Source organism: Calonectris borealis, chromosome 2 (genome assembly GCF_964195595.1).
Source record: "Calonectris borealis chromosome 2, bCalBor7.hap1.2, whole genome shotgun sequence".
Lineage (NCBI taxonomy): Eukaryota > Metazoa > Chordata > Aves > Procellariiformes > Procellariidae > Calonectris > Calonectris borealis.
In genome coordinates, this window is record NC_134313.1 from 150290435 (window position 1) to 150412330 (window position 121896).

Consider the following 121896-nt stretch of genomic DNA (forward strand, 5'->3'; position numbering starts at 1 on the left):
GGACTTATGGGATCATAGTGCAAGATAACAGGACTGCTGCTTCCAATGGTTTTATAGCTGTTGCTGTTTGTAGTTTTTGTAATGTACAGGTGCCATGGCACATGCAAGCGCTCTGTATGTAGAAAACCAGTTAAAGTGACATTTTCAAAGTTACCTAACTCAAGTATTTTCAATGAGGGAAAAGTAAGCGTATGTTTTCACTACAGACCATAACAGTGTACAGCAGGAGTGGGGAAGCCAAAGCATGAAAACTAGTACAACTAGGAGAGGCATTTATGCATCAACTTCTACTTCCTGGCTAGTAAAGTGCTCTGAATTCAACAGATGCTCAGAGCCACTGCCTGGGACACAGACAAGTTGCTTTTCCACCAGGAGCTCCTTTAAAAAACATTACCTCCCTCTTCCAGCCAGCATATTTTATTTTCAATTTAAGAAAGCAAAACATAATCTGACCCAAAGGTCAAGATCTCTCCTGTCCAAGGGAGATTCCTGAATTAGCTGTGAATGAATTAATTCAGATACTAGAAACATTTCAGACACAACACTTAAGCAGTCTGTGGGGCTAATCTGCAAAGATTTATTGATGTAATAAAATTCTTATATTAAGATACCTTATAAGAAATTGATACCTTTACACACCTGACATTTGTCTTTCCCTTCATTTATGGGATGTTCTATTAATCAGATATGTCTTATTCCACCAAGATAAAAATGTATACAAATACAGCACCCTACAGATTGGCTGGATCATCAAAAAGTTCTCAGGACATTTACCAAGTTACTACCTGTATCACTGATTGTCTATCAAGTACTCTGCTTTGTTATCAGCTTCATCTTCTTTTCACTAAAAGGCAAAGGATGAAGAAATCACAATCCCCATTAAAGATTTCAGAAGAATGCTTTGATCTGGTCAATAAAAATACATATTCAACATCATTTCAAAGATACATCATATAAGGCAGCAGGCAAAAAGTCACCATGCAGATTCAGGTATTTTAAAGGTCCTTGCTGAATTTCTTACTAACATGTCTACTTTGGTTCATGATCTAGATGCTATTCCTTCTATATCTGTTTTGTTTTACATTGAGCTGGCAAAGTAACGTAGTCTAGAGAGTGGCTTTTTTAGAATATTTAAATAAAGTATTTACAGTTCCACTGAAGATATTCTGCTCTTTAAAAAAATCTACAGTTCATCTCCCTATCAACATGCATTCTTCTTAGTTTATTGGCCATCTGTGCAGAACAAGTATCACCCATGAAGCAGCATGTTCATAAATTCCTCACAGCTTTAATCCCAATTCTGCAACTCTTTCATTGCATGGCCTTGGGCAGTCATTTGCCTCTCAACTCATTTTATCTATTGTAAAAGAAGAGTACTATAGTCTACCCATCTACTCATAAGGATGTTGTATTGACTAATTGATAGATACGAAGCACTAAGAACGTATAAAAAAGCTAAGTGTTATTATTAGAGTGACCGATTTTACACAATGGAACCAAAGTCCCCTGTATTTTTTTAAAATACTTGTCAGGTGAATGTAATTAATATTATCATTAAAAATTGTAATGCTGATATCAGAGTTGAACTTGATTTTCTGCAGCACAGCCTAGTAATTATGGCACCTTCCTCACACTCTGTTTCCAATAGCTTTGTCACAACAAAACGTCTCCCTACTGTGACCATAGGCTAAACCTAGTTGCAAAAGAATGAGAAAGAGAATTGTAATAGTAATATTACTAAGACACTTTATAATGTACACTCAGTTATTTCCACTATATTCTAGTCCTGTGAGAAAAGAAACCTTTGCTTCTCCGCTGCCTGATGGATCAGAGTGACAACATATAACAGATCTTTGCTTATTAGTGCACACTGGTCAAGCAGAATGTCGGAGTCAGAGAGTTGTAACATTGAGGTGACATCCTCAGTGTGATTTTACTTTCCAGGAGCTGATACAGTAATTCTGTCTGTTTTCACTATAATGCTGTTGGTCCTTTTGTATTTCACAGCACATTGTGAATCCTGACACGTAACCATCATACAGTACAGCTTAAATTATCCAATTGCCTGAAAATAAATTCATTGTTATTATTTTATCATGTTTAAGCTAGTGTGGCAATTGTCACACTTTCAAAAGCCATGTCCATTTACTATCAAAAGAGGATGCAATGCGGTAGAAGCTATGGAAACTGCTGTCCAGAAAAGGCCTCCTCTTCTGTTCCTGGAATATTAATGTTTTAGCCATAAGTCGAAAGTGCTGGCTAGCAGAATAGAGAAAACAGTAACAGAACTCAGAGTTTATTCTTTTTTAATGCACTCTACATTAGATTGTGCCTGGTTCTGGAGCTCTTGGAACTTAAGTCAATTCTGTTTCCCTGGAGTGAGCTGCAGCATCAAATCTCAGATTGTTACGGTATCTCCTATCCTTGTTTACCCTCCAGACTCTATTACCAACTGCTGTCTCTAGAAGTGCATTGTTATTATAACAGTTCCAATATCTTACTAAATCATGCTGCCTTCTAGAGCTATTGAAAATTATTTTGACTTCACAAAATTTAAATTCAGGCCAGTATTTCCCCCCTGCTGCCTAAAACATCTCTCAAAAGCTGCATTCTGCTGCAAAAGGGTTTAGAGGTTTTTGTGATTCATATACTATGCCTCATGTCAGCCTTCCAAACTGCACAGGACTCAAGGCTGCACTTTTAGAGTGGTCTGTGAACTTTACACTGCCCCTAATAGCTGTTTGAATATCCAGCTGCTGCCTGAGCTCCAAGGCCGGCAAAGAGTTACGTTGAACGAACTTCACCCGATACAAGAAAAAATGCTGCTACTGATAGCAGGACAAGGGATGCTAGCTTTGGCCAAACTCCCCTTTTATATATAAGCTGAATATCAGAGTGACGAATTGGAGGAATTACGACAACATGTTTTGAGTTTGCAAAGGCATACGCTGTTCATTCTTTTTTCTCCATTTGAAAAATCCTGGCTGACAGAATTAAGGCTTCGAAGCTCATTCAGTCTCTTTTTTGCTGCCTGCTTCTCACCAAACCTTTAAAAGAAAAGAACGACCCAGTAGTGCACATCCAATTAAGTCATGTTTACAAATAATTTCTCACTATCTGCTTAGTTTTAATGATGATATATGGTCGTTCTGTGGACGCACAGTAAGTTTGAAACTTTACATTTCAGACATAAAATCTATTATGGAGTCCTGGTCCTTTTATTAAACTGCAGGCTCTCTCAGAGAGAGAACCTCACTCAGTCCCTCTCAAGGGACTTTGTATATGTTATGTTAATTTTAAAATTCTTTAAATATATTTAAACGTATGCATTTCCAAGCTCTTGTGGCCATAGCTTAACTGGAAAAAAAAAATCGTACATAAATGATTCATAAGTACATGGCACTTACTTGCTAGGGTGGTGGAGGGGAGGGGAGAGGAAGAACCCAACGCTTTTTAAACATCTTGCCCTCCTGTATCCCAGAACACAGGATGTGTGATAGACAAAGCCTGAATTACACCACTACACTGGGTATGTCAGGTTTAAAATTAAGACAGGGAGCCTTCGTCATCACCAAAGACGTTTTAGGTATGTGCCTGTTTGCTGAGCAGAAGGGGGCGGGGAGCACAGGGTTGCTGTGATGGGAAAGTTGGGGCTTCTCCCGCACCGAGTGCCCGAGCACGTACAATGGGCAAAGGACCGACGAATTCATACAGCTAATTCACCAGCTGAACAACTGCTCAGTGGTTTGCTCTGATATATACTAGGACTGTATGAAATTAGGAAATGTTCTTACTTCATGCAGACTTGAATAGAAAGAAGCTTCCTGACACAGAAAAGACGTAAGCAAACATTGTAATAGGACTAATAGTGGATTTACAGGAGTGAAAAGACCTATTGAATATACACACACAAAAGCATAATTTAACGTGTAAAGTGTCTGTCTCTTGATGAATAGGTTAGAAATTCAATAGTAAAAAAAATGCAAATGGCTGTAAGATTTTTAAAGGGATAAAGACTGAAAATAGTCTCTCTTTTTTCATTCTAATAGAGTTACCATCATAGTTTTCCCATGAAGTTAAAGCTCCTTTCTTGCTAATTGGGCTTGCCTGCAGAAAGCTTAGGCATTCAAACATCGTTTCCTTTCCTTTTATAATGTCTTGTTTTATAAAGTAGTCGCTCTCATTCATGATCTTTTCTTTGATGAAGAAAATATATTTAGATTCCTGTGGAGGAAAATAAAATACTGAAGGTAACGACTCTATTATTGCTAATGAGTTTATGCCCACAGGTTAGGAACAAGGAAGGGGAAGAATTGTCATTAGAGAGAGAGGAAACTCCCTACCTGCTTGTCAACACCTATAACCAGAGCTGGATCTATAATTTGCATTATTTCAGGTCTGCAGAGGAAATCAGGACACATGCAATCCAACATCTGTAATTTTCTTGTGTTCTCATCTCTGTTGCCCCAAGCAGAGGAGGTTTACATGCTTGTTTCTAAATATGGACCTTGAAAGCAATGAACACTAACATGAAATGATACATTACTTATTTTTAAGTAAAGATATCTCTAACGTTATCCTATTAATATTATAGGGATTATATAAAACAAGATGCAGATATTGTTGATACAGAACATTTTTCTGCTGCAAGGCCACACATACAGAATAGATAAATACGTAATGACAGATCTTAATAAAACATACATGTTTCCTGTAACAGCTTGACAAGTTTGCTCAAGATATAGCTGAAGACTGTAAGTGAAAGGGCACTGATTTTCCAGGTAGCACAGGAAATTTCTCCCTTTTAAAAAAGCAATGAGAAGTGGGCTGCTTTTTTTTCTTTTTCTTCACAAAAACGTCAGTCTTCCTCTCCTAAGCACGCAGGATATCTTTGCCCAGCAAATCAAGGGCAGAAATTAATGTTCCTCCATGAGTTCTATAGTGTCTGAATTTCACTCTCAAGCATTTGGCATTGGTATAGTTGAAGTAAAATCAAGCCCCGGACTACCTTCCTTTTGGACTTATTAGATCTTTGTTTCTATTTTTCCCCTTGGACATAATCAAGAGAAAGAGCCAAGCACAACTTCCCACACACAGTCTCTACTTTGGCTAGCACACTGTCATCTCAAATTGCAATGTTTTCCCTAACCCCCATGAATCCCATTAAGTTTTGCTGATGCCAGAACCTGAATTGTTGTTTATCTTCTAAAGAGTACTTTGCATTATAGTTTCTCTCATATTTGCTGGAAGTACACAATGGGCATGTCTGCTGGAGTCCCTGCAGTTCAGGTAAACACGTCCAAGTTAGCCTTGATGTAGCTAATTCAGTATTGACAGCTACAGTAGTGTAGAGTTCAGCACAGCAAAACACTGAAGCTCTCACCTAGCTCCTTGATCAAGTTTTACTTCGCACACCATGGCTTCACAGCTGGCAGGATCCAGGCTAGCTATCTTAACATAGCTCAAATACATTTACCCAAGCTGCATGGCAAAACATCCCATATTTAGCTTAAGAATCCTAGCAAACTTCCTTCAAGCAGCAGGCTGCTTGGCTTATAGAGTTGGAACAAGCTCAAAACATTGTCAGAAGAATTTAAATTCTAATGGTTATGTTTCTACTTCCACACAAAATATGACTTTAAAATTCTTACTGATATCGGACTATATGAATCAGCAGCCATGCTTTGTCTCAAACCTCATCTACATTGCACATATGTACCATGACAGCAACATGACAATCTCCAGTGAAACACCACACCAGAGCTCCCTGTATGTCTACATCTGATGAAATTAAACTGGTGTTAGCAAGGTAGGACATCTAGCCTTTACTATTCCTGTTTCTATTACAGTTCTTTACCAAAATTGAAACTTCATTGCTCTTTATTGTAAATACCCTAATAGATGGGAAAAAACCTTTTACAAAAAAAAAATTTACACAAATCTAACTAGATCCTTTATTTTTTTTAAAAAGAAAGGTGTCCTACACTCTGGGAAACAGCAGTGAAGACAATGCTATAATGTCATTGAAGAAAGATTCTCTACCCAGACATTCATCTTCTACTAATAAGCTCTGACAAGTTTTTTGCTCTTTCCTGGCTGACCTCTACTACTGAGTAGCGGCTTGCATTCATCAGCCATGCCAGGACCTGGGATGGGGAATTGATCGGGGTTAAAACTAACTTCTTTTGTTTGTGGGTTAGCTGTAGTCATGCTCAGTTGCTGGATTTGGTTCACTGTATGGCTGTGCAGACACTTCTGCTGGCATAATAGTGAGGAGGGCAGAAAAATTTGTTCCGGGGCAGAACAAATGGCTGGTCGGGCAGGGCTGATTCCTTTTCCCACTGACATAGATCACATCAGGCAAAACAACCCACAGAACTGCAGTTTTCTCTGCTTTCCACTTTGTCTTACACAACCAAAATTAAATTCTAAACAGCAAAGTCCCAGTTAGCTTTTCATTTATCTGTTATAATGGTGAGAGGTAGGTATATATGTACACACACACATATATCGGAATACACTTCAAAAAAAGCTGAAGTGAGAGCTTCTAAATAGCAAGTAAAGCAGCATCTTCACTGCGAGACTTGTTTAAAAGTGAAAATATCGAGAGCCATCCTCCACTAGTTCATACAGAAGTGAGTAACTTACCCGACTTGTATATAAACTCTTGGTAAGAACAAGAATGTAAGGAAAGTAAAAGGGTCAAAACTTCACCCCATAATGTTCTTCCAACAGACAATCATGTAATAACCACTTGATAATTTTAAATGAGAGCTAAAAGACATTAGTCACCAAGGAATTTGTTTTGCATCCATGACATGTACTGCCAAGAAAAGCTACTCAGTCACCAATGCGCTATTAATAAATTGTGATTCTTCTCCCAATTCTCAGTATTTCTTCCAAGGGTGAGTTGACATAAGACACTTCTAAGACATAATAAGACACTTCTGATCTTAGGTATCCAAACGTATTTTGGCATTGCCTTTTACTTTTTGACATTATTTTAGGTTTCATTTTGGACAGCATAGATCACCTTCTTTGTTATATGTAGGACAGAAATTAAGGATTCATGAACCTCAATATATACAATGGATTCTCTTTTTATGCCATTGTAGATACTGTATTTAACATCTGCTGTATAGTGCTACTAGTAAGATCTCAGTCAGAACGTAGAGATGTAAATGTATGATTCATTTCACAACAAATTCACTCCATGAGCAAAATGAAGCAGTGAATATTTAGAATCAAGAACTGCAAGAGATCTCTATGAGCCATAATATTCTTTTCAGTTCTGGGCCTGAAAATTAGTTATCACCTCTGATAGTTGTTTGGCAGTGACGATGTTTTCAGCCAGGGAAGCAAGAGGTGAACCGTGAGCTTTGTGGTGCAACTTCAAAACACCTGTCACATCCTCATTGAATTCTGCCGCACGGAGTCAACAAGGGTTACAGAATGAATTCCACTAAATTATTTGACAGCTGATGTTTGAAGATCTGGCAAAAAAGGAAAAAAACATCACAAGCACTTCTCAGCTGTGTAAGACAGATACATGTCCTATTGTCCTGTTTTCTCTCCTTTTTTCCACCTGTCACTTCTCTCAAAGTGTAAAGCTGGGGCTGACTGAGCAGATCATCTGTCTGCTTGCTCAGGAAGAGCTTTTCAAAGCTCTCCTGAGGAGAAAGAGTCACTAAAATCTTCAGGAAACAAATATCCAAGTTTTCACTGGAAAATCCAGTATTGTTTCATCCAGATTTATTTTCTAGTCATTGCATATATAAGCTTCTCATAGCATGACTTCTAAGACATAGCATCATCAGAGATAACTATTTAAGCAAAAGTCATAAAAAATTCTCTATGAATAACTTGTTGCTTACAAAATGTACCAACAAGCCATCTTGGGAAGCAGCAGCAATTCTAGTGTAACAAGGAACTCAACAGCCCAACTCTGTATCAGAAAAAGGTGGTCAGTGCAGCAGCCTGGACCCTACCTAGTATACCAAAATTGTTTACCAACAAAATTAGTGTCCTCTCCACTGAAACCAATAAATTATTATGAAAATAGAAAATAATTAGAATTATGAAAACAGAAAACAATGATGCAAACACAAATTGGATCAGGACATAGGCAATAGTACTCCACCTGTTCTAAAATGTACTTTAAGAGCATGTGCACAATTTTAATGACTTGATTTTTTGATTACACAGCATAGCAGTGTATTGCTCTACAGCACTCTGTGTCAGGACCTTCGAACAAACCAGCCACGGAAACTGGTCTTTTACTGAGTCACCATTCATAGCTCCTACAGCATGGACAGGCAGTGGAGAAATATTCTTAATTTGAGGAATGACAACATGTCTGTAAAACTGTCTGGTTTAAAAGCTTCACCCAGGCTTTCTGGAACAAAACTTGTTTTTTTCTTGAAAGGATAAACAGCTATTACATTTAGACCAGCTTGTGTTCATTAGCTAACGTCCAGCTGTGAGATGTGCTGAACTTCAGCACTAAACAGTCATTAGCTGAACATAACTTGGTGCTTTACAAACACTCAGTAAATACAGTAATGTTTATCACAAATCTTCCACTAAAACTTAGGAAATACTGTTTCCCGTGTTTTCAGAAGACTGAGGTCAGAAACAAGTTGTACAATATGCCAGGTCAAAGATGATGAACCTACAAGAATGGATTGGCTAAAACTGGCTCTCTAGAAGCTCATTCTTGTCAAACACAGGTTAATAAATACCAACTAAAAGTTGAGAAAGAAAACAAACTAGGGTTGAAAGATGAAGCAGGGGAATTATTTCAATGACAGACATTTCCTCTTCACAGACCATAAATTAAGTCTTCATCAAACTAGTTGGAAATAGTCTTGATCACATTGTGTAAGTAATGTACAAAGTTCAAAATTACTTTTATAATGTTAGCATGTTTCCTGTGGGACTGTATCACATTGCAAAGAAACTACTTTTAGCCCAGGTTGACGCAGCAGGTAACTGGAATTTAAAAGATTATGACATGCTAAATAGCTTTATTTTAGTACCCAGTCTTCCGGCTTTCAGTAATGTATTTTTTTATTTTAATCAAAGTGTCTCTATAACATCTTGGCAATGACCTAGCTATAAACAAAATAAAAAATCTGGAATTAAAGTCAAGCTCTCATATCTTCTGCTCTGTTCATTATTACATTCACAAAACACAGTGGAGGAATCCAGCAATTCTATAGTCAGAATTAATTAGGTAAATTGTTGCCTTTAGAGAAAAAAAAAAAAAAACATAACAAAAATACAAGCTGAAAGCAGCTTTGGAACTCTTACTAGTAAAATTATGTAGAAATAGATAGTTATTATGACTGGGAAAGAGAATGCTTAGAAAAATTTTTTTAAAATGCATCCCAGTGATATTCAGGCTAAGGAGGTAGGGACATAACTAAAGAAGTTAATGAATCACAGGCAATTACCTTTGAAAATTCAAGGCATGGAGATTCCTTAAAAGTAACCGTAGCATCTACACTCAAAGCTCGGAAAAGGGCAGTCATGGCAACTAACCACTTAGCAGCCACTTTATTACACTCTCTAATAAAGGAGAGGAGCCTGTATGGTGCCACACAGAAAGTTAGGAGAAAGGGGCCTTCAAGGCACAACGTCCCAGAGGCCCATTCACAGGGGCTGGAGCCAGTCTTCGGTTCTGTTCAGAGAGGTGAAGCCACAGAGCCACATCTAGACCTCCTCATTGGCCTGAGTTTGAACTCACTTTCATCCCAAATGCTCTGATCATCAACACGATTTTTACATTGCCATGTCACCCAATTCTAGTTTGGAGCACATCAACTGGATCTCCAAGGCCAGGATACCCAAGTGTAGGGAAGAGCCACAGAGGACCCAGGCACATGCACCCAAGGTGGAAGAAAGGTAAGGGAGATGTAATTTTGCAGAGCTAATAAATATGAGAAAACACGCGGAGCTGTAAGAGCAGATTTCCTTCTGAGGCCCAAGGGGAGCAGAAGCCAAGTCTTAGCAGTGTCTGATGGAGGAAATGCTGCCCAGGCTTTTCTCTCCATCGCACTCATGGACCTCAGCTAGGTCCTACATAACTGGCTTCACTTCTTAGAGCAAGGTAGAAGTTGTCCTTCTTTCTGTGCTTCTGCTGAAGTTTTCTTAATACTTGCATTCATTTTAGGCAATGAGAGAAACAAAGAGAAAATGGATGAAATTCAGAGAACTGAAATTATTTGCAACTGGCATATGAAGAAATTTTTAAGAAAATAATACATTTGGCAACTGTGGAAGACAGATTAAAGCTACGCTCATGTAGAAAGCATCTATATAAAGAAAAGGCAAAGGAACTGCTTTATCATGTCAGTAATACAGGTCAGTAGGTAAAATGAAGAAATCAAGTATTTAGGGAACGTCAGTCAGGGATGACTCTGACAGTCAGATATCAACAGTTTGGAAAGGAACATCCTCATTTTTGACCTGAAACGATCCAAGTGAGGCTGAGAAATGTGCTTGGAAACATGAAAGGCAGCAGGGAAGCATCATCTACTCACCTTTGCATTGTCTCCAGCTGAACAGAGCCCCCACTGCTTCAAGGCAAGTTTTAAATCATCTGCTGGCACAAAGGTATTATAACAATAAAACAGTGAGATTTTAAACAATCTTGAGTGCCTTTTCCTTCCACAGAAAAATAAAGTCTCCCAAATGAACACTGAATTGCAGACTCACCCTGTATGTGTAAATAGTTTATTTTCTTGTATTAATTCCATTAATTTCAACACAGCCACAGTGAATTTCTCATTAAATACCCCTGTTCTTGCAAAGCTTCATTTCTGTGTCTTGCATATTGAAAAATTTCAGATTAATCTAAATAAGAGACGATTTTGAAGTTAGCGTTGCTTAAGCAACAAAGTGCTATGTGAAGTCCAAGTCCAGCCAGCAATAAAAGTTCATTTTTAATGGAACCACATGAAATAAAATTACTGCTTTTATCTCTAGCTTTTGAGTTTTGTCTTTTAATTAAAAAAAAAAAAGTGTCAAAAATATTAATTTGCTTTGGATGAAATGTGGAACAAATCAGGTAATGAAGATGCAGTGTACATCACAGCAAGGAGAGGTTTGGGGAGGAAAATCCTGTCACTGCATGAGTAGTTGTCTCTACAGCAGATTAGTTTGTCTTAATAGCATAATGAAACCTCTGCTGCTGTAGCATCTCCTACTGCAGCTTTTCCATGACCATGCCTCCTGCACTGGCTTTCTTCTTGCAGTCATATACAGCATTTTGTACACACATTTAACTCTATGAACTCATAAGACACCACCATAGGCACCACCACAGGTTTCTAAGTAATGTTCAGGGAGCATATAGGCATTTTTAAGTACTAGGACACCTTTGAGCACCACAACAATATTTGGTGTCAATATGTTTATATTTTAAGTGTTGAATTATGATAGTTGAATGGCTCATCTCATCTGATGCAGTAAAAAAATATTAATGAAACATTTTTATTCCCTAGTTATGTCTGCTATTCATCTGCACTGGAAATCAAATTTTGTAATCAAATTCTATTGCTAAAGCCTTTAGATTTTATGTAGAAATGTGAGTTTTCATTCTAATTAACACAATTAACGTAGCCATTTATGCACATAAGAAGTTACCAGACTATGTCCTGCTGCTAATTCCGATCATTCATAAACACAATTTCCATCTTAAACCATGAAGACTTTTTTAATGGTGCACATCTGCCCCCTTGTGCCAGTTTTACATGACTGCCTTTTTTATTGCCAAAGGGACTAATGAACTATGGCTCAGCCAGTCCCATAAGGCCGTTTTAAAAGCTCACCTGCAGGTATTTTGCTCCTCAGCTTCCCTTTCAGTGTACAAGAGAAAAGAGGAAATGAGATATTGTTGTACATCTCCATCTCAGCTCCTGGACATTTTTTTCTACAAATGCAGAGATTTAGAAAAATGCAGACAGATACATAGCTATTAGTGGTATGTGCATCAGGAGGATTACAGCAAATGACAGTGGCCAGTGGCAGTTTCTGAATGTCTTCACCAATTGTTGCAGCCACACCAGGTGAAGAGCTTTGCTCCTGTCACAGCAGGAAACTGCCTAAACAAAAGAAGAAACAGAAGGAAGCTTGCTCTGCACTTCACAAAAGGAAAATAAGAAACTATAAAGGCTGTTTTTCATGGTAAATCCTACCATGCTTGGAAAAAGGTAGGAAAAGGGAGGCATTGAGTGCTTTCAAGGATAACTTGATTTGAACCAAAAAAATTAAATTTTACTCTGAGAATGCTCCTTCTGTTCCTCCAGGTTTTGTAGTTGTCTACAAACAACTGCAGATGGCCTGGAGATCGTGAAAAATATTCGTCACAAGTGCTCACATATCCACTTAGGAGAAATGGTCCTTGAACATTCACCACCCTTTCCTGCCTTCCACAAGTAGGAGTGAGTAGTGGGGCCCAGTTCCCAGGCAACTTTGTCTCTTCCAGCTCACTGGGGTACCTCTGGCTCTGCAGCTCCTCCTGCCTCCCCCAGGTCTGTATCCCCACCCAGCACGCCGGCTCCACCACTCCATAGCTGCGCTCCCACCTCCAGATAACATGTCCTTGTGTCCCTCCTGCCACAGCTACTGCTCTACTGCCTGAGATAAAAATATGCAACAAAGTAGAAACAGCAACTTACAGAAAAACATTTTAAAAAAAGAAAAGGAGGGCTCAGAAATCTGCTGGTACTGAGCCAATGCTGAATGGCACGGCTGAGCTTGAGGAGCTGCAGTTTTTGAGAAAGGTGCCTACAAGGCCACCCGCTCAGCAACTTGCCCCAAGGAGGTCTGTGCTCAGGAGCCATGGCCATCAGCAGAGGCAAGGCACCACCAGCTCATCAGGGGCAAAATCTCTCACTTCCTCAGAGCTTTGTGAGGAGCACCCATACTTTTAGCAATGCTGGGACACAGAATTAGGATTTGGCCCTCACTTTTTCCAGGTGGCTAATTTCTGCTTGAGGATTTCCTGTCTGTTGAAGGCCAACATGAGTATTCTTGCACCCATCCCACACAACATGATTTAAAAATGACCCATGATATGTGTCCAGCCACACAGGATATAATAAGTCAGAGCTATGTGCTATATATTGCCCCTTGACAGTTTCCTGACAGCAGGCAGGAAATGCTGAGACCAAAACCAGGTCTCAAGTATCTCCAAGGCTGAAGCACCTCACCTGGGATGGCACAGGCACTCATCCATTCCCTACTCACAATTCACAGCCCTGAACACTTTGCTGAGGGTGTATCCCAGCTCTATTATGAAAACCAAGAAGAGATGTTCTTCCAGAGCATGACTAGGGGACATATTTATCTCTCTTTTAATCCAGTAAATCAAATCCTCATCGAGGGTTGGTTTGTTCTTCTCATTGTCAAAGGGGTTTGAATAATTATCTTGTCTGAGAATAACATCCTAACTGCCAAACTGTGGAGACTTCAGAACTGACATCCATTTCACTGATGCTGTCCCATTTCATATAGCCTAATTAAATATTCTTAGACTAAAGAGATGGAAAAAGAACCAACATAGCTCTAGGCTAGTTGTTAGATACTTTCTTCAAGGGTGAGTAAAATTTTTGTGATCCCTAATTCAGTGAACATTTCACTATTTATAGTTAAGTCCTTAAAGGATGATGACTTATTTCTTAGAGCACATTGGAGTGTTAAAATGTTGAGTGACATTTCCAGCATCACTTTGTAACCAATGCTGCCAATTTCAGATGTGATTTGAAAATCCCACTTGTCTCTCATCTCCATGGTTCTGAACCTAAATGTATTACAAAATCTGCCCCTTCAACATTGTTTTTTGCCTCAGCTAATCACCCAGCATGATACAGACAAGAAATATGGCAGACTAAGAAACCTTAGTCTGCTCTAAGAAACAAGGTCCAGTTACTCTGATATGATCCATGGTTTCCCAACGTCGCTTTCCAAAACTAGATAAAACTGTTCAGTCCTGTATAGAACCCTTCACTGCATATTTGTACAGAATTCAAATGAGAAAAAGCTTTTTAAAATGAACTAATGCACAGGCTAGGTAGGCTTGTTCCACCTACCTTATTAAGCTGTGAAGTTCTGGTCCAGTTGTAGGTTCCTAATGGTCATCAGGATTAAAGCATGTTGCAGTAAGACATGAAAAGCCTATTGTTATTTTATCAAAAAAAAAAAGCGTGTTTCTCAGACAGGATTCACATAACCCTAAAATATATAGCCACTAGACCAGCAGTATTTAGAGAAGGAACATTTTTTTAAAGGCATAGGACTGTGTGTGCTTCATGGATCATGTGTTCAACATAGTGGACAAATTAGTTTGATTGTGACCAGCAAACGTGGCTTTGTTTCGAGTCATTTTGTACCAGCTCAGATCACAGTTCTGGCCTTCTTGTAGGAGGGTAAGTACATTCCTGCACATATCCTTGATCTTTGAGAACCAGTTTGGCAGTTCTGGGAAAGAGAAGAAAGGCTTAAAATAAGAAAACATACATCTCTAGACTGGCAGAAGGCCCTCCCATGAGCAGATCTGATGTATTCTTCTGGCTTGGCCATCATATCATGAGAAGTAGAAAAAGAAAGCAGTAGAACACCAATAAAAACATAAGCAGCAACTAGTTAAAACAATATTTAAAATCAATCTGTCCAAAAGCAGCTGCAGCTGTGTTTACTTGATAGCATCTGGAAAATAAACCAAGTTGCAAAATTGCAGCTTTACTGATCTCACAGAGCACTGGTACCGCAGCGATGGCTACTTTTTTCAAAGGAGTGATGAGCTAAGAAAGCTCTCACAGGAGTCTTTGCGAGGTGCTTGCTCTCATTTCGAGATTGTAGCTATTGTCATTGGAGCACGTCCTCCCTTTCATAATAATCACAGTTATGCAACAGAGAATAATGGCCAGTGGCATTTGGACAGGGAATATGTTACTTGTTTTGATATGTTGCTTGAGGGCGGAATAAAGGGCCTTGGAATGGAGGATATTTCACAGATGTGATTTAGCACAACAATGAAAAATTGCATGAAGAGAAAGTTATTTGAAGTACTCCAAAATTTCTCGTCTTTTTCCCTTCTCACAAAGGTAACTGCCACAAGGAATGCAACGTTGAAAGTACAACAGAGTAAAACAATTATAGTGGGTTTTGAGGGCCAACAGAAAATGCAGAGGACCAATGTAGAAGTTCATTTAAGAAACAGGGCCTTGGAAACTTCAAGATGTGAAAGCATAACTGTAAAATGTCATCTTCCAAGACCTCACCCCTGCCCTTGAATCTATTCTTCCATTAAAGATTAATTTGTCTAACAGCACGCTAAGTCATGCTGTGAGGAGCAGAGCTTTCCCATTACTTTTTTGAAAAAGTTCGAAGGAAAGATAAAGGTTGGAAGTGCAAGCATGCTGAATGTCAATCCAAATGCCTAGCCTGACATTCAGCCTGCTTGTTTGCTCCACCTTGCATATGGTTCGCCAAAACTATCCGATTCACTTTCTCCGCTTCTGTGTTGATGGAGGAATTGTTTAAGCTGCACAGCTAATTAGCTGATTATAAATAATTGTCACCTAATTCTTGTATTTGTTTTCAATTGCTGGAGTAGAAATGAAAACGACAGCTCTTGAATAGCTGGGTCACTCAAATAAATACATGAACTCAGTTCTCAGTTGAACCACTTGCCAGCAAGACCTGATATGCCATTTATCCCATCTAACTTGAGATATCGACACTGTATAATAGCTGCAGTCATCAAGGTCTGCCTAAACAGTCCCTTAGAGCCTAATTCATCTAACCCATTTTAGATGTATGCTTCCTACGGTCAGTACAAGCTACAAAATTGGAAGATGTCAATGTCATCTTGAGTCAGAGGAAATATAAGTCAGGAAAAAGTGTTTATTTTATAATGACATATTTATTTATAGAAAGGCTGAATTTTGATACAGATACTCATGTCTCACAGAGATCCTATCTGACGAATTCAAAATAAGCAGTGCTAGGAACTGAAAGGTTCCAGTAAGCAGTATAGTGCCTATCAACACAGCTTCCACAGGGAGCAACACACTACATCTACGCAGCATGAGACCGTTGCTCTAACACTGATGGAGAGAGAAAGACTCTTGAATCAAGAGTTCAGCCCAAAATCAGGGATAACATAATGAAGATGCTAATCCTCTGAAGAACAGAATGAACAAGGAACTTCTTTGGGTATTGATGAGACAGTGAAAAATGTGATCTCCCTCTTTTCTGAAATCAGCAGCTGAGCTCAGAAGAAGCCAGAATCATAGAACAGAATCACAGAATCATAGAAATGTTTAGGTTGGAAAAGACCTTTAAGATCATCAGGTCCAACTGTAAACCTAACACTGCCAAGTCCACCACTAAACCATATCCCTAAGCACCACGTCTACGCGTCTTTGAAATACCTCCAGGGATAGTAACTCAACCATTTCCCCTGGGCAGCCTGTCCCAATGCTTGACAACCCTTTCGGTGAAGAAATTTTTCCTAATATCCAATCTAAACCTCCCCTGGTGCAACTTGAAGCCATTTCCTCTTGTCCTATCACTTGTTACTTGGGAAAAGAAACCAACACCCACCTCGCTACAACCTCCTTTCAGGTAGTTGTAGAGCGCGATGAGGTCTCCCCTCAGCCTCCTTTTCTCCAGGCTAAACAACCCCAGTTCCTTCAGCCGCTCCTCATAGGACTTGTGCTCACCACCTTCTTTGGACACGCTCCAGCACCTCCATGTCTTTCTTGTAGCGAGGGGCCCAAAACTGAACACAGTATTCGAGGTGCGGCCTCACCAGTGCCGAGTACAGGGGCACGATCACCTCCCTAGTCCATCACCTTCCACATCATTTCTGAAACAAGCCAGGATGCTATTGGCCTTCTTGGCCACATGAGCACTCTGCTGCTGGCTCATGTTCAGCCGGCTGTCAACCAGCACCCCCAGGTCCTTTTCCTCTGGGCAGCTTTCCAGCCACTCTTCCCCAAGCCTGTAGCGTTGCATGGGGTTGTTGTGGCCAAAGTGCAGGACCCGGCACTTGGCCTTGTTGAACCTCATACAGTTGGCCTCAGCCCATCGATCCAGCCTGTCCAGGTCCCTCTGCAGAGCCTTCCTACCCTCCAGCAGATCAACACTCCCGCCCAGCTTGGTGTTGTCTGCAAACTGACTGAGGGAGCACTCGATCCCCTCATCCAGATCGTTGATAAAGATATTGAACAGGACCGGCCCCAGTACTGAGCCCTGGGGAACACCGCTCGTGACCGGCCGCCAACTGGATTTAACTCCATTCACTACAATTCTTTGGGCCCGGCCATCCAGCCAGTTTTTTACCCAGCAAAGAGTACACCCATCCAAGCCATGAGCAGCCAGTTTCTCCAGGAGAATGCTGTGGGAAATGGTGTCAAAGGCTTTACTAAAGTCCAGGCAAACAACATCCACAGTCTTTCCCTCATCCACTAAGCAGGTCACCTTGTCATAGAAGGAGATCAAGTTAGTCAAGCAGGACTTGCCTTTCATAAACCCATGCTGACTGGGCCTGATCACCTGGTTGTCCTGTACGTGCCATGTGATGGCCCTCAAGATGTTCTGCTCCATAACCTTCCCCAGCACCGAGGTCAGACTGACAGACCTCTAGCTGCCCAGATCCTCCTTCCAGAAGGAGGCACCCAGAGGCAAGCACAGTGAAAGCGCAGTCAAAAGGACTCTTCACAGAGAATTGTTCACAGCTGAGCCAACAGAAATGCAACACCTCTTGGGTTAAATGGGCACTGCTCAAAGATCTTGACAGGAGAACAGGTAGGTGAGCCACGCTAAAGTTCCAATCCTGAATGTAGGAACTACAGACGCGAGACAGTGGTCTGAACGCCTGACTGGAGAGGTCCCAAACCCATTAGGTTCGGTGACAGAGATGTCAGAGCCTGGCTGAAAGAAGGCAAAAGGCCCTTCTTTTTGGCAAAAGGCCAAGATATACAGTGAAGCCAGTGTACAACTGCTTGGGGGGGGAAGAACTTAATGGGAAGATAACACTAGCATTCTTCAAGCAATTTAAATTCTTCTCAGTGCCTTCAGAAGCCTTTGGGTCCTGGCAAAGCTGCTGTCCAAAGAAACGCAGTCCTGGATGCTGTAAGCGTGTCAAGAGAGGAAAGATGGAGGAGGAGAAAAAACACAGAAAAATTACAGCTTGAATCAAAGAAGAATCACAAAAGCTGCCAGCTATTTGTGAAATCATTGAAAATGGATATTTATATGCCAAGCAATATTTTAAGAGCCAGATGTTAATACCTGGAGAACATCTCTCTTTGTAGACGCTCTCTTTCTAGTCAAAGCCACAAGCCAGTAGTCTTCTGCATGAGAACAGGCCTCTTCATATGTCGATTTTATCAACAGCAGGCAGGTGGGAAAGAAACCAAAGTTAAAATATGTAAAATCAAGGACTGCTTAGACTTTGTTTACAACATAGTGCAAAAATATGAATCTCCAGCTTCTGCTGTCATTGTTAAACACATGCCCAGCACGTAGCACACCATGCAGTATCAAATTTGTGGAGCAGGTGAGGCTCTGGCGCATCATCTCATCCTGGTACTTACACAGTTCAGAGTTAGAAACTTGCTGCGGTGCCATGGGGCTCAATCTTCCGACTGTACACAAGGGATTTGCTTCCCGCAGGGCACGAGAACATGCAGTTTTAATCGACTGACAATTTGTTCCCTCTGTACTATCCGAAGTCTCATTTTCTGGAAGGATAAATTTGCCCTTGCGAATGCCATATGCCAGTGGCTGGCCTGCTGTTGGGATTCAGACTAATTGCTCAAAAGCTGGACTAGGTATTTGCACACTATCCCATAGTCACTTCTGACACTACAGTACAGACATAAGCATGGAGACAGGCCAAGCACATCTACACAGTACTGCTCAGCTTACAGGTTAGTTGTTCAACCGGCATTCTCAGACATATGGTTGACTTGTACTAACCTCTGCAACAAAACGTGAGTAAGAAATCTGTCACTTTTCACTTCAGCCATGCCTTCCCACCCATATCATGCTACCTCTTTCCTTATGCTGATATTACTGGTTTTGAGGTTGTGCAATAAACTGAATCACTAGAAGAATGATGATAAAAGGAATCATTTGGAAGAAAAAAAAACAAATCTGGACCATTTAGTGATACCATTTCAGAATGTCCCACAGGTAGCTTCATGGAAAGAAGAGAGGGGTACACTGCAGGACAGGACTGGAAACACGGCTGGGCTTGGTGGTTTGAGTGGGAGGAGGGATGGCAGGCAGTACTTGTCGCGGCCAATGCATTGGGCAACTATTCCCTCAGCACAGAGAACTCTATGTAAAATTAGCTTACCCTTGCTAATTAAACAACAAATCAAAAGCCTAGTTCTGTGACAGAGCAGAAAAGCAGTGATAGCTAGAAACTCTCAACCTATGCAATATAGAGCGTGGAGGGTCTCCACAGGACTTTCAAGTGCCAGTACATAGATCCTTTTTGATAATGATACTCTATGGGGTCAGTAAAGACACTGCTATTGAGTAAGGACATAATCCTTCAGATGCCGAACACACGACTCCTACCAACTTCACATCACTAGCTCTCAGAAGGAGAACCTTCACCTGAAATACATATTTAGGATAGAAATAGGAAATCAAGTACTCCAGTTGCTCTAGCAGATTATGGAGGGATTTACAAATAAAACACATTCCGAGTGCTTGAGGTCCATTTTGGCAGCTCTTAAATCTTTTTTTCTTATTGAAAACTGCTGTTTGCTACAGTATACACAAAGATCGGATTTTGCTATCCTGGCAGCATTTCAATATATAAAAGCACCACAGAACATGGAATCAAAGCTCTGTAACTAATTAAACTTCATAGGAAATGCTAATATGTATTTCTTAAAGAGAAGATTAGTGTGGTAGCAACTGTACGTCACTCACGTAGAATGAACTAAACAGCTCCATTTCTAGCTGCCATTTGTCCTCATTCATTGTTAACAGCCTTCTTCAAACTAACACTTGATAAAAATTAGAAGATTCTAATGCAGTACATTGGACTGTACGCTTAACACTCAAATAAATAAAACATGTCCCTAAGCATAATAATTTTCTTCAACTGCAGGCAGAGCAGTACCAAAATACTTCTGGATTTTATTTTAACTTTCTTACAACATTGTAAAAATAAACTCGTGTAAGTGAATAGAACCACATTTGTATATAAAATTGTCTTAAAGAGGCCAGTAATCCAATTTGTTTTCATTAGTGTTGCACTGAGAGCACGCCTAACCAAACGCCCATTCAAAGACCAGCAAAGTGGTATCAGTCAAATCAGCAGACCTCCTTCACCTACCACCTTTGCTTATTTAAACAAATCAAGGGACATGGAATGTAACTCTGTTCTATTGAAGGGTTACAAATACAGACTGAAAAAGCAAATTAACCCTCTGAAGAGAAGGCAATTCTGAAATAAAATGGTGTTTTAGGAAACCATTTTCTGAGATCAAGCTTGAAGAATAATAGTGCTAAACATTCTACTTAAGTTCTTAAGTTTAAAAACTCAAAGCTTTCTTACTTAAAACAATATACATCTTTGATAGCTTATATTAATGGGTATGGTAGCTTTGCAGAGTATTGTTTATGAATATAATACATACATAGTGCTGGGTTTAATATTTTATTTGAATGATGTTTAATGTTATGCAAAATAAATTGTTATGTTACATCCACTGTGACATCAACTAAAATGTGAACTAGTTTGCATAGGTTAGTACTTTGGGCAGCATGATGTTGCTCTAGTCCACCAAGGCTTAAATATTCACAGTGTAGAGGAAGAAACAGGAATTAAAGCATTTCTACTAAAATATATTTTAATAGCTGGTGTTAACTTTCTGCATAACAAAAGCCAAATTAAGATGATACATCATATGATCCAAGAGTAAGTATATCTGTCCTTTGAAAAACAATTGTTACCTTCATAACTGTATACTCCCAAATACAGTACAGTTTTGCAAAATAACTAAAACTTTACACACTTTAAAGCAAACATAAGCCAAACTGCACAGCGGTTCATTTTTGCTTTTTATATCACACTGCAAAAACCAACAGCTGAGAGAGTTTCCACATCATGCTAATCAATGTCAATACAGTCATTGCTGTCTTCCAATGGTCTAGCAATTTCTAATAGTAATATTAAATACACGATTGAAATGCTACAGTATAGCTTATTTTCCCCCCTAAAATAATAATAATTAAACAAATGTCAACAACAACTGGATTACAACTTAAGTACAATATGCAAATTCTATTTATCAGACACAAGAAGCATATGAAATTCCTTTGAATATACTGTTGTAGTGCAGGCAGTTTAGGAAATACAGCTTTCAGGTTTTCTTTCAAAAGGAGAGATGGGGTTCCTATGGCATGAAGCTGGAGAAAATCACTGAAGCATTGCAAAATGGTTTATTCTTCTACAGCTCACCAGTACTTTGCATTTGCCAGCACATCAGTTTGGAGATCTTCTTTCAACAGCATCTTTTGTCTGTTTCAGTGTATTATTTAAACATTTACTAACTAAAGCATATTCTGTATTTTAAATGGAGTATTAATCAACATAATTAAAATCTAACGCTTTATACCCTGTACCACTTTCTGCCAAAGACTTCTGTATTTGTCATTTCTTTTTCATTGTACAAGATGACATGCAGTCACTGTACAATAAAAACTAGAATTATTACCTTTCCCAAGTATTGGAGACCTTCCATATCCCCGAGGAACACTCGGTAGGGACACATTTGTCAAAAATATAATCCATGGGAGGTGATTCTCTGTCAAATCCCAATCTGCTGAAGTGGTTTATGGTTATGTTAAATGTAATCAAGAAAACCCTGTTTCATCAAGATTAAATGCTAATTTTCCATAATGAAAAATTACAACTGCAGTATCTGTAAGTAGCTTTGTTTAGAAAATGAAGATTAGCCAGGCAAGAAAGAGTAATGAAAAGCAAGGCACCCATTTGTTCTTGTATATATGTATGAATATGCTCTATGGTGTTTTCTACATTTATACTCGTGTTAGCAAGAATTACAGCACATTGTATCTTCTTTATTTCTAAAATGCTTAAAATGGGAATGCATGAACTTCCAACCTGAACTTTGGAACATCTTGGGAAATTTGGCTCCTTAAAAGTCTTTTCCTTTCCCCAGGAAAATGTTCCTGTACTACAGGAAGAAAGTACAGTGAGGGGAACATGCTGTGTTAAAAAGGAATATGTGCTTCAAAGGTGACACGACAGCATATAACATCTGTTCACTCCTATATCCCACTGCATGTAACAGGCTCCAACACATGCCTTGTAAAACCTGTGCTGGCACAACTTAGTTGCTGACTTACTTTCCCTACCTTACAAATTTTAGATCTTAAAAAAGATTTTTATAATTGCACTCTGATAATTTTGGGCCTTTGATAGCATTGCTTAGAACAAAGCTGCATAATGACACTAAAGTTTGTTTTATATCAAAAAGCAGGAACCATTCCATATGAACACAAATTACTAAGCATATACAACAAAAACCTGACTACATGAATGAGTAACTTAAAACGGATCTTAATAATTCTGCTGACATACCATTCTCAAGAGAAATACAATTCACATACTGTTTTGTTTTCTTGACCTTTTTTATTTTGCAAATTGCTTTAGCTGCTTTGCCAGGCTAATGAATGTTCAAAATTCATAAAGGAAATTTTATTTCCATTGTTTAGCATAACATAGTCCTCTAAAGTCATCAAATGCTCATTTTCTGATTTACTTTTCACTATACATACAGTGTTCAACACTGCAAGCCGTCTCCTCACTTAGGAAGAACACTAGTGTATTTATAGGTGGAGACTTGCTTTTTTATAAGTCATTAAAAATTGCAACTTAATGCAATGTATGTATTCTCTATATTTCTTTTTATTCATATCTGGTTAACAAACTGACAACTTGTTTTTATTGTTGTCAGCATTACACAGCTAATAGAGCAGCACAGCAGCAAGTGATAGCCAATTCTGCCTCAGGCATCATCAGAAAAATTTGCCAGCCACCCTAAGATGGGATTCCTCTCCTTGTTGTTGATGGCTGGTGATGAAGACCAACACATAAGCAAACTGCTTGTTTCAGAGCTTCTAGCTCAGCTTACCACATCAGCCTTTTGAAAAAGCCATTTGACTTGCAAAGCTTGCTATTTTATTGTGGAAGTCACCAGTAATGCCCAAGGGTCTGTTGCAGCAGCAGCTCTATATGCAAAACTTACAAGAATTTTAAATGACAGCAGTGTCACCCATACAGATTGCCTATTTACAGTATCATATCCCTGGTTTTAAACTACATTTTTTGAAGTTAGATGCTCCTGGTCAGCTTTAGCCTTGAAATTAGGCAGCTGACAAGAAAGCACAGGCAATTCCACAGTCATGGACATTTTTTAATTTTTTTTTTTTAATGCAGTCATTCCACCCTGTTTGGCAGCTGGGATCAGCCCTGTGTTAGCAACACCTAAAAAAAAATTGCATAAGCTTTCCAATTCCTAATTGTATGCAAAAATAGAACGAGCAGTTATTTGCACTGACAACTTTCAGTTGACATAACAAATCTATACTGCCTTCCTTCTTTATTCTTTAAATAGATATTGCAGGTTTGCTTACTTTGTGAAACGAGAAATACAAAATTGTGTATAAACTCTGTATTTAATTCTACTTTAAAAATTTCAGAAATGGAAGAATGCCAGTCCAGGCTCAACATCCTGAGAGCTACTCCAAAATTAACTTCTCTAGCACATGGCTGAACACCACAAACCAGCAAAAACATTTTCTCCCTTACACATGTATACATCCACGTGAGTAAGTTCCCACATGAATCTTTAACTCTTTTGTCCTTCCTCCCAGAGTTTCTCCCTGGGTGAAAACGCGGCACCCTCCTGGCACCCAGTCAAAGCAAAAGCAACTTCCCTGCTGGCCCCAAGCCTGCTGACACAGTCCCTCCTACAGGTCCATTATGTCACCAGTTATTTTATCTGCTCCTCAGCCTCACAGACTGAGACCTGGATCCTTCAGTTCTGATCATAAGTTAATGGACACCAAATAGCATATGTGAAGGTTTGTCAGCAAAATATTTTTACAGTTTTCTACAGATGGCTGAACAGAAGCATGATGGCATAGAGTATGTTGGACTTCTGTTTGGTTAGTTTTCCCTTCGGTGTCAGTTATGAGAAAAATTAAATCAGTAAAAGAAAATGGAATATTTCTCCATCATTAATCATTCGGTAAGCGTGCAACCCACTGTTGGATCACCAAGATTTTTGGAGGAAACTGAAGCAACAGGCCATTGAGCTGCAATGCACTACAATAACCAGAGCTCTTCTCCACTCCTCTATGGAGGTGCAAGTATTTCTGCAGCAGGGGTAGGTATATTAGCTTATCAGCAAAGCAGCCATTAAGCAAGTTACCTGCGATAAGAAGGAGGGATATGACTGCAGGCTTTGTGTGACTGCACAGCACTGGGGCCTCATACAGGCTATTTATTTACAGCAGTACAGGTGAACATAAAGGAACTAACATGAAGTATTGGTTTCTATTTAAACGCTAAGTATTATTAGAAGGAAACAGAAGAGCTGACAGGTTTTATATTCTAGATAGTCTCTGCAAGGATTTTCTGTGGAAAAGATACTGAAGAACCATGAATCCAGGCATGGACCTAACTGATGGACTGGGATGCAAGCAAAGCTGATAGAAGACATCACTGTTGGGAATAAGAGAAAATGGGTAATCCAGGAACAAAGGCTGGAGGGCAGTAGGGGTTTTTTATTTCTTTTTTTTTACTAGCATATTACTTGCCATTATTTCAAATAATTGAATTATTTACTCAACATTTTTATTTTTATTAGGATGCTAACTGCTCAAACATTAAACACCTCCCTAATAATTTGAAGATGTGTTCAAACTCAGTGTGTTAACCTCCTGTGACTTCAGAGTGTCATTAGCAGTGAATCGATTTTATGGTTATTATAAAGAGAAATAATGTCTTTGAGGTGTAGGGAAAAGGTATTTCCCCTTTACAGCTAATTGACTGAAATCTTTATAGGATGAGCAGCACCAGGCTTTCATATATGTTTTTCATTTTGAGGGAGCACTATTATAAGCAATGCTGTTCTCAGAGGTCTGAGCTTCTTGTTGATTATTTATCTTTACTTTAAAGGACTCTAAATTGGATTCTGAGTGAGTATGCAGACTGTATAGCAGTGATAAAGTAATGAACATGTACTCCTAAAAGATTTTTCTGACTTTTTCTAAAAGGTTAGATTTTGAGTAAATCATAATAAAGCTCAAAGGACTAGAGACAAAAATTAGTTAACAAACTCAATATAATTTGCTGGAAGCATTCCTGTTTTCCCAGTTCTCTGAACAGTACCATACATCCAGCCATCATCAATTGGTTGCACATTGATGATATAATCACCATCCCTGAAGGAAACTTCATCTTCATCTTGAGCACTGTAGTCATACATAGCTCTGTATGTTCTCTGTTGAAGGAAAGAAAACAAGGCTGTAAAGTCTCAAGCCTAAGCAGAGATAGTTTCCTTCTCTTCTTTGCACAAAGAAAATTAAAAGAGCAGGAAGAACAGGGGGAGCAAGGCAGAGAGAGAAATCACAAGCTACCTGTTGAAAAGAAACAGTACACCCTCCACCCTGTCAAATATACAATGAATACAGCCCCTTTTTCTGAGTACCAAAATAATTATCTTTGTGAACCTACATTGTCCAAAGTCCTCATACAAACAGATTTCAAACCATTCACTGCCTCTTGAAATGTTCCAGCTGTTGTTTCATATATTCACTAGTAACAGTTCATTACGTCCAGCCATGGCTAGCTGTGCTTCTGCTCCCTATTTGCATGATTCCCAAATAGCTTCTCCTGTGTCTTCACTACAGAAAAGAAACACAGTCTTCATCCAGGTCATTAACTTTGCCGTCTCACTGAATGTCCTACATTTCATTAGGATTTTACTCCAAATTAAGAATTAGGAAGATACTATTATCTAATGAAAACAAGACAAGATTTCAAAAAGTCTGCAAAAATAATTTTTATGAATACTCATTTTTGCATATTCAGATAAAAGATTGATCTAAACAGAACACGAAGTCCCATCATTGGTTAAGCCAAATTTCTCTACACCTTTGTCCACTGCAAGCCAAGATTTCCATTTTCTTTCTAGATAGAGTATTTATTTCCACTCATAACCAATAAAATGCTATCATTTACTGGAATTCAAAGTAGGCTTTCAAACTCTCAGGGAACAGAGCCTCTCCTTCTATCTTAACAGCAGAACAAAACTAGCTCATTTTAAAATTCCTGGGAGTACTTTCTTTTCCTTACCCTGTCTCTCGACAGACGTCAAGAGCAGTTCAAGCATCACTGATAATATTCAATTTCCCTACCAGCAATTTTTGATATGTCACCATATCTAGCAGAATTTTTCTGGCACAATGCTTTAAAGAGGAAAAAAAGGTAAAAACAGTCAATGTTTGAGTTAATGCCTAGTACTACTGTCTGAACCTTTTAAGAGACAGCAAACTTCTTTCTGCTTCCCAGCTGAGGAAAACAATTCTGGATTAGTCCATCTCATTTATGTTTTTTGAGGGTTTTTTAATGAAATTATTTTCAGAAAAGATGGAGATTCCTGCACACACAACAAGTAGGCCATTTGTCACATGTTGGAAACGTGGGATCATCTAATCCAAACACTATAGGGCAACTCATTATTATTGTTCCCATGCTAGAAATACACTTTTGATCTTGATTCTGCCTTTATCAAGGTACAGCAGATTAAACACCGCAGAGAAATCAACTCTTGGTTAAACACCGGAGACCACTACCTTTCCTGACAAGCCTACTCTGAACTGTATGTGAGTCTTGCTCTGGATAATTGCTCTCTGCCATGCCTTGAAATGTTGCTGCCCTACAGGCTGTGACCAAGAGCAATTTTCAAGCGGAGGTATGTGGTTTCTTGGTGGCTCCTTAATGTCTTCCAAGTGTTCATGGAAGGTGATGGAAAAAAGTATCATTGTTTATGCACTATCTCGAAGCAACTAATTGGGAGGGTTCTACCATCACCAAGAAATTCCCTAAAGATTCACAAACTAGAAAGCTAGCTGTTGGAAGACCCTAAGGAATGGTCTCTGACTTTGAGAATCTTATTTTTTCCAACTATTTCAACCGATCTCTCCACTGAGCCTTGAAACTAACTCAAAAAAAAAAAAGTGGAAAAATATGCTATTACAACAAGCTTAGCAGCAGTTAGTCCTTTAAACAACTTATTTTACAAAAAGGTCCATTTAAGAAAAATGGTAGTAAGTCTCTGGCATGAGGCAGAGAATGGATTTTCCTCTGAGCCATGCTTATACGTCTCCCTTAAATGGGCAAAGACTGGGGGAAAAAAACAGAAGTTTTTGCTCACCCAGAAGGATGCCCACTCATCCTTAGTGCATCATAGCATAGGACATACTACTGCTGTCTCCTTTAAGGCAGCTTGACTACATCACTGTGGTGGCACTGTTGTGAAGACAAGGTGGTAATTTCAAACTTTAAAAAAATTTATTAGGGGCCTAAATGCTGCTGAGAAACCTACATTTATGGCCTTAATACCTAATTAGGTGCTAAATGGCTGTCAGGAGAAATCTCCATAATAATCCTGTTAGCATTTAATGCCTAATTATCACTTCAGACTGTAGTCTGGGCTATATAATTGAGAATTACAATGCTTAAAGGACTCAAAGCAGGGATTTTTAAAATGCATTTTAGTGAATTATTCCTCTGTCAGTAGTGAGTCTAGCAGGTACTGAGAGCACAAGAGGGTATAAGAAAAGGTTGAGGTTTTGTAAAACAGTCAAATACTCACTTATCTCTCACCACCTCAAAGGTCCAACTTGCAGCTACTGCTTAGACGGGACAGTAAGTCTTGTGCATATGAAGAACTGAAGCCCAGCTCCCATATTCCCAGCTCCCCAGCCAGATGTGAGCTGACAGATGCATATTTCCACTTCATCCACCAGTTTATACTTATTCTATGGATCGCTGCAAGGAGCAGTACCTGTTGCAGCGTCCTTCACATAGAACAGCTATCAAGGAAAGCCAACTTGAAACTTAGGTTTCGTTTTCCTAGCACTTTTAGTTATCTAAATATGTGAGAACATCCTCTGTTATCTTCCAAAAAGGCTAACAGCCTTCAGGAGTCTGTTATAAAACATTGTGTACTCTGAGCAACAATTTAATTCAGCCCATTATGCAAAACTGCTCATAGAAAGTGAGCAAAAGTTAAGAATCAGAAGATAACACAACTTATCTAGGAAAAAAATTTACCCAGAGACAGTGTTAGGATCATGCCTGATACAAAACACAGTTCAAAATTAAATAAACAAGAATTTGAAAATTTAGAAATTAGAAAATTTCTATTTCTTAGTATACGGAATTGGTGGACGTGATTATAAAATGAACTTACGTTTTTTGGGGACCCTGATTTGAAAACAGTGCAACAAACCAGCTGAAAGGAGTAAGTTTTACTACAGCAGCTAACTCTCCGATCACCCCCACCCTGATATAACCCATGGGATCTTAATCACTCTCACCCTAGAGACGTCCTGGCCAAACTCAGGCACTGATGGGTGACTTTGTCACCTTCATTGCTTTTAGTTAAGTCTCAAAAACTGCTTGTGCTTTGAGATCAGTATTCAGGCTGGGATTTCTTTCCTCCCATCTCTTCCCCCTCTTTCTTTCTTCTCTTACTTCTTTCTTCCTTCCGCCTGGCTTAGCCAGACAAGGCTGCATCTCTGGCAGTACTTCTCCAAGCCCAGAACTAAACAAGCAGCTGAAAGCAATGAACCTAACATTATGTAAGTTTGTCAGACCTCCTAGAGCATGTCCACACTGCATTTGAAAAGCACTCCAAGGCTGCCTTCCATCTTCAGTCTGTGCAAATCGCTACACTTAAACACATCCCCAACCAGAGGTTTCCCCCAGCACCCACTGGGAATCCCTTGTGCCATCCCAATAGCTGCGTGTAACGTGCCCAGCACACCTGGATAAGCTGCACAAGCTAAAGGAAAGATAATCTTTTGATGTGAAGGTGGAAAGAGCATGCCAGTTTTCTAGCTGCATCCGAGATGCCTCTTTTGGAGCAAAATCATCACCCTGGGGGGTGATAAGATCATACACTGTCTTCCTCACCAAACTGGCAAGTTAGCAGTCAGCACCAGGCCAGCAGTCCTTGATTTTCTCCCTCTGGAAATGTTTGGGGTTTATTGTCTTGTCCTGGTTTCAGCTGGGATAGGGTTAAATTTCTTCCTAGTGCTGTGTTTTGGATTTAGTATGAGGAGAATGTTGATAACACACTGATGTTTTCAGTTGTTGCTAAGTGCCCTCCTAGTCCAAGGACAGCTCCCGTGCCTACTGACTGAGCTAGGTACACAAGATGGGAGGGAACATAATCAGGACAGCCAGCCCAGCTGGCTAATGGGGTATTCCATACCATGTGACCTCATGCTCAGTATATGAAGGGTAGGCGTGATCCAGGAAGTACCGATCGCTACTTGGTTATCGGTCAGCGCGGGTGGTGAGCATTTGCATTGTGCATCACTCATTTTGTATATTTTATCATTATCATTATTATTTTCCCTTATTTTTCCCTGTTCTATTAAACTGTCTTTATCTCAACCCACGAGTTTTTCTCACTCTTACCCTTCCGATTCTCTCCCCATCCCGCTGGGGGGGCGGGGGGAGTGAGTGAGCGGCTGCGTCGTATTTGGCTGCCTGCCAGGTTAAACCACGACAGTCTTCAAGGAAACCCACTCAGTTTTTAACAGCAACAAGATCCATTCAAACTATGACGTTTGCCGTTTCCTTTTTCCCCATGATAAACAGCTATTATCACTTAAAAGAATGTCAAATGACAACACTTTCAACAAAAGGGATAACAAATGCTGTTGAAAGGAGACAGTCAATGTCAATCCTTTATTTTTTAAATGCTTTAACTTCACTCCCTTGCTTTTCCTGTTACCTTTGCATTCCCAGTTCCGGAAGGACAGGCAAATGATGATTCTCAAGATGACTGAAATGATATTGTTTCAACAGATAGCCCACCAGGTAAGTCACTGGGAGATAGAGATATCAGGAAAATAGTAGCCATCTACCTGCCCAGATAGCTGCAAAGGCTGCTAACTGCATTTCAAGATTTGCAGGCATCTCCGTTCTCTATCTGCTGGATTTGAAGGCTGCTTTGCTCTCCACTAACTAGCAAATCTGCTGGCAAAGCCCAGGCTTCCAGGTCTCCCACTTTTTGGACTCTGGCCCTTTTGGAAAGCAGCCAGCTCCCCAAGTGCCTTCCGATATCCTTGGAAATTAATGGTTGATTCCAGGATCAGCTGCCTCAGAGCTGTCATGTAAGTGTTCAAAGAGTTTCCCAGGTTATTGGCTCACCCAAAGATGCAGGTATCTGGATCCCAGACTTCCCAGCAAGTTAGCCCCCTCAGCCCCCAAGCAGCTGAGAAACTGGCAACCCTGAAAGCATCCAAATCTCTCAGAATGGCATGATCTTTACAACAGAAAATGCCATGGAGTTTCAGTCTTACAGAAAAATACAAGTTTCAGCTAATCTTGAAAACAGTTTTTTTCAGCTCAGCAAGCATAATTAAATACTACTTCATCTCTAAAAAAAGGTGACAGAGGTAGGAAGTATACATCCATTCAAAATAGTTTAAAACTCAAAATTACAAGTCAATATTTTCAGGGTAAAAGGTGACTGGATCTGAACTATGAAATCTCTAGGCAGTGATATAATTAAAAAAAATATGATAACCATTAAAACGGAACTTTTTTATATATAAAGAGTTCAAAAAGAAAAAAGAAGCTCAATTTCCTAAAAACCCCAGCTGAATACCCATTCAGCTCTCCTTCCATGACCAGTTACTTCTAAAACAAAATATTCACCCCAGCTTTACATTCCCATCCACCACAATTAAGAACTTCATGACTGTGACTATGGTTTCATGATAAAGCTTCTTCTCAGTCGCCCAGCAGTGTAACTCGATTTGGACCAGGCATGAGTGGGTGCTTGACTGTTCTGTTGAATTAGAAAGGGTACACCAATATGCAGTCTGAGCTAGCTTTATACAAGCAGAGATGAGTAATATGGATAGGCACAAAGTCTGCTAGTACAAAATCAGCAAGTCAAAAATTTTAAACAAATTTAAACCAACAGAGTGATCTTAAGAGACCAGTGGTTTTCATCCAGTGCTAGGAGCCTGAATTCATCACAGACCATAACATCAAAACTCAGCCTGTGAAATACTGTCCAAGCGTTTACTATTTGTTTTAGCAGGTAGAAGATTCAGTTATTCCTCTGCCTTCTGGAGATCATAAATGATTTTTTTTAATGCATTCTGACATAAAAGTTCTTGCCATTGCCCTCAGTTACTTAATCATTTTTATACCTGAGGACTATTACTTACATTTAGGACTAGGAAAAGTCAAATAGTCCAACTATACAATTCAAGGGGACAATTCACTCATATTTAAGAGACTTTGCAACAGCTGATGATGTTGCTTACCAGATAAAATCGTTCTTTAAATCAAATACTCACCAGACCTGCTGAATGAGGCTGTGAATGCATGGACCTCATGGATGACATACTGGTCTGGTGCATGTATCCATATCCTTGGGACTGGCTTTGCTGATACGCCCCAGGGAGAACAGGGGCTGTGTGTTAAAGAAATACAGACACATTAATTAAGTTTAAAAAAAAAAGTCCTTATCTAGCATTTTGTAGAAACTGTAGATTATTTGCATTGTAAATAACAATTCCTCAATATGAAACAGTTCAAAATTATTTCCATATACAACGTAAGGGTTTTCACAGGTTGAATTACACATAAATGTAGCCAAAGCTATAGCAATATATCCACAAACACTATCAAGGTTAGTTGGAACAAAAAGCTTAACATACCTTAAGAAGTCTGACCATAAAATGGTGTATGAAAGCTTGAGACACCACTAACTCAATTTTGACGCTGCCATAGATGACGCACTAAATATCATGTGCCATAAACCGCCATTTTTAAGGAAAGATTGATGAAAAAAGCTATATACAAATACAATTTTGAAATGTTTCAGTAGAAATTCTCTGCAATTAACTCTTAACTCTTTGCAAACTAACTCTTATTTACTGGGCTATGAACAAAGAAGGACTGTGATTCACAGGAAGAGACAGAAATGTAAAAAAGTGAGCCCACAGTTGGGTTTCTTAGTTTATTCTGATTCCATCAACATTCTTAGCCAAACTCAGAGAGACCAATGGTTACTGAAATATTTCCAAGTCCACCTCTTTTGGTATCTTCCTCTTACCACACAATTGTTCACCTCTTTCACACATATTTTATTCACATTATTTTAACGATTACATTATTTCAACAATTCCGTAGGCTAATCATTAATATGCTGACTTTTATTGTACCAAGAGATGTTGAAAAAGTTAATACAATCAACAAGGACTCCCCACCTCTATTGATTACTAGGAAAGCATTTGTAAACCTTCCATAGCTGTTCAAATATCCTACTTCGGCAACAGACAGAATCAGAGTGCGTTAAAAACATCAAAAATCTGTGAGAAATAAGCACAGCATAGGTGACTACCCACTATTTTCCCAGCAAGCCCAAAAAGCATTTTTAAAGCAAAATTAAGAGACTGAAGTGCTTTTCAAAATCTAACGATTAAAAGTCTAGTCACCACGTATCTGTGCATGTTTTGCAAGACTCTCGTGCACTCTGAGAATAAAGATTTCTGGCTTGTATGGAGGTTATTAGCCCATCTCCGACTGTTTTTTACCAGAATTTTACTCGTTCAACTGGAAATTCATTTAGCTACACTGAAAAGAAAATGCATTTCTGTTGATACTTCTTCAAGTGGTCCATTTAGCCGGTATTCTAACTCTTCTGACAAAAGCCATCTTTCGCTTACAGGAGATGGAGCCCACGCAGCCCATGAGTCAAAAATCTTCAAACATGGAGTCAATCAGCAGTCAGATACTTCTGAGATACATCTCATGGGCTTGCAAAGAAGTGAAGAACCACTTTTGGAATAGCTATCACACACAGATTCAAAAAGGAGAAAAGCTAATGTAGGATCTAATGGGGTTCACAATGTATGGAAGGACCCAGGACTTGTAAAATGAAAAGATACAAGAGACGCAAGAAAGAACCATTAAAAAAAAAATGTAAGTAGTATTCAGATTTGCAGTAATTATACTCTGTACTTCTCTGCTTCTTGAGTGATCAGGACAATAAATGCGTGTGAAAAAGGATTACTGAGAAAATGTTTGCTGAACTATTTCAGAAAGAAAGGTCAACCTTGTGCTTTCAGCAAGGTGTTTTACCTATCCTGCTTCCCCAAACAACAATATCATTGATTTCAACAAAGTTTTTTCTTAAAACATCCATTTAGTTCTAGTTAGCATATTTGATGCACTAAGTATGTAATTACAATTTGGGTTGTAAAGATAAGTAATGCTGTATATTTAACTAGGGTTTTTCTGATTTAGAAAACATGTTTCAAACTATTGTAATGAATAGATTGCTTTGTTAAGTGAGTGAAATTAAAGCGATACACAGTCAGATGCAACACTGGAACATGATGAATAATGGATGTTTTAGAAATGCCAAGTTCATTCTAATGACATATGAGTACAAAGACATTTTTAAAGCAGTTTAATCATCAGAGAATTGCTGCTTGTTAACATGTTCACAGGATTATCATGCATTAAGTGAATAGTCTTAAGTAGTTCATCAAATAATTTATGTTTCAGTGTTGTTACAAGCTACTCCTACATGACCAGATGTAGCCCTTCATGAGAAAATAGAGAAAAACATAATTTAATCAAAGGTTCCACGATCAAGCCGGAATGAATATATTTTGCCTAATTCACCACCAGCATAAATGTAGGTCAGTCCATAAAAGCAAATGGAGTCTCATCTCCTCATACCAGTAGTAAATTGGTCATGTGGGCTGAAAACTGAGCACAGCTTGAACTTTTTAACTTAACAGCAAGTAGTATCTTAAGCCGACAGTGGCCGCTGATCAGTCAGCACCCTGCTTGCTCTGCAGCGACAAAGGGCTGGTAACTTTTCCCTGGTCCCTGGCAGGAGCAGACACCCTAAAAGTCCCTTTCTTCTTCCGAAGAGAAGTTCACAATGTATGGAAGGACCCAGGACTTGTAAAATTAAAAGATATAAGAGAAGCAAGAAAGAACCATAAAAAAAAAAAATGTAAGTAGTATTCAGATTTGCCGTAATTATACTCTGTACTTCTCTGCTTCTTGAGTGATCAGGACAATGAATGTGTGTGAAAAAGGAAACTGTTTGCTCTTGATTCCTTCTCCCCAAAACAGATCTTTCTCAATTCCTACCAATCATCCCTTGTCACCGTAAGGCAGCAAGCCTACTGACAGTCAGCTTCATTATAGCCTCCAAATCAACAGGCTTATTTTGGGGAGGATAACCCATACCTCCCGCCTCCGCGACAACTGTCAGCAGCAGGTCTGAGACGTGCTTTTGTCTTTTGCAATCAGCTTCTCACAAGCTGAGAGAATTCAGTCAAACTGTCTCAGCGAAGCTGTTTGCTAATTTACCTGCAACGATGGAAACCGTAAGCCCAGGGAAATAAAGCATTTCTTCCAAAGCAGGAGAAATTTTGGGAAGCGTTAGAAGCTGAAGTAGATTCTATACAAATAAGATTCTATACAAACAAAAAGAAGGAATTTCTAGGATTAGCTTTGCTAATGATCTTCCAGACATTTATTTAGGTATCATATATATGAGCATATATATCAGCACATATCAGTGTTGAAGACACTTGATTGAATAATTTCACCCTTTTTTTCCATTAAAAGAATACTGTAGTATGGCTGCAAAAAACAATCAATAGGTTTTAACAATTTTTCACAAAAAATAGTTAAGAAATCTCCAGATGGTTGTTAATTTGGAAGATAATTGGGAATCACATAAATAAGCAGATTAGTGAAGAGACAGTAGATCTGAGCTGTGTTTCTGGTGACATACAGATAATTCAAGGGGAGATTAAGTGATGCAAAAAAAGAGTTTGACTTTTCTTCATCATCATCACCCATACTTAACTGCAATCTTTTGGCTCAGACCAAAGTATAAAGTTCTATAACATCATTGACTGCAGCAGCAGCAAAAGCAATGGTTTTAGTTAACCTAAGGGAACAATAACACACAGTGGTGGAACATGAGATTCATTTAGCTGAAGCCAGATTTATTACTGAGGGAGCTGAAGGCTGACCATTGCTCCCAAAAGTACGGGTGGATGTTTTTTTCTTGTTGCATTAAGACTTCACCAGATGCATTCTGACGTATCAAAACTTATTTTTTACTTGTCCCACTTACCAAGCAAGCCAGATATTCATTTTAAATTATCTACTTGAAGGGATTTACCATATTTCTCTTACTATATCTTTATAGGCTTCCCCAGAGAAAAGAAAGAGAAAAATGAATGAACATGATAAAAAGCAAACAGAGAGGAAGCCTCCAAGAAAAAGAAGAAGCTGAAAGAATGATAGCAGGTATCAACTTGCTGCAGCAGACAATGGGATCTGCAGAGTACCTATCAGGACATGCTTTGAGAAGGACTGGGAAAGAAAAAAGTCAGACTGTGGAAACAGGAAAGGAATAATTAAGAGAGTATTGTATAACTACAAGGTAAAAAAAAGTTTATGCTGAAAAGAAAAATCATTTAAAGGGCCGGTTCCAAGAGAGAATATTTTATCAAAACCATACTTCAACTCTCGTTCATTCTTTTGTATGAACCTTGATAATCTATGGTAAAACAATGTATCTCCACTGCTAACTACTGCATTTTTGCTGTTTATTACAATACATACCATTTACTGAACCAGATGTAAAATAATAATCACTTCATTTACTCTTACATACATCATGCAGTCTTAAGCATCTATTTCATTTTATGTGTTGATGTTATCTCAACTCATGTTTTCACTCCTAGGCTACTAAGACTTCAGAGAACTCACTAAGAATATTGCAACATTTTGTAGTAACAACAACAACATGAGAGAGCAGGAAGTAAAAAGGAAGACGATGATTATTATGTGCTTAATTCTAGTGTCTGTAAGAGGATGATCAAGCTGTAGATTTCCTGAGGAGCACAAAAGTTGCAATAGAGCCAGAATCATATATCTTTGTGTTACTGACACTATGACTGGCTCCCCCAAAAACAGATGAAGCTGCTTATGGGAACCACGTTGCTCCACGTATATTGAAGTCCTTCCTCTGTTTTGCCTTGCTGCTGCCTTATTTTCCAGAGGTTGCAACATCTAGAGCAGCCCTCATGGTCTTAAAAAGTCTCTCCCATAGCTTTCAGTTCCTTCTTTCTTTTGCCCTTCCCTTAGAAATTACTCAGCTATGCCCTGTGCAGCAGAAAACGTTGTCAAAGTGGTGACACAATCAGACATGGGGAAGTGTAGGTCTAGAGTACACTTCTGGGGTACTTGGGTACACCCCACATGTTGTTTATGTGGATGGGTCACTGCCCAAACTGCACAACCCCCTTGACTACTTCCCAGTCCGAGTTACAAGATTACATAGCTAAGGAGATATAGCCTTAGGGTAAACTATTATTGCTGCGTTGAAGCTGGTGGATAATAACAACTGATACCTTTTTAAAGCCCTCTCCAGAAAGCGTCGTGGAGGTAACTTTGGTTACATACTCTGGCTCAGTACTTTATTTTTTTGGTTTTTTTATCACTTTCCCCAGATGTTGGCTGCTGCTCCCCATCATTAAAACATTTAAAGTATTTTGGGTTAAAATTTGTATTGCCAATCACATCTTTGAACAAAGTGGTACATTATCATCACTTACCAAGACTGGCATACTTGAATACTATCAACAGTTTTCATCTCTTTCCTGAATCTAACTGAATTCAGTGTTTCTAATAACAAAATAACAAAATTACTTCCACAGTAATGCACCTGGCATCACTCAGGGTCTGATTCAGCTATCCTTATGTGCTGAAGTAGTACTTCCTCTCCAGTAGTTGCCCCATCAAAATTTGCAGCAAGACTTTTGATGAAAAGGTACTAATCAATCTGAGTAAGGAAAAATGAATGCCAAACAGATCTGGCAAAAAAAAAAAAAAGTAGACTACATGAAAAAGAACATTTATTTATCTATGTATTTAAAGTTATATTTTAACATACCTATGAAATATGTAGAGGTACTATACGTAAGAAACAGAGACAGTTTCAAAGAGCTTGAATTCAAAGGAAGGAAACAAAGTGGAAAAACAAGAGACAATAGAGTACAAAAGAACACACAATAAAAAAAAAGAAGAGTCATAATAGAACAATTAAAGTTGGAAAAGACCTCTAAAGGTAATATAGTTTGCCTCCCTTTTAAAATCAGGGCCAAATTTGCAGTTAGGTTAGGTTGCTTAGGGCCTTGTCCAGTCAATTTTGAGTTCAGGATAGATATTTCAGTACACCTCTTTGGGCAACCACACACACTCTAATTCCTCCTCTTTATTTCCTATGCTGTGTATATTCCTGTTTAAGCTCCTGAGATTAACTCAGCCCAGCATTGTGTTAACCATACAAGTATCTAACAGTTCTAAGGAGAGATTTGAAGAAGGCTAATGCATTTGTTTTGCAGAAGTTTACATCCTGCCCAAGCGTGAACAGCAGGATAAAGGGAATATAACTGTGGTCAACCAAGAATCTAACTAGAGTTTTAAAGAAGGCCCGTATGACAGGCTAATCAGAAACAAGAATCTTGATACTTTGGCAGCAAGTAAAGCAGGATAGATACAATGAGGATAGGATGTGAAAGACACAAAAGAGAAGAAAAGTGGCTTGATTGCTATGACAGATGAGCTTTTAGCAGGCTTTTAAAGATGATGTCCTAAACGTAATTCTCTGCTAAAGTTAAGAGTTTTGGAAGAACTCAGCAGGAGCCATGAGATGATACCCCTCAAAGAGGCTATAGGCAGTCCACCCCTGATTCCCACTGCATATCTGAGGTTGATGCTCCATGAGTTGGCTGAGGCAATCTAACGCTCCTACCACCCTTTCTCTTCCTCTCAGCTGGGTTGTTTTTCTGCTGGCTTGGTGAGCTAAGTCAGCTCAGCAAGGGATCAGACCAGAGACAGATGCAGCGCAAGGAAGGAGGCAGGACCAGGTACTCAAGGCCACAGGCAGCAGAAGGTAGCAAACTGCTAGATCAGCTCAGCTGTCCCAAGGCATGCCCCCCCAAGCACCTCACTTCTGTGCAAGCTCCCTCTGAGCTCAAACCACAAAAGAGCTGAGCCTCTCACAGATGCTTCCCTCCAGATGTTCCAGCATCGAGCTCCAAACAAAGCATCCCATGTAATGCAGAATGCTCCTGTGTGCTAGCATGTGGCAAGCACTGCTTGACTACCTGTATACTAGGTCTCCACAGTATTTGAAAAAAGTCATAGTGGAAGTTTAGAGAAGATTAAGCCTAACACAGCCAGCAAAAGCTGTTTACTTGACAGTAAAAACAGATATCAGAGAATTTAAAGACTTTAATTAAAGTGTGCAAGGACTGCCCAGAGAGAGATATGGTGAAGAAGCTGAGACGAGGTACAGAACTCTGCAGCATCCCCATGGTACAGAGCAAGGGGAAAGTCTCTGGAGGACATGATAAAAAAGCAGTCACAGGAGTATAGAGAACAAACAGAAGAGTACAGATATGTTAGATAAAAATAACATTAGGAAAACCTCAGTAATAATTTACCAGTGCAGAACTGATTGCCAAGAATGCTCCTGTCACAAATTGGGATGAAAAGAAAAAAAATCTCAAAGGTTCATGCAAAAGAAATTTTAAAAGTCAGGTAAAGAAATGATTTTATGCCAATCATGTCAAAAGATCTAGGTTTAATTTTGGTGATTTTCAATGTTTATTATAATTTATGTGACTCTTCAAAATTAAACATATTTCAACATAAAGCTGGATTCTTTGTTTCAAAAATGTCAAGCTATAACCTTAACAATCTCAAAATTGAATAAAATGGGGGGTTTTGGCATTGAGATATTAATCACAAGTGATCCATTCCTATAAAGAAGTTTGGCATTAAACTGCTATCTTCTGATGAACAATATTGAAAAATTCCCAGCCATCTCTAAAGTTAAATTGCTCAGCATTAACTTTTCAAATAAGCTAGAAAATGGAAACACATACTCTAAACTGATTATAACTCTTATCTATTATAGAGTTTTATTATTTTCTAGTCAGAAAGAGTAGCACAGCATAGTCAAATTTACTGGGAATAGGTCAGATTGCATAAGCATATAAAAAGCACTAACCTGAAGACTGCAGATGGTGAGACCTGATACAGAACAGTGCTGTTTTTAGAACAGTAGAAAACAACATGGTAAGGCATCTTGGCATTTTTTCTTGTAACAGTAACTTTCCCTTCATTTCTTTTCTTTCTTTTTTTTTCCCCTCTTTTCTTGCCTTTAGTCGTCAGTTAGGCTGTTTTCACGGATGTCTGAGCTACCAGGCTTGTTCCTCTCAGCTGTGCTGTCAGAAGCAGCAGTTTGTCTGCATACTATCCATTACAGGAGTCAGTATTAGTTAGTAAATTGGAATATCAAACCCAGATATAATTAGGTTGTTGAAATAACAACCTGAAAGTATGGCCTAATTCACACAGGGTGCTAATAAATATCTGCCATGCTCACTGACCTCATTAGAACTGAAGCTCTGAACTACTTGGAGTCAGTGGCAAATTCAGAACATTACAAGCTTAGGAAGTTTCCATAACCTAAATTATAAAGATATAAGAAATAAACCATGCAATCTTCAAATACTTGGGAAAAAAAATGATGGGGGGGGTTGTCAACAAAATTATTAATCTTGTATTTAAAATAACTAACATTAATTATTCATGATGTAAAAAATCAAACTGTCTCTACTCTCAAGAATATTTACTGACATACTACAATGCATAAAATAAAATGTTTTAAACTAAACTTCATTAGTGTCATGATTAGACTAAGACTGTTTTAAGCACCATTATTTTGTAACACCATTTTATCAGCTAGCAATAATTAAGCCTAACTGTACCCACCATGTAAGATGAAGTGGATTATTATGGGAAATGCAGAATCATACAATTATAACTCTTAAAAGCACTTTCAATGTAAGAAATTAAAATTTGATTTTGAATGAAATTGCAACAGAAGATCACACATAGCTGTTTAGCATATGTCAAAGAAAACAAAGAAATTTTGAAAGGAATGACAAAAAGAATGTCTAATGTGCTCATGCCATATGGAATCCTGTATTTTATTCGTAATTTGTTTTCCTTTTAGGGGGGGACTATCTAGTATTTCAGTTACTCCTGAGAGCAAACATACTCACAAAAAATTCACCTGTTCCAAAATTCCTGATTTGTATGAACAGCCAATATCATTAATACTGGTTATACTGGTCTTTGTTGTATAAGTCCATCATACATCCAATAGCAGATGGAGTGGGAATTCGGGAAGTACTAGCTAGTCCAGTGGAAGAACGGTTGCCAAACTGCCTCTCTAGTATATCATGGTCCATCTGCCTGGTCATTCAGGCCTTCTCCTTAATTCTTCATATTTTGTGGAATGGTCAATTCCATTTATTCTTTTCCAGGGCAATCTATTTCCTGAGGACCATTCTGGGCTCTCTGAGGGCTCTAAATCTCTGTACTGCAAAACACCAGTCTCATGGACATTTTTTCCTTTAAATAAAAGTAGTACGGCTTTCATTCCCCTTCAGAAAAACTGCACAAAAGGGCTATATTCAGAGAAAGCCCAGGCTAGCAGAAGCCATGTCTGCAAGCAGGTATTAAATGTCATAGTCTAGAGAAAAATGGAAGGAACCTAGGATGTCCTGTTTTCTACTGTCGACATTAAAAGAAAGAGGACAGTCAACTGAACATCCCCCCTCTTCCTCAAAAGAAAATAACACAGGGAATATTTTTGCCAGGAATTGCTTGTGGATACTCCTTAGAGCATCACTTCTACGGAGGAACAGGGGTGGAGGATACAGAGTCACAGCTCAAAAGCCTTTGTGAACATTAACACATTATTATCTTTGTAAAGCATCACAGAGTTACAAAGTATTAAATACACGTAATCTTGTGCTCTGCCGACAGGAGAGGAGAAGCAGCCAGATCCCAAACAATCCATAGAGTCCCTGCCTGTGACTGTGTCTGACTATGGAGCAGTGAGGTGGTGAGTGGCAACCTCATAGCCTGCAAAGAGCACAAGCTAGTCCTGTCCTGGCAGAACAGTCAATTTTGATGAACAGAAAATGCCATCAGCTTCCCCAGACTGCCTTTGGAAAGGCCATTTAGGACTGTAAAACCATAAACACTCAGAACAACAGATTTGATAAATGTAATTCCATAGCAGCCCCTTAAAACATACGCTTTTTCACACAAAAGCTAAAGGTATTTGTTATAAAATAGGGTAAACGATCTCCCAGGAACATCAAAAAGTAAAATGTTTCAAAAGGTTACCAGCCTTTAAAAATATAGGAAGAGGCTGTTTTGCTCATACTGACATGTTTTTGTGTTTTTTGCTAAAGAACAGGATACAATGGAAGTGAACAACACAAATTACAATATAGAATGAATGACAACAATTATTGTCTTCATCCAACTTCTATAAACAGTTGTTTTCGGGATTTTAAAAACTGTATGAATTCTATATCTGATATTTAGAATTTTAGGGGCAGTTACAACAATCTACTTCACTTACAATTTAATTCATTTAAAATACAAACCATTTATCACCCTTCCAGATCCTACTGACCAGTTCTTACTACAGCACTCTAAAAATAAAACTACCTCAGGGATTTGGTTTCTAACCCTAAAAACTGGAGTCCTATTTGTCCCCAGTTTTGAATCCTAAAATGTCATTTTAGGGTTATTATGATGAACACAGAATATTCTAAATCAGTTAAATGTAATGCATCTGACAAAAAATTACATTTTGAATATTCAACTACAAAATCTTTTCTAGATGTTTAATTCACTCATTTTCCTCATAAAAGCAGATTTAATGCATTAAATACTCTATTGCAACCAAAGGACAAAAGAATTACTAACGGGACTAGAGGAGAACGGATTGTATATTTGGAGCATAGTTTATACAGATGCTATGGGAGTGGGGAGGGCCTTGGCTGGTTGTTTTTGCTTTGGCAGAACCATTGACCTATGTGGATTGTGAAAATTATTTTATTTTACTATAGTTTCTAAAAGACAAGGTCTCCAACTCATCTCTATAACCTCTAATGCATGTATTTCCACATATATGTTCTACATTATATTATGTCTTAGGAATTGTTCTAGCAGTTCAAATATAAAAGGACTACCCCTGTTCATTTTATATGGATTGTAACAAAACCGCTATGAATATTATTTTGGAATTAGTCTTCAATGGTAGCCGTGCAGTCCAAAGAGTTTAGCCTATGTATCTATTAACAGCTGTTACATCATAATATTTGTACATATCCCCATTTCCCCTACTGGTATTGTAACTGTGACATAACCAAATCACAGAGCATCCTGCTCTGGAGTTCTGAATATGAATTGCAGTCAGGATTTGGTGTCACTGACAAACAAACCTTATTGCCAGCTGACTTTTTTGCCTGACATTCCACCTAAGCTGCAGCGTGCCTCAGCTGAGAAAACAGAGTACAATGTGCCTTTCCTTTCCTCGCACACTGCACCACATTCTTTTATTTATGAAGGCACAAAATGTCTGAAAGCCAGCCTGAGGCATCCTTAGTCCTAGTGGGGCCATGGTGTACCAGAAGAAGCTGCAATTCCTTCTTAAGTTGTGAATAGGCAGGTTTTTGCTCCAGGCTTCCTTACAAATGGAAAGAGTTAGTAAAACGGAGGTTATGTTAACATGTTACACTACCACACGCCTTCAATTACAATTTGAACTCACTTACATTTACTGAACATCAACTGTTGCCCATTTGCATTAAAGAGGGAAGCATGCAAGTTCTTCTCAAGAAGCTGTGCTTTGATTTCAGCTATTTATTTGCATAGTGTGTATAACCAATCTGAGCAATGGTGGAAAGATAGCATCAACCAGGATCAAGTACGTGACTGCACATAATTTTACTAATGACATTTATTGTCTGCTGGATATAAAATCCTCAAGTGTATCAAAAGCTGCTCTAGGGGACCACACTGAACAGCTGAAACAACTGCTTGCCAAGGGAGCCATTAACACTTCCAACTGTTGAGTCACTTGGAAATTTCCTTTCCACTTTCTGCTCACTAACTGTTTAAAGAAAAAGGGAATATCAAACTCAGACAGCTGGCAGGGCAAACAGAAGGATCCCCTGAACTGCTGCCACGCTACAGAAATTGAAAATGGGATCTCTTCTGGATCCTCCTCCACCTGGAAGTGTGGGAATTGCCTTTTGATGCTGCCAGATGTCAAGGGTGTGGGAGAGAAGCACTGGAATCAAAGACAGGCAGGGGGAATCTAAGCAAAACTATTTTGGAAGTGTAAAAAGCTCTCCCTGGAACATTAACTCATCTTCAGTGAACACACACTGAATGAAAATGTGCTTTCAGATGAATCACAATTTATATCTTAATGTATTACAACCAATGTGGGATATTTAGTTTTATTCCCAGAGCCCTAAATCAAACCTTAATCAAAACTTAACTTAGCCCTCTCTTGGAGTGCCATATGAAGTTTCAAGTTTTACATTAAAAAATAAGATTTTACAGATACTTCATACCTCTTTGTAATGGAAGAGAATGAAATCTAATCTTCTGGACTAATTTCTCTCATGTTCTGCATTAACAAAGCACTCAGCAGAGAACACTAGAAGTCCAACAGTCCAGACTAGGACAGATAGATTCAATAATGCTCGAGCTAGTGCCTGAATGTGGTCCCATTGCCGTTCTGGATTCTTAGACTTACATGGCTTAAAAGGCTGACATGGATTATTCAGAGGAGACCAAATTGTGTATCAAGCAGACAGAAGTCTTCTTTTCACAGAAACTTATACAGAACTTAGCAGATGTGTAAGGAACACACCCAACCTGATTCTAGCAGAAATCTGAACTCTCACAACTAACCTTGCATCTATTTTTCCTTCTTACCTCAAATCTAGACGTGAAAAGGTATCACCTTTCTAACACCAGGAAACCTCCCACTGTTTTCAAAAATTCTTCTATCTGTAATGTCATTATTTTTAATCAGAAAAAAAAATGCCCTTTTGAACATCAGGAATCACTGCAAAACAGGAGGCAGAAGCTGAAAAAGCCAAATACACCTTCTTCAAATGAAAGGTGCAGTTTTCAGAAGGGTCTGTCTTGCTCTGTCTTGCTGCCTGAACAAGCACTGTCCTTTCAGGGTACAGTGTGGTTACAGCAAACCTTTACAAAGGAAACTATATCGTTTCAGCAAAAATCTATTTGAGAACAGAAGACCAAGAGTCACAATGAAAACTGTTCATGCTAAATAATTTGTGGTACCAGATAGGTACCAAGCATATGCATGCACTTGTGCCCATATTACATACACAAAGAAGTGTTTAGCCAAGTTCAAAAATATTACAAGAGGTTTATGGTTGAGGTATTTATTATTTGACTGCAACCATTTGTACTACATTTTACACTTAAGGACAGAAAATCATCTGATTACCAAGATGGAAAAGCACAGTTTTACCATGACGCTGTTGAGTGGAAGACGACTATTTTTTTCCCCCACACATTAGCTTTCAGGTTGGCAAACCTGCTGGGTGCTTGCATGTAAAAGAAGCAAAACCAAAGCACCATCTAGTTCAAAATAAAAAAAAGTCAGAAACAGATGTAAGAGTCTGGTGGACAAGAGAAGTGTGGATGTGACCCTCACCAAGAGGGAGTACACAGAGCGTTGTTTTGATTTGTTCAGCCTTCCGTGGCAGTGCAGCCTGCTGATACACTTGAAAGGGGACAAGAAACCCACAAAAGCCTATAGTTCTTCCTGTGAAATCTACAATTCCTCTCCCTCCAAATGCCATGTTTGATTACCGGACTCTAGGGAACAATGTTACGGAAACAGAGTTCAGCTACCTAGCATAAAAGAACCATTCTTCCTTGGCTGTCAGAGAAGAAAATATAACTGCTGTGTCATTCTGCTTGACCTCCTTAAAATGACAGATCTTAGCAACTGAATATGAATACGAAGAGGGGTGAAGGATTTCTGCCCTGTATTCCTGCCAGCTGCACCTGGAGATGGCAGACAGATCTCTACATTACAATATAAAGAGCAGTCAGGTATTACTCCCGTTTTTTTTCTTTGACTTGTCTTTTACTAACGGCAATTTTTTTTCCATCCTCAAAACCAGAGGGTTTTTTATAAAAAATGATGGGAAGGGTAGAGCAAGGAAGGGAACCAAATCCTGTTTCCTTTCCTCTTCTTTGCCCTTCTATTGGCACAAGAGAAGAGTATTACCACTGTCCCAATGCAAGCAGACTCCTTGACCCACATACCAGGCAATTCCAGCGTGTGAAATGAAGAGGTTTTTTCTCCATTTCATCTGACAAGTTTGTCTTCTGACTAGACTAACCAGGAGCAGAAGCAGCAGCACAGTTCCTTGTTCTAGGATTTTCTGTGGTATGTATGGGTGGGTGTCAAAGCTTCAGGGAAATCCCACAAATGAACATTTTAGATACAGAGTCACAGATATCAATGTGTGCTAGGGGGAGAGAAGGAGACATCCCTGAAATCAATGTTTAAAGTGTCAGCATTGGGCTCAGAAACAAAAGCGCTCTCCATGAGCTGGTACACAGTGCGAGGCTGTTTCCAGTGATATAAAATAATTCATAAAATCTACATTTGCTCTTGCAGGGCTGTGTTCAGACCGCAGTTCAAACAATACTACTTCTAATGGCCTACAACACGTTCTTGCCTTAATGAGGCAAGGAGTTTGGAGAAAGGGAGGGGAGCAGGCTCAGCTACTCTGGAGCCTTTCTTCTTCAGAAGGCTCATATCACACAAGGACAACATGCCACTAGGGAGAGAGATGAAAGGACTTACTGTTTCTCATTGACTTTGCTTCCACTCCAAGCTATATATAGAGACTTTAAAACTTTAAGTACCCATATCCCACAGGAAGATACTGCAGTACTGTGTGTTCTGCAATCTTCATAGACTTTAGAGTCAAATTGCCAGCATGCACATTTGCCGTATTTATTCCTCAAAGGTCGTTTGCACTGATCTTTTCTAGATCTGACCAATTGTTATGTAGTATCAATGAAGTATCTAATTCTCATAGCAACCTACAGGTTAATTTTAAGGCTGATAACAAAAATTAAGAGACTATCAAGATACAAGTGGTTTCATGGTTTGTTGAAATTTGTGTATTTGCCTTGCCAGTGTGAGAAAAAGAAGGTAGCTTCCCAGGCAAAGGCAAAGTGACAGACCTGAGTATTAGCAGCAGATCCTTTTCATCAGAATAAAGGAAGACCTTAAACCTCAGATCAAAGCCTCTTCATGTTAATTCTCACTCCTTATCTGGTGGCAACAGGTGAACTCAATCTGAAGAACTTAGGCTGAAGGAGACAAGCGTAAATAGTGAACATGCAGCCAGTCAGTAACACACTGGCTCCAACCAAATGCATGAAATTTTAGCACTCATTTTTGAAATGCAACAAAAGGCACTTGAAAATTCTGTCCTAATATCCACTAAGGTTTCCTACATAATATGAGCCTTTGGAGGTACAGGGCATCTCATTTCTGTCTCCTACAGACTGACCTCTATACAGGTTTTAAGATAATAAGATGATGACTTAGAAAATAACCAAGAAATCAAGTTTTTTCCCAGCAGAGTAACAATATATCCATGACTGAAAGGAACTGATACTCACCTCTGACTTTTCTCCATCTACAGACCATACACAATTTAAAATAAGAATAAAGGGACACTTCAATACACTGAAAAATTCTGAACATATGGTAAGGAAAAATGTATATATCACATCTATATGCTGACGCACACCAATTAAACTAGAAAATAAGAGGAAATAGAAGACAAAAAAGGGAAAGTCAAAAGCAAAAGGAGAAAAACAACCGAAAAGGTTTCAACTAAAAAGAAAAAAAGGGTGTATCAGGGACGAAAAAAAGTTAAATTCATCTATTGCAGGATGTTCATTAAGATCATTTTAAAGTAGAGACCTTCAGACTGAAAGCAAAACTTGGTAATATTAAATAAAATCCTGCTGATTTAAATCAAAGAAAAACAGGAGAGAGCTAAACAGAAAGCCCCACAGAGATACAATAAATTGAAAGATAATTAAAGTAAAAACTGAGAGAAGGAAGAATATCAGAAAATTAAATTAACACATTCTGCAGTTGAAACAGGATTGAAGGAAAGCATAAAAGAGCTTCGATAACTAAAACAAAAGCAGGAACCCTAAGGAAAACACTTTCACTGAAGTATAATGAAAACAAAATGTGCACACAAATCGTTGTATAATAAGGGGGGGGGGGAGAGAGGGAGGAAGGGCGGGAGGGAGGGAGGAAGGGGGGGAGGGAGGGAGAGAGAATAAATAACAGTGAAATGAGAATTACAAGTGATACTCTTTCAGTGCAGATGGGTCTTCTCATTCCAAACACACTAAGAGGAATTCTTCACCTCAAAACGAGTCAAAGAACAATGCAAAACAGAAGTGACAAAAATGGTAGCCGTAGTAGCAGTGCCATGGCTCATCTGCTATCATCTGGCCAGTCATCAGGATGCTCTGTTCTAGTAGTACACAAATATGCACAGTCACTTCCCTGCCATCATGGCAAAGCCTGGAATTTGTTCCAGTAGTAGCTGAGTGACCCCTGTAGGCACTAGGTCAACTCCCTTAAGGACAAGTTTCTGTGCTCTCAAAGACTTAAATTATTCAACATTTTAATCCTAAACCAGAATTTCCTCTGGTTGTAGTATTTTGTTTCTTTGCTTACTACAAACAATGGGCCTGAAGAAAAATATTAATTATCCTTAAAGGTTTACTTGCAGCCTTCACTTTATCCTGCCACTCTTTGTCTATACCTGCACACACAGAGCTTTGAGCAACTGAGCTTGTTTTCTGGGATTGGCACTGGATCATACACCACAAATTCATTTCCATATCTTACATCGTGCCACATACTAACACACTCGAGTTAAAAAGTCCTTTCCCTGCTGCAGCCTCTGGAGATGGAAGTACTGAGAAGAATATATACAGAAAGTGTTTTAAAATAACAAGCCTTTTTTAAAAAAAAAAGTCTCCAATATTGTGAACTTCTGCTATTTTCAAGCATTTTTACTCTTGCCTTTGGGGGAATGGAACTAAACATGAGAGTCTTGAGCCATGAGGGTGTGAGCTAAATGCCATTTTCACCTACTGAAGTAAGTTACTAGCAAAAGACAGTAGATTAATTTTATATGGAGACCTTAAAATAGGAAAAGATATCTTTATAAAAATACATGCTTTAGCACAACTTCTGGGAAACACTGCAGAGACCGTGAATACAAGAATTCCAATTAGATGATACCTGTGTTCCTTTCTGTCATCAGCACGGAAAACTCCATAATTACACATAAATGGGAGTTACATGTAAAAGTAATTCATCTCCTTCATAGAGTGGATGGTTGAAATACAAATACAACTGTCCAAAACAATGCAAGACTGGAATAGGTGGTGAGCCATATGAACCAGATCATCCTCTCCTGGTGCCTGAATATAAACTAACAGGATGGGACCTTACTTGTAGGGGAGGAAGCGGAACAAGAGAGTGAGTGTGAAAAGAACTGGGAGAAAAAGTGTGTACAACTGCACAGAAAATCAGGACAGACAGAAAAGACTTTATAAAGAAACTCCAAAAAAAAAACAGCTGAGAAATCTGTTGGACACAATGCTGTCTAGAAAGACCTGAACTGAAAGCAAAGAAACTGTCTCTTGTTGCCTTTTTTCTACAGTGTTCTGTGAAGAAGGAACTGTCTGGTCTGTCTTTATAAACAAAAATAAATCTGACATCCATATACCTCAGCTTCTCTTTCTGACGAAAATAATCTGAAAAACCTTCCCAAAAAAGAATGAATAGCTCCATGTCTGAGAAGTTGCAACACCAGTGTTAAAAGCAGGATTGAAATAGAGAAATCATTAGTTTCTGTTCCTCTTTAGCCAAGCTGAAAATAACTATTTGAAAAACAGCTGAGAATTTTGCAAGAACTAATGTGGCACCCAACTGTTTCTGGGAAGTGGTACAGAATGTCTTGCAGGTAAAAAGGAAATCTTTGTTAGGGCAGTAATTAATTACAAGGCATTTAGGCAGACTGAGAAGCTCTAGTGCAACACCTTCTGTCCAGCATGGCAAAAAAATTCAATGACACCATGAAGTAATACAGTCAACCTTGAAAAACACTAACAGAGAGAAGCTGCAAAAAGGACAGACAAAGCTGAAAAGTAGTTTCAAAAAGAATATCAAAATGAAAGTTCATCACCTGCAACAGACTTGCTGGAAAGCATTAACAATTGGTTCCTATCCAGTTTTACCTGCAGTAGTCTGAAAGGGAGAACAGGGATTTTACTGAACTTACATCATGCAAAAATCTACTGATTTTGTAGGGAAAGCTCCTTGGGAGGCACACTTGGCTCAACTCAACCTCGTCATCTAAAATAATAGTCAGGGAATCAAATAGGAAGAAGTAATTTTAGTGAACAACGTTAGTAGCCTTCCTGTGATGTTGTTACTGAATTTCCCCAAAGACAAGAGAGTTATTTAGATCTGAATAAGCCTTTAACATGCGGTATGAAGCCAGGGACCCAGCTAAGGGCTGGGAGAGGTGGTTAAGGAACAATTCCATCAGCAGTGGCAGTGGAAGAATTGAATTGTGGGTCAAGTATCAGTAAAGGTATCTAGAATAAATTAACAATTGAACAATGTAGAAATATCTAAAAGATGATGAGAGAAGGCCAAAGACACTTCGATGTTGTAAACCTGGTCACAGGTCTCGCAGCTGTCTTTCATGTTGACGCGCCATCAGATTGAACAATTGCCAGTGAGAAACACTGCTAGATCTAAAAGTACAAACTCCATGAGAAACAGCCGTGAAATCTCAGCAAAATGGATTTGGTTCTCATTTACTGTGGTATGCCGTACAAGATACTGTATAAAGATCAAGGACAAACTCACCTTGTGGCTATGTGCTAAACAACATTTTGGATAGGATGCTGCCATGAAAAAGGTTGGTATTTTTGACCAAAGATGCCATCTTCTGCTGTTTTTTTTCTGAGTGTGTTCACAGAAATGGCATTTTCTTGTAAATCGTTAGGATTATGTCAAATTACTTAGCTCTGGCATTTATTTCTCCCCTGCAATGGGAACTGTCTTCAAGTGCTCAAACCCTGGCTAGCCAGCTGGGTCAAAAGCAGAAACAATATCTTTCTAAAATACGTTGATCTTGGCAAGGATCTATTCAACACATCACCACAACAATAGATTTAAATAGACACACAAAAAGCAAGCTTGCTAGTGCCTAAACAACCAGGAAAATAAAGTCCATTTCCTATTCTCAGTATGCAAGTAATAAAAAATATCTGTTAACAATCAACTCAAGCTGACAAAGCAATATTAAAATGGCTTGGAATAGAGCCAAAAAAGATCAGAACAGATATAGAGAGACAATATGCACTGGACTGCGAAGCCCACTTCGCATCATCACAGGAAGAGACATAAAAACCAGCATGATGTGCATTATTGCTATCATCTATTAAAAGAGTTGGGAATATAGTTAAAATATCAAATAAAGAGGAACAGACATCATATAAGGGATTACAGTTCTGTCAAAGATGTTTCTTTCTTTGTTCAGAGTTAGTTCTTCAGTCCAAACACTTTCTTCCTCACCCGTTCTTAATCAGAGCTGCTTGTATGTATTTACATGGCACCTAACACAGCACAGACCCCCTAAACACTAGCCACTACAGTAACATATTACTCTGGTGAGTGGGAGAACATAAACAGGCGCAGTCTACAATTAAGATGCCTTAAAATCTTCTAAAAGCATGCGTAATTCAAGGATGCCAGGCAACTAAATGGGAGCAATATCTGTACTCTCACACCTTCTTAAAAAAAAAAATTATTAACCCTTTGAATAACCTTTTCAATGCACCTTCTTTCACAACTGAGAAGTAGAAATCACTATTTTTTTAAAATACATATTTAGAATGCAACGTTTCTGAATATTCACAATTCACCACTCAAACCTAGTATACACTGTAATGCCGCTAGGATGACTAGACCCTTATTCATCATTTTCACAAATTTTGTTCTAATCTATGGCATCAAACAGATGCAAGATGTGGTTTTGTACCTGGGAATGCACGTTCCTCAAAATATTCTAATATTAATCCATGTTAAACAATATCAGAGTATATAAGCTTCCCAGCTGAATATTAACCCTGGTTCCCAAACTGCTGGGAGTATAAGAAAACTTTCATGTGTGAGAAAGTTGCCAGTTGATACACTTTTTTTTTTTAGGATGGAACAGAGAGCCACAAGCACCTGCGTAGTTTAATATGGGAAGAAGTACTTCAGTCACTAAAATACTATTCTATGCTTGATTTGCCCATCGAAAAGCACGAGGTAAATTATTCAAATGTATTTTTTTCAGTTACATTGTGTCTCTCAAGAGGCAAAAAAAAAAAAGATTCATGTACGTTTTGCAAAAACTCAACACAGCTCCTCTTAAGCACTGTAAGAGAAGTGCTTAAGCATTACCAAAATGGTGAAAGAGAATACAAAATAAAGCAATATGGCATGCAAGAAACTGTGCAGTCTTGAGATTTTGCTTTGCTTCCTTAATTAATCAGGCAATAGCTTACATAGTTTTTAATGATTTGTGACTATACAAGGATAGAGAGTTAATACAGGCCTGTGAGGTCTCAACACACTGTGATAGTGTCATTAGTGAAAAAGGTGGGAATAAGGGGTACCTCCTTCATCAGATGGCCTTGTTATCTCACTGCAGTAAGAAAAGGTAGGGTTCGTGTCAGAGCCATCTGATTTATAATCTCCCAAACTGGTAGAATGTAAATACTGTTTACTGTAACGGCTTGCTTTTTCTACAAAGGCAGGAAGAAAAAGTATCACAGTAAATAGATGACAGAAGTGCAAAGACAAGCAACAACAAAAACCCCAACACTGCTAACATTGATATTCATACACTGATGGCATTAAAATTAGAGAAAAGTGTTCACAATTTTGTAACCATTTTGAACACCATTAGTTCAAAAGGTTGCTTCAAAATCAGATACAACTAAGCTTGTTCTCTACTTTAAAAGAATAGCAGAAATGGAAGGTAGGGTTGAGAAAATCAAATGTTCCTTCATCCCAACACGCATACAAGTGCATGTGGAAATACTGCTATATGACATTCAAAAGAATACTTAAAGTTCCACTCTTAGTAGCAAAGAAAATACATGTGCAAAATTAAACATTCAAAATAAACACTTCTAGGGGGGAAAAAAAAAAATCCCAAAATTTGTAGAGCCAAAACATTGCTGTGTATTATTAAATTACCTTCTCTCCTTTTCCATCTACCCTTAAATTATGAACACCTTGGAGATGCAAACAACCTTGTGCAAACAGCACAAGGCATAATACCATGTGCCATATAAGCAAAATGTGCATAGAAAAGAAATCAATTTCATAAATAGGCCACCTTCTATATCTCTGAAATTTTAGTAAGGTACAACTATATGAAAATTCTACTTATAGTGAGGACAAAGTAGGTCAATGCTTTTTAAGTGACTACTTGTAAGTGGTATGAGTAACTGTTGTTTAGGATAAGATTTATTTCACTATTTCTTACCTGCACATGTGATTACAGCTGAAGTTCCTATAAAACACTGCTTTTAAAATACTACAGTTATATATATATATGAAAACATACTTATAAAACATATGGCTGGCACATTGACCTGAAAATTTACTGTATCAACTTAGTTTCATAAACATAAAAAGCTGAATTGGGGAAAAGTCAGGATATAAGCAATACCAGAAAGCATATGCAGACTCCTAGACTGAATATTGTCCTCCAGAGGATCAATGTCGAAGATGGAGCCAGGATCTGTGCGCCAAACTTTAAGATCTTTTCCCAAAGCACAGAAATTATAAGACAGACAAACAACAAAGGAAGTAAAAGCATAAAAGGAATGAGTTTTAACAATCAGCAACCAATTTCCTTCATGTAGAAATTAACCAAAACATCTAAGTATTCACCTGAAAGGACCAGAAAGCATTAATTTCCCGCTTAAAAGAAATTAGTGCATTCATTTTAAGCATTGACATTATTTTAAGGAGAATTTTTTCCCAATTTTTGTTTTCCTTTTCTAAATATGACCATAGTATTTTCTTAAGTCTAAATGAATGGAAACAAGTTAAATATCACATACACGAGCTCTTTTCCAATAGAAGAACCAAAATCATCAGACCTACAAGATTATTTCCCCAGTCCACCAGCAGCATCCTTATTCAATTGAGATGCTGCAGTATATATCCCTATAGCTGACAGTTGGCAGTATACATCTCTACAGCTGACACAGGCACTACAGGCCCTCCTTTGCATACAGTAGAGATCAAGTCAGCCTAATAAGCAGAATTAGGGGCATAGTTCATCTTACCCAAAATAAATTTCTACAAGTTGCTCAATTAATATAAACTCAAAAGTATCCATCTTTCTTAATCACTACAAAAAATGGACTATGACAAATTCAGCTGTAGAAATCTACATTGCAGACATCTACAGTTGGATAAAATGAAGCCCACTCTTGATCTTAACTAGTAATTCCCTTTGTCTTCCAAATATCTAGGTTTCCTGGGACACAGATTTACTGTTGATCCACTACCCCACTATCGAAAAGCATTTTTGGAATTCAATGTACGGATTCAATAACAGTAGTAATCGTAAGATCTTCAGCTTTAATTCATACAAGTAAGTTATTAATACCTCTTGAATTCACATGTCTGAACTGGATATTGAAAGAAAAAAGAGCCCATAAGAAATAATTAATTTCATATCCAAGTTTAAGTTATAATCACAGCAGAAAAGTGAATACAGATTCAACCATGTTTTTAATAAACTTTTAACAAATAATTACAGTGTTGTACAAGTTAAAAGGAGGCTTATTACAAATGCAGAAGCAACTACAGTGTAAATTCTTGATCTACTCACATCAATCTAATATATACAATTCAAAATATAATAATCATTTAATCTCTCCAAACCAGTTTAAAATAAAACATTGATGTAAAGTACAATAGTTAAAGCACAAATCTACCAAATCACACCTTTTTACTAGTGGTTTGTTTCTGGGCAGACCTGTCTGCAAGATTTACTCAATGCATTGGAAGTGGGAAAAATAATTGTCTTCCCGGCTTGGTCCTTTTGCTGGTTTGAGTGGTATCAAGCTAAATAATGGGTTGGTAGGTAAAGTAGGACTGTGGGGACCCCAAATATGTCATGTTTCAAATGATTAATAGCCTAGAGGCGATAGAAAGAACAGACAGAGCTAATAAAATAAATCCCATGGCTTTAGAATACAATCAATGTATGTACATTATGTATTATCTACTGCCACTCCCATAAGGTGAGGCATAGTGCTAACACCCTTTTGACAAGATGAATAAAAGCCAACGCAAAGTCTTTTGATAAACTATGTGTTAGTCCTAATGGTGATAAATTATGCAACTACATAAAGCACTGACAGGCATGAGAGGCGTGGGGGAACTGGTGAATGCCCAACTTTTCCTGTTTAATCATGCTTTAGTAAGTAAAAACATAGTTTTTACATAAGTAAAAACATCAGTGCAGCATTGATTTGTATTGATTTTATCCATCTCTGTAATCTGAAATAACATACACAGAATCAGAATCTTGGCAATTTATAGCACCAATCAATTTTAACTTCCTGGTAACTTTTGCCAATTTAAAATATCCTTATACTCACATGAGAATCATGGAGCCTTTTTAGTCGCATATCCAAAGCTCAGTTAGATTAATTTATCTTGATGGGTTTAGAACGGTTTTAGCATGGTTAAAACTGGTGCCTATTTTCCAAAGCAGAGGCACTAAATTTAGCAATCGGGCATTTGAAATGTTACAGCTTCACCGATAATACTTGAAAAAACCAACGAGATGGACTCTAACACAGAGGTACTTTTCCTAACTGGCTGAATAATATCAGCTAGGAAAAAACTCAAAAGAGTCATAGTTGTTTTTTTCAGTCTGCGATTTTTTTTTCTAGCTGCCAAGGACATTCCATGAGCATGGAGCTCACTACTTCTTTTTAAACAAGCAGATATTATAATTGCAGTTCACTCTGAAAAAGCATTAGGTGAAATATAAGCCTGGATATTAGGCTCACAGGTTTGTCATGGCCTCTTTCCTTTAAATAGTTGCACTATTTTTGCTGTTTGGCGCGCATGGGGAGTTAAGAATTCCTGTGTGTTTCGATACTAGAGTATTTTAAGGTGATAAAGAGTACTAACATTTCTGTTACTTACAGCTCAGGAATTTATCTCAGGGATGCTCTTAATCCTAACCTGTTTGTGCTAGCAAGCCTTCAGTTATTGAACACAGGATTGCACACATGATTCTTACATAGGGCTACAGCACATGTGCAATGCAGTACAGAGTAGGAGGTTTGAAGTGCACACTAAACAGCATATTGCAAGCTGTATATTAAACTGCAATTTTGCAGGAGATTTTCTCTTTCTTTTTGGCTGCACTGATTTTAGCTATGGAAGTGAGTTCAAGAGCTTGGGTCTCTACAGACAATGATTTTCTGAACAAGCTGTTGCCCTAGATCCAGAATGTGTGACCCTCTGAGACTTGCATGGTATTAAAAGCATCAGTACCTTCCCCAGGCAGAGCTCTCTAAACACTCACTTTTGAGAAATCCCTTCTGACATAAGGCTGTAGCTACAGACATGTAAAACGTGGCTATACGAAAGGAAAGAAATACTCTTCTTTATGCCATGGAGACTCATTTGGAGACTTGAAGGGAAAGACTGAAGAAGCATCTGCCAGGAATGATATAGATATAGTTAACCTTGCTTTAGGCAGGAGGATGGACTATATGACCCGTCGATTAGTCCATTTGACCTGCAATTTCTCTGATTTTTGAGAGGTAGACTTAAAGTCAACCCTTGCTATTATTACTATGAATGAAAGATTTTAGAGTGCTATCTCAGCATGTTTTTCCATATGTAGACCCTCTGGGGTCTACACTGTTGTAAAGCACAGAAAAACAGAAAAAGGACACACCAAAAGAAAAAGAAAGGAGAAAAAAAAAAAATGTCAGGTTACCATTTCCTTTGCCATAGCAGACTTACTAACTTTTAAGATTTTTAACTTTTAAGATAAAATATCCATTTTGATTTTGAAATAGTGTTTATTATAAATACCTCAAATGATATCTTAATGCAATACTCTGTCTCTACATACAAAACCAATCTGTATTCTACCCCCTGAACACCTGGTCTTATCTTGGACCATCTTTTAGAACATCACTTCTGAACACTGGTGTTTGGCTTACCAGTGATCTAATGAGTCATTGATGAATTACAGCTTGAGATATTTTGAAAGCTGTGTGAAATTCTAAAACAAGAGGTAAATGGAGCATGTGCAGCTCTGGAGAAATTGCTGGCTGACTGACAAAAGGGGAAATCTCAAACTGCTCTGCAACATTTAAACATTGAAATCTTGGAGAATCACAGCTTTAATCATTTCTCTTCTGTGCAAAATGAAGATTATTGAAGATATTTTGGCCTTTCTTGTAGAGTTAAAATTCAAACTTAAAGTAATAGCAACAACTATCCATATTTCAAAAAAAAAAAATTACAGAGCAAATTATAATGTATCTCCCATTCATTCCCATTATTACTTCACTAGAGGCTGGCATTGAACCAGTGGTTCAACACGAGTTTCATGCTGAGAAAAGAGTGAAAACGAAATCTGGGAGTACTTTTTCTTGGTTATAATGGAGAACACAAGCAGAGGCTTTCATCTTCCCCACAGTGTTTTCAATAGCAACAGTACTTAACAACTCACCAACAATTATTCCAGGTCTTCTATCCATTTCAACGATATGTGGATGCACACCTTTATATGCTGCATCACTCACAATTTGGGTGTTTTTCCGCACACGCTCTGTTACAGGATCATCTACCACTGGGGTAAAGCCTCTGCCCTTTGTCTTCTCAAAATCTTCATGGTATTTTACCTAGGAAAACAAGAATTACATTTTTCCCCAAGCTGCAAATAACCATTTGCGTTGACAGCAAATGGTTATTCTATACAGGAACGCATACATGTTTGTTTTATAAGGCACTTATATTCTTTGGGGTTTGCATCATAATAGAATTGTTACACACATGAGATAGGCTGGATAGCCGGTCAAGTCTCTTCTATCTCCCTAACTTGATTTCCTGATATTTTATTATAATTTTCGCATTTGTTTTCCACTGCCACTGAATTAGGCATTAACTCAAGCAGCAAAGCATCATCCTTCAGCCACACAGGACAGGAAAAGCCCTCAGGAGGCCATCTGGTCCATTCTCTTCTTCTCAAGATAGGATAGCTCTCTACAACTACATCTGTCAGTAAAAAATGCCCCAGCAGTAATAGTTATAAAGAACTCAAACAGAACTCAAGTATTTTCATTCACTGAGAATTTTGATTATACACAGTTTCATACAAAAGCTACTTTTTTGCTCTTTTGTTTTATCATATGCCAGCCAGCCTTAAACAGGTTTTTAGAAAGAATTGCAGTTATTCTAAGGAGCCTGCTTTCAAAAAAAAAAATAAAAAGAAAGAAAAAAAAGAAAAGAAATTATAAACAAGGACATTAGGGTAGAAAGTTATATAACTGAGTGTTGAAACAAAACCAGTATTAGTAGGAGTTATAAAGGTAGTACCCCTGATTATGCATATTTACTTTTTAAATAGTCTTAATCATCAAAGAATTAATTGACAAACATTCTCACACAAGCAAATGCACACAAAACAACTCATTCCAAGAACAAAAGTCACGCAGAAACCAGGAACGTGCACAGGCACAAGGTGAAGTGTGTCACCTAATCCAGTCAAACTGTGTGATGCTCAAATGAGGTGTGTACTTTTTTAAAGAAAAAAAAAAACCCAAAAAAACAGACATTTAACTGTTAGAAAACTGTTTATTAGTATTTTGAAAATGTTCATTACAGTCATATGCAGTTAGCAAATACTCCCTCAACAGGCATAAGAAGAAAATATTCCTTCCGTACTTGAGCAGAGAGTTTCATTAGTTACCTATATTAATGGAAGGCAAAATCCAGTGGAAGTCAAGTGCCATTCCTTAGTATACTCTAGTAATAGGAAGAAAGTACCCTACCATTGAGATGTTGTTTTGTGTTTCTTTGACATGCCTTAGCTCAGGTGTGTCTAGAAGCACACTACGTCTACCTTTCATCTGTCTCTGATCACTGCTGTACTTGACCTGCAAAACAGCAACAGCACACATGAAGTTTTTGTTTACAGTAGAAAGGATGGTGAGAATCACACCATGCAATGGTATCCTTTCCAAATCACAATGCCCAACGTTTTTCTTGTTTCTTTCTTTACACTCATTTTCTAGTAACTTATTTCAGAGGGAGGATACAGATGAGCTAGTATATTGGTAAGGCCAAAGGGCTCATTTATTCCATCAATCACTTACTCAAAAAAATAGTACCTGAAAGCTGAAACTCTTGACATAAGTGAAATAATTCATTTATCAACTGAAAAATAAGATAAATAAGAAGAAACCACCACTGTGACCTGGACATCTTTAAACCATATTTGTATGGCTGATGATAAGCTACCTTCTTATTACCCAGACAGACCCAGATTCTGTACTCAGTCTGCTTCCAGGTTGGGATTAACCGAGAACCCCTTGGTCCCCAGGGAATTCCTGGATTAGTCCTTTGGCAGCCTTCTTACTCCTGTTCAGTAGCTAGTCTTTGCTAGCAGCACAAAAGCAACATGTCTGGGACAAATCTGAATATGCTGTTTTCAAAGAGAACATTCGGGCTCTGTATTTTGTGCACCAATAACTACAGAACATCCTATGTCACATTTCTCCCAATTAGCTTCTTTTGTGGCATTTTACAGACTTGTAAAGATGCAAGGTTAATTATATGTTTAAAAAAAAAAAAAGGGGGGGAGGGAACCCAGACTCAAAATTCTAAACCACCAAAAGTAGTTGGTCCTACTTGTTGGTTCTAGTGAGTATTCTTACAGTTTCTTCTGGCTGGTTGAATTCTTCTACTAATGGACTCTCTTAGCTCCTACATTGCATTGTAATCTGTGCACTGCGGGTTAGTAAATATTCTAGATTTACCTATATATTCACACTAAAAGTACAAATCAGTTGTGCAAATCTATTTCAACATGCATTTGTGATGAGAGAAACCAAGTACTGAAATTGTCTAACCCTTCTTACAATTACCTAATTAGCTAAGCACAACATACCTATGAAAATATGAGTCTTGGTGTCTATGCTTCATAGGTAAGTTTGAAGTACAGAGAAGCAGAAATATATGGTACTGCATATTCTTCAAACCCTTCTTAATTCAATAATAAATTTTTTTAGCAAATATATTCAGTTACATATGCTTTTGGATATTTTCTGGACAGAATAATTACAGCCAACATAGTTTGGTTTTCATCTACTGCTCATTCACATAGAGGAGTATTTATCCCTGTAAATCTTGAGAAACAAAGTGAAGGAGTCCCTTGGGAAAAAAAGCTTAATTTTCAGAAATAAAAAAATTATTTAAAGTCTAGAATTGTTGGGAAGTTTTCCTCTTATTTTTAACTATGCACCTCAAAACTAATTGACTTTGGTAAATATGCATTAGCATTCCAAGAATGTAAAGACATATGTAGTTACAAGGTCAGATTCTGTTCCTTTGTCCTTAGACAAATCCTCTGACAAATCCAACCTACTTTACTTTTCACTCCTACACTCAGTTCTAAAGTGTTCCCTGCTATTAATTCTCTTCTGCCACCTTGAAACAGTGGCTCTGCATGAAACCTGTTCTATTTACCATCTGCAGGGGCTTTGTCACTGATGTTTCAGTGTTGAGGACACAGACTGTAATGTAAGTAGTCTGGCCCTTTACTTCACCACGCTGTTTTGACTTCTTCCTTGTTCCTTATTAGAACTGTCAGCTTCATACACCACTCTAGTGGCAATTTAAAAAAAAAAAAAAAAAGCTAAGTATTATCATAAAAGCCAAGAAAAACATAGTATTTCACTCTTTAGTGTTTAGTAATAGGATCTATTTAGGACTACTCAGCTCTAACGTAGGTGGCAGGTCACAGAGTGGAATGGATGACTATACGTTTCCATGCTTTGAATCATAAAAAAAATGAAATTTGCACTAAAGTTAAATTCTCACTTCCTTTGTTCTTTTCAGTAATTTACTCCTGCAATCTAGCAACTAAAACTTGGTAACGAGGCAAAGATTCTTGCAAGAATGACTGACCTCTACTGACTCTCTTCTTGAAAAATACTGGCTCCAACACAACCACTTACTTTTTTTGCAAGAATAATTAGGCAAGTCTGAATATTTTTGTTGCTCATATGTGCAGTGCATGTACTCAAAGGATAAAAATAAAAAAAATCCATTCAGTGGATGATGCAGCTGGATTCATTTGACAGATCAAATCTAAATGGAAAAGCATGTCCTTGTTATATTCCTACAATGAAAAATCTAAATGACAAAAAGATTCAAACAACTTGCCGAGCTGATATTGTCTTGATTCTTCTTGACTCTCTCGATCTCAGGAGTGACACTCACAGCAGTAGCTTTGCCAGGCTGCTCTCTGTAGTGAACCTATTATTTAACAGAATAAAATGGTATACATACTATTTCAGCTAAAGCAATATCACATTGTTTTACATTAAAATCTATGATTTAAAAGGTCATCCAGGAAACGAAAGCTAAAATGCATCTGAAGTTTATTAAAGCATATAAAAGTTGATTTTTGAAGCATAACCTTGAATTCTTTCTGTATAGTTTTCTTATTAATACATTTTGTGGCTATGTAGACACATATGCACACATCTTGACATTTACAACACTGGTCCTTGGCTGTATAGAGAAATAGCTTGTATTTGGAATGGGGTAAGCCATAAATAATGCAGTAAAGTCAAGCAGAGCACATGAAAAACTAAATTTCAGCAATGTCCACTGTAAATGTATATTTGTCCAGACACAGAGATTCCATAAGGATACCATCCATGTTCTAACTTTTATACTCTGTATATTCAAAGGTGATTAAATGCAGTGGGTGCAATACATCAGACAACTGCCAATTCAATCCAATTGCCTAAATTTCATCATGTGTTTATTTGAATGTACTATAGGAATATCCCCTCTATTGCTTTTTAGCAAAATACACTTGTAGCAATGATGCATTAACCAAATGCACACTCAAGGCAGGATCAGTATCTAAAGCAAATAAAGGATAGGATATGGCATTGACAGACCAATCAGTCTAATGTTAACCCTGGCCCCAAATACTGGAAAGTAAGATATGGTAAACATGTAGTAAATAATTAGAAATTCTTGCACGATTTATGCCAATCCATATAGTTTTATGTAAAATAAATGTTTCCATAAAAACCTTTTTTTTTTTTAATAAGCTCTTGGTTTTGTGTGATAAGGATAACTGTGCTGATACATTACACTCATAATTCTGCAGTCCACTGTGGCAGTAATATACATATTGTTCAAGCAATTGTCTTCCCACACAACACAGTTTTGGTCTGTCCACATCAACATATTCCAATTGAAAAATTAACGTCTTATAAAAATGATGGTAAGCTATCAAATGGATTAAACTTGCAAACTGACATTTGTAAAGGTAAAATGATTATTCAAGACTTAATGTTTCTAGAAATGTCTGAAGTCAAAGAATCTTCACCCAAAGCTATTCCAGTGACCTGAAAGAGAATTTAAACTTTCCAATGAAATCTGCACAACACAAAAATTGGTGAAAGGTAAACAATGATATGAGTAGAACAACTACACAGACTGGCTTGAATCACTTGGGAAAACAGGTTTGTTTGAACAGCGTGCCTTTTAGGAGAGCTAGATTTATTAATATAAATCCAGGAATAAATAGCATACACTTAAGTTAGAGGGACAGTATTCTTGAAAATTGTAATTCTGAATTAATTTGGGGAACGTGGCAGAAAACACTCCAGGAAAACACTGTAGCTATTAGTAGCCCTAGGAAACACGGCTGCTGAAGGAAGTTCCCAGTGAGGAGAATGGCTGGTCTCTCAAAGACTCATTAACAGAGTACAACTTCAGCAATGCAGGAAGGCACCAGCATGCTCCTTCTTCCCTGCACTCCTGCAAACAGTATAACTTTCTAATGGTTAAATACTAAACTCTGATAGGAAGGTTACTGAGGAACCAGGACAGGTAAGAGAGCTGGACTTTGAGTACAACTGTAGCCAATCTTTTTCAAAGCAAAGAAAAAAAAAAAAGCTGGAAAAGGATATTCTGTTTAAAAAAAAAATCTGTCAAGATTTCCTGCAAATATCCAAGACAGAGACTAACATTGCAAAACATCGCAGCCATTTATTTAATCAAATATGTGATGCTTCATGTGCCATTTCCCAAACCAAGCAACAGCTTTTCACAATTGCGTCCTAAAAGAGGGTTTTCAAGTAATTCCATTACTGAGCCTGCACCTAACTAAAGAAAAGGCAGAGCTTCTGGAGGCAGAACTTTGTACTCATCCTCTGCACCCAAAAATTATACAAAGGATTAAACGAGAGCAACTTCCCATGCTGACATTCTCTTGATTCCTCTTGACTCTTTCGATCTCAGGGGTGACACTCACAGGCGTAGCTTTGCAGAGCTGTTCTTTGTACTGAACCTAGCAAACATGGCAGAAGATATTACACAGAGACTTCCAAGTAACAGAAATACAACGGTGTGTTAGACATCATTAAAGAGCACACTGCATTTGGATGGAAAATACCATTCCTTAATAAACACTCACATCTTTCCACATGATACTTAGTACTCACCCTCTTGCAGTTCTTCTGTTTCAGACATAGACAATTGATACTTCAACAGGAATACTTCACTGTCATTGATGTTAGTCAAAGTGCAAGGCTAAGGAGTTATCATTTTACCAGTAGTTGATTAAATTAGTCTTTGTGGACAAACAGGAACTAGCACAAACACCACAGACGTATTCACTGAGGCACAAACACATTTAGCACAGCAGAGAGAAGTGTGCAAGCAATGAAAATGGGGCACACATTGCTAATATTCTTCTGATTTTCCTTAACTCTCCTTAGTTCGGGTGGATCAGAAATAGTTGTTGCATGCTGAATTTCTTCCTTGTATTTAATCTGCACAATAAGTATTACAAAATATTAGCAATTCAAAGAAGATATAGACAAGCACTAAAACACAACAAACATTTTGTAATCCCTCCCTTACACTTACTGCACAGCTAGACCACACCTATCAACACTATTGACCTGAAAAGGAACAGTTATATTTAATTTCTGAAACAGGCTGCTAGGGTCTCCAATGCTTCTTGTTTGATACAATGCAGCAGGGAGTGCGTATAACAAGCCTAGTATCCTAAAACTCTTACAGCGGGAATATACATCACATGGGATTGTAGCTATCTTCATGATAATTGGGATCCTGCATATACGACTTGGAGATCTGCATCACTCTGACAATGACTTGGTCATGCTATTATCTTGGTACGGAGTCTACCAGTCCATTTCAGAAACCAAACATGTCACAGATGTGTTCTTAAAAGGGTGGATGACTTCAAAGTCTCATTCAAGTTCTCTAGAAACACACACAGACACACCAGGGAGAATGCAGGGGATGATGCCTTTGAAGATGCTGTCAGATATTTACTGTTGCTTTTGCCACATTTAATCTCTTCTAAACAGCAGTATGTTTGGATATGGTAGACTCCATAATTTGAGCGATGCACAGAACTAGAATTTCTTCAATTATACACCGTATGTACCAAAATTGGAATTCAACTTAATGAGAAAGAATTGTAAGGTTAAGTGGATGTGGTACTAAAAAGAAAGGCATCATATTTTCTGGTTTTCCATATGCTGTCCAAAAGGGTCATCTTGGACAAATCTGCGCATTGTCTTTGTCTTACTGTCTGTTACTAAATACCTGTCCAGTATTCAGCACATTCAGCTTCAAGTCTCTTATGCCACTGTAGAATAAATACTTGTAGACCATGCCATTCTTTACAGTGATATGGCATGCTTTCTTTTTCTTTATAGTGGTAATAAAATAGCAAAATTCACAACAACATTCAAAATTGTGTGTGCGGTGATACATAAGAGTTGGAAAGATTTTTCATTAGCAAGACTCAAGGAAGGAAAAGTACTTTAATAATAAGGGAACAGCATAATGAATCAATTTGTACAGCTTTATATTAATGTGGCATACAAAACTTCTGTTAAACACATTTCAAGGCTGCAAAATCAAGGACTCAAAAATCAGAAAATGACACAATTAACTTAAATGTAACCTTAGTTTTGCCCCTTGTACAAATATACTCCATATACAGCTTTTAATATATTTTATACTACTTCATTCTTTTCCTCTTTAAGTGCTTTATAATCTTCTTTATCTATTACCAAAATCTGTTTTTCTCAAGAGAATTCTGCCTTATTCATTACACATAATCAATGAACCTTACTAAGTGAGTAGTTTGCACGTGGGCCATGACTGATGGTTTGGTTTTTTTTTTTCTTTAACTGCTCTAAGGTCCTGCTTTGATGACAGAATTACTGATTTCTGCAGGAACTTTTTTATGCTGCTCCTCGCTAAAGCAGCTGAGTTTTTCACACACACTAATTCAATAATTTTGCTGTGAAATGAGGAAAAAGGGAATTGTGACAAGGAAAAGTACTATTTTTACTGGAGAGCACAGACAAGTAACAGCTAATCTGGCTATGTAATTTTATAAAACATAGGATTAAACAGCACCTGCATTCAAATGAGAATTCCCATTGAACTGTAGTTTGCAAAACGGAAAACCAGAGCAGGTCTGCCTCCATGGCAAAGTACAAAATCACATTTGACAATGGATCATCAGGTCTAGACACAGTGACTTGAATTCAGGTTCTTGCTTTTGAGTATTGACTTAGTGATATTGACTTAGTGACCTTAATAATACTCCCTAAAGGTACCTCTTGGGGAGGCAACTTCTCATGATTTAAAAAACTACAAATGTACATTGCTTTGTGCGCCTTCATCTTAAGCCCCTTGTGGTTTGATTAGATTGACTGCACAAATCCATGAGAACAATCGTAGTTGGTTACCTCTGTGGACACCACCATTAAAGAAAGGGAAACTATTTGACCAAGGGTACCTCAGATACACGCTGACAGTGAGGGAGTGATGAGTCTAAACGACCCTGGGTTCTGGTTCAGCTCTTCTGGAAGGAAGCACCTATGCACAGGAGCACATCACTTTGCCCGTCTTTCCCCACATTTGGCCTGTCCACTTTGACCAAGCCCTTCTACACTTCCAGTTCCTCACCCCTGGCCTCTTTTTTCCCAAATCCATTGTACCAAATGTCACTTACTAGGTAATCTTCAACTCTCTTCTCCAAGACATGGTACTTCTGGAGAGTGACAAATTTTTTAACACAGAGAAAACAACTTGTTTTTCTCTAAGCTCATACTTGGAAGCTGCTTTGGCTGAAATTTATAAATAAATAAATAAAACCAAACCACCCCAAGACACAGACCAGGAATGGAAAATTTCAGTCCAGATAGTTTAGGACTGGCAGAAGTACTAAACCACTGGAAAAAAAGGGTCTTTTAATAGAGACTATTAGGTAAGCTTAAGAATTGGCAGTGCTACTAGTCCTTAAAATGCTTCAAAATGTCTGTTGCTTGAGTTTTAACCAGACCCTAGCTTTGCGGTGTTGACTGACACATCACAGGAGTTTCCTCATGGATTTCACACAAACAAAAACACAACTACAATCCTCCCCCAAAAGCCGCCTTCCCAGTGCTGTGTCCAGCCCTGACTGTCCCTCAATATAAACAATGTTCTAAAAAATCCTCAGTTATTTGTAGCTTCTCAGTTCAGATTCAGTTACAGTCCACAGGTCTGATGTTTGCTTTCAAAGTTGTGTGGGATCTTGACTCTAACTATTTAGGAGGCTGCTTCTTCCAAACCAGTCATCACAACAGGTGAGATGAGCTCAACCCCCTTGGCTGTCATTACCTTGTTTTTTAGGATTTGAAAACAGACCGTTCTGATCCTTGTCTCCAATATATGTCATCTGGAAGAATCTGATCACTTTCAGAACATGATGCAATGGACTTTTTTGCATGGTTTGGTTGTACAGTGAGTGTTATTTTGGTTTGGTGTTCTGGGTTTTTTTTGCACTGCAGATGTGCTTCACGTTCCATAGTTTCATTTAGCTCAGCAAATAGTTTTAAAGCTGTCCTAAGTCCTTCTGGCTACATTCAAAGATATGTGTAAAAATGTTTAAATCTAATGGAGTCAAAATTGGTGTAATTTACCCTTCCTTCGGGACTCCTGTAAATTATACAATATGATTTCCCTCTTACTGACATATAATTTAAAATTTTCTTGCACATTACCTTTAAATCTGGCATTCTACACTTTTAATAAATATTGTACAAGACTTAAGTAATCTCAAGTACACTACATTAATAAAATATTTTTTGTAAAATATTAACTCTACACACAGACTATCAAGGTAAAGGCCATGCTACTTACATTGTACCACTAAACCACTAATGCATTTTGTGTTTCTCTTGATATGCTTTTGTTCAAGTGTGTTTACTAGCACACTGATCGACCTTTCGTTTTCCTCTTTTCACCACTGTTTAGGATTCTAAAACAGCAAGAGCACTGTATACTATTTTTCCATTTCACTTTGAAAGGCATGGAGAAAAAGCATGAGACTAAGCCTCTGTGTGTGTGTGTGCGCGCGCGCGCGCCTGTGTGTGACTACTCTCAAAATAAATGTCTGTGGTAACTGGAAATCAAATAGGTAACAGGAGATTAGGTTTTTGTTTCTAGAACACCAGTACAAATCTGGCTAAAAAAACCCCAAAAACATAATTGCACAAGGTGGGGAGAAAAAACAAACAAAAAAACCCAAAAAACACTAACAAAAAAACCCACCCTCAAATCGAGAAGACCTACAGCTTCCCAAACAGAAACACTATTTCAGGATTTAGGACACATGATAGCTTGCACTGAATCTTCAAATTGCACTGTGACTCAAAATGACAAGACGAAAAGTGATGGATGGAGCCGAGAAAAATCCCAAGGAAAATAGGAGTTTTGAAAAATTTTATGGAAATTCCCTACCTGACCTTATTTTGGTGGGAAATACAGTATTTAACACTACTTGATAAACAAGGAAATTCTAGTAGGCGTCCAGAGGCCCTAATCCGGACTTCAACTAATATTTAAACACAATCTGGTGTCATGTCTCTGCGTTACTTTCAAACTTTACTTTTAAAGAACCATCTAATCATCAGAAAAGTCATGTCACAAACATAAAAATGGTCCCAGAGAACTCCACACCAAAAATTCCAAACAAGTGAACAATGCAGCTAGAAGTGCTTTCTTACCTGGCAGTCACTTTTCCACTTTTTTCCAAGTTTTGCCACGTATTTATGAGAACAGCGTGTTCTACTTGCTGTAAACTCTCATTTTGATATTTTATTTTTAGTTGCCCATTAATGTGCCAAATACATTGGGCATCCATAGATAAACAACATCAATGCAGAACCAGTCTCATCAGATCCACAGATGAACTTGTCACCAGCATGTAAAGAGGCACAAACCCTCGACCTTTTCACATAGCTCGAGTCTGGACATAATTTTCCTCTTCTTGAAGTGCAAACTGTACCAACTCCTATGTAATACATGCGGACTCTACAGGAACTTTACAGATTTTCTTTTTTGTGATGTGATATTTTTCTAAATTGCAAATTACAGCTGCAGCTCAGGCTGTCATATCGGGAAATACATTTCATGTTTCTTACTCTCGAAAGACAAAACTCTTTCCTCGAATATTTAGTTAACAGTTCTTCCTGTTTTTCATGATGCTTCAATTTGAAATTCTACCTTTGGGCACAGAAGAACTACACTGGAGTGGAGCTCTAACTCTACTAGAATGGAGCTCTATACCCAAAATCCAGAGTAGTATTTGAATGAGATGTGTGATATGAAAACGTAGAATTTTTAGTAAACAAGGTGAAAAAAAATTTGACAACCATTTACTCACATAAGAATAATTAATGTTAATAACACTTACCGAACTAATATTCTGTTGATTTTTCTTTACTCTTTCAATCTCTGGAGTCTCTTTTACAGCTGTGCCAGCTCCTACTTCCTTCTTATAAAACACCTTCATTTCCCCAAAAGAAAAAGTAATTATGAGACTGTTAGCAACGCAAGTACAAGTTCTCATAAAAGGGCTGGGCAATTTTCCAAGTTTCCAAGTGACTATAAATCTAGCTAAGAAAGCAAATACTTCAATTTTTCATAAATCAATTATCAATAACTATAATAACATTCTGTCTGTTTTCAACTGTAGCCCAGATAATCTATTATCATCCTTCAGACTGAACTCAGACATTTGTAAGTATTGTAAGTATTTGTAATGATAGTTTTAACTTTGCAAATAATATTAAAATTTAGATCATAAACGTTTACAAATGCAGCTTTATGCTTGAGTAATCTCACTCATTTCAATGTATTTGAACGTGCATGTACATGCAACATATGCATTGTTTTTTTAATCTTCAGAGCTTAAAATACTCTGAGAAGTTAACAGATATTATTATTTCTAATTTAGCAAACTAGAAAATTGACATATTCATGACAAAATAACCAGAACAGACAGAGCTACAATCCAAGTCACGCAATTTTTTGATTTCTGGGTTCAAGCCAGAAAGCTGAGGACTGCATCTAAAAACAAAGCTCACTCCTTTGTGATACACATGCCGCTTATATCATTCTCCTCTCTATTTCAATTGTTTCAGTAAAGGATAAAACACAAAGTGCATCAGTAGAATCAATCATTTGAAGTTACTGAAAGAGACAGCAAATAACTGCTCCACAAATTCCAAATGTGGCTGTAATTTAAATAACCATGGAGCACCAGTTCACGCTGCAAAACTCCTAAAGAAGTTTTATTTGAATTTCAGTATTTGGTGTCACAGCTGTTGCCATTCCACTAAGTATTTCCAGGCTAGTAACATAAAAACAAGTCTGATCCTGGAGTTCGTAAAATAAATCTTTACCATTTAGTATTTCTGCCTTTCTTAAACCAAGATTTATTTAACTTTTTTTTTTCCTATCCATAAACCTTAAACAATAAAACATCATTCTTGATGCATTTCTCCTAGTTCCTTGAAGTCCTCTGTAACCTAGGGTGACTAGTACTGCCAAATACTCTAGAGGAGAGTGAATTATTTATGTCCATAACTCATTTTTTAAACATTCAGAAAACCTTTAACAATTTAGAATTTTGTTTTACCATGTGAGAACAGAGACAGTTTGTGAGTAAGAACTTGAAAATTCTTTTGCACCAACATGTCATACAAGGTAGAAAGATTTACATAGTGGACTGAACTAAAATATACTTTTCTCCTCTACCAAGGAGGGAGTGGTAAAAAATGTTGGAGCTGGGAATTTTTCTACGAAAGAGATGACCGTGCAGTAAATATCCTATTGTAAATCATCTGCCAAATGAGCTAGTGAGCTAAAAGCAGTACTGATCTTATCTGCAGAGCTAGCCACTTTTTCTGTCCCTTAAGGCAGGAAATACTTGAGACGAAATCCAAAAATCAGAAGCCTATTAGGGGTCATTAATTTTTTTATATTGGGGCTGCTCCCAGCTATATCTTAACTTAGTAAAAAGTAACTTACCTTTATAATCTAAATTGCACAGAATGCTGAAAGAGCATTCCATTTATGGATAAATGGAAAATTAAATCTAGCATAAAATTAAAAAATATATCCAGTATAACATAAAGTCATTAAACATATATATTTATGAAACCTGATCTGTTCTAATTTTATACCCGAATCTTGATGTTCTGTAAATATGATAGGAAACAGACAAAAAATCTTATACGCATAGTAACAAGCCTTAGATTTTTTTGTCCTTTCAAAATAAAATACTTCCTGGGCTTGATGGAAAAAGAAAAAAAATCTTCATTTAAAAGTAACTGTGGCTTGGCAAGGTGATATAAGTGGTTTAGCAATTCAAAATAACAGTGTCACACCTAGAAAAGCTGGGTTTTTTTTTCCTGAAAGAAATGAGTGATACAGCTTTTGCCAAGAAAATTATGCAAATGGTTCAAAGGACATTTACTCAACAAGTTCCCTATTTCATGCTGCAGCACAAGAGAGCCTATTTAAACTGAAAAATATCTGAAAAGTTGCAAGCAAAGAGAGAAGCACTATTACTCACTGAACTGATGTTTTTCTGAGTACTTTTCATCCTCTCCATCTCTGGAGTGTCTGGGACAGCTGAATAGTTACAGAGCATCCTCTCTGCTTCATCTTTGTACATTTTCTGAAAAATAAATTTTAAAATGTCTATTTCCTGCTTTCTTGGGCTCAGAATATCCAAACTGCAACAAAAGATGCTTATGGCTGATGAGCCTCAACATCCTTGTACAGTATTTATTTCAACCTCTCTCCTCTATGATATTGTTATCATTGTCTGTGTCGGACCCCTGACACTGTGTCCCACACTGAAAATATATTATATTCATATAATATATATTCTCATATATATTACATATTTTCCCTTCACTGTCAGGATATATATATCCTTCTCATTAGGTAATGTAAAAAGAGCTGCAAGTAGATGTAAGCGATTAAAGTCAATTTACATGGCATGACAGGCCTAAATACAAGTAAGAATCAGGCAGTAAGATTTTTTTACTACATGTAAATTAATTTAATATTGGTATGAAAGCCTCTACAGAGCTAGAGAAGTATTTTGAGCAATGTATGTCAAGCACTCATTGTTACACAGAATTAAAACATTCAGCCTTTCAACTATGCCTACCTGGCTTGCTATTTCTGAAGCCCTTTTGACCCGTTGTATTTCAGGAGTATATGGGCCAACTTGCATCCCTTTTCCTATAATTTCAGTCTTCAGATCCTTTTTATATTCTTTCTGAAGAAAAAAGAAGGAAAAAAAAACATAACTAATTCTACAATTATTTGTACATGCTGTCTTCAAAGCTATCTGATAGCGCTGGTCAGACTTTAAACCAAATTCTTCAACTTCTTATTTAATTTTTTTATTGTGCACTGCTGATTCCTTTTAGCGCAAGTATGCTTGAGAAGATTTTATATTTGTAACACCTCATTGTGTTTTACTTCCAAAGTAATTTTAAGAGATTCATTCTGTACTCACCTGGCTTACAATTTCAGAAGCTTTTTTGGCTCGTTGTATATCAGGGGTATCCATGCCCACTCCTATTCCCTTTCCTTTAATTTCATTCTCCAAGTCTTTCTTGTATTCTTTCTGAAAAGAATAGCATTGGAAATAGTCACAGGTCTGACAGTCAAATTCTTAAATTTTTCCCACTTTAATCTGTGAGAGGCCACTGAACAGCGTTCTTAAAACACCAAGTAACTTTTGATTCAACAGCATTAGCTTTATAGGATCTATCTACGAGACACCTATGCTGTAGCTGCAGCCCAGTTAAAGAATTCTTTGAACAAACTGCTTACTTCAAATCTGATGTAGCCTTTCACATCTACCTGGTTTTGCAGCTTTGGCAGCTGCAATCACAGACGCATGTAGACGAGACTTTCTCCCTCGGCTGTGCTTTGCAAGACTGGAGTCATAAGGCTTTAGCATGTCTCTAACTCTGTTTATCATTTGGCCCTAGATAAACAAGCAGCTATTTAGACCTAAAAGCAGTAGGGCTGGCAGCTACTGAACACAGCCCAGGCCAGGCGTGGTTCGTGAGAAACAAGCGCCACCTGCAAAAGATGACGGAAAGGTCAAAGTTCTCGGAAGTCTTAACTTTCCCCCATATGCTGATTATGCAACTTTTAGACTCCATGCAGCTTAACAGATGAGCTATTTGGTGAAATCTGCGGTATTGCTACTGCCTGGACTGGTCACCACATGGAATTCTCAATGACAATAATTTGTCAAATGGAAAGCTTGCACCAGGTACAGTACTGACCGTGCTTGCAATTGCAGAAGCTTTCTTGGCTCGTCTTATCTCAGGAGTATCTGGACCAACTTCCATGCCCTTTCCTTTAATTTCAGTTTCCAGGTCTTTCTTGTATTGTTTCTGTGAAGATAAAACTTCATACATTATATTCACAATAGCCAGAGAGTTACAGGTAGATTTTTGCACAAGGGATCCAATTTAAGATTTAAAGTCAATGAAAAATCTCAAGTTGAGTCACAGCTCTCAAGAGTCTTGGCAAGCTTTTGTCAGGAAAACACATAACAAACTGCAGGAGGAAAACTTGAGGAGATATTCACTGAATGTACAAAACTCTACCACTGAATTTTTAATTTGGCAGAGGGTGGGGGAAATCAGTCCATACAGCTTGTTACAATTATCCTCTAAAGTAAAGGGGAAGTTTAGCTCTGCAGAACATAGTATAATAAGCTGGTACTTGGTGCCAGCCTAATTGAAACACGTTTTACTTTTAAGAAAATATTTTATTTATGAAAAGACTACATGTTAGAAATTTAATACCATATAGAATTGTTTCCAGTGAACTTTCAGAGCAGGAAGTTGTAATTTATTCATTTAATAGGTCTTTCCTGAACCACAGCCATTAGGCAAGTGGCAGTACTCATCCATGATTGCTGCTTTTTTCCCCACAACATAAATTATAAATGACCAACAACCAGGAAACAAAATGAATATTTCATCTTCAGCTTATCCAAGCAAGGATATATTTGTTGTTCATCAGCAAATGATATTAAAATGTAATACTAAAATATTGTATACAATAGCTGTACTTTTTTTTTAATAAAAAATTAAAAGATTCTCAGGCAGTGTTATTTCTAGTAGTAATCATTCTTTTCTATTATAGTCTATCTCTGCCTGTGGAAAATAAGTATCTTTTTTTAAAAATAAATACATATAATGAAAATATTTTCTTCTTACTTTTCCTGTTTGTTAACTATTTTTTTGGTTGTACATTAGTCAGAAAGAAGAAGGAAAATATCTTTCTATTCAATGTAATGGTCTGATCACTTACAGCATAAAATCACAAGAACAAGAGCAAAAAGACTTTCAGTCTTCCATCTCTGTCTCACTCTGATATGGTAATAAATGTGATAAAACAACTCTCTACTTCCCAAACCACAGGGTTTTTTGCAAAAAGTGTAAGTTAATCTGTGAGAAGACATCATCTCTCTATTCCTCTCTGCTAAAGGTGGAATGGCAGATGTTTCCTCCTAGCTTCCTACCGTGTAAAACACCAAGGAAAAGATAATCCTGGGAGTTACAGCTATATATTCCTGCACTTGTTTACAAGTGGCAAGGTTGGTCCTATGCATGGCATTCCCTCTGGTTCTTATGGTTATGTATGTATATGTGTGCAAATAAACATATAAATACATATTAAAAGAATATAAAATATATAAATATATAAAGTAAATATATATATTACTCTGAAAGAATGACTCCCCTAAGGTGTGAAGTGCAGCACGAGCTTTGCCTTCCCTCTTCCCTCCCCATACCCTCCAGCCCCACTGCTGCTTCCCAGGCAGCCTGTGCAAGCTCATCCACAGGAGAAGCAGCCGTGCCAGCTTTGGAGCTTGCAGCTCTGCTGAGCACAAAGGTTTGCCGAGCACAAGAGTTCCTTAGGGTGGTCTTCCAGAGACAGTACACATATCAAGGAGTCTTCCACTCCCAGCCCTTCATAATGGGAGTAGATCGCACACTTATGGGCTTCCATGTAACTTCCAGAGCAACTTAGACCAACACAGTTAATACCAAAGTTCAGTTCTAAAAATATACTCTAAAAATATACCTGTCTATTTGTATTGGATGAACCGCAAGCTCAAGAAAATTAGTTTCTTCAGGAGCAACTCTACTTTTGGAAAAGGTCTTCACAAGTAGAATAGTTTGTTTGGATAAAAGATATTCCCAAGATGCCTGGCAGTCATTACCAATATTTATTTTCAGATAGCAGGTACGTGATTCCAAAAAACTCAAAATTATTTCATTGACTTTTCTTTACAAGTCCATTAATGGTCAACTCTTTTTCCATTACAGTATTAATTATACTAGCTGAACAAATAAATAGATGGAAAAATGAACCCAGTTTTAAATGCTGTATCTACTGACCCCACCAACAATTTCCATTGACCTTTTAATTGCCTGAAAACCTGAAATATTTGTCATGTTGGTTTTTTTCCAGAGCTTTTCTATATTCTTAAAGCAAAACAGAAATAGCCTTAATTTTAATACTTACATATTTTGTTGTAGATTATGTAAAAAAAAATTGGAATATTTTCAGTAGAGTATAACATAAAGAGTGAACTTTCTGTGACATCAATAACGTTCACTAGCACAACATACCTCATTTAGTATCTGAGCTGCGTTTTTCACTCTAATCAAATCTGGTGTATCTTCAAACACTGTCATTCCTTTTCCTTTCATCCCTTCTTCCAAATCTTTTCTATACTCTTTCTAAGGATTTAAAAAAAAAAAAGAGAGAGATTTCTCCACTAAGTATCGTGTGAAAGATCTTTAAAAGAAATACCATTTATTAAATGTCTGAAGGGCCTCTTTGAAATTTCTATGAAATATGAATTAGCTGAAGTACAGATTTCAGAGTCAAAATAGAATTGGAAATTATGAAATCAAAAGCTACAGTGTTGAAAAAGTGGAAAGGTTTTAATGTAGTCATGTATTTTCCTGTTGTGCTCTTGAAAAATAGTCCTCTCCGATACAGTGCCCGCACATTGTTTAGGGGCCTCAGCTGCCTCCCTATAGACCTTTTAACTGCAGTAGCATTTGCTTTTACAGACCAATATATGCTGTGCTGCGGTTTTTACCCCTGTTCCACTAATGGCATCACAATCAGGATGGATGCCCTGAACACTATGCTAGGACCTGTTAAAATGACTGCTTGATAAATTATAACGTAGAAGCAATATTCCTACCATATCACTTCTGTGCCCCTCAGACACTGCACTGATACGATCTATCAACATTTAGCAACTGCAGCCTCCAGAGTACTCAAATGCTCAGTATAAAATTAAAAGCACACTAGAATGTGCCCATGGACATTTGGTTCTTTTTCTTCCCAATTCCTACAGAGCTGATGTAAGCACACTGAAGTTAAAGTTTAAGGATTTTCAATTGCTTTTCCTATCTCCAGGTTTGGGTTAGGTTTTTTTAAGCAAGGAAACTAGAAAAAAATTAAAGAAAATATTTTTTGGAAGGATTTATATGGACATGAATTAACACTCCTAATCATGTATTAAATTTCACAAGCAGTAGTGAGCCCCTTTGTCTCTGTCTAAGCTCTTTATTTAAACAAAAGGAAACCAGGTATTTTTAAAGAAGCTTCTCTTTATCATCAAAAGCATGTCCTACAACAAGCAGCAAACAACTTCTATTAATTTAGAATTATTAAATTCAGCTATCTCTTCTGAAGGAGTTGCGAATATGGTTACAGAGAAGAAAGTTCTTATTGTCACAAAATGTGAAATATTTGCAGAATTCTCTACAATGGGAAGGCAACAGAATAAGCTGGAACACAGCTGACACTTTAAAAAAAAAAGTAATTGAATGAATAATTCAGTTTTTAATAACTCCAGGTTCACCTTCTTGTTTCATGCAGTATCTATCTAAATTTTGTTATGAACCTTCACGCAAAAATACTAAGCTACATCCTTGACTATGAGGAAATACATCATTTTGCTGAATCTTGAAAGATAGTAATTAATTTGACCTATGTAATCTTTGGTTTTGGAATCTGTTCCTTGAATGTGGATATAAAATCATCTGAAATTCATGCAGTTACGCATTAAAATACCATTTCCATTTTCTCATATTCTTCCCCTCTGGCTTACAAGCATGATTTACTCCCTAAGTAATGAGTCATAACACTTGAGGAGGTAAGAATTAGGGAACATCTTAATGCATGTAGTGCTATGGAGGGAAGTTACATCAAAATTTTCATAGCTGAACATTTACAGCACATCTGCAACTATGCATGCACTTAACCACTTCTGTGGACATTCAACATGCAGCAAGATTAACTCAATGAAATGCAAGCATTTGCATTTTTCCCTAGTCAGTAGGCATACATGAGACATGTATGCACAGAATGGTACTGCGCAAACTAGACCTAGCTTGAGACTTGTCTACCTGACAGCGAAGCTTATTGGAATAAATTATTTATTAGAGGATGAATAATAAAGAAATATCTAAAAATAAAATCTTTTTTTCACCCATATGAAATCTAGCATAGACTGGGATAAGTTGTTTAAAGAACAAGGAAAGGGACAATGTTCAAGGATTTTTAATTCTAGCATCCTCAATTCGTTCATCTGGGCCACAGCAAAAACATCAATTCTTAATACAATAAATATAAACAAGGTATTGTCGGCTCCTAAATTCAAATGGAGGATATCTAGCAGCTCTGATCTTTCTAACTACGAATTTTGCTGATACATTTACTTCTACATTTGCTCAAATAGTAAGCCTAATCTATAGAACCAACCAACACTGAAAATCTAACATGAAAATAGTTTTGAGTAACAATATAAAAAGATTAAAGATAGAAGGATTCTCAGTTAAGGAAAAAAAGTGATTCAATTTATAGTGCCACATACAACTGAAGAACATTGGACAAATACTAAAGAAACAGTGAGCATATAGAAAACCTGCACCATCTAACAAAATTTGCTTAAAGCAGATTATGTAATATCACAGCTACATTATGAAATTTTGGTCGTCTTTATTTTCATCCATAACATGTATGATAGATAATTATTTCAATTAAATTAGTTAAAAGTGACTACAGACAGCTCGAGGCATCCATATAACTACAACAGACTATCATAAACCTGAAATAATTACTCAAAAGGAAAAACTGCCACCTGGACACCAACAGAAATCCTCCTTTCCACTCCTTCATCTGTCCAGAAAGCAAACTCCAGGCCCTCTCCAAAACCCTATCAAACAGATGTCTTTTGCAACATGCCTGGAAGGTCACCAAATTTGGGCTATTTGAGCCCAGGGGAGGAACAAATTCCAAAACTGAGGCCCTCGGAGGGAATGTCCTGCCAATGATCCATCTTCTATGGAGTCATCTGATTTGTTCATTTAACTCTGTTTTTCTGGTTCAGGTGTGCTGAGCTTTATCATTCCCTTATATTCATAAGGAAACTTCAAAAAGTATCAATTCTTACTACAGGACTATTCAGAATATAAAATGACACACCGCAATTTTTACTTATGAAGTCACTTTTCTATTTATCTACCAAGTTAACTGTAAGTTGTTCAGCACTCATTAGCTTGTAGTGATGCTGCTTGTTGCTCATTTACACCTTAACAACAAAAAAAAAGAAATAAAAATCCCCTACCTCTTTCAGAAGGCTAGTGACTTGTTTTATATGCAAGAACTCTGGGGTCTTGTCTAAATCCATTGAGGGTCTTCCCTTGATGCCTTCTTCAAAATCTTTGCGATACATTTTCTATTGAAGCAAAAACAATTAGTGGTACATGCATGTGCATTTCCAAGCATATTTCAGAAAGAACGCTGTAAACAGACCCAAAAATGAGCTATGCTATAAATTACTTATCACATTAATAAACAACTTTATTACTCATTTCATTGCCTAGATTATCTATACAAGACACACACAATTTGGACAAAAATACGTATCTATGATATTTCCAAAGAGAATGTTTAACCTGATCTATGAAAGAAACAATTTGCTTGGTAGAGAAAAGAGAGGACAAATGGCACAAAAGGTAATGGTGTTAAATACATAAAAGTTTCTACCAAGAGGACGAAATCATCTGTTTTCCATGACACACAGCAAAAATAATGGAATCAAACTGCAGCAAGGAGACACAGGGAAATACTCTCTCTCAGGATGGATGATGAAGCACTGGACTAGATTGTCTGGGAGGTTATGAAACCTCCACCATTAGAAGTTTTTAATAAAAAGTTAGAAAAATGTGACTGCCTTAAGATAGCCAGTGTTGTTCTGGAGCCCAGGAACAGTCCTTCCCCCTTGCTGAGCTCCCCAGGCTGAACGGGCAGCAGCACGTTTCAGTTAAGCATGGGGTCGGACTGGGCTTTGCAGCTTCACTCGCTCCCACCTGAGAACCCTCCCTCATTAAAGATGGAATTAAAGGCAAAAAGTAAAGAAGTTAGTAATCTCTGATCTAGATGACCTCTTGAGCTTCTTCTCAATTAAATGATTCTACACACAATCTGTCTAGTGTTAGCACCAATGGCCTTTTGAGAAAAAACAAATTTGAAGGAAGAACGGAGCTACAGAATAGCAAAGAGAACTACTCAGTGCTAATTCTACCATATTCTCAATTTATAAAACCTTTACAATCTGCTTCATCCGTTTTCTTAACCTAAGTACAAGACGTCCGTTAGCTTGTCTGTTGATCTAACAGTTCAAGCACCCAGTTTTACTAACCTCACTTTGCATCTTTTGAGCCTCCTTTGAAACTTGATACATTGGTGTATCCACAAACTCCAGCAAAGATCTACCTTTAGATTTTTCGTAATTCTCTTTGTACTTGACCTAGGAAAATGAAAATAAGTGCTGTTAACAGCTGAGAGAATGTGAGATTTGATTGCTTACTATGGCGACAGGCAAATCCTGTCTTAGCCATACTCCTTAGAGGTTTTGACTCGGAAGACTCCTCCCAAACTTAACCTGTTGGAGAAACAGGGCAGCTAGACAAGGAAATTTTTTCTGGAGTCATTTATTCCTTTGCTTCAAAATGTCAGACCTAAAAATGGTGAACTTTGAAGACAGCAGGACTGAGGAGCATCAATCACAATTCTTAAATTAATTGCATGGTTTTGGCTGAATGTCTGACCAGTTGGCAGCTTTTCAATAGGATCCCCTGTCATGTTTCCATTAAACAACACATTTACTGTAACAACAACAAAATCTGTTTCATAGCCAGACCCCACGGGTCTCTCTTTCAGGTTCAGGAGCACCATTCTGAAACGCACTTTTGTTTGTACCTGTGGGAAGGAAAACTACTGTCTCAGTAGAGTCTGGTCTCCCACCAACATTCCCCTCACAGCTACCAGTGACCATGACCTTAAAGCTAGCAGCAAAATCACATTGAAGGACACAGGGTTAAGAGACCAACACACAACTTTTTGCTAACTCACAAAGCAAATACACTTTGTTTGGAAACCTAGAGAAGCCTTCTGAACTGACTCATTCCCACTCTTTTGATTAAGAAGGGCAAACATTATTTAGCTCAATCAATCAGCCTGTGCTACGGTGGAATATTCTACACAAGCCATAAAGGAAAGCAAATAGCTACAAATCAAAGTGTGATATTCAGAATGAGTAATATTTTAATTTATTTGTCTCTTCAAAACTAGTAATGTCTGAATTTGAGAAAAGTGTTAATCTCTTTCCCTGTCAGGCTTCTGCACTAGGTTCGGGTCCTGCAAAAACACTCTCCTCTCTCCTCATGGAGTGCTTCTGATTGAATGTGCACTGTACATCACTGTAATTTGTCATGCAGTTTTGTGCCTGATTTAATCACTGTTAGAATGCTGCATTTTTCTCTTTGCAAGATATATTTATGATTGCGTATACCTGACTCTGAAGCACTGCATTTTCTTTGTGATGGATTTGTTCAGCTGTATCCGGGGTGAAATGATAGAAGCCCTTGCTTTGCTTAAATGATTTCTTATATTCATACTGAAACAAAAAATATCCAAGAATGTTTTCACAAACAAAATCCAGAAGGTTTCACAATTTAAATACCATTTAAAATAACCATGGGAGAAACAGCATAAAAGAAACTGTATTTCAGGCCTCCCAACTCAGGAGTTCTACTGCTAAGTTTGAATTTAAAATATTGTGATGAAATGAAAAAAGAATACGATAAAAAAATAACTTTTCTAAGTTCCTAGAGAAAATGCTTGTCCTGCTCATCCAGAAGTCAAATGTTTATGTTCGCTAGAAAATAACTATTATTTACATTTGAAGTGCAAAGGAGGATATATGATGGTCTGGGTTTGCCTCCTAGTGGAAGTAACTATAAATGTCACACAACAAAATCACTTCTATAGTGGAAACGAAAATTATCTCCATCTACAGATACAGACTTCATACTTCTACTCCATTCCTCAACTAATGGGACAAAATTTAAAAAAAAAGAAAACAAACTATAAAATCAAATTGCACAACCTTTTGCTACACTAAACTACAGGCACCAGATTCAGTCCCTGAAGTCCTATTTATTAACCCTGTTCCATAAAATGAAACACATCTAAATTCCTTTTTTTTTCTTAGCCTGTGGTTCATTAGCATTTCAAAGTCTGTACAATAGGAACAGATTTAAAATGTGCAAAACAATAAACTGGCTGTTGTAGATATATCTAAGTTTTAAATTTTATGCCTCCATAGTTCATGCCAAAGAGAATTACATGTATACCATATGAGGGGAAAGTTCCACCTTGTGAACTCTCTTCCTCATCAAAATAAAGAAAATAGGATGAGTTCGACCTGTCAGAATCAGTCTATTTGTGTCCAAACATGCCCATCAAGCTTTCCTTTTAACTGCTGGAATTTACTCCCACAGAAGCTGACTTGTATAACAGCTTTGCATTGGTATTATAGTACATGTGTTTCATACACATTCAAGTTGCACATACTTCTACACTCTAGGTCAATCAGCAAACCAGTTCAATCAACCGTATTAGTTTGAGTTTAAATAACCACACAGGTTACAATGTATCACACCGGGGCAGGTGCAGCTATGTTATGCAAAAGATGAAGAGAAGTATAAAGTTCAAGGGAGAAAGGTATACTACAGGGAAAGAGCAAAATTGGGCAATTAGCAAGAAGCTCTGTATTTCAGAGGGAAAAAAAATGACCATGCAATCAGTTTTTCGAATTCGGTTAATGGCACAGTCAGGAAGACTGTTTCATACAGTGGAAGCAGACTTCAAGAAAGATTTGATATGAGCTATCGATTGACAAGGAGGAGAACACAAAGAAGGTATTGGAAAAGCAGGAGAGTAAGCCGTGTTAAAATCAAAGAGATGACATGGGGAGGTCAAATCTGAGAAGGATTTTGAAAATGGGATTTCTGTAGAAGACAAATAGCTAGTGGAGACCTTAGGGATTGAGAAAGCATTCTTCTTCCTGCTTGCAGCAAGAAGAAATATCCACCAGCACCTGGACAATGCAAAAATCAGAGACTTAGTATTTGTTGAGTCCTCAGAAGAGGGCATAGACAATATGAATCAACCCTTCCTGGGCAATAGAAAGAAATAGATTTTGCAAGAAGTGAGATGCCTTAAGGGAAAGTCCAGGTTTCTATCTCATTAGAGGTAAGACGATAAATTGAGTAAGTTCATTCTGAGGGTGTTACTTAATCAGCAAAAAGAAACCAGAATTAGGCCAAAAAGCACATGAAGAACGCAGGAAGTGAAAGCTATCAACTTACTTATTACCCATACAAAGGGGGATAGTTAGCTTCACATATTGGAGAGAGATAGATAAAAAGCAAGCTTAAGTTCAACAAAGAGCAATGCTGTCCTGGTTTTGGCTGGGATGGAGTTGATTTTCTTCCTATTAACTGGCATAGTGCTGTGTTTTGGATGTAGTGTGAGAATAATGTTGATGACACGCTGATGTTTTGGTTGTTGCTAGGTATTGTTTACGCTAGTCAAGGACTTTTCATCTTCCCATGCCCTGCCAGATGTGCAGGGGGCTGGGAGGGAGTGTGGCCAGGGCGGCTGGCCCAGCTGGCCAATAGGCTATTCCATACCATATGACGTCATGCTCAGCATATAAGGCTGGGTGAAGAAGAAGGAGGGGGGATGTTCGGAGCGATGGCGTGTGTCTTCCCAAGTAACCGTTACGCGTGATGGAGCCCTGCTTTCCTGGCGATGGCTGAACACCTGCCTGCCGATGGGAAGTGGTGAATGAATTCCTTGCTTTGCTTTGCTTGTGTGCGCGGCTTTTGCTTTCCCTATTAAACTGTCTTTATCTCAACCCACGAGTTTTTCTCACTTTTACCCTTCTGATTCTCTCCCCCATCCCACCCGGCAGGGGGGGTGAGCGAGCGGCTGCGTGGTATTTGGCTGCTGCCAGGTTAAACCACGACAGTCCTTTTTGGCGCCCAACGTGGGGCTCGAAGGGTTCAAGATAACGACAGGTTTGATTGGAATGTGCTAGATTGAATTTATAGCTGTTACTGCTGTTTAGCTATTAATTCGCAGGCTCTTGTGCTTGCCATGGGGCTTGCTTGCCTTAATGTGTATTAGAGTCTTGTGCTCGTTAGTGGCTGCTTTTTTGCTCTTGCTGCTTGCTGTACTGCTGCGCTGCTTATCGTCTTACTGTGCTGTGCCTGGGAACGTTCTGATAACAGCAATGGGGATGCGCCTGGGCTGGCAGATGGCCAGGGCATCGCTGCTGCTTCTGTGCTGCTGTGCTGGACAGGCTGGAACTGCAGTGTGAACTCGAGTCGAAGGGACTGTGACCTGTGGCTGAGTCCACGCGGGAGCAGGACACCCCGAGGCGTCTGTGACCGAGGATAAGCCCATGCCCAAGCAGGTACATCTCGAAGCATCTGTGGCCGTGATTATGTCCGTGCCGCAGCAGGTATACCTCTGAAGGGATTGTGGCCCAAGGATAAGTCCACACTGAAGAAGGTACACCTCGAAGCATCTGTGGCTGTGGATAAGTCCATGCTGCAGCAGGTACACCTTGAAGTGTCAGTGGCTGTGCATGAGGTCATGTTGGAGCACCTCAAAGCATGTGGCCGTGGATAAGCCCATGCCAGGGGAGGTACACCCCTGGAGAGATTGTAGCCATGGGTAAGGCCATGTCGGAGCAGGTTTACTTCTGAAGGGACTGTGGCTGTGGGTAAGGCCACGCTGGGACTGGTGCACCTCGAAGTGACTGTGGCTGTGGATAAGTCTGTGCCGCAGCAGGTATACCCCTGGAGAGACTGTGGCTCATAGGTAAGGCTCCACTTGGAGCAGGTACACCCCTAAGAGACTGCAGTCTGTGGATAAGTCCAAGCCGGAGCAGGGGCAAGGGGAGGAGTTCATTGCAATGTTAAACCCTATGATCTGGCCCAAAGGGACCAGGGGTGGAGATTGTAATGGATATACCTTTAAATTGTTATAACCCATGATTTGAGTTGCATGTTATAGGAATTACTATAGCAGGAACCACCTGAACCAATGGAGGACAAACTTTACAAGAAGCAGCGCAAGTGCAGCAGTGACCCGACCTGAGCCGGCTTTGGTGCCCAGTAACTCCACGCAACACACCACCTCTGCTGACCTGAGTGACCACCATAACAGATGGAGCCCAAAGTCATGGACTAAATGAACGCAGTGGACATTTTGTGGACATTTATGGATATTTTATGGACATTTTACAGGGGTGGTCCATAGACTAAGGGAATGATATCTGTGTATTATATCAAAAGATGGGAAGGGAGATGGTGGGTAATGAGAATGTATTGGATAGTGTGGGACCTGAGCATGATGTAAATGGTATGGAATAAGGGGTGGATACTGTCCTGGTTTTGGCTGGGATGGAGTTGATTTTCTTCCTATTAACTGGCATAGTGCTGTGTTTTGGATGTAGTGTGAGAATAATGTTGATGACACGCTGATGTTTTGGTTGTTGCTAGGTATTGTTTACGCTAGTCAAGGACTTTTCATCTTCCCATGCCCTGCCAGATGTGCAGGGGGCTGGGAGGGAGTGTGGCCAGGGCGGCTGGCCCAGCTGGCCAATAGGCTATTCCATACCATATGACGTCATGCTCAGCATATAAGGCTGGGTGAAGAAGAAGGAGGGGGGATGTTCGGAGCGATGGCGTGTGTCTTCCCAAGTAACCGTTACGCGTGATGGAGCCCTGCTTTCCTGGCGATGGCTGAACACCTGCCTGCCGATGGGAAGTGGTGAATGAATTCCTTGCTTTGCTTTGCTTGTGTGCGCGGCTTTTGCTTTCCCTATTAAACTGTCTTTATCTCAACCCACGAGTTTTTCTCACTTTTACCCTTCTGATTCTCTCCCCCATCCCACCCGGCAGGGGGGGTGAGCGAGCGGCTGCGTGGTATTTGGCTGCTGCCAGGTTAAACCACGACAAATGCAAAAATCAAGTACAGACAGGAAGGCTGGATTATTTTGATTATTTTAGACACAAGCTTCCATAAGCAGGCACTGACTCAGAAGATGACCCAGTATGCTCCTATGTGTGTGAAGCGCTCGCCTTCTGCTGACCGTGAGCAATCTTCCTTCCCAACACCACTCACGCACGTCTTTTCACAGCAGTTCTGCGGCCCTTCTGTGGTTTTCTGGAGTAAAGACGACAAATGCAGCTAACCAGCCTACCAGCACTGTGCATGTAGCATAGGTGCTCTTAGAGTGGGGGGGAAGCTTCAGCATTGCACAGAAGCCAGGGGTTTCCTACCTCTTCCTCCCCGTTTCAACCCCCATCACTATCCTATATCAGACCACCAGCCCCAAAGGGCACGTCTTGTTACGTGGCAGAATGGAATGTGTGCCTATTACCTCATCCAGTGTAGGAAGCCTCAGACACTGATGAGGGAAAAAAGGCTTAGACAGAGAAGCTCTAAAGGAAGCTAGCACTCGAGAGGCTGCGGATGGCAGAAGTCAAAATATTAAACTAGCATAATGGTCACTTCTGTACAGAGACTTGCAGATGAAAGCAATAAGTAATACCACAGGCAAAACGAGATTTGCAAGGAAGGAAGTATGTTAGATCAACACAGGAAAAAACAGACAAGGTTTCAGACATATAAGAAGAAATGCTCAAGTACCAGAAGTCTGTATGACTCTTACCCAGTATATTAGTTGTTCTAATAACTGAAGTATCTCTCCCTAAAAGCCCTTTTTTCTTCACTACATCCCCCAACTACTATCGTTACAACACTACAGTCTACAACATATGAGACCATGAAGCAAGTACCAAAAATTTATGTATTCTACAGTGACTATACATACTACATTCCTTACTACATATATTTTTCAGATCATTTTTATAAAGGCAACTTACATCGCTATGTGTTTTGCTGATATTTAAAGCATGGTTTAAATATAGCAGGTTTGGTAGGTCAGAGGCTGGATCATGTAGGTTTTCCAAATCTTTCTTGTAATTCACCTGGAAAGAGAATTCAGGTTATGTAAAATAAAGATTAACAAAATAATTCACAGCTTCGTATTACAGTGTGGCTATCCAGCAACAGAAAGCTTTAAGTGCTTGCCTGAACAATCTCTACCAGCCACTAGATGGTGGTCATTTACTATTATTCGGAGGAAAAGGAAAAATCAATAAAGAATTCATTCTACTGAGCAAACATTTGGGAACTACTCAAACTTTTCCTCAAATAGGACACTTACAACAAAATTACACTTTGTATGACTTTTCAGACTAGGAAGGAATTATTATTACTATTTCTCCCCACCCGCCCCGAAAACTTAAATCAAGAGTACCTTCTTCAATACTTTGAGTTTACTCATTTTAAATACTGTTGATTCTTGTTCTTTTTCTCTTGATTCAGGCATTACACTAACTGTACAAATAAAAAAGTTGTATATAAAACAGTTAATGGGAAGTGCTCCTGGATATTTTATTTAATGCAGATTGCAATATAGTCACCTAAGGCAAAAGATAATCACTTCATGAAGTGGCAGAAGATAACTTCCAATCAGACTATAGTAAGATTTTCCATACTTCTGATAGCTGGATACCCATCTTTACAGGGAAAAGACTAGCCACCCTACCTATCTTGGATGATAAATCTTTTAAACTAATACCTTTAATCACCTCCACATATGTATCGTGTTCTTCATTGATTTAGGCAGACTTCAAATCAACAATACTCAATTTGCATATCTCGTATAATAATAATTACTTCAATTAATTTTTTACTAAATATTTAGATTTTGGAAACAATTACATATTCTGTTGGACCATTCCCAGAGCTGGCCTCTCCTGTTCCCATTGGGTGGTGCCCCACATTTTGGAAACGCTGGACTACAGAATGAAGGCTTGTCTCTTGGCTATCTGGGATCATGGCCTCAAAGAAGATCTCGCATTTTTAGCATTGGACACACTGTTAAATATATCATCCCAACAGCATTATCACTCAATATAGATGTTTTTTCCAATCTGGCTCCAGCAGCAGGCACCCATTGCTGAATCCAGTGACTGCTGTACTTTGTAATACCATTCAGAAGATCAACCAGCAGAATGAAGGCTAAAAGACAGACATCCAAATCTGAGCTGCTCATGCAACCTCCTTCTACAACCACTGGAGAGATGCCAGCACTTCGCTCCTCTAAAGACAGGCATCTACAACAGGTCAGAAGAATCGCCCTCCAGACCTGTTTCTTTCTCTTCTGAATACAAAGGGATCAAACACAAGGTGATTAGCTCAGAGTAAGCAATCACACCTTTTGACACACAGAGTTAAGTGAGATGAATCTCATCTGAAATGGTTATGAAAAACTCCGCAGGCCCTTGGACCAGGGCTTTGTCAGAAGCCAAGGAAGAAATGGATAACATGCCGTACCTGCTATACAAACACACTGTATAACAGAGACTGCTGTTCAGAGTTATTCGTAAGATGGAAAAAGAAATTCTGCTTGAGAACAAATGTTAGGTTTTTCAGGATGTAAAGGCATGTAAAATACAAAGCAAATTCACTTACATCACTTGCAAAGGTGGATGCAATCTGTGCTTGCTTGAAGGAAGCACTGTCAAGAGGATTGTACTGGTGGCTCTTCATTTCCTTACTGAACTGCTCTTTGTATTTCACCTTCCACCAGAACAAACATATCTAATATTAACATGTAGCACTTAAAGAAGGCACAGAGAATTCAGACTACAAAGGAACTTATTAAAGACAATTGCCTTATCCATAAATCTTTAAACAATGAAGATGTTTAAAGAAGCTCAGTATAGTCACACCTGTGACTGTCTTGTGCTGGTTTCAAAGTAATTTTTATGTATCTGAATTTTACTAAAATAAAAAAATAATTTTAAGATTGTCATATGCAATCACTGGTGCTGAAGGATTTGTAAAAAGGAAACAGAAAAGGAAACAAAACCATATGACTCACCTGAGTAATCAAATAAACCAGAACTGTTTGACTAGCAATAATAATCTACTCGCTGAGACTCATTCAATTCATAATTAACATCAAAAATGCGTTTTTAAACAAAAAAACAATTTATAAGATGAGTAAATTGTAAAACTTGTAAAATAAATCACTTGTAAATTTTTCAACCACTTGAAAGTGGGAAGTCAGAATCAAACTTCCCACTCGGCCGACTTCCCTCCTCCAGGTGCATGTGTCACTCGCGCTGTGCGAGGCTGTCACCAGAACCCCCAGGTCTACTGTTAATTCTGCCAGAAATTTCCCACGAGACCCCAGGGAATCTCTCTGTAGTACAGTCCCTTCTTGGGGACAATGTCCACCTCATTACAGTGTTAGAAAGCATAATTAAATTACTGCCATCACTTTCACTCTCTTTTCTTCTTTTTCAAAAGAAAAAGGGGGAACGGCAAGAGGAAATGAGCAATACATAAATGTTGAGGCAATGGCATTAAAAGTCAATAAATCACAAAAATTCCATAAAACGTGCTGCAGAACTGAATTCAGAATCTGAAAATATGAAATCGAACAAATAGTAAATCTCCCTCCTTTGCCCCCCTTGTTGTGCACGATCATCAAACATCTGGAGACTTTGCACACATGCCTTGCTTCTTTCCAACAGCTGGGCATAATGGAGGAGAATAAAGTTCAGTCTGAATTATGCCGCTTTCATGAATGTTAGTCAGACACCTGATATCTGAGCCTCTGCAACATCCATTATAATTTACCACGCTCTGCATTAAATAAATAGGCGGCTTTTTCCTTACTCCTTTTTTCTCTATTCCCACATGAATGTCTGATAGAGTGGTTAAACCACCTCAAACAATCTCCTTCAAAAATTATTTTTCTCTCAGCTTTAGTTGTGGGAAGAATTTTCTTTTTCCTTTTCAGTTCTTCCTTGCCTCAAAAGACTCTCAACATGGTTTAGCTTACACAACCTCGTTATGTTTAGCCACGATGCCCAATATTTCATTAATCAGGATAACAAGAAACCAAAACTAAGCCACCCAAACAGAAACTAGCCGTATATGTTCAAGAACTACACTATGATTCCAGCACTTATGTTAATTTTTCAAAGGAAGGAAATTCTAAAACATTGTAACTTTTAAAGAGTAACTTTATCTGAACACAAGATGAACTTCATAATCTTTCACATTAACTCTAGAAAAGAAAATCTATTGCCTTCTGGTAGATTCATCTGGTTCATATTGTTTGATATTTGCCTTGGCTTTGGATCAAGTGCAAAAGCATATATCTGAATACAAAGACACTGCCTTTGTCAAAGACAAACCCACATTCTGTACGAGCAGTGGAGGAATAAATCAGAGGGCTTTTCTCTTTTAAAAGGTGTATCTAAGACTTGCCTTCTGATAAAAATCAGGCAGTGCTGGAATATGTGATTCAAAGAGCCTCCAAAACCGGGGATCGAGTCAGCATGGTGAGCAAAATTGTCTTTTACTCCCTTGGGCACCAGCTCACATCACAACAACGTTGTGCACAAGAGTTTAAATATCCAGCTACTGCAGGCTGTCTTCTGCCCTGCCAACAAACAGCCTCAAACTGCGCACGCGGACCAAATCCACAACATGGTCCTCGATATTCTTGTTAAGTGTGAAAACGTCCGTGCCAAAGGGACCTCTCCTCACAACTGGCTTTCCATCTTCCAGCTGCAGCTGTTTCATGCCATTTTTTAAAAGATTTCTTTAGCAATACATTTCAATCTAGAGATTCCAGTAATAAATCCTCATTAGCGTCACTTCAGATCACATCACTGCTACTGAAGGAAAGAGGGGGAGCCAGTGAACCCAGTCTTCACAGGGCTGTGTGTCCTGATGCCCATGTGCAGGAGGGTCCCAAATTTAAGGAGACTGCCGACCAATCCAACTGTAAACGTTCCCGTTGCAGCGAGGGATGTCTCGGTACCTCTAGGCCCTGCTGCCTCGTCTGGCTGCTCTGCTTATTGCCTTCGCTCTCCTCCCCAACACCACTGTACATGTCGCTCTGGGCAAAATGGAGGCTGCACAATAATATCAAATGACCCTGGCAGTATCTCAAGAGCACTTCCAGCAGTAATTTAACTCTGACTTGTCATAGGGGATTCATCTCATTGAAAGCTACACACACATTCACTTTCTCTTTTATCGGTATTTTCCTGCTTCCCTCTCCCTTTTAGAAGAAAGCGTGGGGTGGGAGAGGGAGAAGAGAGAAGAGCAAGCCCATGGCTGAGTCACTGTGAAGTAACACACACGGTATTTATCCTTCTTTTGAACAGGAGAAAGTTATGAATGCAGTTTAAAGGGGAAAAATACGCCCAAGAGAAAGCGTTCTGATTAAAAACAAGGAAGAAAAACACTGCATCAGTGTTTTCTAAAACATCTGAAGGAGGGAGGTCTTAGCAATGCTATAACATGGTGGAAGAGCAAACAAAAAGTGGGAGTAGAAATGACAGTTGTTAGTGGAAGCTTATCTACAAATTTCATCGTTAACCAAAAGCTTTACTTTAATGAGGGTTTAAAACGATGGCTACTTATTTACCATCTTAATTAAAGTCTTAAGTTTGTTTATTTTTTTAAAGGGTATGTAGTGGGGGTTAATTTAAAAGAAATGTGTGTAGGCTGCTCTCTAATTGTTGCTGAAGAAAAAGCAGATTTTGCAGGCTTTTAACACAATATCATCCCTGAAAAACCAAACTAGAATTAAGTAAGGCCTGGATAAACAAACTTCTCATCGGCCTTGCACAAAACCTATAAAAGTCAGAATTGCAGCTGGACAGAGCAGTGTCTTTTGAAGCTTTGCAGCAACATTCCTAAATCAAATCTGTAGTTCAAAGCTGTTCACACAGGGAGTGTTCAGTTTCAGAAGTGGATGACATCACTCACTGTTCAGATTTACAAAGAAACTACAAAAATTGAATCATTCAACCACTAGGATCCCAGGATGAAGCAGACACTTGACATTCCTCATGACCATATGAAAACATATTAAAAAAAAAAAAAACCTGTCAGAGCACATAAGATATTGAAGGAAATGTAACATAAACAAAGAGCTAAATTAAAATATTGGTGGCTAAAAGCACCAGCAGAGTTTAAAGCAAAGAAAGACCGAGAAAATCCTAGGCTCTTTGTGTTGTTACTGATAATCTCAGAGAAGGTACATTTTGAAAAACATTTTACCTCTAACAACTTTATCCCTGAAACAATAAGCACCAGATCCAGTAAAAAATACAAATATCCAAAATTATTCATCATAAAACCAATTATTGAACACCATAAGGGGAACACTTCATATCAGCAGCTCTTTGAAAAAGCTAATAAAATGCATTAGAAGACATAAAGAAGACAAAAACAAGAGCTTGTTTTTATAAAAAATACAAAAAATAACCCAAATTATACAATGTACATTCAGCAAATTGACAAGCTTCATGTTTTCACAAGGGCTAACACAATTTCTGTTTTAAATTTGGTTTAAAATCAACAGAAAAGGGTTACTGCACATTGTGGGTAAATATACTAGTCCCGGGAGCTATTATTTTTGCTGCTGCTGTTGTCAAAAGCTTTGTTAAATAAAATAAAATTTTAAAAAGCAAAAAAGGAAAGGGTGGGGGGGTACACTGATTTTGTAGAGCCTTGAGTGCCAGTCAAACATTAACACTATTTTCTTCACTTTGTTTGCCTTCCCGCTTGCCTTGATTGCTTTCTCCCTTCGTTACACCCACACTGCCTGACCTCTTCTTGCTCCTGTTCTCTATACTCCCTAAATTACCTACCCATATGCACCACATTAAAACATGTTATCATCTTCTCTTCCCATTACATCCATCAGAATTGTCAACTTTGCAAATTTACTGTGAGGGTCAAATAACTAATATTTCTCTGCATGTCGCAGCTTATAGATTCATGCTATTAAGGGAGATTATCAACTTTCAGCACAAAAAAGTTTATAATGCTCCCATTTGCTGAGAAACAAATGGAAACCCTAAAAGCCAGAAAGTCTGGAGACAATAAAGAGATCATTAACTTTACTATTTTTTAACTCTTGTAATTGTTACAAGCCTGCTTCACGATCCTTGCATGAAGAGGACTTGACATGGCTGACCCACATTTAGGGCTCTTCCTCTCCTACAGCACAGGTGCATTCCTCATCCTGCCCCACCACCCTGCTCTTTGGACACAGGGGTCATCTTCATTTTTCTGTGCTCTTGATTTATGATCAGTGTGTCTAAGTGTTATGATGATTCAAATAATATATAAAAACATTAGACAACTCATGGCCACTGCCTTTCCTTCAGAGGAGGTGGGGAATTGCTGAGTGCACCTCCCCACTGCTGAAAGCAGGCTGGTATTTACAGCCTCCATGCTGCTGTACGCAGATGGCAGGCAGCGGAGTGTCAGGCTGAAGCATTGCCTCCCTTTCTGAAAGTACATGGCCCATCACACACACTGCAAGCAGCCACAACAGTGTAGACTGAGGAGAGGACAAGAGAAGGAAGGATCCGAAAACCTGGATCCAGGCCCAGTGGCTGCAGAGTTTGGACCACCAAGGTTTAGTAAGAATCTTCTTTACAAATAAACTGTAAGCAAGCTACATTTTGCCAACTGCTCCTCTCTTCCTGCCACACCTTCTGCACTATTTGGACTCTCTAAAGAAGTTAAAATTGCACACGAATGCTCTCTTCTGGAGAAGGATCTCAACTGGAACTGCTGCCATCCCAGTCCCTGGCAGTGAAGAGACTCTATTATAAAGCTTTTGCAGATGCAGCATGCACTGTCCAAGAGGAAGAGCACACTTAATAAAAATGAGATAGAAAGTACATTGATGAAGCCGATGATGCAGCTGGCTCTGCACCAGGCTGCAGGACCCCATGATCCAGCTGGTATTTCTTGATTGTTGCGGTTGTTGGCCACAACCTCAGGGGTACCAGGCTTAGTGAGATGGAGAGGGCTGTTGGAAAGGGATCCGCTTTGGTCCCATTTGCGACGACAGCCAGCTGTAAGCCACTAGATTCTGAAACAGGCTGCAAGGAAAGGAGTGTGTATACAGCCACTGAGTAGAAATAAAGGATACCATACACTAAATTTAGATATAAACCCTTTTAAAAACCTCTAAAGATGTTTGCTAAATGACAGACAGCTCCCTTTCCTATACGTGACAGCAGCATAGCACTAGCTCTTCCTCAAAAGCACAGGTTGACTTCCAAGTCTGCACGATGCTAAACACAAAAGAATCTTCGCAGACTTGCCCGTCAGCAGAGGAATGAGCACATGATCCATTACATTTGGAAAACACAAACTAATCTTGATTCTGAACCCATCATTAACAAAGCAATTTAAAAAACGTATTTTCTTCTTTTTTCCTTTGTGCAGTATTAATGATTCAAAATTAATGATGGGCCAGTGTGAAACAGGAAATTGTATAGCAGATATCTAAGGACAACATCTGGTGACAGCAAAAGGAGCTCAACCTCTTGCAAGCAGACACTGCACTGTTTTGCAGCTTGTTCTCTATGACATATCATTCTCATTTTATCCTAGTTCTAGGGAATATGTTTACTGTCTAGCCAAATCACATTTGTTACACAACACTGATTTTCAGACTGTTCTAGTGTATGCACTACTACACTTGGGGTTTTTTCCTAGTTCTTGGGAGACTGACATGGCCGCCTCCAATCAAAGGGCGTTATCCTCCTCCTACAGGAGGGCAGAATTTGTTCGTGGGTTTACAAAAGCTCTAAGTGTAGCCTGACAGGATTACTAGTGAGGATTATGCAGGGCACTGTTAAAGAATTACTCCAGAAAAAAGAAAAAAAAACACTAAAAAAACAACAGGTCAGCAGTCAAAAATCCCTTCTCATGATGTCAGGCTGATCTGTAGTAGAGTCTTATGAGTAGATCTTATGAGTAGAAGACTCATAAGAGGAAAAGAGGGAATATTTGTGTTTTCAGCTTTCTTTTTAGTTATGGACTAAAGTAATCCCTCCATTTTTCTCCTTTTTTTTTCTTTTTTTTTTTCTTGTTTCGTTTTTTGAGGTTAATATGTAACAGAAAGTAGTACATAAAAGGTTCAGTTTCAGGAGGAGGGAAGGCAGGTGGTTTACATGTCAGGCCAAATTCAGATCCCATTACTCACATTAGCAAGCAGTTACACAAAAGACCCCAGTTACTTCAGTGGGATTAATCACAGGGAAAGGTTCCACTCAAACTGAATGAGTAGCAAAATTTGCCTCTAAGTTACATACAGTTAATATTTTAGAAATCCTAGATAATCTGTATAAATATACACCATCTCCACAAAAGACAAGTTGTAACAGTCAAAGGTCATTGTATTTTTGCATAAAAATGTATATTCTGTTCCCTAGGAATCTTAAATTTAGCAGTCATTGCAGTACTGTATGAAAAGACTTCGAGAACATAATCTTCATGCAATTAGAGATAATCATCTAAAAATCTAAATATTTTCTTGCATTACTAGGAATGAGAGATCTGAATGAAGTCATTGTAAAACAACAGAGAATCTTACTTGGCTTAACAGTTTTGAAACTCCTTTAGCATGTTCAAAATCTGGTCTTCCAAGTACAGCAGGCTCCTTATTCATCTCTCCCCTTCCTTTCTTGTACTCAGCCTTAAAAAAATGAATATGAATCACTATTAAATGGTTTGGTTTTGTTTTATCAAGAGAAATGTAAGCATTAAAGCTAGTAGAAAAAGTCTCATTTATTGATCTGCATTGACACTACTTTCAGTGCTGTTCTAATCAGCTCCGAAAAAAGCCCTACTCAGGCTTCAGCTCCTTAACAACGTAATATTTATTTATTGTAAAACACAATGCACAGCATTCACAAAATTCAACTTTAACCAAATTCATAGCTTAAGCCTGCGAAATATTGTTCTCCCAATCAAGGCAGAATGAGTTACAGTGGCTCAGCATTTCTTATGACAGGGTCTGCAGTTTACACAAGATTATCTGTAGCAGCTGAAACTAGTCTTGAAACAAAACTAGGCTGAGGGGCAGCTTTTTTGAAATGTAAGGTCAAATTCCACTCTCAGTTTTACCACTGCAATCTTGCGGGATGTCAGTGAGGTTGCATTGGTGTAACAGAGTGGAATTAGTCCCGCAGGGCTGGTATTACGTGATCTTTCCAGCTGAACTGCCTCCCATGCAAATTGCTGCAATTTTTTTCCACAATGCATTAGAAAAACAGCACAGATGAGTTGACAATAGGTGCTTTGCGATATCACAAACTAAATTACCCATTGCCTAAAATAGGCTTCTTGCATTACTCAGGCACTGTGAATCAGCAAGGACATGTCATAACAACAGACTGAGAGAAATAAAAGTCCCAAAGCCACTCTAACTCAAAGGGGGCTTGAACAGAAATTAAAAAATTTGGGTGTTGAACGTAAGACTTAGTAGAAGTTCTTGGTTTTCAGAAAATCCTGCATATTCAAAAGGTGACTCAGGTCTCTTAAAACTGTCTCTCCATAGGTGCCTAGTCAGTCTCACATGAAACTATTAGCAGTTACTTAAAAACTTGGCTCAGAATATATATATTCCAATATATATATTGTTTGAGTTGTCTACAATAAAATATTAAACTGCATCACACATTGCTGCTTCTCAAACGGCTCCTTGACCTATCCATTAGCAGATGTCACGGTGGGAGGGATAAGAATTTGAGAGCGGAGTTCGGGGAGGAGAGCCCCCATGCAAGAGGCAGCGTGTTTGCACAGCTCTCAGAAGGACAGCGGGGAATGGCATTTCCCTGTCGCTGCTGGCCAAGATGGGAGGAGGAAGGGGAGTCCTGGGATGCGAGCTTCTCTTGTACTGAGGTGAAAAAAGCCTTGGTATGTCTTCTGAAGTGCAGTATAGCATATGAGCATTTGACTTATTTTGAGAATGGTTATTATGAATAACACTGAAACAAAACCAACTTTAGTAAGCTTAACGCTGTCTTTAGATCAATGACCAATAATTGCAAAGGTCATACTGTCAACATCAAAATAGAAGAAACCCATAACTTTGTAACATGCTAGGCACGGGGGTTTTTTTTGTTGGATTTTGGGTTTTCTTTTAATCAAACCTCCATATCATATTTGGGGTTGCAGGTTTTCTGCTCGTGATGTTTGAGAATTTCAGCAGCATTCTAAACAATCTGACTGAAATTGGAATAAATAAAATAACATGTCTAAAAAATACAAATAGAGTAACAGGAGAACATACATCACTTATGATCTTTGTTATCTCAGTTGCTATCTTTATGTCTGGCCTGTTCAGCACTTCAGTGTATCTATGAGTATCTTGCACATCCTTCTTATAGGATACCTGTCAAACAAAAAACAGTTTTGTTTAAAACAAACACAGAAAAATGTTTTAAGTTTATAAATAATCTTTGAATGACCTATCAACTCAGCCATCAAATTCAACAGAACTCTGCCTAATTTATTCCAACACAGTCCTGCTTGACAGGCATTATTTAGTAAGACCACACACAGGTTAACAGGATAAGGAAGAAATTCAGAAGCATAAAATACAATATTAAAATGAAAAATGGTTTTGCTTAGAAGCGTAGAAGAAAATGAAAGCACTGCAAAGACCCAAATATTAGGTTTTATCATTAAATTTCAGAGGATTTCTAAGAGTACAGCATTTTTTTCTATGCTGTACCCTTTTTTAATATAAACTACCCCCCCTCTGATACTGAGCACCGCAGCCTAGCAGACTGCAGCTACGCTGAACAGAAACTGTAATTCTACCACAGTGAACGTCTTTCTCAGTAATAAGGAGCTAGGTAGCTGGTATGTAATTCAATGACACAACTCCACCCCAGCATCCCCCACCCCACACAGCTCCACTTATCTGTTCCTTTACACAATCATGGGAACAAGAAGGCTGAGTGTTCCAGCATGTGGAGTACAAGACTGAATCTTTCTGTTTGTGCAAAAGCCACTACTATAATGAATGGGCTCAGAAAACTTTGGCCAGAAGGCTAAACCACAGGTAGGAGAGTCCAAACATTCTCCATTTAGCAAAGCAATCACAGGAACAACATAGACGTCAGGGACGTTACAGAGCTCCGAGACCACAAGTTATCCTTCTTCTCCCTCTCCCTCTTCTCCCTCCCAGGGTCTGCAGATTTTTTCCTCTCCCTTGCTGTAGCACATGTGCCAATCTAAGCCCACTTCCGAGAGCTGTCTTACTGAATTATTCCGAATGATTAAGAAAATCGTCCCTGGTATTCAAAAGTGTCTGAGAAATTGAAGCTTCAAACAAAAGTTAGAAAACATAAAATAAAGGCTACAGGAAACAGAAAGTATCAGAATAATTCCTGCTTTACTGGACAGCCTTTTAGATTTTCTTCTGTTGTTTAACAAAGTTAATCAACCTCTCAAGACTGTATTTCACCATCAAGAAAGTCCTCAGCTTGAAGCTTCACTTACAACCTCCGCATCTAGCTCCTACTTCCAATGTAAAGTGTTACTCTGGGTACAATGCAACAAACTCAAACTGCAGCACCCAACGACAAATATGATTTGTAGAAATGTTATTGTAAAAAGAAAAGAAAAAACATCTTACTTTTTGGCAAATATTTTACAGGCAACAGGAAAGTAATTTTGCGTCCATATGGCTTCAGCTAAGTAGACTTCACTGTTGGCCACCTGCCCACAAATAGATCTTATAATTTTTAACCTACAATGAGTGACACACAAGTGTAATCACTGATAAAATAAGTAAATAAATAGATTGGATGAATACAGCCCAAAGTATCATCTACCAAGAAAACAGAAACTGTTTCTTACAGCTTGTTAAAACCACTGGAAGTTTTGTTTTGGTTAGATTTAGATTTCCTCTATTTTTTTAAGAAACTAGATGTACAGACAAGCATTTGCAATCTAGGGCTTTACATGAATTTAGTTAATTATATACTGTTCATCCTAATGACCACATGAGGTGAGGTGAAAACCACAAAGGCAGCAGAAACAGGTTTCTGAATAGCACCCTATCATCCATGTAAATTGCAAATTAAAGGCCAGCATATGTGCTCAAAATAGAAATTAGGAATGGAGCGAATTTAACAACAGAGAATCAAGAATAGTGGTGATAAAGTTGAGGAAATGTGGTCACTTATTGCTCCCAAATGACATGATCATATAGTACATGAAATAATGGATTGTGGTTAATTTCAGGGGGGAAGGGGGGGAAATAAGACAGTGACAGTCCTTTATATTTCACCATTTTCAATTATATTAGATGCAAGGCCAATTGCTATAGCTTTCCCTGAGTGAATTATTATTCTTCCTGCACCTAAACCAGTATACCTATTACTTATGTCTGAGGGAAAGTCATCTAGCATTTTACAAATGTCTGCAATATATATTTGCTCCATTCTGCAGCTTGTCATACTCCGGTGAGAATAAAAATGTTATGCAGCAGAACAGTAGTTTGTCAGAGGTAGGCCAAAGAAAGAAAAAATATGTTTCCCATTTCCTGAATAACCTCAATCCCTGGATGCTGACCCTTTCCCATTGGGATGGTGTGCTGGCCTCTATTACACAGCTGCTATTCTGTTCCATCTAGTGATTTTTTTTTTATAGTGCTATGTTAGAACAGTAAAAACAGAGCTATTCTGGGAGAGCAGGGGAACAAATGTAGACAGGGCAAAGCAACCAGCTTGGGGTGTGCACCCATGGGCACCGAGAAGATGGAAAGTGGAGAAGCCTACGAGAGGGAAAACGAAGCCTGGTCAAGCAACAAAAGAAAGGAAACATCAGAAGGACCCAGAGAAGGGGACATCTTCTTTCCCAAGTTGGTTCAGCCCCTTACCAGGAGGTTCAAACCCTAACTGGAACCTCCAGGCATTACACAATGTCCTTACTCAATCTTCACTCTAAAGGATTGCTCAGGCTCTACCAAAAAACATCACGAAAGGCTCAAGAATTACTCCTTTTTATGAGGACCACAGGTCTACAAAACATCTGCACAAATTGGCCTTTGCATAGGAAAAAGTAACCGAGATACTGACAACTTAAGAGCACCAGTGAAAGATCTAAATGGAGAGTTACAGCAGACCAGTGGGAAATGCAAGCGAAAAAGAAGCTGGGACAAAAAGGGGAAAATATTGTACCATCTCTAGTTTTGAAGTTGCAGGTAGTAAGTTACAAATACTAACTAAATTTGAAGTGTTTTTCAACCCCAATTTGAAGTTAAAATAAAAAGTGGTTACATTGTTGAATATTTTTAAAAAACAATGATGATCTGAACAAAAGCCATTTCTTGTCCTTAATCCCAAATGTGATACATACTCTGAATTGCCAGTAGTTTTTTCAAAGCACAGAAAATATTCTGGGCTTGCTCATAATTAGTAGACTAACTGTAATAGGGCCAAACCTCCAGCTCTTATAAAAAGACATAAGGTCCACTGAGGATAAAGATGACGGTCTATTTACTCCAGCTGAGGGTCCTGAAGATGCTCCACCTTTCATGATGGTGCCAGTGCACTGGAATGCACTACAATGCCGCAAAGTAGAGAGATTTCTAACAAGGCTGCAAAACATCTCAGGTTGTCAATCAACCAACGGAAACTTCTGCTACATGGTAACCCAATCACACCTAGGTTTAAAGGACTCAGACCTTTCCTGCAGTCTTTTGTCTTCTCCCCTATTCCAATTCCAAAACTATTCCAAGCTATAGGTAACAAATTATTAAAATATGCAAAGCAGCTACGAACCCATTTTGCCCTCTTGAGATGCACACACGGAAATCAGCAAGGAGCTGGGCACACCTATCTGCAAGAGAATTTGTCTCTTACTGTTTGCCCCTGCTTAGTATTTTCTAAGAGCTGCAAGTCCACTAATGGCTGTCAGCTGTGTCTCTGCCCCCTTTTCTCTCATCTGCACTTTGGGGTCCATCAACACTAAGAAAATGACTAGCTGGTGACAATCATCATTGGCAACAGCTTTTCTGATTCCCACTCAAATGGTGTTGAAAACTGTTTCCCGGCTCACATAGAAGAGACAAACACATTTCTGGCCCATTACAGATTGATGCAGTCATCCTTTCCAGTAATGGGCTTGAAAATTGATTGGTCCCAATTACATCAGGAGTAAACACATCATTTTCAGCACCAGTTGGAAGTGGTCCAAGGGGACCTGCTGTTGACAACCACTGTCAGCAGAAAGTTAGTCAGTGAAAGGTGATTTTTCTAATGCAGATGCTGAACAGAGAGCCAGGAGAAGCTTCACTTTAACATGATCTGCATCAAAACAAACATCGACATTTTGGTATGTTATTGATGGTGTTTAAGCACGTCAAGTTTAAGATCTGCTGATTTGGTCTTATCAGAAAGAATGTAATTTTTTTGTGTGTGTGGATTGTGACTGCACAATATCCTGAACATGGGAAAAAAGCTTACTCCTAAGACAATACAGACTTCTTAAATATTTAAATTTAGATGGCCAGTGAAACATTATAAATTACCACTACTGACATCATATGGCCTGCAAAGAGAATACATATACATCAAAAGTTTGCCCAACTGTCAGCTAAGATTTTAAAAGCAGCACTGTTTCATACATAAGCGTAAAAGAAAAGATACCAGGGCTCCAACCTCAGATCTGCAAACTGCCTTTTAAATGTCCACAGATGAGTCTATTGCAGTTTTCTTATTTGTAAAATCAGAACGCCACTTCCTTATTTCATACAGTGTAATGCTGTGAGGAGAATCAATAATTTTAACCAAGCAGAACACATAAATTGCTGTACAAATACTTAACATTGTTTTGCTACTCTAATGCCCAGTGATGGACCAGATCATGGAACAGACAAAACTGTGATCCACAGCTTTGAGTACCTTCATCAAATGCTATGTGCAGCTTCTACTCAAGCACCATGTGGCAAGTGTTTCCTTTGCTTTAGAAACTCAGTTGTCATTTCACTGTTCAATTACGTTCTTCCATCCACTTGATTCTCAGCTACACATAAGGCGAACTGCTATTTTATGACCTGACCGTTTTCTAAGGGCCGCCACCTAATTTTGGTCCCAAGTTTAGAAACTTCTAGGTGAGTTAAATGACATCAGCTAAATGACAGGCATAAAGTAGGCTGATGGTCCCTGCTTCACTTTTCTCCAAAAGCGTTTTGTGTGCCAAACTCACATCATTAACATTCACCTCACAAAACATAAGCATAATTTATAGAGAAAAGTACTCCGGTTTGGATAAACATGTGTTCGTTCAAGCAGTATGTAGTATTTAAATTATTTTTCAAGTAAACTCCCTATCATTAAAAAAAGTCACTTTTGTTCTTTGAGAGCAATTTTCTTCAGTCTAAGCATGAAGAAGAGAAAAATGTTTTTATACATGATCACATTGTTCAGGAGATTTTACAGTATTTCCCTATTATGCAGCTTCAGCCCACGCTTATACAGCGTGTTAATGATATTCAAAATGGTGTGAAGGCCTACAGCACATGACAGTTTCAAAATGTCAGCACAAATGTATTGTAAGCTGAATACAGTCTTAATTTTTAAAGGAAATTGCACATTTCACAGAGTTGAGTATAAATGTCAGCCTTATTTTAAGGCTGAGTAAATAGTCTTAAACACATCCTAATCCTATTAGATGCAAACCCTGCATGTAAAGGTTGAATTGAATTGGCAGAGCATTGTAGGTAAACACGCATTCTGCTCCCATAGGTATACTGTACTGAGTGGTGGATAAAAGAGCTTTGTCCTTCTATTCCCCCAGTAGTTTCCCTTCTTTTTCCTTGTACTTTCAAAGCTGTGATTCTACAAATAGCCTGAAAGAGTTCGGAAAGACAAATGCTCCACATTTGGGATGCTCACTATTCCACGCTCTGACTCAAAGATGAAAACTCATGCGGCTCTTAATTAAACCTGTACTTACAAAACAAGAAATCGCAGTTATTCACCATGGTGCCCGAACAATTACCCGCAGGAGCTGTGTAACTCCGCTGAACAATAACAGGACTTACATAACTTGTTCCTTTATGTGTGATAAAGATACACCCCCATTGCACTGCAGCTCCCCATGAGCAACCAGAAAGAATCTGTTCTTAAACAGAAACTAACTGGTTAGAGTTTTATGTTATGGTTTGTTTGATTTTTTTGAAGTTTGCTCAGGTTGAAAATAATTTCCTTCATATTTTTTCATTATTTTTAACATGCTGTTAAAAGTTCTCATTTATCAAAACATCCTTCCCGCCTATGTTTGCTTTCATTTCCTTTTTTTTACTTGCTTCAAGGGTGAAAGAAGATGAAACAACTGAATTTCATTTACTCTCACATCTGTACCCAGCTCTCCTTAATTCTGTTAGCAGGTGATGTACAGCTGTAGAAGGGGAATGAGCTTAACACTAGCATACTAATCCTCAGACCATGATGCATTTGATACAAAAACTCATCTCATATACCTCCTGGTTCCACCACCTTCTCTGAGAGGGATTCCCATCTCTCTTCCCAACATTATTTCCTTCCCTTGTAGTCCACCATCATTCCTACTGGTAGGTAAAAAAAACCTCTTGCTTATGGGGAGAGAAGTTCATGTTCCCAGCTCCTACCCTCCGTCAATCTGACATCCTGATGCTTCCAACAGCAGAGACGGACAGAGTTTGACAGGAAGAGGGAATTCTGTAATCAAGGCAGGTTGCAAATTACTGCTGGGAGTTCCAACGCAGGTATTTCCCAGCAGAAGAAAAAGTTATTCTTCAAACATAATGCTTCCCTGAAGTTCTCCAGCAGCCTTTTAATCAGCAGCCAGCTGTCAAGATTCTGCACACATGGACATACATCTAACATAGACGTTTAGCTTTCAGCCTACATAACTTAAGAGTGTTTGTTACACTGTCAGTAGGGAAGATAGGGTAAATTTAAGTTAATTCAAAATGAACACCCAAGCTTCATTTTCTATATTGTTAGCAGCAAACAAATATCCCATTTAGGTGTGAAATGAGAGTTATAAAATCACATATCTACCTGACTTGACTCGCTTACCTAAGAAGAATGGAAATGGACCATAACTTTAAAGGTATTTACATGTCAGCTGCTCTTACTGGTTTTGTGTACCCTTTAAAATGATCTCACTATTTTAGCCAATCGTCTCCTAAAATTACTTTTCTCATAAGTAAGCTTTTACAAAAGCTAAGACATTTTTCTTCAAAGTTGTGTTTCTATAATTCAAGACACTAATCTTGGTAGCATTTCCACCCCTTGCAATGGTGCATTGAGCTAGTATAAGCTAGCTCAACCATGAAATCAAACCAGACTTGAAACTAATAAGAAATGTAAATACTATTATTAGGCTTTTTATATTGTGAAAACCTAAAGAACTTCAAGTTAACAAGCAGCTGTAAAAAAAAAAACCTAACCCCAACTTTAAAAATATTGGTAAGTACTCTAATTTATTTGTAAATTATTTAAGTAAAACTACAAGAACAAATACTTTGGTCAATGGCATAAACTAGTGCCAGGCATCGAATTGAACTCTATGGTTCAGATTCTGTAAAGTCATAAATTGTTCTTTGGAACTCATTTGATACATACTCATGAGATGAGAACAAAGTAATTCATGTCCATACAAGTGTGCAAGAGCAGGGCAGAAACAGCCCCACTCTCTCCTCTAAGCAGAACCCTTGAAGAACTACCCAAATGTTGACAGTGTAAGACACTGAAACCATGCTGGTGTTCATGTAAACAAAGAGCTTTTTACACTCCTAAAGTTCAAGTAGGTACACATGAATTCAGAGAGCCTGTCTTTGTAATTTTATTCAAACTGATAGCACTTAATAACAATTACTACTAATAAAAAATAACAACCGCTTTCCACTGCAGTTTAGAATAAAAGTCACATACCATTACTCATAGCACATTTTAAACACACATCGTGTTCCAAATTACTTCAGAGCAAATAATGTAAAAAAAAACCAACTAATGAAATATGAAAATATTCCATGCCCAATTCATTTCAGTTAGCTATAATAGACGTATCTACCCAAAACAAGTGAACTAATTTCAGATGGAGGAGTACTTACACCACTCTGGTATTTATTGACTTCCATGGCATGCTTAATATCTGGAGGCTCCTTCATATGTGCATAATCTGAAGTTCCTTTCTCAGCATCATGTTTTCGTTTATAGAGAACCTGAAAAGAGCAACATTATACTTCTGTGACCTCAGCAGAGCAGGTATAATAATATGAGCTGGGTTAAACCTAGCATCATAGTGTGCTTGTATTCAGTAAGAAATGTAATAAATAATTAAACTCCTTAATGGAACCAGAACCCTGAAACGAGAGCAGCTTCTACTCAAAACAGAGACATATGAGGCACATCTCAGCAAAGAGATTTCTCTACGTCTGTTACTGCAGCAGAGGTATGAGTAGAGAGGAGGAAGAAAAAGAAATATACAGAAACAGAAAATTAACCTTAACAAGGTGAGAAGACAGCCCAAGGAAAAGCATAAGGGAAAGCTTTTTTTACTCAAAACACACTTGAATCTATCAGCTAAGTAAATATTTCCTCAGGTTTCTTTTTTTTCCTGTTTTCAGAAAAAAAAGAAAAGGTTTTGTGCATTCCTCATAAACAAACAGGTTTACATGAAATACTCATAGCCCAAACATCTATTTCTTCCACTGTTAGGAAATTATTAGCACAATACACATTTTGACTAGCCCCTAGGTTCACAAAGAAAAATAATATTTACATTCAATTGTCATCATGGTAAAGGAAAATGGAATTGGATTGTGAGTTTATAAACAAATTATTTTTATAATAGAAACTGAGCTCAATGTTGGGCATTCATCCAGCTTTCACTGTACTGTGTTATACTTAACATATACACACACTCACATATTAAAACTGCCTGAAAAGCTGATCTTGCACTTATCCTTGTCAGAAGCTTTTAGGCTTACATTAAGAAAATGCACCAGGGTTTGATGCCTGAAGAAGCAGCAAGCATCAAGAAAATTCACTTTTAGCAGGAGCAAGCATTAAAATAATCCCCAGGAAAACAGCAAATACTAAATAAGATTGAAAGCTGATCAGGAGGAGAAGGATTTGAAACTAAAACCCTCGATAGCAATAAAAGAATACTGTGAAAGTTTTGAGATGGGAACTCTTGACTACAGTGATTCGGACTCTTTTAGGACAGGATACTAGAACTGTGAGAAAATGTTGTACCTGTTTGCGTTTAAGACAGCAAGATTGCATCTGAGTCACAGATCAGGGTGCCCAAGGCCATATATTAGTATCTGACCCAACTATCTCAGATTACAAAACAGGCTGAGAGATTAAAACAAAAAGGGTGGGGTTTTTTGCACTGCTACTGTATGAATGAAAGTATCAAATTAGGAAACTCAAAATGTGCCATCTCCTTAGACAGTGTAAATCCATCATGATCAGGCCTCTGGGGACACAAACACAACTAAAACTGAAACAAAAAAGTGTATATAACCTCCCTATACTGATTACATCTTGCAACTGGCAAAGCAAATAATCTTTAATAAGACTGAAGCATCGCTAACAAATGATCCCCTGCAAACGTGTAATTACTATATAAACATATGCAGCAAAAACTATTTTGCTACTTCTTCTGCTTCACATTGTCACTTTTAAGATGTTCCCCACTTCATACCATTCTGAGATGCAGATCCGTACAGTTACTTCCAAAATCTACTAATTTACAGGTATTTTATTACATTGCCACTTTGCTGGTTCAACATCTATGTTTTTCTGTTGGCGAGTGGGCTATGTAACCAAGACATCAAAAAACAAAAGCACATCAACTCCCAACATGAGAAAACAGAAATTACAATTGAGTGTCCACTATCTTGGGAAAAGACGACTGTTTCTTTAGCTTTATATAAGAATATTTGACTTGCTATTTGACAGCTGTGTTCTTCCTATCTTTTCACATTATTCTTATTAACTGACTTAAATAACCTTGAAACAATCACAGGCTAGGAGGAGTTCAATAGCTGTCTAGTTTAGTTTTGGACAGTTTAGTGCAGATCTATTCCCAGATCTGTAAATCAGTTCCAAGGAAGCATGAAAAAAAAAATTATTATTTCATCAATATTCTTAGAACCATTATTTTACATGTTAGCATGTGCACATTTATTTCTCATTTCATGTTAATTTTCAAGTTTTAGCTAAACTGAGTTTTCTTTATCAAATCTGCATATGAAACTACTCCACAAAGAGATCAAGTATTATAGGTCACTGATGTAACTTCTACTCTGTAGTGGCACCATTTATTAACTCCAGAAATACAAGGCAATTATTTTAGTAGGTACAACTTCAGATTGAACTAATTTGTAAGTACTCATTTTTTATTTTTCTTATCTCTCTTGTACACCAGTGTGTCAATAGGAAGCTGCATTAAGGAAGGCTTTGTGCTCTTTTAACTTAACTCTGACTGACCCTTTGTTTTGGAATACTTTAAACACTATTAAATTTTTATTTTTTATATTTCCCTTTATAGTCAGTAAGCTGAGCTTTGAACTTAAAATCCACAATGTAGGATTTTGTAGGACGAAATGTTCAAGAACACAGAAAATGCCATTATAATCTCTAGATAGAGAATTAGATTATCCGATGTACTTGTGTAAAACAAAACTAGAGAAATCCAGGAGACCAATACCTGCTACCATAAAGAGGAAATCTTGAACATGAGATTTGATACCATAAAAAACTATGAAGAATTATATTAAAAAATCTGAAAATGTGTAATATGATTGTAAGTGATGCAGTAAACCACAAATATAACTTCATCGTAGTAAAAAAAAACATATGAAAGTAAAAGGAGGATTCTGTCCACAAGTAACAAAAACTCTGAAACTTTCTCTGGAAGTTGAAAATATTGCTTAAGATTCACTTGGCTCATCATCTTTGAAAACAAACAAAAAATACTGTTGAGCATTGACATATAGTTACTATTTGAGATATTGCCCTGTGCAAAGGAGAAAATTAAACTGCCTTCAGTTTGCTTTAGATTATTCCTTTAAGATAAGAAGAAAAACAGTGCAATCTCTTCTTATGGCAGAAATAAAGTGATGAAAAAAGTGATGAAACGCATACTTTTTTCCCAACATTGTTTCCCCCTCAAGCAATTTTAAATACCTTTATCATTGTTTGTGACACATTAAAAAAAATGTTCTGCGTAAGGAAGAATTCAGTATACTGGTCTTCAGACAAGAAAAAGACTTGGCACAAAGCTAGCAATGATCAGAAATTTTCCTTCAGAAATATTTTCCACAGGAAAATCACAATTTTTCCAGAAAATGTCCATTTCCTCTCAGGAAAATCAATATGAGGGCTCCCTGCCTAGACTGCTCTCATCAACTTTATTTTCTCATTGCAGAGAACAGGAAAATTGGCGAGAGCTTTGTAGGCTGGCAGGGAGGTTGAAGTTACGCGGTGGAGACAGGGACTTCTAAACTGCTCTCTCTAGCTTACCCTGGGGACAGCTATGATAGAGAGAGGGAGGAAAATCTGGTTGCCTACCCTCAAGAAAGCTATTTAGAAGGCGACAATCAAATTTTCTGCATAGAGGAAAAAATGAAATTTATAAAAGCTACCCAAGTATGTGGAGCTATGAAAATTCTTTTTCATTCTCCTGAAACATTTTTTTCCCCATAAATAGTGTCATGATTTTTTGTTGAAATTTCAGATGGATTTCCTTCTCTATGGGTATTTATTCCTATCTTCCTGCCAGTTCTACGTAAAACAGAAAAGAGCAAATGTGGGCTTTATGCAAAAGCCAGCAGAGGTGGTCCTGGTTTAGTCTTTCCTCTGTATCTTGAAGAGGGAATTGAGCATAAATCAATACAGCCAATACGGGGAGAAACCTCCACAGGAGGAGAACCACAGGGTTGGGTGTCAGGGTGTTGAACTCTCCATCATGGCAAGATCCTGTCAGTGCTGACACGGTATGGCTGGAACCCTGCAGAACCAAGTCCTGGCTCTGTGGAAGTCAATGACAATTGCCGTATCAGTTAGAGCATGCAAAAGTGATAGATGGTGCTATGGCAGCCTGTTTGCTCTGGAGAGGACAGTGAAGGGCAGCCGTAGGTGGGGAATAAATTCTTCTGAGAAAAAGGAAATTTCCCTAGTTGCCTCCAAGTTCCTAAATCATGAATGTGATATGAAACAGTGTATAAAATTAATAAATTGGGGTAGAGAACAGACCTGCTGGGTGGCAGCAGTGCAGAAGCGCCATTTCAGGATCAAACATCAAATCATGGGAGAGACCATTTGCCAAGGACACACCTGCGTAAGGAGATCACCCGGCAGAGGCATACCAGCCTCAGCAGTCCTGTGCCAGCAGGCAGTAGCGGGGAGCATCAGTGGCTCTCGTTCTTCCACACCATGATCCCCTAGCCCCGACACACCTGCTTGGCAGATGAGGCTACAGATCCTGCCAAGAACATGGCATCACAGAGAGAGAAAGCACCTGCGTGATCTGGCTACAAAAGCATTCAAGCCGGCCTTGCATCCAAGAAGCATGAAAAGGGAGTCAAAGGTGTAAATTTGTTCTAATGTGTATGGGGAGGAGGAGACATACTCCTATTTTCCACCTCTCAGGAAATCAGCACCTATTTAAAATCAGCTTACTTTAATTGAGAAACAGGCTGCAGTTCTGTGCTTGCAACAGCCTTTTTGCAGGGGAGTTGGCACAATGGCCAGACAGTGCTGTTCTCTCTCCTTCCTACGGCATACCCTTGGTCTCCTCCTGCTGAAGTGATGACCTGTACATTCACAATCCCAGCTAGATAGATGCAGCAGAAATCCTCTCTGCCATATCCTGACCCAGTTGAAATCTGAAATCCTTGTATTAGCTACTTAGGTATCACAGTGATAGGCACAATATGGATTAGATTTGAATACTGTAGAGAAGATTTTCCACTAGAAAATCCCCTAGGATCTCTCTCAAAGCAGCATTAAATTCAGGTCCACTGCAACAGTAACCACAAGTTGGAAAATGTGTCAGCATATCTTTAAGTTTTATGGTAGATTATGATTTATAATGCATCTATTCCTAAGGGGATGGTATGAATTTCACAGGAAAAGTTTCTGCCGCATACTGCTATATGCGTATTTGTTTCTCTACGACTGTTGGATGATTGAAGAAAACCTTCAAAAAATATCAAATGACAACGACAGTCTTCTCCTTAAGAGGGTTTTTTTGATTAATCAAATGGTTTCATTTTTAGTCTCAGTTATTTATCTTTTCTGCCACATCACCGATGTTAATTAACCTCACTTGCGTAAACTAATGTAGAATGTACTCATTTGGAATGAATCCAGGAGTAAATCTGTGGCAAACTAACTAATGTTTTATAAATCAAGCTAACGGTTTTAAAGTGTTATACAATTATAATTCCCAATTTATTTCCACTGTAATTCTTCTAATCACTCACTTTACAATGAAATGTCACATTAATGTCATTTCAGCTACTGTGCTGCTTTAACTTGAGTGTATGTATGTTCCATTTCAAACTATGAAAACTAAAATATACTTTATGTTATTATATTTGATTAATATAGCCTTGATTAACACATTGTTTTACATCAAAACATTTCTCCACAAGCTGTCCTGAGATTTCAGTGCTTTCTTTTGTTATGAATATTTTCCTTTGTTTGAAAAAAAAAAATCACTGCATTAGAAGAATGAATATTGAGATACAATCAATAATATGGATTTAGGATCGTGTTCACTTCACAGACTGGCTGTATTAAACTATACGTAGTTAGTATCTTTAAGAGAGGAGAAAGGCAAAACAAGAAAAATGTGGAAATGCTTGGTGGACAGAAAGCCATGACCGTCTATCAGCTGTAAGTCTCATGAGTAACAATGAAAATCTGTAACTTCATTCATATTACACATACTTAACACTCACAATTCCACTGAGATCAATGGAAGTGAAGGGTCACCTGCCTACATTAAGGATATCATATTTTTAAGCCCCTGGAGGCAACTGAACTGTAATTTACTATTTTACTGGTTGTTTGGATGTTTTACACTATGTTCAATATACTTGATTTCATATTTTTAATTCTATAAAATGTGTCATGAGTGGTAGTATGCAGACCATCAGAAATACGTTTACTGCTACCAGTAAGTGCCTTTAAAAGTCATTAAAGTTTGGGGGTTTTTTCCCTTCAGCATCAAACATTTCATAGAGTTAATACAACATCCAAATTGAAAATATAAGATTCATCTATTCTATAAATGCAGTGCAATGTCACTGAATTCAATAATTCCTTATTGCATTCATGGATTTCTAATGGATTTCATTGGATTGATGAATGCACTAGCAGTTTTTAAATTTATATTTAATAAACATAGCAAGTAAGATTGTCAACATTTTAAAAGTGAGTAGTTCTTGAAGTTAAGAAGTTATGGTAATAAACTCTGCATTATAAACTCCCCAAATAAATCAAGCAGGCAATCAAGTATTCGTTCAAATACATTGTTCAAATTGGTCATATTCTGTCACATAATTCATCTAAAAATCATTTTTGTGACTCTAAAATTGTACCTTGCTCTGAAGTTGCGTTACTTCTTTTGCAAATACACTGTCAATTGTGGCTGGCATCTGCTGATAGAGAGAGTTGGAAAGGTCTTTCTTAGCAGCTCCTTTATACTTCACCTAGAGCAGAGAAAAAGGTGGGATATAATGCAAAAATTAAGATACAGTAATCATACTACCTATTTTTTCTACTAAATAAAATGGCTGGTTTCAGCTGGGATAGACCATTAGAACCGGAAAAATCTAATGCTGTCATCAACTTCCAAGCAAAAACAGATCTTTAAATAATAGCCTTAAAATACTTCAGGCGGATGTGTCTAATTCACAAAGCAATGCAAAGTATCTCCTAATTAAATTCAATAATTTGGGGGGAAGTATAAAATAAGGTAAGCAAGGCGGTTATTTTTCTATCCTTTTTTAAATCATTTCCAAAAACCAAATTTATCTTTTTTCTTTCCATTTTCCCAAGTTTTGCACAACAGGAGCAATGAGAGGCCATCAAAAAAATATTTTACTGATTAATAAGTACTAGTAATTAAATATAACTGGAACGGACATTGAAGTTAGCATGCCATCATTTCTACTTTTTTCATATTACAGACTCATTTTTAATTACTTTTTATTTATCCTGTACTTTCTCCAGTGTTCAGTACTAGCAATTCCCCACAAAAGGGTTTTATGAGACAGGCCAGAATAAGAGTTCAAAATCTGGAAGGCTTTTGCTTCAGATCTAAGTTTTTCAAATTCATAAAACAATTATATAAATTCATAAAACCAAGTATTGTTGTGAAAGTAATCATAAATATCAAAGATATCTTAAATGATACTGCCTAATGTCATTAATTTACTGTGCAATATACAGCTGTTCATTAGAGACTAGTTCTGCATATGTATCATATATATATATATCAATAATTTGCTGTAACATTTGTTGCTGTTTCCCAAAACAGAGGGCTCTTCTTCGCTGCAGTAGATATGCTGTTAAGAATTTCAGTGTTCAAGTTTTGCAAAGACGGGTTATGGGACACTAGAGGTCAGTAATTTACAAGATAAACCATCTATCACATTATTGGCTTCAGGTAATGCTGCAAGAAGCAGACAGAGTGCTCAACAGCATGATAACATAAAACATACGGGTTTTAAAATTTTGAAATATCTTTATATCTCTAAATCTTTGACTAATAATTAGCAGTTTTTCTTTGGAATCAGACAGATGGATTCAATAAATACTCTCTATGTTGTGCGTTTGTAGACTACAGTAGTCTCTCTCTTGGAAAGTACAATTTCATCACATTTATGCCCCTTGGGACACGCCATTCTTTTTCAGAAAATATGAAGATAAATATAACAAAAATATTCATCAGATGCATTTATATTGAATGTAGCCACACAGCAAACTGATGTGTATCAGAAACAGAATATAGAATTATATAAATTACATAACTCCAGACAGGGATATTGGGATGTTCTTTATCATAATCATAAAGGTAGCACAAAAAATGAGGCACCAAAAATTTAAGTCTTCCAAGGGTCACAGTGACAGAAAAATCACTCAGAACCAGCAGTTCCTTAACAAAAGCAACACTCTGTCAGTTAAAACTGCTGCTGCTGTTCTCACCTGTGGAAAACAATCAGTGATGCAATCCTATGACACCTTGTACCTGGGACACAAACAGCTGGCAGTAAACTCTGCTCTGGCGTTTTGGAAACTGCCATTCTTTCTTTGCCACTACAGTTTTGTGTGTGTGTCTGTGTGTACCCGAAGACCTAAAAACTCTGACATGGGTATGCATATATATGCATGAAAGTGCCCAGGCGACCTGCAGATGGCATTGACCTGATGTCTGCCCCAGTCCCCTTGCTGAAGGAGGATAGGGGTGATAATATGGTAACAGTTTCCTTGTCTCCTTCTGTTTGGTATCAGGCTGTGAATTCTCCACAGCAGGGAAACTATGCACAGGTAAATGAGAATTTGCAAATCTCATCACTGCAGAATAAGTAACAAGAAATTCTTTTCCTATTCCTCAGTTTATCCATTCATAAAATGGGATAGCTAGGACTGCCTCAGAAACATTAATAAAATATCTCGGCACCCCAAAATAAAAGCGTTGCATAATTCCGAATTATTATTACTCAAATATACAGTATACACTAATTACAGCGCTTTAAGTCACTTCAGCTTTAACAGAATTGTTATTTGAAATAAGCCATCCTTCCCCTGCTAAAACCACCATATTCAATTGAGAGAGTTTTTAGGAAGGATAAGAAGCAAAGAAAATTCTTAAATCTTTTTAGGTCTTACCTCAGAAATAAAAGCACCAAGTCTTTTCACATGTTTTAGCTGTGGGGTGTCAGGTACAAATATACACTTGCCTTTAGATTTTTTAAACTCTTCTTTATAGTGTATCTACAGAGAGGAGAAAAAAGAAGTTTAATTTTCTTAAAAAAAACACAGAAAAATAAACAATGGCTGGGTTTATTTATTTATTATTATTACTACTATTATTTTATTTTATTTACGGATACTATGCTGGGTGGCTTGCAAATACGTCAGGCTGGATCAAATTAAGCCATAAAGCGAAACACCCAGTTCTCACACACAGTACCGGGGCTATGTAAAAGTCACAGAACTCTTTAGTGAAGATGAAAAAGATATGATTTTTCTCTCCATCTACAGCGCATTTTCACCAATGTTGTAGATGTTCTAGTATCTCTAAAGAAAGGAGAATCGAGTAATTGATCTCCTTGATCTCAAAGATAAAATTGCTAAACTAACTTCTAACACAGATCTAGCAATGCCCCTTTATGAATGCAAGATTTACATGAATAAATTCAGAAAGCCACTGCCAAATCATTGCCTACAAAGCACCCCAACAGTCACAACATGCAAGTAATAATAGAATTTCTTTAAGAGCAAACAGATTTTAAATTGAGCCATTTTTTAAATCGTGTGTACGCACAAAGGAAACCATTTTTGAAGCAAAACACCACGACATATTTTGAAAAAAAAAAAAAAAACAACACAAGTCTTAAATAACCAACCTTTTTCTTACCATGGGGCAAACAATACGGACAGATGTAATAATCACATGACTGTTGATGAAGTCGGAGTTACTGTTTGTATTAGTGAGACTGCGAGAAGAATAAGATCTATGGACATGGTGGATGTGTATGGACCTTTATTATGCAAGAACTGCATGAAGAAAGATGGTGAATTATGATGAGATGGACTAAATAAGTTTTCAAGATAGACATTTTACATGGATAGCCTTAAATGTTTTTAGCGACATTTTTTTCTTTGTACATAGAAATTTTTTTTCAATGCAAATTGAATTATTTAGTATTAAGCTTTCATGGTTATTATCTGCTACCATTTCTCTAACCTCATTTTCACATTCTGCACAACAGCAGCTTGCATTTATGCACTCTAGACTTGCTGACAAGCACTGACAGAAGCAATATGATCTGCATCTGAACATTACAGAAATATGCAGTCTTAATTTCCTCTTTCTCTGAATCCTTAATGGATATCACAAGTTCTCTACAGGGACTGGGAAAATTCCTGAGAAGGATGGCAGCTTACACAGAATCAGCTCCTGTACTTTCTGATGCAAATTTTTTGACAGCCACAAAATGGATTGGATAATGCCAAATTCATCTTAAACTGATGATGAGTGTTTACCACCTTTGGAAGAAGGGGCAGACAACTCAAGAAGAGTACAGGGATCTTGTTAGGTCATGCAGAGAGGAAATCAGAAAGGCAAAAGCCCAGCTAGAACTCAACCTGGCCACTGTCGTGAGAGACAACAAAAAACGTTTTTACAAGTATATTAATGACAAAAGGAGAGCCAGGGAGAATCTCCATCCTTTATAGGATGTGGCAGGGAACGTTGCCACCGAGGACAAGGATAAGGCTGAGGTACTTAACGCCTTCTTTGCCTCAGTCTTTAATAGTCAGAGCAGTTGTCCTCAGGCCACTCAGCCCCCTGAGCTGGAAGACAGGGTCGGTGAGCAGGATAAACCCCCCATAATCCAAGAGGAAGAAGTTAACGACCTGCTACGCCACCTGGATGCTCACAAGTCTATGGGGCCGGATGGGATCCACCCAAGGGTACTGAGGGAGCTGGCGGAGGAGCTTGCCGAGCCACTCTCCATCATTTACCAGCAGTCCTGGTTAACAGGGGAGGTCCCGGACAACTAGAGGCTTGCCAATGTGACGCCCATCTACAAGAAGGAGCAGAAGGAGGATCCGGGGAACTACAGGCCGGTCAGCCTGACCTTGGTGCCAGGGAAGATTATGGAGCGGTTCGTCTTGAGGGCGCTCACAAGCCATGTGCAGGACAACCAGGGGATCAGGCCCAGCCAGCACGGGTTCATGGAAGGCAGGTCCTGCTTGACCAACCTGATCTCCTTCTACGACCAGGTGACCCGCCTCGTGGATGAGGGAAAGGCTGTGGATGTGGTCTACCTGGACTTCAGTAAAGCCTTTGACACTGTCTCCCACAGCATTCTCCTAGAGAAGCTGGCGGCTCACGGCCTAGACAGGTGCACTCTTCGCTGGGTAAAAAACTGGCTGGACGGCCGAGCCCAGAGAGTTGTGGTCAACGGAGTTAAATCCAGTTGGCGGCCGGTCACGAGCGGTGTTCCCCAGGGCTCAGTCTTGTTCAATCTCTTTATCCACGATCCGGATGAGGGGATCGAGTGCTCCCTCAGTCAGTTTGCAGATGACACCAAGTTGGGCGGGAGTGTTGATCTGCTCGAGGGTAGGAAGGCTCTGCAGAGGGACCTGGACAGGCTGGATCGATGGGCTGAGGCCAACTGTATGAGGTTCAACAAGGCCAAGTGCCGGGTCCTGCACTTCGGCCACAACAACCCCAGGCAACGCTACAGGCTTGGGGAAGAGCAGCTGGAAAGCTGCCCAGAGGAAAAGGACCTGGGGGTGCTGGTTGACAGCCGCCTGAACATGAGCCGGCAGTGTGCCCAGGTGGCCAAGAAGGCCAACGGCATCCTGGCCTGTATCAGAAATAGTGTGGCCAGCAGGAGCAGGGAGGTGATCGTGCCCCTGTACTCGGCACTGGTGAGGCCGCACCTCGAATACTGTGTTCAGTTTTGGGCCCCTCGCTACAAGAAAGACATTGAGGTGCTGCAGCGTGTCCAGAGGAGGGCAACGAAGCTGGTGAAGGGCCTGGAGCACAAGCCTTATGAGGAGCGGCTGAGGGAACTGGGGTTGTTTAGCCTGGAGAAGAGGAGGCTGAGGGGAGACCTCATCGCGCTCTACAACTACCTGAAAGGAGGTTGTAGTGAGGTGGGTGTTGGTCTCTTCTGCCAAGTAACTAGCGATAGGATGAGAGGAAATGGCCTCAAGTTGTGCCAAGGGAGATTTAGATTGGACATTAGGAGAAATTTCTTTACTGAAAGAGTGGTCAGGCCTTGGAACAGGCTGCCCAGGGAAGTGGCTGAGTCACCATCCCTGGAAGTATTTAAAAGACGTGTAGCTGAGGCGCTTAGGGACATGGTTTAGTGGGCATAGTAGTGTTGGGTTGACGGTTGGACTCGATGATCTTAGAGGTCTTTTCCAACCTTAATGATTCTACGACTACATAATCCTTACACAGAAAATAATTTTGGTTACTATTGAGCTCATCCACGTTTGGACTGCTGAAGGAATCTACATCTCATTACCAAATCATATTGTCTGCCTTTGTGGATTACAGTGTATTCTAAATAAAAACTGTTTGGTGAACAACGGGTGTAAAACTACTGTGCGTCATCATTTTACTCAGGGACCCACAAACCCAATGGTTCATGTAACCTATGTATGACACCATACTCCTAGGTAATCACAGAGCAATACACAAAAAGGGCAGTTTTATGATAAACATGAGCAGGCACTTACTGTTCAACCTGCACACGTGCATGCATGTACTTGCAAGTATGTGTACGTATGTGCATACGAACAGCTTAAAAAAAGGCTTCATAGAATTATGTTCATTCACAGTGATACAGCTGAGAAGGGATATGGGAAATCAACAGAGCACACTGTCTAGTGATTAGGTTTGATGGTGTTCCCAGTAGAATCTCCTGTAATGCTGAGACTCTGGTAGAGGAGATGGAGCGTCTTGCTGCTCACAACTTAGATAAATCATCCACAGATATCTGAAAGCTGACTGTAATTACATCCATTTTAATTACAGAGCAATAATTACATTCAAAAATCAAACATGAAAGCTTCCTAAGGTATCCCTTAATTGGGGGGGGATGACACGATATGACTAGAAGAAACAATCAAAGCTATTCTGCTGTAGAAGTCATGCTTTCAAAATAATCAAAAGCAGTAAAGGACTAATGCCACCTCCTTAATCCCTTATTATTCACATTTATTATAGTAACCCATAGAGGCCACAAAATGCACGCAAAATCAAATGAGTAATTTAGAGAGGACATGCAACGAAACGTGTGGTCAAACTCTGAACGAACACACTCCATTCTGCTACAGAAGTGTCTGCATTGCTTGGAATCAGAAAGATGGAAGATGAAATGGGACAAGTATAATGAAGTCATGACATCTGCACTTAAAAAGTGTATTTATTGTAAATGACGTAAGCAAGAAGCTTAAGAGGTTGGCTATGACTGAACATAACCAATGGCTGGAAAGACTAGGCAGAGAAGCTGGTATTCCTCTTCAAAGTTTGGAGTTACAAATATCTAAAATACTGAATTGGAAATTTTGCCTGCGAGTGACTTACCCTTCACCACAAAATATGCTGTTTAGGTTCAGTAGATTTGGTAAGCCTTGTGAAAAAAACAAATAATAGGAAAAATTTGCAAATGATGGTCTGGAGCCACCACTGCTCTTTTGATATACTTTTGAAGTCCAATAGCTCACTAAAGGCCCAATTTTTAATAGTTCTCTCCTGATCCCTTTCTCCTCCCTGACTCATCCTATAACTACTACAGCAGCACAGCTATCCAGTAGAAGTGGATTAAAATTCCTAGACAACCACCAAAACAGTAAGCTTCAAATTGCATTTTTTTCATAATGGATGTTATATGGCAAGATCAACTTTACAGAACAAGGGCATCCAACCTTTAGGCTGAAGCTTCATGGCTCGCCAGGAAAATTCATCTCACCCATGGCCTGTTCCATCAGCCTTTTTCACAGGGGAAAAGCAGGAGGAGACTGTGGGCTAAAGGAAAGGCTCCGATGGTAACAGCTTAATCCAAGCAGCCCCCTTTCCTTTGTATTCAGGGGCACATATTGATCTAACTTTCATATGAATGTACTCAAAGAACTGTTCTTAATATCTTAACATCAACGATATAACCATGTTGACAGTCATCATGCCAAGATCCATTATAGAACTGTCATCTCTCAAAGACCCATTTAAGCTTAGAAAAGCCACAAAAAGGTCTGAACCTTCCTATCTAGCTCTTATGCTAGACCAAAAGGGAACTTTTTTCCACTAAGGATTCCCTTTCCAATCCTACATTTCTTAATTTATAATCTCTCATAAGACCAAGAGCTGTGTCAGACCACAGATCCGTCTACTACAAAATCCTCTCTCTGTGGCCACAGAAACCTAGAGAAAAGCATGAGAACACGGCAAGCATACATTATTATTGCCCCGCAGTATTTTACTAGCCTCCAGCAATTTGGACCTCAAAGTCCTCCTGAGTTAGAGGCTGTGACTAGTAATGGTGAGTCCAGAGGAACAGCTCCACCCTGAATTAGGTGGTCACAACCCTATTGGTATGAGTGGAAAAGCACTCTGTTTCTGCACTTGACTCTAGGTCTCTTTGGCCCTTGCTTTATAACACAGAGACATGCTAAAGCAAAGTTGGACTCCGTACAAGGACAGTTAAATGGCAAGTAGTACGCCTTTTTGTTACAGGGTAAAAGAAGCACTGGTACCATACATTACCAAAATTCAGCAGAATCTTCAGAAGCAGAGTGTCTGCCTCTCTACCAAAAAGGATTATGATAGTTTGGTCAATGATCATTTTATTCATACAATAATTCCCCTCTCTGCTTATAACAGTATTCACAACATCACACCACACAATCAAAACACAGAACAGATGAAAATATACCAAAATATAAGTAATACAAGCAAATGGACAGGCTCAATTTCAATATGGAAGAGAAAAGGCCTGGAAAGGAAGGTAATTCATATAAATCAAACACACATGACAGTTTTGAAAACATCTGTGGAGTAAAACTGCATAATGGAAGGAGAGTAAATGAAATGGCTTTAGGGAGAAACAATCCAGGGGGTACCACAGCCACAGAACAAACATCTGCCAACCTCAAATGAAAACAGGGATTTCCTCAAGAACCGGAGCACATAAACACTTCACAACTTCCCCTACGTACAGTTCAAGGCTGACAGTTACACATGCACTAAGGACTGCCATTGCAATACTTTTTTAAAACCATATTGCCAAATTAAAGTCAGCCTGCAAAGAATGCAGGGCAAGCATAATGCAACCCCAGTATCTCAGTCATGAGCACTCCTGGCGCTGCATTCTGATGGAGGAACTGTGCTGACAGCTCCACTGGCAGAAAAGGACAATCACCCTGTTTCGTGGTCAGCAAGGACACAGGCTGCCGTCCCAAGGTCATCTTAGGGCCAAACTGCACGCCCTATAAAACCATTGTACACATAAAATGTACAGATGTACACCAATAATATATCCACACAAACAGCAGTTTGTGCAAAGATTCATGCTAAAAAGGATAAAGAATATATAAAAAGTTCTGAATGTCAATGAGTCAAAAATCAAAGGCAAGAATGCAAACTTCTTGCAGTTTATTGGCCTCCACAACGAAGTGTGTGGGGTGAGGATCTTATCCCACAGCATACTGCTCATAAGAAATTCCAATTACAGGAAAAATTCTGGGAAACAAAATTCACCCCCTATACATATGCGTATTCCATTCAAGCCAATGAAGAAACACGTACTGATTTCAGCAAAGGCTGAATAAGGCTCCAAAACTGGATGCCATTTTTGAACAGAGTCTCTTCTTTGAAATTAAATTGGTCTAGACCATTACATATTACTAGTGCTTTGAAAGCATTAATGACACTTTGCCATTACGCTTTACATATCTCAAGGAAAATCTAATACACCTCCAGGCTAAACGCGTCACAAGCTTTCAGCTGAAGCCCACATCCCTGAACCATTACAGGCTTCAGGAACCTGCCTTGACATAGTTATTCAACTTAGCTCCCAAGCCTCTGCAGAAAATCAGAGAAAACACAGCCATTCCATGTATCAGTTCACAACAACAGCCAACACCACTCCTAATGGGTATACAGCACAATAATAATTCCTTTTCAATTAAAGAAAATAATTTCTTCAGCATTTTTCAAGGAGTTTTTGCCTTTAAGAACAGCAACCATGTTTAGAAACAAGTTGCACGGAAGCAATAAATGTATTTTGGGTCAGATAAATGCTCCAGGTCCATTTTCATTTTGGCCTTTACATGAGTTGACAGGCACTTATTGTACCATATGCCATTCTTTTCCCAAAGAAAGCATGTAGATAACCATCAGTAAAAATATTAATAATCTCTACTACTTCCTAAAGTAGCTCGAGATTACAAGGGAGCCATCTTGGTAGCTTCTCTTAAGGATCTATCCAATTTTCAGCACACTGTGTGAAAATTAAAGTATTACCAGATGGTGTATGGACAAAGAGGAAACTTTGACCTTGTCAAGTCACACTTTCAAGCAGCATTGTAACACCTACACATCCCAGACACTGTTTTTCTGAGTTACCTATTCTTTTCTGATACGTAACCCCTAATAATTTATACCTTAATTGTAGAATCTGTATGTTCTATTCTTATAAAATCAACAAACTCATTCACCTTGAACAATAACATCGCGAATCTAAATATCAGATTACAACAAAAGCCAGACATCATTTTTTGGTTTCTTTAGAACAACACTTGTTAAAGCAAGTCACTCTCTCCTCAGTAACGTCTCCTCTGCTGCCAGCCACCATCCTCGCAGGAGAAATATCACTCTAACTCCCATTCACATGAAGGGACAAAGTTACTCTTCAGACACACTTTCCCAGAGGGTCACAGAAATAAACTTCCACCAAGGTAAATCTGATACTGTTATGTTGAAGCAATTGGATCTCCTCCAACTTAAAATGTCTTGGATCCAATCTAAGATGTTTATATAATGTCTATATCTGATTGACAGTTTTAAAAATCTATAGTAACTAAGTCAAGACTTTGCTAGCTAAATAATTTTTAAAGATATTCTTGTATTTCAGTGGATTCTTCCTATAAATGCAAGTCAATAATAATATGCTAAGCAGTTTTGAGCATCTATCATCACAGACCAATAGATTACACTCAAAATTTGTCTGTTTTATTTTTATCCTCCCTCCTTACAGCTATGTATACTGGCACCCAGTTCTGTTCTAACCAATCAAACTTCACAGGATTAGGCTATAACTAGAAAAAATACTGCATTTTCCTGATGAAATCAGCCAAGGTTTTGTCATGGGAGACACCCTCCGCTGAGACCCACTTTTTGGAACATTGTCTTTCCTAGGGCCTGTGCTTCCTACCGTCCAAGCGCTCTGAAAAGCTCATCCTTCTGCGGCTGATGATTTAAGGTACCAGAGTAGGCTTTTCTATTATTTTGTGTGCTTTTATATTTGAGCCTTGGATGGGCACATGCTGCACTGTACATACCTGAAAAAATACGTATCGTAAATATAAAGCCACTAGAAAGAGAAATGCAAATGTAAGGATGCAAACAGTCACCGTCACTTACATCACTTATTATTTCACTGCATTTTCGGGCCAGTTCCATATTTCTGTCCTCAATAACAGGCTTGAGGAAGACCTATAAGAGAAAGGTAATCATACTGTTACCCTTTTAGACAGTAGAAGGTAACAGTAGAAGGAAATATGTACTTTTCAAAGCTACTGGTGTTTAACTCACCTTTTCTTCTTCCTCCCCATCCTCATTTTCATCTTCCCTGAAATCCTGAATGACAGAGACTCGCATTTTAATACTTTGCAGAAAACAACAATGAAAACTCTAAAAAGGTTCAGCGCTGCAGGAAACAGCTCAGACCCTACAGCACGCCTGGAATCAATGCTTCGTTTGTGTCCTCCCCTGCACTTAACTCTACCAAGGCTCCTTCCTTATTTAGACAGCACTTGACAATCTTTATCTGAACAATTCAGTGTGAGTGAACTGAAAGGCATTGCAGATGGCCTTGCTAGCTATCAGCTGCAGCAGAGCTAATGCTTTCTTACAGATAAAATATAATTAAATGACCTATCCCAGTCAACTATTTTTAAAATGACTATCAACACACTTAATTAAAATACTGTGATGCAGTTAATTCATAACATAAGTAATTTAGTAAAATTAACAGGCTTAAAAGGGGAAGTTTGACTCTAAGTTTATGGGAAAACTGCCCAGTTCTAAGATTCAAGGCATCAACAACTCCAAAACCAGTTATCACAAAACTTTATTTTGTTGGTCCAATAATAGAGCTTTTTGATTAAAAAAGCACACTATTCTTGTTTTCCAGTAGATATAACTGCTAGTATATTTTTCAGCAAATACTCCCTTTTCCACAAAGCTTATAAAATCCCTTACATGCTTTCCATATCACGTCAGCTGGAGGTTAAACCTGTACATACATAGATACAAACATGTCTGTATACTTACAAGTATACAT

General features: G+C 38.4%; 1 protein-coding gene across 1 annotated transcript; it reads right to left on the minus strand.

The window, feature by feature from the left end:
• Positions 1-22980: 22980 nt before the first annotated feature.
• NEBL (nebulette) lies at positions 22981-121211 on the minus strand. Its single transcript, XM_075140866.1, has 28 exons — positions 121146-121211; positions 120975-121046; positions 112478-112582; positions 110185-110295; positions 103675-103785; positions 95851-95952; positions 94150-94251; positions 87186-87293; positions 85529-85633; positions 80074-80178; positions 78922-79029; positions 77845-77955; positions 74825-74935; positions 72458-72568; positions 71674-71784; positions 71320-71430; positions 70714-70818; positions 68548-68640; positions 63497-63589; positions 62988-63105; positions 61722-61735; positions 60954-61046; positions 58559-58663; positions 57238-57409; positions 53182-53274; positions 52118-52246; positions 31690-31805; positions 22981-25577 (listed from the first exon to the last, which is right to left on the minus strand). The coding sequence occupies exons 1-28, from the start codon at positions 121209-121211 to the stop codon at positions 25401-25403; spliced, it is 2958 nt and encodes a 985-aa protein (XP_074996967.1). The 3' UTR covers positions 22981-25400.
• Positions 121212-121896: the final 685 nt, after the last annotated feature.

Coding starts and splice junctions, on each gene's coding strand:
- NEBL (XM_075140866.1), bottom strand. CDS start 121,211: ATGCGAGTCTCTGTCATTCAGGATTTCAGGGAAGATGAAAATGAGGAT. Junction 110,296..112,477: donor TTGGTGCTTTTATTTCTGAG/GTAAGACCTAAA, acceptor TCTCTGCTCTAG/GTGAAGTATAAAGGAGCTGC. Junction 63,590..68,547: donor ATCAACAGAATATTAGTTCG/GTAAGTGTTATT, acceptor CTTATTGTGCAG/ATTAAATACAAGGAAGAAAT.